Source organism: Antechinus flavipes, chromosome 1, assembly GCF_016432865.1.
Source record: "Antechinus flavipes isolate AdamAnt ecotype Samford, QLD, Australia chromosome 1, AdamAnt_v2, whole genome shotgun sequence".
Lineage (NCBI taxonomy): Eukaryota > Metazoa > Chordata > Mammalia > Dasyuromorphia > Dasyuridae > Antechinus > Antechinus flavipes.
In genome coordinates, this window is record NC_067398.1 from 245,372,064 (window position 1) to 245,478,500 (window position 106,437).

Sequence of the window (106,437 nt, forward strand, 5' to 3'; positions counted from 1 at the left end):
GACTTCAGGGCTGGTTTTCTATCCACTGCACCACCTAGCTACCCCAAGGAGGAATATTTAGAAGAGGAATTCAAATCCTTCCAACATTTATAGAATGATACATAGAGCTGGGAATAAGAAAAAATAGAAAGCTAGACCTCATAGAATAGAAGGAGGTAAGGAATCTCCTCTCTCCTGTTTTTGGGGAAGTCTGAAACCTTTCTTCCTGGAGATGAGGGGATATTTACCCACTTTGTGTTAAATATTTACTTTATAAGCTCTTTAGCAGTAGTCATTGCTACTCTGCTAGCACTTATGGAAAATTAAAAGACAATTGAATGGGGAGCCATGTCCAGAGAAGAGAGAAACAGAGCTAACAATTAGATGCTTGACAACTTAAAGTTTCTGGCTTAGGGCTGAAAACTAGCTTCATGGTTTTATAGAAACTCTACAAGATGTGAAACCAGTTTGATTTTTTTCCCTCAAGAGTATTTTGTTTTTCCAATTACATATAAAGATAGTTTTCAACATTCATTTTTATAAGAATTTGAGTTTCGATTTTTTTCTCCCTCCTTCTTTTACCACCCTCCTAGCTAAGACAACAAGCAATCTTATGTAGGTCCTCAACCAATTTGAACAGATTTCCTATGCTATTCTTTTGACTGACTGATTTATCTTGGAGATATCCAAGACTTGTTCACACATAGTTCACACTGTTTCCAAAGGGATGTGTTCTCACTTGATGAAGGCATCTAGGCTAAGTGAGGGTAGAGTGATTGATTAGTTACCTCATCAACTCCTCACACAGGCAATGATTCACGGTAAAATGGGGAAAATAGGAATGATTGAATCACTCTCTACTCACTACCCACAACATACCACTGCTACACAAGAAAGTAGAGATTTAGAGAAATTGAGTAATTAGCCCAAGATCACAGAGTAAAGAGAGAACTCAAGTATATCAAAATCTATTATAACATTATTTCTATTATGTCTATATTGTTTAGCTCCACCAGAGTAAGATAATCAGATGCCTTTCCCCTACTAGTAGTCACCTGTAGGTCAAAGGTATCAAGACTATGGGAGTTGGAAAGCAAAAGGCATTGGGAGATAGGTATCTCATTGCTACCTGATTCAAAATTTAACTGATTCCAATGAAGACAGACTTGTTTATAGTTGTTCAATTGTTTCAGTCATTTCTGACTCTTTGTGACCCGATTTGGGATTTTCTTGGCAAAAATACTGGAATAGTTATTTCCTTGTCTCTCTCATTTTATAGATGAGGAAATTGAGGCAAACAGAGTTAACTTGCCAAGGTCACACAGCTAATAAGTGTCAGAGTTTAGATTTGAACTTAGGAAGAAAAGTCTTTTTGACTCCAGGCCTGGCTCTCTATCCATTGTGCCATCTAGCTGCCCAAGTGTTTAATAATTGTTAGCTATAAAATAATAGGGAAATAACTGAAGACATTGGTTCCCTGGGCTCAGCAATAATAGATAAAAAAGCCACTTATAGTGGCCACTGTAGAACACAGGCGTGGACTCTAGGGCAACTGCCAAATTTTCTAGCTTATTCTTTATATTATTGTTCATTTATGTAGATGTTTTCATCTTGAACTATGTGTCTTCTTCCTATAGCAGCAATATCTTATTTCAGTCAGGAAAAAATGTTTCTTTGCAAAGGGCAAACTTCAGCTTGGGAATGTAAACATTAGACTCCTATATCTGGTCCATTTTTTTTTCCCCCAAATCTGGTTGGCTTTTTGAGGGTGGAGGGAAGAGGGAAGAAGGGCATAATTTCACATTTGAAAAAGAACCAGAAGGCAGAAAACTGTACTACTTCACAATAATTCACAAGCTGCAGCCTTTTCAGTGCCCATGTTCACAAATTCACCTAAAGCCTTTTTTAAGGAAAAGCATCATAATTATGTCCTGTGATTCAGTTGGAACTATGTGGAAGAAAGGCTGGATAGACTACTCAGCCATAGTCAGAAAGACTTGAATTCAAATCCAAGCTCAGACATATCCACCAGAGAAGGAAATGGAAAACTACTTTTAGTATATTGGCCAAAAAAAGCCAGGGACAGTTAGTCCACAGGGTCACAGAGAAGCAGACATGACTGAAAATGATTCAACAACAACCTCTCCAACCCATTTTCTACATAAACCCAGCGAAATTGGTGAATTCTTTGACAGCTGAGACTCACTTTTGCCTCTCTTGTATTCTCAGTGCTTAGTACAATGTCTGGAACATCATAGACATTTAATAAATGTTTATTGATTGATTTCTTTTTATTGCCTGTAATCCTTGGCTCACAGGACTATTTGCATAAGGCTTTACTCATTGGTGGAGACTGATTACTCAATATTTCAGATAGTATTAAGGATAGAGTTGGTGAGACCCATGTCCTGGTTCTTGGTTTCCAACTTTGAGAAAGATGATATACTAGTCTGGATTTTATTCAGATCCCTAAAGAGAGAGAGAGACTTGTCATGATAAAAGACTCCCTCTCCTTCCTCAAATTACCTTGTTCTAACATATTTATCTATGTAGACACAATAAACCACGAGAGCAAAACACAGCAATGCCCACACAGTCCTACACACAATTTTGCATAGCATGGCAGGAATGCACATGTCACTTTATATAACTAAACTGTCATTCCAAATATTTGGACCAATTCCCAGCCCCATCTATACTGTTTTAATGTATCAACACACATTTATTAAGTGCTGTCTATTAAGTGTGCTGGGTGCTAGGGACATAAAGACAAAGAAATTAAACAACTTCTGCCCTTTTCTTCTACTAAGAAGATGTATCTTCTACATGTGTTAGAATATGTTAGAACAAGATAGTTTGAAAAAGGAGGAATCAGGAAAGGAGTCTATCCAGGTGAAATCTGAGCTGAGTCTTGAAAGGAAGTTAGGAATTCCAAAAGGTAGAACTAAGGAGGGAGAGCATTCTAAGCATGAATAGCCTGTTCAAAGCTATGGGAACAGACAATGCAATACTAAGTTTAAGGTATGGCAAATAAGTTAGCCCGGCTGGAATGAATATATTATGCAATTATGAGAGTAACACTAAATAGCTGTAAAGGTAGATGGGAATCAGATTGGGGGTGATTTTAAATACCAAGCTGAGGGTTTGTATTTTATGTAATCCTAGAGGTAATAGGGAGCCACTAAAGATTTTTGAACAGGGGAAGAGACATGATCAGGCCCATGTTTTAGGAATATTAATTTGGCAATTATGTTGACTGGAAACCAACCAGCAATTACAGTAGTCTGGGCAGAGGTGATAAAATGCTGAACTAGAGTGATGATAGCATGAGTAAAGAAAAGGAAGAAGAATCATAGCATCTCAAGAGCTAAAAGAGTCCTCAGAAATGAAGGGGTCTGCTTGAGCAGGAACTCCCTTGTAACTTCCCTTACATATGATTATTGATGTTCAGTGATTGATCATACCCATAATAGACAAATCCACATTTGCATGCTCCAATCACAAGGATATTTTCTCTTATAATGAAAAGAAACTTTTGTGTGTAAGTAGTATGTATTTCCAAGATAGTTTTCAACAAAAATTCCACATTTATAAGATTTTGAGACCCAAATTTTTCTCCTTCTCTCCCTACATTCTCCCCTGAGCAATCTGATATAGGCTGTATATGGGCAATCATGTTAAACATAATTCCACATTTGTCAGGTTGTGAAAGAAGAAAGAGAACAAAAGGGAAAAACCATGAAACTCCAAAAAAAGTGAAAATGATATGCTTCCAGATAAAGAAACTTAGATAAATATCTGCATTCAGACTCCAGTTCTTTCTTTGGATAACATTTTCCATCATGAATCTTTTGGAATTATTTTGAATCAATGTAATGCTGAGAAGAGCTAAATCTATCAAAGTTGATCATCTGCACAATATTGCTTTTCTTGTGTACAGTGTTCTTCTGCTCACTTCACTTACCATCAGTTCATGTAAGTTTTTCCATGGTTTTCTGAAATGCATCATTTCTTACAGAACAATAGTATTCCATTATATTCGTATACCACAACTTGTTCAGCTATCCCCCAATTGATGGACATTCTCTCAATTTCTAATTCTTTGCCAGCACAAAAAGTGGTGCTACAAATATTTTTTGTGTAAGTTCTTTTCTCTTTTTTATGATCTAGTAGTAGTATTACTGGATCAAAGGGTATACACAGTTTGATTGCCCTTTGGACATAGTTTAAAATTATTCTTCAGAATAAATGGATCAATTCACAGCTATACCAATAATGAGCAGAATCTGACATGCTAGAATGTCAAAGTGCATAAAATGAAATTTAATCTAGATCAGTGTAAAGTCTGACATTTGCATTAAAAAATCAACTTGAAGAAGGCAAGGTTAGAAGATGGCACATGTGAAAAAGATCTGTATGATTTAGAAGGTAAACAGCTCAAGATTGTCATTGTGGCAGAGTGAATCAAAGCCAGGAATGAGAGCCAGGAAGCCTCTTTGATATCAACTAGCTGTGTGATCCTAGGCAAATCACTTAACCTCTGTTCATCTAAGTTTCTTCATTTGAAAAATAAAGAGGTTGAACCAGATGTTTTCTAAGGTCCCTTTTAATCCCAAATCTATGATCCTTTGGTCATATCAGTCTGTAGTATGACACGGGAGCCAAAAATCCCTAATGTAATCATAGATCACATTAAAAAACATACCAAATATAGGATAAAAGAAATAAGTCTTATTTCATTTGCTCACATGTGGTATGACTGACTCTTGGGGAAGAAAGTGTGTACATGCTATACTTTTAAGTTGAATCTGCATTATTAATCTTTTGGAAAGAATCTTAAAAAGTCATCCAGTCCAAACCACCTTTTACAGATAAGGAAATTAAGACCCAAGTTGGTTACCTTCCCAAGGTCCACACAGATAGGAAGAAAGATGTAGAATTTGAATCCAGGTGTTCTGATATCAGAGTTACTACTCTTCCCAGTTGGTCAGTCAACAAGCATTTATTAAGCACTCACTGTGTACCAGGCACTGTGCTATAAGCTCTTAGAGATACAAAGAAAGAGAAAAATTATGCCAGCTGTACTCTACCATGTGCAGACTATATCTGGATACTGTGCTCTATTCTGAGTACTATATATCAAAAGGATCCCTAACAAACAGGAGAGTTTCCTAGGAAGGATAATGATTACCAGGATGGTAAGGAAACAAGCAACTAAGATTAGAGAAGAGAAGATTTAGGGGGAAGAACAATAGCTATCATCAAATATCTAAAAGGCAGAACTAGGAAAAATGGGTAATAGTTGCAGAGAGAGATTTTGGTTTGACATCAATGAGAATTATCCAAAAGAAGAAAAGTTTGACTCCAGAGGTAGCAGTCCTTTTTTTTACTGCGGAAGGAAAGAAAGAAACAAACATTTATAAAGTATCTACAATATGCCAGGCAGTGTGCCAAGCACTTTGGATTCTTATAACAATCCTGTGAGGTAGGTAACATTATGATCCCCATTTTATAGTTAAGAAACTGAGGCAGGCAGAAATTTAAGTGATTTCTCCAGAGATCCATGGCTTTATTTGAATTCCGGTCTTCTTGATTCTAGATCTGAAAGTCTAACTACTGTACCACCTCACTACCTGTGGAGTGGGTGACCATCTGTTAAGGATATAGAAAGGTTCCTTTTAAAAAAAAAGTTAATTTTTGTCATGTTGTATGAGAAAAATCTTTATTCTTTTTTTCCCCTTTCATCCCTTCTCCCCCCCCACATATATTCACACCTATATATATATATACATATATCCACATACACAGATATATATCTACATATATACATGCCCATCTATACTCACACACATACTGATTTACCCATATGTAAACCTGAATCTAAAACAATATTAATATGATTGACATATAATGTAGCTTTCTCTCTTGATTGACTCTAAGTTTTACTTTGTCTAAAATCAATGAATACTGGTTCAACTATTTTTTTCTAATACATTATACTCTTGATCCTTGCTCTATGTTTGTGTATCTCTTATTTCCTAGCTCTGCTAACTCTTCTATTTTAATTCTGTTCCTTAACACCTCCAGGCTATCTTGGCAGAAACCCTGGGGCTAGCTAGGTTTGGTTAGAGCCTCAGCCCAAACCACAGGAACTTTCATCTCCCAGTAAGTGTGGGGAGTGGGGAGTCTGAGTAGGGGAAGACTGAGGGAACCTCTGCTGATTATTACACAAATGAGATGCAGAAGAATAGACACAGACATTAGATGGGGGGAAGAGGAAGTTCGAAAAACCTACTCGTATCAGGAATTGGTTAAATAGAGAACACTACATATATGCTATGAAAAGTGTAGCACCTTCCAAAATCTATAAAGAAATAACAGGGGAGTGAATAGGATAAGATAAGTATAGAAAGGTGTATATAATGGGGAATGAAGAGGGAAGGAAAAGGTGGTGTGGGGGGAGGGGGGAAGGAGGTGGGGAAGATAAGGAAGGATCCATGAGTGGAGGAAGGTTTAGTGATAGCAAGGCAAGTTAAGGAATCATTTTCTTCTTTAAGACTGTATCTCCTTTTTCTAATGAAAAAACATTTTTTTCATAATCTCTTTTTTCTTGCATGATTTTTAAGGTTTTTTTTTTTTTTTTTTTAGTTTTTCCTCAGTTTCTCTCACTTGATTTTTAAAGTCTTTTCCCTAAAACTTGTCCTTTACTACATGGTTAATTTTCTCCCACCTGTCTGTAAAGAAACAGGTACATTACAAAATATCTAGCTGGTGGAACAATATGTTGCAATATTTTTTAAAAATGCTATGTGGAAACAACTAAAGAGGTATTAAAGATGTTTGTAGCCTTTGATTCAGTAAGACCAATCTGGTATTGGGGGAGGAAGGAAGGAGAAGAACTATCAGTACAAAAGTGGGCTGCTAAGTTGGCATAGTGGTTACAGCATTGAGCCTGGAATCAGGAAGACTCATTTTCCTGAGTTCAAATATGGCCTCAACCACTTAATAACTATGTGAATCTAGGCAAGTCACTTAACCCTGTTTGTGACACATTTGTCAGTTCCACATTTGTAAAATGAGCTGGAGAGCCAAGAAAACCCCAAATGGGGTCGTGGAGACACAATTAAAATGACAGAACAACCAAAAAACCCCACAAACACACGATTAACTCTAATAATAACATGGAGTCTTTTTTAGCTGTTTTTATTTCTACTGATGTTTTTGTTGACACAGTGATTTCTTATTAAGTCTCTGCCCTCCCCAATGTTACAGCCTTTCTAACAGATTAAAAAAAGAAAGAGAAAAAAGGCAGCAGATTTTTATTTTCTTTTGTGTATTTTTTCAGATTTTGTTGCTGTTTTTCTTTTCTTTTATCCATTTTACGGATCTCTTTTGTTTTTACATCATCTTCCATTACAAGTATATCTTCCTTCCTTTCAAAAAAGAGTTCAGCAAAATCAACAAATATAACTGGATACTGAGTAATTTGTCGTTTCTGTCACCAGCTTGTGTGTTTGTGTGTGTGTGTGTGTCTATATTTGGGTATGGGATCATAGCATGGGAAAAGGCTGGCCTTTAAATCAGGATGATATACTTTTAAATTCTGCCTTTGACAACATACTGGCTTCATGACTATGGGTGCACATCTCCTTTCAGTGAATGACTTAGGTAACTCTAAGATTAAATTATAGATGAGGAGGGACTTTCCACACAGGGAATTCCTTATCCTGATGGTCTAAATTGGAAGGAAAAAAATACAATTTTTAGATAAATGGTAAATAATGGAGGATTTTGGTATTATTTCTTACCAATTTGGGTTTTGTGTGTTGTTGGAGTACCCAAATTAATCCCAAGGGAGCTGCTGCCATTTGTATGATGGTTCAGTTCATATATATCCTGGTATAAACCAGAGTTGGGATAAAACATAATCAGTGGAGAGATAAATTCCAATCTCAGTTCTGGCATAAATAATCTTGATGACATGGGTTAAAAACTTCCCTTTTCTGGGCTTCAGTCTTAGAAGTCTGGAAAACAGGGGAAAGAGAGCAGACAACTTCTAAATTCCTTTCGAAATTCACTAGTCTCTCGGAGATTGTGTGTGTTATTGAATCTCCTCATTTTACAGCAAGGAAACTGAGGCTCTGGGAAGCATACTTAAGGTTAGACTTGTTGTAAAGCATCAAAGGTGGTATTTGAACCCAGCTCTTTCAACTCCAGAGCCAGTGTTCACCCCACTGTACAATTATTGAAGGACAAGGGTGGGGGAGGGAAGAGATTAATTTCCAATAACTACTTGATTCCATCCCTTAGGATGTAGTTTATATGCTATTCATCGTGTTCCTGTCATTCACCACCACCCTGATAGGCTTTGTTCTTAAGAGAGATCGTGGGGGACTTGGCAGGAATAAATAGTTCTGTTATTTTGGTCTAACTTGGTCTGGAGACTTTATTTGGTTGAGTTCTATCCTAAATGCACACAAGCTTGAATGGTTCTGAATTTTCTGTGAAACTTCAGAAGTCTGTATCACCTGTTTGTTTGTTTTTTCTTTCTTTCTTCCTTTTTTGGCAGCATCTCATGGGGAAATAGCTCAAAGGCAAACTGGTTTGGGATACTGCTGACAGCCAGTACAGTTGACTATTCACAAAGCACTCTCGCTCCCTAGCGGCTGCCTAATGGGTTGAAAGTACAAAAGATACAATTGTTACTTGAACTTCAGGGAAAATAGCAGGTGTGGCTATTGGTGTATCCTTTTTTTTTTTTTTTTTTTTTTTTTTTAAATACCACTTCTGTGATACAAATATATAAGTTGCTGGTTGGGAAGGACTGCAAACATTTAAAAAAAGTTTCCATGGAAACATTCTAACTTCACATTATAAACTCCAGAGACTATTTTGGTCTGAAGATCTTTCCCTATATCAATCAATCAACTATCCAAAAAGCATTTATTAAGTACCTACTATGTACAGGCTCTGTGGTAGGTGTTAGGAATAAAAATATAAGGTATGAACCACTTATACTTTTGGTATAAGGTACCAAAAAGTTCACATTCCAAATGTAGTTCCTTGAGGGCAGGAAATCTCATTTTTAGTTCCTTGAGGGCAGGAAATCTCATTTTTTGTCACATCCTATCTATCTGGCCTTTTACCTGAGCCATTTGTCTTGCTATTTTTCTGTTTTTCTACAACTAGAATATTATCCTAGAGGTAACTTTCTCTATGCCTAGGGGTAATTAATTAGTTTAGTTTTCGAACTCCAAGGCTAGTGCTGAGCTTTATAAACTGGTGAACGAGTGAGTGAGCTCTGGCAAATTCACTATTAGATCTGGTCAGATTCATAACAGACCATTCTTCACATACCATTCAGCAGTTCACTCTGGCCATCTTGCCATCTACTTTACTCTGCAGTATTCTCAACTCCTGTTCCCTTTCATCTCTTGTTTTGGGCAGAAATTAAATCCATATGACTTTTAATTCTGGAAAAGGTATGTCAGTCAACTGTCATATGCCTTTTCATTCCAAAACTCCCTTCACCAGACACTGCTCCTTAAGGTGGGCTGTCTCCCTCTGCCTAAGTGTAACTTCTTTCTGCCAGGAAGCCTACTACATTCACTGCCTATGCCTATGTCTTTGTAATTATTTTATTTTTTAGATTATATTTCCATATGAGTCAGGTTGGGAGAGAAAAATCAGAAGGAAAAGGAAAAAATGAGAAAGAAAAAACAAGAAAAAAAGGTGAAAATAGGATGTGTTGATCCACATTTAGTCTCTACAAGTCTCTGATTGTGGATGACAATTTTCATCCAATGTTTATTGGGATTACCATGGATCACTGAATTGCTGAGAAGAACCAAGTCTACCATAGTTGGTCATCACAATCTTGTGTTCTCCTTATTCTACTTGCTTCACTCAGCACCAGTTTATATAAATCATTTCAGGCTTTTCTAAAATTAGCCCACTCATCTTTTTTTATAGAACAATAATAAATATTCCATTACTTTCCTATACCATAACTTATTCAGTCATTCCCTAGTTGATGGGCATCTACTCATTTTCCAATTTTTGGCCACACAAAAAAGAAGCTGCTGCAAACATTTTTGCATAAGTGGATCCTTTTCCTCTCTTATATTTATATTTTTGTGTGAATGTATGTCTCTGTGTATATTTCAAAAGAATTCAGGACATTCAGTTTAGAAGAAAAAAGATTCATTTCTAATACTTCAATTCAGCAAATATGTATTAAACATCTATCTATATGTACTACCGTGTTTCTCCGATAATAAGACACCGTCTCATTAATTTTTTGGACAGAAAAACACCAGAGGGCTTATTTTCAGGGGAGGGCTTATTTTAATGAACATTGACAGCAATTTTAATAAACAGGTAAATGTGAACAAAAAAAAGTACCTTTATTCAATAATGATCATGTCATCTTCTTCAACAACATCATCATAAGTGTCCATACCCTGAATTCCATCCTGGATGTCTTGCGCCTCTATTTCCTTCAGAAGAAGTGGACCCAATCTGTCATGTCCAGTAATATAGCTCTCTTTAAATGAACATGTCTTGTCTAGGTAACCTGTTCGTAGTGCCTTGGCGACACAGCTGTCAGTAATTTTATCCCATGACTTCTTCACCCAAGTCATGACTTCTTGCAGACAGGGCTTCACAAAGTTTCCACGCTGATTTCTTTCCATTCTATTTTCAGTGTAGTCATTGACTTCCATGCGCAAATGGTCCTTGAATGGCTTGTTTATTGCAATATCAAGGGTCTGGAGATAGGCAGTCATTCCTGCAGGAATCATTACTTTATATATTCTTCTTTCTGCAAGGAAGTTCTTCATTTCTTTAGCACGGTGAGTGCTGGCTGAGTTCTTCTTTTATCCTCCATCATGCCCCCTGAGTTCTTTTATCCTCCATCATGCCCCTTCACTCCCACTTACATACCGGGTTTTTATGTTGTCCTGCCTCAGCTCTCCTCCGCGGCACTGCTCTCAATGGCTCCAGCAAGCAAATCACTGGGGAAGAACAGGATGACACCCTCACTGCTGCAGCTCTGATTGGATGCAGCTCGGAGCGCGGCGTGCGTTTCACGGGGGGTGGGGGTGGGACGGTGCATACAGAGGGTACCGTAATGTAGCATGTAGTGCAGGGGATCACCTTCACTACAGTAGCAATCTCAATAGGGCTTATTTTCGGGGGAGGGCTTATTTTAGAGGAATCTTACACAGTAAGGGGAGGACTTATTTTGGGGATAGGTCTTATTATCGGGGAAACATGGTATATCACTCCCCTACTCAAAAATATTTCTGTTTCTCTCATGCTTAAAGTTCAATATTCTGGAGCTACTACATCCATATTATTCTTTTTTTTTTTTTTTAATAATTTTTTATTGATAGAACGCATGCCAGGGTAATTTTTTACAGCATTATCCCTTGCATTCATTTCTGTTCCGATTTTTTCCCTCCCTCCCTCCACCCCTTCCCCCAGATGGCAAGAGTCCTTTACATGTTGAATGGGTTGCAGTATATCCTAGATACAATATATGTGTGCAGAACCAAACAGTTTTCTTGTTGCACAAGGAGAATTGAATTCAGAAGGTATAAATAACCCGGGAGGAAAAACATAAATGCAAGCAGTTTATATTCATTTCCAGTGTTCTTTCTCTGGGTGTAGCTGCTTCTGCCCATCTCATCCATATTATTCTTGCGACTAATAAGAACTACCAATCAGTGAGGATTATTCTTCCCTGTCCTCTGCTGTCCAAACCACAGATTCTTGGTTTAGCCTCCTAGCACTACTATTCCCTCAGAAAGCTATCAAGGAAAATCTTGTGACTGAATCTTAAGTGTATCAGTTCAAACTTATGCATACTAATTTAAACATTTGTCAATCTCAGTTCAGAAATCCTTTTAACTAGAGTGACTAATAGGGAAGATTTCACTGATGCCCAACTCCTCTCCTTTCCCACTGCCAGCCTAAAGACTCCTGTAACTATTTCTTCATGCTTTACTCCTACACATAGCATAATACTTCTTCAAAGCACTTGTTTATTCAATGATGTTGATAGAGTTGGCCACTTTCAAGATGTCGCTCATACTCATCTCTTTTCTCCATTCTCACTGTCATTATGCTGATCTAAACCTTTATCATGTCCTACTTAGGTCTTTTTGGTCTGCTTTAGACTTTCCTCCCTGATAAAATTAGATTAATTTTCTTTCTTTCTTTTTTTCATTCCCCTTCCCTACTATCCTCTTCCCTTTCCTTCTCTCCCCTTCTATCCTTTTCTTTCTTCCTTTTTTCTTCTTTCCTTCCTTCCTCTCTCCCTCTTTTCTTTTTCTCTATTTTTTCTTCCTTCCTTCTTTTTTTGCTTCCTCCTCTCCCTCCTTCCTTCGTTTGTTTGTTCCTTCGTTCGTTTGTTCCTTCCTTTCTCTCTCCCTCCCTCCCTCTCTTTCCTTGTGTCTCTTTGTCTTTGAGCCTGTCTCTGACTCTATCTTTGTCTCTGTCTCTCTGTCTTTCTGTCTCTGTCTGTCTCTCTTTATTTCACAGGTTGGAAATATAGCAGCTACTCTTTTAAGAATGTGTCCATAAGCTTCATCAGATTCTTGCCAAAGGGCTCCATGACAAAAAGAAGTTTAAAAATATCAAATGCTCTTGGGTAAACCAAGTTAATATAATGAAAATGAAAATTCTACCTAAATAATCTACTTTAGTGCCATACCAATCAAACTATCAAAAATTATTTTATAGAGCCAGAAAAAATAAAAGAATTCATCTGGAAGAACAAAAGGTGAAGAATAGGAAGTGCATTAATGAAAAAATCATGTCAGACCTAAAACTGCATTATAAAGCAATAGTCACCAAAACCATTTGGTATTGGCTAAAAACCGAGTAGTGGATCAGGGGAATAGCTTAGGTTCATAATACACAATAGTCAATGACTATAGTAATCCAGTGTTTGATAAATCTATAGACTCCAGCTTCTGGGATAAGAATTCACTATCTAACAAAAATTGCTGGGAAAATAATATGGCAGAAACTAAGCATAGACCAGTATTTCACATCCTATAACAAAATAAGGTCAAAGTGGGTTCATGATTTAGACATAAAAGGTGATACTATAAGCAAATTAGGAATGCAAGGGATAGTCTATCTGTCAGATCTTTGGAGAAGGAATTTATGACAAAACAATAGAGAACATTATGAAATACATATAAGATGATAATTTTGATTACATTATGCTAAAAAGTTTTTGCACAAACAAAATCACTACATCTAGGATTGGAAGGGAAGCAAAAAACTGGGAAATATTTTTTTAAATAAAGTTTTTCCTGATAAAGGCCTCATTTCTAAAACAGAGAACTGAGTCAAATTTATAAGAATCCAAGTCATTCCCCAGTTGATAAATGGTCAAAGGATATGAGCAAAGGGTTTTCAGATAAAGAAATTAAAGCCACTTATAATCATATGAAAAAATGCTCTAAATCATTATTGGAGAAACGCAAATTAAAACAGTTCTGAGATACCTCCTCACACCATCAGATTGGCTAAGATGACAGGAAAAGATAATAATAATTATGGGAGGGGATGTGGTAAAACTGGGACACTAATGCATTGTTGGTGGATTTGTGAAATGAGCCAACCATTCTGGAGTATAATTCGGAACTAAGTCAAAGGGCTACAAAACTGTCTATACCTTTTTTAATCTAGCAGTCTCACTACTGGGCCTGTACCCCAAAGAGATCATAAAAGAGGGCAATGGAGTGGATGCCCACTAATTGGGGAATGGCTTAATAAGTTATGGTATATGAATGTAATGGAATATTATTGTTCCATTAAAAATGTTGAACAGGCTGATTTCAGAAAAGCCTGGAAATACTTATGTGAACTGATGCTGAGTGAAGTGAGAAGAACCAGGCAAACATAGTATACAGTAAAAACAAGGTTATGTGATGATCAATTGTGATAAGATTTAGTTCTTCTCAGCAATACATTCATTCAAGACAATTCCAATAGACTTGGGATGGAAAATGCCATCTGCATCCAGAGAGAGGACTGTGGAGACTGAATGTGGATCACAGCATAGTATTTTTACCTTTTTTGTTGTAATTATTTGCTTGCTTGATTTTTCTTTGTCATTTTTCCTTTTGTTCTGATTTTTCTTGTGTAGCATGACAAATGTGGAAATATGTTTAGAAGAATTGCACATGTTTAGCTTAGATTACTTGCTGTCTAGGGGAACAGGACAGCAGGAAGGGAGGGAGAAAAATTTGGAACACAAGACTGAAACTATCTTTGCATATATCCTGAAAATTTTAAATTGAATAATGAATTAAAAACAAAACAAACACAAAACAGAGAGATAAGAATTGGACCTGCAATTTCTTTGATAGAGGAATTTCCATATGAGGAAACTCTCCACAGTAACCAAACAGGGGTTTAGAATTTGGGGTTTGAATCACCTTCTTTCTGCAACTTATAGCAAGTTTTCTAGATTGAACTTGGAGAGTCAAGTGATTAGCTTAGCATCAAAAATTTAATGTGTTAGAGGAAGGATTTGAATCCAGGTCTTCCTGAACCAAGACTATTTCTCTACCCACTACATTATACTGTCTCATGTATATAAAACACATGCAAGGAATGGGCTTAAAATTGAGAATGAGATATGCATTTTTGGACATTGCCAATGTAGAAATTTATTTTGGTGAATATTATGAATTTGCAATAAAGGTTTTACTTTTTGTTTCTAATTGTTCAATTGCAGAGGTAGAGGGGAAAGAGATAATAATTGCTTATAAAAATAAATTTAAAAAGTGAAAATCTTAACACCTCTCCAATATATGTGAAGGAATTTATTTTGGAGAAAGAAAAATATGAGTTGCCAAAGGATCAGAAAAGGTCTAATGAAATAGGAGATAATTGAGCTCAACTTTGAAGTAAATCAAAGATTTTAAAAAATTAACTTTTTTGTTATATTTTAAAATTATCCTTCAATAACAATAACAATTACATAACAAAATTATAAAAATTTTGGAAGACTTCTGAATAACTAAATGATTCTAGGATACTAGGAATAAAGAGCATTGTCCATCTCATGACTGGAAGATGATAGCCTAATATAGAGAATCAAAAATGAACTTTGAACCTGACCAATGTATGGATATTATAATTTAAAGTACTTAGGTAATAAAGAGGTTTTGTATTTCTTTCCATCATTCTCTTGAGTGGATAGAAAGAAATGAGAGGGAGGATAAAAAAAATGCTTGCTAATTGAAAAAAATAAGTTTTAAAAATAAATTTATTTTAAAAAATAAAATTAAAATTTAATTCTTGTTCTTTGGGTTTCCAAGACCTAAATTCTGCATTAGTTTTCTTTTTTCCCTATTAAAGTTAAATGCTGACCCCAAAGAGGGAATGTAAAAAATTTAACTTAAAAATCCATTTTCTCTCTCTTCTGCCTCCCCCCGTTAAAAAAAAAAAGAAAACTTTTCCAATAAATATACTTAATTAAACAAAACAAATTCCTTCAATGGCCATGTTAATTAAAAACTCTCTCATTCTTAACCTTGAATGAGGTCCCTTCCAGATTAAATATGTGTGGTGAAGGAAAGAAAAGATTCAAGAATGATTCTAAGACTATGAGCTCAGCTGTCTAGAAGTATGATGGTTCTTTCTATAGAAATAGAAAAGTTCTAGAGAGTGGTAGATTTAGAGAATGAGATACCATGTTCTGTTTGAACATAGGATTGTAGATTGAAAGCTAGAAAGGATCTTAAAGACCACTGAATTGACCCCGTTTATTTTATACAAAAGAAAACTAAGGCAGACAAGTTAAATGATTTGCTCAGTGTAACATGATCAGTAAGTGTTACAGACAGGATTTGAATTAAACACTTCCTGAATACAAATCCAGCCTTCTGTCTACTCCACTGAATTGTTTCATTCATGTTAACTTTGAGATACCTTCTAGTCATAATGATGTAGGATTAGCACTTAGGAAGAATAGATTTTCTATATGTGACAAGTAACATGAAATAGACCAAGTTCTCTAATAAATTACCTTTTGGGATGCTATTTGATTTGTTTCTGTATTTTAATCTTTCAGATCTAGAGCTAGGAGCTATATAGCTGACAACTAAATAAAGGATAGATACAATAGATGACACAAAATTGAAAACATGCTGTACAAACAAAATCAATGCAGTTAAGATTAGAAAGGAAACAGTTAACCAGAAAATAAACTTTGCTGCAAGTTTCTCTGATAAAGAGAGAATTGTAGAATAGTTTATTGTGTAATGAAGGCACAGAGATGTTCTTTGACTTTCCAGTCCCATTTAACTACAAAATTCCTAAGAAAATACATGAGGGAATATTACCTGAGAATTGGCTTGTACTTCTCCATCCAAAATTAAGTAGGTTGTTTTTGTTTTTATATTACAACACTAATGAGTACAAGGTGTGACAAAACACAACTGTTGAGACTAGAATTGGATCAGCAATAAGAAACTTACTTGTAGAGAAAGGTCAGGTAAAATCCTTGCCATAAGAAACAGACATCTCATCTCTGAATGAGGCTGATTCCCCAATCTCTATGCCAGAAATGAAAACTTAACCTGCCTGGAAAGAAAGTTTTCTGTCATATGGAGGCATGCTTTCTGTGGAAGATCCAAGGCTGATCAACATCAGAAAAGGACAGCTCATCTGTGAGAAGGGTAAAAGATAATTTTCCTACTGTAGAAAGAGATAGATCAATTGTGTGCAAGGCTTGGGCTAGTTTCCTTGAAAAACAGAGAAATATTACTTGTGCCTCAGGTAAAGTTTAGAACTCTCAAATGTCGCAGAATCACCACAACTGTGGGCAGGTGTGACATCAGGTATTTCAGTCTAGAAAGTGATACTAGGTGTAGGATAGAAATATTTTTATTAAAGAACATTTCTCTTGGGAAAGACTCAGCAGAGGTTTGACTCAAATGAGCAAAAACAGAAGAGAACAAATATGGCAGACCTCTATTAGGGACAAGATGAATTGTTTGCTAGAAAGTGTCAGAGACTCAGCATTTGAATACCGGTAGGCTCTAGGAAGAAAAGAAATTCTGGACTCATATGTCAGGAATGTATAAAAGATTGAGTAATTCTCACTACATAGAATTCCCAATCCTCTATTTTTGTCCACTTGCATTTTTTATTTCCTTCACAGGTTAATTTGTACAGCAAAATAACTAATGGACATGTATACATATATTGTATTTAACATATATTTTAACATATTTAACATGTATTGGTCAACCTGCCATCTGGGGAAGGGGGGAGGCGAAGGAAGGGAAAAGTTGGAACAAAGGGTTTTGAATTGTCAATGCTGAAAAATTACCCATGCATATATCTTGTACATAAAAAGCTATAATAATAATAAAAAAAAGATTGAGTGGTTCTACAACCCTTATCTAACAGGTGTTTATAAAGTTTGGCAATACCACCCAGTATTGCCAAAGGGAAATTATTTTCCAAATTACTGTTGTGGTTGGACAACACTTATGAAGATAGCATAAGAGAAATGTTATTCCCTGAAAGAACAGAAATGAACAGTTTGATCCAAGTAGCCAAGGGACTGTGGGAATGGTATGACTTGTGGGTATACCTAAAAACTACTATAGTGAAGACACAGTCACTGACCTATGTAAGACAAATTGATAGGCAATATGAGAGTGTTTAAGCAATTGGGAAAGGGCCAACAAGATAGTTTTTGTTGTTTTATCACCTCAGCTATATCTGATTCTCTGTGATTCCATTTGTGGTTTTCTTGACAAAGACACTGGAGTGATTTGCCATTTCCTTCTTCAGCTCATTTTTATAGATGAGGAAATTGAAGAAAATAGAGTTAAGTAACTTGCTAAGGATCACACAATTATTAAGTGTCTGAAGTTGGATTTAAACTCAAGGTCTTCTGATTCCATGGTCAGTATTCTATCCGCTGTACCAACTTGGTGCCCTAACAAGACAGTCTACATTATAAAAACTCTGTCATAACAATCTCAGGAATGCCTTTTAGTATGTGGGCCATGCATTCTATAGATACACAATTGAGCAAAGATATAAAGAAAATCTAATAACAGTTAAGCCCCAAGGACAAAGATATCCTTGGAAAGATGAAGAGAAATGAGAATTGTAAAAATAATAGGCCATTCTCCAGTTGATGGGCATCCATTCATTTTCCAGCTTCTAGCCACTACAAACAGGGCTGCCACAAACATTCTTGCACATACAGGTCCCTTTCCCTTCTTTAGTATCTCTTTGGGATATGAGCCCAGTAGTAACACTGCTGGATCAAAGGGTATGCATAGTTTGATAACTTTTTGAGTATAGTTCCAAATTGCTCTCCAGAATGGCTGGATGTTTTCACAATTCCATCAACAATGTATCAGTGTCCCTGTTTTCCCACATCCCCTCCAACATTCCGCATTATCTTTCCCTGTCATTCTAGCCAATCTGACAGGTGTGTAGTTGTATCTCAGAGTTGTCTTAATTTGCATTTCTCTGATTAATAATGACTTGGAGCATCTTTTCATATGTTTAGAAATAGTTTCAATTTCTTCGTCTGAGAATTATCTGTTCATATCCTTTGACCATTTATCAATTGGAGAATGGCTGAATAAATTGTAGTATATGAATATTATGGAATATTATTGTTCGGTAAGAAATGATCAACAGAATAATTTCAGAAAAACCTGGAGAGATTTACACAAACTGATGCTGAGTGAAATAAGCAAGACCAGGAGATCATTATATACTTCAACAACAATACTATATGATGATCAATTCTGATGGACCTGGCCATCTTCAGCAATGAGATGAACCAAATCAGTTCCAATGGAGCAGTAATGAACCGAACCAGCTACACCCAGGGAAAGAACTCTGGGAGATGACTAAGAACCATTACATTGAATTCCCAATCCCTATATCTTTGCCTGCCTGCATTTTTTATTTCCTTCACAGTCTAATTGTATAATATTTCAGAGTCAGATTCTTTTTGTACAGCAAAATAATGGTTTGAACATGTATTTTGTATTTAATTTATACTTTAATATATTTAACATGTATTGGTCATCCTGCCATCTAGAGGAGGGGGTAGGGGGAAGGAGGGAAAAAATTGGAACAAAAGGTTGGTAATTGTCAATGCTGTAAAATTACCCATGCATATAACTTGTAAATAAAAAGCTATTAAAAATAAAAAAATAATAAGCCGATCTGCTTATATAGCTAGTAAGAGAAAACCAGAAAGGCAGAATTACCTAATGTTATAGCTGGGGTGGAGATATTTATTTAAAAGTGGGATCCATCTATGGAAAAACACCACATCAATTCCACAGAAGTTGTACTCTAAAGGACCAATGTCAGGAAAAGATGTATTGCACATCTTTAGTCTGTTAACTGTCCATTGTTACGTTACTTTTTTATTTGTGTATATGCAGCTATGTTTGCATATTTTATTTACCCTTTAAGCCATCTGAGATATTATTATTGCTTGACTTTTTTTTTTTTGCTATAATGCATACATATGTATTAGTTCCTGTTATTTGGATAGTATGTTGTGCTATAATATGTATATGTAATATGTCCTGCATGTAATCTAGATCTATAGTTGTTGAAACACTTTTATTTACTCCTTGTCTTGTTTTTAACTTCTCCTCCCCAATTAACAAGCATTTATTTTCTTCATTCTTCTTCTTCCCCCTACTATGGGAATAAACAACAAATTATAACCAATATATATAGTCAAACAAAAGATTCTCTTATTGTCCATATCCAAAAATATAAGTCTCATTTTGCATATTAAGTCCATTACCTTTCTATCAGAATGTATTATTCATTAGATCTTTGTTATAATGGTTGAACACTGTGCTGATTGATTTTTAAGTATTTCAATATTGTTCTTTTTTTTTTACAACGTTACTATAGTACAAATTTTCTTTATTCTGCTCACTTCACTCAGCATCAATTTATATAAAACTTCCCAAGTTTTTCTGAAAAAGTCTCTGTCATTTTTTTAATAGTACAATATTATTTTCTTATATTAATAGGCTATTAGTTGTCCAAGCATCCCCTGGTTAAAAAGCATCCCTTAATTTCCATATTTTTTGCCATCACAAAAAGCTTCTAGAGATCTTTTTGTATATGTGGAAATTTTCCCTTTTTCATTTCTTTGGGGAGTATAGATTAGGAATGACATTCCTGGGTTAAAAAAGTATATACTTTTTGAGCAGAACCAGGAGAACATTATACTCAGTAACAGCTACATTGTACAATGATCTAGGACAATTCCAAAAGACTCGTGATGGGAAATGCTATCCACATCCAGGGAAAGAACTATGGAGTGTGAATGCAGATTGATACATACTATTCGCACTTTTTTTGTTTTCTTATAACTTTTCCTTTTTGTTCTGATTCCTCTTTCACAACAGAACTAATGTAGAAATATGTTTAATATGATTGTGCGTATATAACCTATATCAGATAGATTGCTGTTTTGGGGAGAGGGGAGGATAGGAAGGGAGGGAGAAAAATGGAAATCAAAATATTATAAAATAAATGTTGAAAACTAATAAGTTTTTTTTAAGTGTACATTATTAAGTGATTTTTGTGCATAGCTATAAATTGCTTTCCAGAATGGATGGACCAATCACCAATCCATCAACAGGGCATCAAAGCATGTTATCTGATAAGCCCTCTAACATTTGTCATTTTTGATTTTGTCATCTTTACTAATCTAATGGGTATGTGATAGAGCCCCATGCTTTAATATGCATTTATCTAAATCACTTGGACATCATTATTCCAGAAGTCTAATGATGAAGAATGCTGCCTACTTCCTAATTAAGAGGAAGAACTAAATATTTCGAATGAGACATAGATTTTTGGATATGGCCAGAAAGGGAATCTTTTTTGACTATGTGTATTAATTAATTATTAATTAGAAAATTAGAATTTATTTTTTAAATGATGTGTAGGACAGTGGGAAGAAAGAAATGAAATGCTTGTTAATTGATAGTTTGGATTTCTTAACTTGAGAAGTGCATTTTCATAATTTTTGACCATTTATTAATTGAGGATTGGCCCTTATTATTATAAATTTGAATCAGTTAATTAGATATCTTCAAAATGAGAATTTTATCAGAAAAATTTGCTTCAAAGATTTTTTTCCTCTTTAATTGTTCCTCTTCTAATTTTACCTTTTTTGGATGTGTGCAAGCTTTTAAGTTTAATATAATCAAAATTGCCCATTTTCTTTTCTTATCTTGTTTATTATCTCTTGTTTAATCATTGGCTATTTTCCTATTTTTAGATATTTCTCTTGCTCCTCTAATTTGTTTAGGATGTCATCTTTTATGTCTAGGTAATGTATACATTTGGAGTTTATTATATGGTATGAATGTTGGCCTAAACTTAAATTTCAGGTAGATTGCTTTATAGTTTTCCCAGCAGTTTTTGCCAAATACATGGATATCATTGAATCTTTGGCAAAGATATAGATCAACAATCAGTGTGGGTGTGGACATATTAATGAGGAGGTGAGCTAAAAATCTTCAGCTCTTCCTGCTGAGAAATTGATTAGATCTTGAGGTTCAGTCTCCAGCCCTCTGAACAAATATCAAAAAATAGATTACCTTTACACTTTAATCAGAAATAAACTCTCCCAGTTGAGTGGGGTCTTGCCCAGGACTGAGTATTAAGGTTGATCTCATCATCAGCCTAGTCCTTCAGAAAGGGACTAACTCACAAGGTCTGGTCCCTGAATAAAGAAAGAAAGGGGAAAAAAAACACCTCAATTCTAATTTAATCATTGGTTATTAATAATAGAAAAATAATCATTTCTCTTAATTTCTAAACCACTACTATCTTATTCTGATGATTACAGTATTGCATGTATTCTTGATATATATTTGCTATGAATAGTACCCTAGGTTAAGTTCTTGTGATACCTTATTCTGTTAGGTATTGATATTATTTTCATGATTTGGTGTACAATTGCAAAATTCTTGACCCAGGGGAGGAATATAGCACCCTCTTTAATTTTTCATGTTTTACTATTTTTTATTTTTCCCAATTATGTATAAAACAATTTTACATTTGTTTTTAAAGCTTTGCATTCCAAATTCTCTCCCTCTACCCCACCTTAAGAAGGCACATATGAAGCTATGCAAAATATTTCCATGAAAGTCACATTACAAAAGAAAAAACATCTCCCCTTCCTGCAAAAAAAAAAAAAAAACCCTTAAGAAAAAATTTTGTTTAAAATAGTATGTATACGTCAATCTAATTGGTTCTTTTTCTGTGTATGGATAACATTTTTCAATATTAATCCTTCAGTGTAGTCATGGATCACTGTGTTGCTAAGAATAGCAAAGTCATTCACAGCTGAGCGTCCCACAATATTGCTATTACTTTTATACACAGTACATTTCATTCTTCATGAGCTCATGGAGAACTTTCCAGATTTTTCTGAGAGAATTCTGCTCCTCATTTCCCACAATAACATTCCACCACAATTATTCAGCCATTCCCCAAATGATGAGCATTCCCTCAGTTTCCAATTCTTTGCTCTGAGGAAAAAATGCTGCTGTAAATGTTTTTTTTTTTTTTTTTAAATATAGGGCCTTTTTTTTTTTTTTTTAATCTCTTTTGGGATGCATACCTAGTAGTAGTATTGTTAAATCACAGGATATGTATGGGTTTATAATCCTTTGGGCATACATAGTTCATATCTTTTGATCATAGCACTCTCTTATTCAAGAAATTGGAATATAGCTGAGAAAAGTACTTGCAGGATAGGATAGAAATGCTTGGTGTAGTCTAATCCCAAGGACTCAGGGCTATGGCTAAGATAATTTCATTCTGCTCTCTTAAGGAGGGCACATAAAAAGTCAAAAGAAATGAGAACTAATATGTGGAAGTGGGAAAAGGAAGGGACTTGGAGAAAGTAGGCAACATAACTAGGGAGAGAATGAGAGTCTGGACTAGGAGGGCACCCAAGATCACAGAGCACCATTGGATCTGCTATTATTTCCATCTATCCCAAACAGTGATGAAATGTTGGGAAATATTGTAACTGTTCCTGTTTGCCAAAAATAACCATATGACATTTTTACTTCCTTGTCCTTTAGTTCTTGTGCTGAGCTTATATGCCAATCTTTGTTTCTGTAAGGATTTGTTTGCTTTATGTATTTGCCATGTGTTTTCAAGAGAAATTGATGTCTCTAAGATATTCAGTATGTCTACACGTGCACATGTATCTCTTTGTGTGTTCTTAAAATAATTAAAAGCTGAAGAGTGAAGGAGGCTTGAGAGAGAGAGAGAGAGAGAGAGAGAGAGAGAGAGAGAGAGAGAATTTTCTCTCTAATCACTGGCTTTTTTCCCCAGATGAGGGGTTAAGCTGAACAAAAGAGTTTTTATTGATACATATTATTGTAGCTCCCTCAAAGCAGAGAAAAGATTAAGTGAATCCAAACCTGGACAATATACTAGTACTATTCTCTGGTGTGGAAAAGCTTGGTAAACAGAAGTAGGAGAAAACTCCAGTGAGACAATGGCCTCAGGAAAATTTTTCTGTATTATCTCTGGCAGGTGTAATGAACCCCAAATCTCAAGACTGACTACTGACTAAGGAAGAAGTTCAAACCTCCCATAGGACTTCTGAAGGAAAGAGCTGGGAAAGAGTACTGCTTCCAAAAACAGGGTGAGGGCTAGAGAAAGAAAAGTGGCTAGTTCTTAAATATCTCCAATCCCAATTGCTATTGGATATATAATGTGGAATATCTAAAGTATTTGTGCCAGATATGTGTGTAGATTATTTAAATATATGACATGGCTCATGGATGGTATGGGTAGATATGATCTGAGGTCCGACCCATCTTTGCAGACAGTAGAAAGGCAATGCCTGCTATACCATCAGCATGATTACTGGAAAAGGAAGGTATGGTCTGGGACAACTGAGGCTGGGCAATCGCTAGAATTATAGCTATCTGATTCTTCAAATATCTCTGGTCTAGGGCTATAACTCTGAGTACAAAAGGAAAGTTTGTTTTTTCTCTATCCTTAAGGAGGAGAGTAAACCTTAGTTTATACTCACTAGCTTAGCCTCTCTAATTACACAAATGACTATCACAGATAGGGAACAGCAAACAAACCCACATATCTGAGCAAAACAACAGACAGGTATTGGAGAAATTTTACAGAGTAGGTCATACTAAGAAAACATACTCTTGACAGACATAGATCAACCCTGATTGGTAATCAGTGAAAGAGTAGACATATTAATGAGGAGGTAGTTTTAAATTAATGAGGAATCTGCTGAGAAGCTGACTTGATCAAAAGATTCAGTCTTGGTGCTCTGGACAAAAGGATACATCTTTATTCAGACCACATAAGTTGAATAATTGAGGGATTGTTGAGACTAAAGTATCCCTTATGTCAGGTACATAGCATAGTACTCAGCATTCCCAGAAGGAAAAATTATGTCTTTATTTTCCATTCATGTTGGTGCCTAGTACAGTGTTAAGCAAAGAGTAGCTGTTTAGTAAATGCTGGCGTGAATGAACAAATGAATGAATGAGTGTTATTTAATTGGAGTTTCTTAGATTTTTGTGCTTCTGCTGTATTCATTGCTAGACTCTCATTTGGTTAGCTAGCCTTGCTGATTGGGTATGTATACTTTATGTATTTTTGTAAAAATAAGTTCACTCTAATCAAATTCATAAGACATAGACTTACAAATTGGAATTCTAATTTATTAATTTCTAATTGGATGGGCAGCGTGATGGAGCAACTGGTTGTAGAACCAAAAGGAATTGGTTAATATCTTGCCTTTGACATATATTGTATGGAATGCAGATGTGCTAACCTCTAAAACTTATTGGGGTACTCAGGATTTTCCCCATATGATCCACCAAATGCTGGGGCAGCAGTTGGACCCCTAAAATATATTAGTATTTCAGGCAGGTGTTGTTAGGTATCACGAGAATTTGTAAGTTTAGACCTCCAAATCAAGGGGCAAAGATTTTTATCATGATGCTGACATCGGGTTAATTTCCAAAAAGGATTTTTAGCCAATAACAAGGGGAAAGACATCACAAAGCAGGCAAAGTTCCTGAGAACTTGTTGCCATAAGGCAGGGAATGGAATCCTAGACACCATAAAGTGGTCTAAATTCCTAAAAAGAAGTTTAGCAGGATTTTACCATTGAGTTTAACATCCTAAAAGGAATTAGTGGAAATGTGGGGTACAATTGGTTTTTTATAGGAGAAAATAACTTTGGGAGGTTGACAGTATAACTTGGCCTTCTGATTGGGCATCATGATGGTGGGGATATGATAATTTTATCAATTCAAGAAATTTGACAAGGAATTACAAGATAATCCTGTCAATGCTTCTCCCTGCTTACTTTAGGGAGTAGATGTGGGAATTCAAATAGGTAGGGCCCATTGCAACAAACACCTTCCACAAAAATTCCACCAAAACCTTTTCCTTTGAGTGCCTCTCCCTAAGCCCCACTTAGACATTGGGACGCTAGAAAGGACATGGCTTTTTGCTGGAGTTTTATCTATCTGTATTATCTGTGAAATGGATACGTCAGAACCTCTAATTGCTCCAGCAAATCTCTAAGATCATGGTCACACATAGATTACCAATCTATATATGTGGGGAAGTTTCCACACTGAAAATTCCCTATATAGATGAAGTCAGAGGTCTAGGGGAGAGGAGAAAAGGTAAGTTGATGAAATGCATTTCCCAACTTCAGGTATTTTAACCTAAATTGTAAGGATTTATCTACAATCAGCCCATTCTTTCCTTTAAACAATGACTGGTAGGCAGCAAAGTAAAAATACTGAAAAAATTGTATTCTCCTAATCTCTTTTTTTCTAGATTCTGTATTTTTTTTGCTTTTCATTCATAAGTTTCATTAATAATGAAGTTATTTTTAAATACAATATACTACACATTCACCAGCAAATGTATACATTAGGAAAGGGAGAATACATAAGTCTTGGGAGATTGAAAATATAACTGTAGATTCTTTTGTTAGTACTAGATTCCATATTGACCCCACACCTAATTTTCATTGTTTAGATCTTAATCCTTGAAATTAATAAACAACACCAGGCAACTAGGTGGTGCAGTGGATAGAGTGCAGAGTTCAAATTTGGCCTCAGATACTTACTAGCTATGTGACCCTCAACAGCCCACTTAATTCTGCCTGTTTCTTCATCTATAAAATAAATTGGCGAAAGAAATGGCAAACCACTCCAGTTTCTCTGCCAAGAAAATCCTATGAAGAATTGGACCAGATTGAAATGACTGAACAACAACAAAGACCTCCATCAATGCCCTTCTATCAGTCATTTGAAATGTCAGTGCCTTATTTGTCAATAACAGTGGACAGTTTTTTAAATACCTTGGATCCTTTTACGAGCCCAGCAACTATGGAATGGATTTTAAAAAATTATTATTAAAGCTTTTTATTTTCAAAAGATATGCACAGATAGTTTTCAACATTAACCTTTGTAAAACCTTGTGTTTCAAATTTTTTCCCTCCCTTTCCCCATTCTCTCTCCTAGGTAGCAAGCAGTCCATGCTAAACTTGTGCATTTCTTCTATACATAGTTCTGCAATTATCATGCTGCACAAGAAAAATCAGAATAAAAAGGGAAAAAATGAGAAAGAAAACAAGATGCAAAAAATACCAACAAAAAGAGTGAAAATGCTGTTGTGATCCACACTCAGTCCTTTTCAGAGTTCTCTCTCTGGATGTAGATGATTCTCTTTATCACAAGAACTGGCCTGAATCATCTCATTGTTGAAGAGAGCCAAGTCCATCAGAATTGATCATCATATAAAATTGTTGTTGCCATATACAATGATCTCTTGATTCTGCTCATTTCACTCAGGATCAGTTCATGTAAGTCTCTCCAGGACTCTGAAATCATCTTGTTGATCATTTCTTATATAACAATAATATTCCATAACATTCATATACCATAATTTATTCAGCCATTCTCTAATTGATGGGCATCCACTCAGTTTCCCCAAGAGGGCTGCCACAAACATTTTTGCCCGTGTGGATCCAAAGATCTTTTTGGGATATAGGCTCAGTAGAAACACTGCTGGGTCAAAGGGTATGCACAGTTTGATAGTCCTTTGGATAGAGTTTATAGAGTAGATCTTCACAAAACACATAAAAGCTGCTCCAATTCTTATCTGATTCACTCTTTCCCTACTTTCATAGAATCTTATGAGTCTTAAAGATTCTTAGAAATCAATTAATGAGTTTGGCCTCTGAGGCAATGGGTCACTTTCAATTGTTTTTCAATCATCCGACTCTTTGTGATTCCATTTTTTTTTTTTTTTTGCACAAGTCTGAGGTCAAATTTGAACATTGTTAGTAAAGTCAAATTCACACTGAGTAGAATTTTCCCAAATTATGATCTTAATATGAAACCTAAAGGTTTTCATCCCTTCACTTGAAATTTATGCATGCTTTGAATATCATAGAATATAGTAGACAGATTGAGGCTGGGATCCAGGAAGACTGGGTTTATATTCTGCTTTAGACATAATTGTTATCTGATCCTGGATTGGTCATTTAAGCCTTTAGGTATCTCAGGTAACTCTTTACAACTTATTTACTAGTTGGGATCAGCTGTGGCAGAGTGAGATTTCCCATCTTCCTCAAGATGTTATCTATCACATTTCCAAATTCCTTAAAGAGGCAGCATTTCACTCCTTGTGAGAAAGCTTGAAAGTGCATTTTAAATTCCATGAAAAATCTCTCTTTTTTAATTATAAAAGAGAAGTGTTTCTGTTGAATTAGAATGTATAGTCTCAATGTTTCCCTTTGTCTCTCATCTTGAGAGCAGGGTTTTGAAAAAATCATATGCTTGTTTTGTTAAGTTGCTCCTCATATAGAATGGACAAGTGCGATCATATAGGGTATCCCCAAAGCTTGCACTGCTTAAGTTTAAACTACACTATGGCTTTGGGAATACTCTGTATAAAGAAACAAATTAAAAATAATGGATTGATCTATAGTCATATGAAGAAAGTGCTCTAAATCACTACTGATTAAAGAAATGAAAGTTAAAACAATTCTGAGGCACCATCTCACACCTATCAGATTGGCTAAGATGACAGGAAAATATAATAAATGATAATGGGAAGAGAAAACTGGAATACTAATGCATTGGTAGAGTTGTAATCCAGCCATTGTGGAAAGTAATTTGGAACTATGCCCAAAGGGCTATAAAACTGTGCGTATTCTTTGATCCAGCAGCATCTCCCTGGGTCTATATCCCAAAGAGAGCATAAAAGAGGGAAAGGGACCCACACATGCAAAAATGTTTGTACCAACTCTTTTTGTAGTGTCAAGGAATTGGAAATTGAGTAGATACCCATTAATTGGGAAATGACTGAATAAGTTATGGCATATGAGTGTAATGGAATATCATTGTTCTATAAAAAATGATGAGCAGATTGATTTCAGAAAAGCCTGCAAAGACTTACATGAACTGATGCTGAGTGAAATGAGCAGAACCAGAAGAACTTTGTACACAGCAACAGCAAGATTGTGGGTTGACCAATTGTGACAGACTCTTCTCAGCAGCACAGTGATCCTAGACATTTCCAACAGACTTGAGACAGAAAATGCCATCTGTATGCAGAGAAAAAACGATGGAAACTGAATGTGGACCAAAAGCATAGTATTTTCACCATTTTTTGTTTGTTTGCTTGCTTTTTTTTTTCTTGCGATTTCCCCCTTTTGTTCTGATTTTTCTTTCACAACATGACTAATATGGAAAAATGGCTAAAACGATAGTACACACATAATGTATATCAGAGTGCTTGCTGTCTTGGAGAGGGGGAAGGTAAAAGAGGAAGGGAGACAATTTGGAACACAAATCTTATAAAAATGAATGTCGAAAACTGTATTTACATGTAATTGGAAAAATGAAATGCTATGGAAATAAAAAAAAAGAAATAATGGATCGTTCCAACCTCCCTATAAAGTTTTAAATTGCATTAAGACTTGTGGGACATTCTGTATATGTGTATGTATATATGTAACCATTTGAATGAGAGTTTAAGAACCAATATCTCAATTGAGAAATCAGTCATTTCTATTTAGCTTGGAGGGATTGGTACAAAAAAATATGAGATGCTTTTGGAAAAACCTGGTAGTGAGGGTATTCCACACATAGGGTACTGAATGAGTAGAAACAATACCCTTTCTACTTTTTCCAAAGGATCCTGGTACGTGAAGAATCCAAATTAATATCTTATGCTTAAATGGAATTGTCCTATAAATTCTCTTTTATTTTAAGTAATTTTCCATAATTTCAGAATTAATGCATTAGGGTACCAGTTCCAAACCTCCAAGTGAGGCATCTTTGAAAATACAGTACAGAATTGCCTCTATTGGTGTAATGTGATAGTGTCCCTATTAGGTCATGAATGCTCATACACAAAGTCTAGAAACTAGGATTGAGGGCCAAATTCTTGTGGTCCACAGCTTTCTTATGCCTAATGATAGAGGGGAAATCCAGAGCTGAGAAAGTTCTACAGATCAATCAATGCACACAAGTGGAAACTCTCTTAGTCTCTTTCTTGACACTTTGGCTCTTATTTTTTTTTTTCCCTCAAGGGAACCTAGCTCTGACTTTTTCAAATGGACACCAATAGAAGATAGGCAATAAGCAGATTTTGGATCCAAAATTAGCTGACATAAAAGAGAACCCACTTTCAATCTCATTTTTGATATTGGCTTTACAAATGAGCAGTCATTATTTAGGCAACTTGGCAACTATTTCTGCAGGGAGCCACAGCCCCCATCTCTTCAGCATCTAACTAATAAAGACTGAGAAAGAAAAGTCCTTATCACCAAAGTCCTGGAAACTATCAAATGGCTTGGCATCAGAAATAATGTTTCCAGTAGAAATGACTTAAAGCAGCATTAATATTTGCTTTACTGCTATACCCTAGGGTCAAGTTGAAATTTTCCATGTGTGTGTTGTCTCCCCTATTAGAATGTGAGCTTCTTGAGAATAGGGATCGTCTTACTATCCTATTTGTACCTTCTGTGCTTAGTAGTCAGTCAAATGACATTTATTAAATGCCTGCTGTGTACCAGGCACTATCCTAAGCAAAGAAATTAAAAAGAAAAGCAATCCATGTGTGTGTTGTCTCCCCTATTAGAATGTGAGCTTCTTGAGAATAGGGATCGTCTTACTATCCTATTTGTACCTTCTGTGTTTAGTAGTCAGTCAAATGACATTTATTAAATGCCTGCTGTGTACCAGGCACTATCCTAAGCAAAGAAATTAAAAAGAAAAGCAATCCATGTGTGTTGTCTCCCCTATTAGAGTGTGAGCTCCTTGAAAACAGGGATCAATTTACTATCCTATTTGTACTTTCTGTGTTCAGTAGTCAGTCAATAGACATTTATTTAATGCCTGCTGTGTACCAGGCACTATCTAAGCAAAGAAATTACAAAGAAAAGCAAAGAGGACTAATGGAAGAGACAATATTCAAACAACTATATAGAAACAAGCTATGAATGGGATAAAATGGAAACAATTAAGAAGGGAGGCCCTAGAATTAAGAAGATGTAGGGAAGACTTTTAGAGTTTTGGCTAGGACTCTGCCAGGAGGCAGAGATGAGGAGGGAGTACCTCCCAGGCATGGAGGAGAGCCAGTGAAAATGTCACGAAACAAGGAGGCCAGGATCACTCAATCTTAGAAGAAAATAAGGTTTAAGTAGATTGGGGAAGTAGGTTTGAGATAGGGCCAGTTATAAAAGGCTTTAAAAGTCAAATGTTTTATATTTGATGCTGGAAGTAATAGAAGTCACTGTATGAGCAGTGAATAGGTGCAGAGGTAGGGAGATAAGTGCCACATGGTCAGACTTGCATTTAGGAAGATCACCTTGATAGCTAAGCGGAGGATAGACTGCAGTGGGGAGAGACTTGTGGCAAGCAGATTAACCAGGCTATTGCAGTCATCCAGGTATGAAATCTGTAACTGTGGACTCCTTCATTAGAGATCTCTGCTTTTCTATTTGTATCATGGCACTTAGTATCAGCTTTGCATATATGGCCAGCACTTAATAAACATTTTTACATTTTATTTATTCAATTTCTCTGAGCCTCCGACAACTCTTTAAGAATGTAAATTATAGACTGCCATTTGCCTGCGTAAAATGAATTTGCACTCTGAGGACATTAGACCTCTTGATTTTCAGGGTTCACATAAAGGATAACTGGATCTTTCATCCCCAAGGAGCTTTCAGGCATTGATGGATGAAGGGTATTTTTTTGGAAGTCATCACCAGAACTGCAGACAATTAAATCACACCTTTTTATTAAACTGTATTCCATGCAATAACGCTCATAACTTTTAATAATGACAAAGGGAGAGGGCAAAAGACCAATCGTAGCCAAAAGGTCATGGGTCACAGGTCCTGAGTAGGAAAGGCACATGATTGACCACTTAATTCAACATAACAAAAGAAACCAGGGCACAAAGGGAAATACACCAGGCTGACACATTGAAAAAAAGAAAATTTCAAGTGAGTTTGACTCGGAAAAAAACTTTAGGGGGGGTAATCCTTGTTTCCCCCCCTGTAATTTTCCTCTTTCATCTCATTCTGAGCTGAGTCAGCTTTGATCCTTGACATACAAGGGAATCTGACCTTACCTGACCTTCCACCTAAGACTGATGAAGAATGTTTACAAGTATTTTGGGAGCTCCAACCCTTTCCCCTCTACCCCCCAGGACTCCTTAAATTTCCTAACGAGTCCTTGTACAGGACTCTTAGGGACAAGTCAAGAAGGGAAAACGTTGAGAGTGGGAAAGGCAGAGAAGAATTCAGCACCAAAAATTTGAAAGCTTTAGCCAGAGCCCCAAGGGGCAGCCCCAAGGGCATGGGGTGGTGAGGATTTCCAGCATTAATCAATAACTAGGGTTTGTGAGGTGAGGTAGGTTCACCTACGTTGGGCTTCCAAGTGGAAGGAGAGAAAGGAAGCAGTCCAGTGGCAGCAACCAGAAAGGCCTGAGGAACCTTGGGCTACATGACATTCTTCACTGAGTTCTTTTGTGCATATTCCTTACCTAGGAAACATTTCTTTCCCTCCGTTCACCTTCTATCAGTTGACCTAAATGTAAAGTAGGGATAGGGGCTCAGAGAGGAAGACTGAGTGTCCTTTACATGGAAGCCATCCTTCCCTTTTGGAAACCTTTATGCTTAGGGAAAAGTTGGTGCTAGACTTTGGCCCTGAAAGGTGAGGAAATTTTCAGCAAAAAAGTTTTGTCAAGAAAGAGATTCAGTGCCCATGAAGTGGTCATCCCCTTCTGGAGGGCAACAAGACAAGGGAGCACTGGAGCCTTTATCTAGACAGAAGCATCTTCCTATTCTCACAGGTTTGGGGAAGAATGAAGTGGTCCACGGCTGCTCCTAGTAGGCGAGACAAGCTGGGGATCAGGTAGCCTTTGCTAAAATATTTAGGCTATGATATTCCAGCCCTGGATCCAGGATCCAGCCCTGGGTAGAGGCCACTTCTCCCAGAACAAAGTATGGAGTGTTACATCCTCAGACAATTCAGAGACCTGCTTGGTAACCACTGGGGAGGAGGGGGGGACAGGGTCTTCCTCATCTGCCTTCATCTACTCCTTGTGCTTAGCAAACAGTATGCTACTAGACTTCTTCCTATTACCCATCCCAATGGAAGACAGAGAAGTGGGGCAGGGAAAGAGCCCTTCCCTGTGGCAGACTAAACTGTCTGCATTTAGTTATCTCTTTAAATGGTATTTTTAAAAAATTGTATACTTCAAAGTATATTAAAGCCTGCTAGTTGTCAAATGTCAACTCTGCTTATTAGAATGCATGGTAAGAGGCTGGAAGGAATGGGGACAAGACCAGCAGCATTTAAATTATGGAGATTTTATCAACTTAGTTTGGATTTTGCCAGTACAAACTGCCTCAAGGTTTATAGCTATAAATTTATTAGTTTGAGGAAGAGAGAATAATCCTTGGGAAAATATTCCTAATAAACATGATCTGGGAACCACACAGAGAAGTATGAGCAGAAGAGGGCTGCCATTTTCCCCTCTTCTTTTCTCTTCAAGGCAGCCAATACCAGTTTGAAAGGAAATCTATTCCCCAGAAAGGAGTGAGTTACTAAGGAAGATCTATCCCAGTGAAGAGACAGGGAAATGAACTCGAGGCTCAGGGGTGATTTGACAATTCCTTCTTCTTTGCCCCCAGTTCTCCCTTTGATGTTACAGAAATTTGATTGAATTTAATTCTTCATACCTGACTTAAGAAGGGGAGGACTGAAGAAGCACAATTAAAATGCAGACATGCTGCAATTCTTAGGAGATAAATTTGGGAAGAATCAGCCCCTTGAAAGGTGGCAGCCTCAGCCCCACTTTGGGCTCTCTCTTGGCACGAGACAGTCACAGCAATGCTGGATAGCTACCACCATGCCAGGAATAATTCACAGTTGCTTTAAGGCAGGGGGCCCTCCTTGAACTTGAGCAGTAGAAAAGCTGAAAGCTTCATCAGCAGGAATTCAAGGCAAAAGCCATCTATGAAGACAAACCCCTGGAAGTGCCTTCCAGCATTCTGTGGGTCGGGGACCAGTGACTCAAGAAGACTTACCCATTCTGGGTATGAGCCAAGATGCCCCCATGTCCATTCAAGTACTAAGGTTTTTTTTTTTTTTTTTTATTGTCCATATATTTTTAAAAAGCAGAGTCACCATTAGCACACAGGGTGGTCAGCTTAGGTTCAAGTTATCAAAGAACAGGGATTAAATGCAAGGATTTGTTGCAGATTTTATACTATTCCCTCACTCATGCCATATCTACTGCTCTCATCTGTCCTGGGACTCCTGCCAAACTTGCAGGTGTAGTGGACGCTCAGGGCAAGGCCCTGCAAGTAGCAAACACCAATATTCCATCATGCTGGTCCACACTCTCCTCCCGACTCCCTGAGGTGGGTAAATAGTCATTTCTCCCTTTGATGTGTCATGGAGAGAAAGAATGGTTTTCATGATGCTGCCCATCATTACAAAAGATCTCGGGGAATTGGGGAAGGGGCTCAAAGGGAGGATGTTCTAAGAAGCTGCAAAAGAAAGGGGAGAGGGAGGTAGCATATACCTGCGTGGCAATCTTTTGCCCCTAGGTCTTGCTGCCAAGGGGGTTTCTTAGGGAGCTGCTGCCTACTTAAGCTGGCTTTTTGAGGTTTCTGCCTCACCAAGGCGCTTGCTCAGAGTGGAGGGAAGGAAGTGTGCTGACCCTGATGTTCCCCCCTGGACCCAGAGCCTGGAAAGCACCATTTTTTTAAACTGGATGCGAGTAAGCTGTGTGTGTATGTGTTTGCAAAGGGGAAGAAGGAAGGCATCCCAGCCCTAAACTCCACTTTCTATTAATCAGTCCTTATTCCCACCACTTTTTCCTCTGCTTCTGAAAGCTTTTACATACAACTTAACATTCCAGGGGCTTTCCTGCTTTCCCTGACTGGGTCTAACCTGTCCAGGACTCGCCTTCCTGCTGGAAGAAGCAGGGACACCCCCCACTGACAATACCCAGTCTGTCCCATCAAAGGCAGTGCCATGTCATGACCTGCAGAGGTATGTGGAGGGCAGAACTGAGTAAAAGAGGGTTAAGGTGTACCTATGGCTTCATCCCTTGCAACTTCCTAGAAGGCTGGGGATGAAGAGGACGTGTCCTGAAACAACCTCTTCCACAGAAGGATGCACAGCAGGGAGCAGCAGTTAGGAGTGTGGCACCTTTGCCACAAGGCCTGCAAAGGTGCCCATCACAACCACCTGCAGCATGAGAGATTTATTTGTATCACCAGCCAGCACTGAGCACCTGCAGCTGATGACTCTCAGGACCCCTATGTGTCTCCTTTTGGGAGCCTTGGAAAGTAGGGGATGGAGGGAGGATGTTTCCATACAGACTAGTGATGAGAGGGAGGTGGCCCTGCAGTGCCGGGACTAGTGCAGGCAAATGGAAAATAGGTCCTGCCTTTTAATTTAAACAATGCTCACACTGAAACCTAAGGCCCAGTCTGAGCTTTCTACTCATCCCATCTCACTGCCAACTTTTCTGACCTAAGTCACAGCACGGTCAGAGTAGGAGATTCGTTAGAGCAAAAATCTTCAGGTACTCTTTCCCCTTGCTGCTTCTTTCCTTCTCTCCAACTCTTCCCCCTCCCTCCGCCCCCCCCCCCCATGTCCTAGAATTCTGGATTAGGGTAATAAAAACTCCTACCACCACTAATACATATACTCAGCACCAGGCTGATTTCCTTGCACACTTGGGGATGCAATATCCACAAGAAGTCTCAATTTGATAGCATTTAGTCCTATTGAGTTTCCTATTCAGGCCCAGGATCCCCTTCATCTTGGGATGTCAAGAGTCTGATCTCATTTGTCACAGGGAAGAATAAGTCACCTAGCTAGGGCCTGAAGCCCCCAAGGTCCTTCCCTTAGGAGAAGCCTATGAACAGGCCGCCAGAGCAATTTCTCACAGAAGTAAGCACCATTTCCCCCAGCCCATCCTTATCAGCTTTACTTCTAATGTAGCTGCCTCTTCTGCCAAAGACCAGAAGAAAGGCAGATATAATACTGAGCCAGTGAATGAAAGAAGTAGGAGAGGAGGAGTTTGGGAGATCTGATCTAAGTGCTACTAGTGACAGGGATGGGGAATGGGATGAATTGGCTTTTCCTTTCTCTGAGAGGAAATACTGCTCAATGATTAACTCACCCAGGCTGTGGAGGGACAGACAGAAGCACAGCTTTGTCCACTAACATGGATTACTGATGTCTCCTGGCACAAAGGAAATATCCTTTGGGAGTGAGACTCGAGTCTGGAGATTGGGTGCCAGACTTTGACACTCCATTCAACTACTTCCAAGCCATCAGCATGATGTCCTAACTCAAAGCCCATTTTTTAAGCAGGCAAGATAAAGTTCTGTGGAAGGCAGAGGTCACAAAGCTGCTGAGCTTGGTCTCAGCTTGGTTCTGCTGCAGGCCAGCAAACAGCTGGGAAGTTGCACTCTCAATAGGGAATGGGTAGGGGGCGTGGCAAATTTTAGGACTGGATGGAAGGAAAATGACAGAGAAGAAATAAGGTCTGGCACAAGGTCAACCACATCGAATGGAACCAGTCTCCATCCAGAGAACCCTACGACAGCCACAGTGGACCCTCCTCTGACGCGTTTACCCAATATGCTCATACAGGGAGGTGTGCACTTATGTGCCTGTGTTTATTTGACAATGCAGGATAGTTTAAACTTTAGCTGAAGATCTCTTTGTTGTCTTTTTCTTTTTTTTTTTTTTTAATTAAATAGGCCCCCCGTGCATCATTCTGAAAAGAGAAACTACCTCTTGTGCTTTACCCACCTTTGGTCTCAGATGGCTGGAGGAGGGAATTGTGAAGGGATTAGGAGGTGAGGGTGGCATCTGGGACTTGGCGCACCAAAGCTAATGGAGAGAGACCCTAGTGCTGCTTATTGCTCCTAGATTCAAGCCACCATATTTAAAGGGAGAAAGAGAGAAAAAAGGATGAGAATTCAAAAGAATGTGGAAGACTGCGAATCAAAAATTGTCCATCTGAAGACACAGTCAAGTTAACTTCCTGCTCCCTGCCTCTCTCCTCAGAGGGAAAAAAGAAAGGGAGAGATGCATTATTCCTAGGTTGGCTCCTAAGATGGCCACTGATAAATTCCCTTCCTCTTCTTCTCGTAGTCCCTCACCCCACAGCAGTAGAACATGAACCTGGGTCTCAGCTTATAGCAGGCAGGGAAGTGGGCGTGCACCCGATTCCTGCAGCTTATTGGCGTAAGCCCATAAGACAGCCATGTCCTCTTCCCACTCGGAGGAGACGTGGGCCAGAACCTGCTTTGATGAATCCATTCCTGGTATATCCCCTTGACAACTGGTGACTTTTTTTCCTGAGGGATGGGAAGGAAGAGCACTATCTGTCCCCCTTCCGACTCCTTTCCCTGCCCTTCTCATCTTCTTCCCTGTTTCCCTTTGCAACAACAAAGGGAAGATAGAGCTAGGAGGGCTAAACCGTCCTCCCTTGCCCTGGTAAAAATCCAGTGGTTGACAAATGTCTTGCTTCCAGACCTAAAAAGGAAGGGAGTGATGGTCCTTGAATCAAGCCCAGGAGGCGATGAAGGATGGGAGGGGAAGAAACCCAAACCAAACTAAATAACTGCCCCAAATCCTTTCTCCAGGTACCGCTCTGGTAGGACAAGGAGGCAATAAGATTCAAACAGGAACACTATCTCTCCCCGGTTTCCACGGCTCCTCAGGAGGACGTGGCAGAGAGCTGGGAGGGCAGAAAGGAGGGACGTGGGAAACAGCCCCATGGCGGCCATAGTTGGTCCCCAAAGCACGAGGAGGGGCAGCTCCCCTATGAGGTGTTCAAGCGTCCTTAGAAAAATAATTCTGAGTCCGTTCCCTGGCAGGGAAGATGTTTCCTGAGACCATACGGAAGCAAAGGCCGCATTGAACAATCAGGAACAGAGTGCTGGTGAGACAAAGAGAGAGGGAGACTGAAGGAGCAACCCAGGCTCTGTCAGGGCTGGGATTAAGGCTGCAAACGTTCCAGGTACTGGGGCAATGGGTTTTCCTTGACATACTTCTGAATGTACCAGCAGGTCAGATGGGCTTTCAGATCCTCCTCCACTACAAAGTCCAGGGCAGCCTTGGAATCCGAGGGGAGAGAAAAACAAAACAAAATGGAAAATATATCATCAGCATCCAAAACCATTAATCCATTTAACATTATTTTGCTGAATATGATTAATAATGGAGGAGAATATTAATTATGATGATTGTTGGCATTTCACATGGCATTTTAAGGTTTACAAAGTACTTCACAAATATTCACTCATTTTATCCTCTGGCCAGTGCTCTATCCACTGCCCCACCTGGATGCTTCTATTTATGTGTCAGCCAACGGCAGAGACAGTTTGGGGCAAGCGGAACTGCTTCCCACGCCTCTGTGACCTGCTTCAAGGTCAGTAGTTGTCTATAGTTGTCTCAGAGATATTTTGAGGCTATCTTACCCCACATTCCCGCCCCCCCCCCACTTTCCCAGAATGACTCCAGGTCTCCAAGCAAAGGCAAATTGGGAAGGACCAAAAAGGGCAGAGCTACTATCATGAAATAGTAGGTCAAACCTGGGTTATTTACTTTCATTCTTACTTGCCTTATACCCCAATTTCCTTTCACTGGGACGTCTAGTCCTTTGGAAGCGTCTAAGGTATGTAGGGGAAATCTGAGACACGCTATCTCTTGATGTCAGTAAATCCCCCCTCCTTCTTGAAAGGGCTGCCATGTGCTTGAGACTCTCTAGAATACTCCCCTTTTTCCTCTCTTCCCCCTCTCCCCCACTACCCTGACTCTATTCCTCACTGGTGACCCTCTCCTCAGGCCCACCATTTTGGGAAGAACATTATATCTATATGTATATATCTCACTTATATTTAGCTTCTTTTCAAAATCCTCCTTGTCTTCACTGCTCAAGTGACACTGCACTTGTACCGTTGCACAAGTATCATTCCTTATCCTCTACTTCTTCATGAATTATCTCAATATCTCCCCCTCTCCCCCCATTAGAAACAAGTTCCTTCTGAGTAAGACTCTCATGCTTGCTTCTGTTTACGTTCCAAGTCCTTAGTATAGTTCCTGGCATACACAGACACAATAAATGCTTTAACTTTAAAAAGCAAAAGAAGGGATTAAAGTTGTATCTGTCAGGTGATCTTGACTGTAACAGGCTTATCAATCAGAGCTAGACAGAGTATTACTCACTCTCACTTTACAATTGAAGAAAATTAAAGTTCAAGCCCAGGATCATATAGGCAGCAAACAGAGCTATGGTGGGGATCCCCTGCTTTAAAAGAAAAAAAATCTATTTGCTAAAAAGAAACCAAATTATAATTATGATGACTGGTATGGGTCTCAGAAAAACATATATGGAAAAACATATCTTTCTCTTTTTGACTGAGGGAGAATATGGGAACAGAACATTATATATTTGTCAAATGCAGTCATGGAATCAATTGTGTTTTTATAAGAAAACCTTCATTGAGGGGGGTGGTAGGTCAGAGTTTTAATTGGAAATGGCTATGATATTTTAAAAAACAAGTTGTTCTCTCTTTAAAAAATATAATAGTCACTGTTAAATAAAACTCCAGCACTTATACATTACCTATTTCATACTAGACACTGCTAAGCACTTTTACAAATATTATCTCATTTGATCCTCTCAACAACCCTGCGAGATAGATGCTATTATTATCTCCATTTTATACACGATGCTTTCTAGGAAGAGATAATGGAACAAAGGCTCAGTCCTTTAGCTAGCATGTACACAGATTTGCAAAGCACTTCACAAATTTGATCCTCACAACAACACTGGGAGGGAGCTAGTGTTTTTAGTAGTTTCCCATTTTACAGATGAAGAAACTAGTATAAGCCTGAGGACAGATTTCAACTTGGATCTTTCTGATTCTGGGCCCAGCACTCTAAGCACTGTTCTACCACCTGGCTCTATGAAATGGTCTTACTTGGGCTCCTGTGGCTCCCGTACAAGCCATATACCGGTATGTGAAACAATCAGGGTAACTGAACGGCACAATTTATTGCCAGGTGATGGAAGCTCTCAGTATAAGGAAAGAATGTTAGGAATAATCAAACCATTCTATACAGTCAAACCTCAATTAAACTTAACCAACCAGAACTTGTAATTTATTGGAAGAGTGCGCACGCGTGTGTGTGTGTGTGTGTGTGTGTGTGTGTGTGTGTGTGAGAGAGAGAGAGAGAGAGAGAGAGAGAGAAAGGAGGAGAGAAAGAAGGAAGGGGAGAAAGAGAGAGAGAGAGACAGACAGACAGAGACAGAGATAAGGGGGAGGGAGAGAGAGTAACTCAGCTTTGCAGGAAAATTAAACATTATAAGAAAAATGAACTGACATCAATCATTTTTAAAAAGTAACTTGCATGATATTTTGGGGTCAGAATGCATGTAACCCTAACAAGTCACATCTTCAGTTAAATTCAACAATCATTGGGTCTAGTGCTGGGTGTAGGAGAGAAGAAACAAAACATTCCCTGTCTTCAAGAGGTTTGCATTTTATCCAGGAGAAAAAATATGTATACAAATAACAATAATGTAGACAAAATAATGGGAGGGGAATAACTGCTAAGGGGGAGGGAGGAGAAGGTGGCACTTGAGCTAAGCTTTGAATGGAGGAATTCCAAAGTGCTGAGGTGAGGAGGGAGATGTAGGGGGACAGACTGCCTGGGTGAGAGATGGAATACTGAAGACCACAGGCAAACTCCAGCAGGCAGGGATTGCATTATTTGTTGTGTTGTCTCTCCAGGACCTAACATGGGGTTTGCATAGTGCCTAGTAAATGCTTTTTGAACGGAATGCAATCTACACAACTGTTTACTATTTTCAATATGCATACTCAGTTACAAAAACCACACATCTTGTTAGTAATGCTCTCCATAACGATGACCTTAAGGCAAACCAAGATCATACTCCATCCTCCCATTAAAAATAATTCAATGATGTTCCACATACTCTAATTACTATGCAGGAAAGCACAGGGGTACACTTTAGAAATAAACATTCTCAAATGAAGGTTGAAACAAACAAAAATGTCCTGGTTAAATCTCTCAGCTAAAATTTAAAAAAAAAAATATACATATATTTTATATATATAAGTGCTTGGTATTCTCTTGGTATATTCTCCTATGGTCTCATTTCAACAGCTTCCTATTCCTGTTCTTCCTTTTGTAGGGGCTGGCTGCTTGATACTGATCAAGCAATTAATTGAGCATTTATCTAGCGTTCACCATGTGTCAGGTGTTAGGGATATAAAGACAAGATCTCTGCCTTTCAAGGAGCAAACACTTATCAGGAGAGATAACATATGTATGTGCATGTGCGTAGGTATGGACAAATTAAAAAAACAGATACAAGGTGATTTTGTGAGCAAGTCTGTAGCAGCTGGGGGAAGCCAGAGAGGAAATTCAGGAAAGAGTTGATTCAGAAGGAGGTGCTTGAGACAAGCCTTGAAGGAAATCCCCATCCCCATCGCTGCAAAGTAACCCATCTATCCCAGTCAATAGGGGAAAAAACCCAGAAATCAGAGAAAGTATGCATCGGAGAATATATATCAGACAATTCAGGGCACAGGAGCTCTTTCATTGGGAGTGATGGAAATTCAATATTCCAAGAAATGAATGTGAACAGTAGGTACATTCGGGCATCAAGGACAGAGATTGCAATGGTCTGGAGGCAGGATGTTGGAGTGTCTTGTATGAGGAACAGTAAGAAAGCCATTTTGACCAGACTACTGTATTCAGGCTGGTAGGTAGAAGAAAAGACAGAGTGTCAGACCTGAAGTCAAGAAGACTCAACTTCTTGAGTTCGAATCTGGCCCCAGACACTTGATCCTGGACAAGTCATTTCACCCTGTGTGCCTCAGTTTTGCTCATCTGCAAAATGAGCTGGAGAAGAAAACGGCAAACTACTCCTATATCCTTGCCAAGAAAACCCCAAACAGGGTCATGAAGAGTAGGACTGGAATGATTTAACAACAAACATAGTGTGCAAGAAGAAGGGTAACATGAAATAGGCAAGAAAGGTCTGTGAAATGTTGGTGGAGTTGTGAACTGATACAACCATTTTGGGAACAACTTGGAACTATGACCAAAAAAGTTATGAAACTGTGCATACCCTTTGATCCAGCAGTGTTACTACTGGGCTTATATCCCAAAGAGATTTTTAAAGAAGGGAAAGGGACCTGTATGTACCAAAATGTTTGTGGTAGCACTTTTTGTAGTGGCCAGAAACTGGAAATTGAGTGGATGCCCATTAATTGGAGAATGGCTGAATAAATTGTGGTATATGAATATTGTGAAATATTATTGTTCTGTAAGAAATGACCAGCAGGATGGTTTCAGAGAGACCTAGAGAGACTTACATGAACTGATGCTGAGTGAAGTGAGAAGAACAAAAAGAACATTGTACATACCAACAAGATTATGGGATGATCATCTGTGATAGACTTGGCTCTTTTCAATAATAAGGTGATTCAAGGAAATTCCAATAAACTTGGGATGGAAAATGCCATCCGCATTCAGAGCGAGAACTATAGAGATTGAAGCATAGTTTTTTGCTTGTTTATTTCTTTTTCCTGTTTTTTCCCCTTTTGGTCTGATTTTTTTCCTTGCACAACATGATAAATATAGAAATAAGTTTAAAAGAATTATACATATTTAACTTCAGATTGCTTACTGTCTTGGGAAAGAGGGAGGTAAAAGGAGGGAGAAAATTTGGAATATAAGGTCTTACAAAAAATGAATGTTGAAAACTATCCTTACATGTATTTGGAAAAATAAAACACTATTGAGAAAAAAAAGGTATACTGAGGCTGGGCTATGAAATGGAGATGAAGTATTGATATGCTATCATCATAGATGAAGGGACTAGTTGAAGGGGGAAGGGAAGGAGAGAGGAGAGACAGGGACAGACACAGACACAGGCAGACAAATAGACACGCACGTGCGCACGCACATGTGTGCATACATGCACACACACAGACTTGTAGGACAGAAAAGAAGCCCAGCAGCAGCTGAGTTACAGCAAGGCTCAAGGATTCTGTGGCTGAATCTCCCCTGGATAAAGGCTATTCTACTCTAGTTCTAGCCCAATTAGATAGTAAGGTCCATTTAATGATCTGAGTGTGAAAATGATTGAATGAATATGGTCCAGGAACCTGAAATTGAGTAATGGCAGAAGAAAGGAGAGGAGAGAAATGGAAAAGAGATTGAGACTGAAGATGGTTTATGGGTTCTGCTTATTCAAGAACATCACCAGATATGGCCAAGGCTCCCTGGGGATGGCTCAGTGGAGATGAAGAAGGCACAGGAAAAAGAGGGGGCTGGTAGATGGCACAGTAAACAGAGTGCCACTTTGCAATCAGGAGGATCAAAGTTCAAATCTGACGTTAGGCACTTACTAAACTGTATGATCCTGGGCAAATCACTATAAGCCTGTTGCCCTCAGTTTCTTCATCTGTAAAAGGAGCTGTAGAAGAAAATGACAAAACCACTGCAGGATATCTTTGCCAAGAAAACCCCAAATGGGCTCATGGAAAATCAGACAGGACTGAAAAAACTGAACAACAGACTGTAGACCTTTGTATTTCTACACTCACTGTAACTACCACAGCTGTCAAGTAATCACAGGTTCCTTCAAACTAATGGCAGACAGAGGCAGCAAAGAAATGGATAAATCCTTTATCTGTCCTCTCTAAGAATCAGGAGAGAATTGGGTTCCAATTCTTCCTAAAATTGTGGGTTGCCTATGGATAGATATCCAGCTGTATAGACAGTTGGGTGGCCATTGGCAGGCCACTTATTGTGGTTAAACCTCAGTTTCTTCACAAGCAAAATGGGAATTCCAGCCTTGGAGTACAATCTAAGTCTCCGATATTTTAACTACCAGTCTCTGAAAAAGGCAACTGAAAAGCCAGGAAGAAAAAATCAAACACTATTTAAGGTAGAAAAATGCTAGGTTTTTAGTCCCCAGTCACAGGATTTAAATCCCTTCCACAGTCTGTTTTCCTAGGACTAAAGTGAGTCAGTTAAGTGCAACAAGAATTAACTGCCTGTTCTGCCAGGTACTTCCAAGACAAAAAGGCAAAAGAAATGCTCCTGCTCTCCAGTTTACATTCTATTAGAAGAAAATAACTTAGATTAGTAAACACAAAGCAACTTGGGGGCTATACTAGCAATTGAGTGTGATACCAAAAGGCCAGGTGTGGGAGGTGGGGATCAGAAGAGGAGGTGACAAGGGAGGGAGAGCAGGCCTTCTAGGTAGGGGGCAGCCTGGACTGGCTCCCTACCTCAGTATGTTCCCTCTCCTATCCACGCTCCTCCACCCAGATGCTCAACTGTCATTCCTAAGAGACACTGCTGAGTACGTTCCTCCTTTCCCTACTTGTGCTAAATGTTGGGAAACAAAGGGAGGCAAAAGACAGCTTCTACTAGTTGTCACTTTACTTCTGTTTTCTCATCTGTAAAATGGCATTAATAACAGCACCTGCTTCCTGGGTTTGCTGTGAGGAAAAGATGAGGTAATTCTTATCTAAGTGCTTGGTACACCTTAAAGCTTTACACTAATGCTATTTGTTACTGTAATAATATAGGGTATCCCAAAAGTCTTAGTGCAGCTAAGGGCTGCTGGGTGGTGCAGTAGATTGAACGCAGGCACTTGGATTCATGATGACCCAAATTCAAATTGGCCTCAGACACTGAGACAGACACACCTCCTATTAGCTGTGTGATTCTAGAGAAGTCATTTAAGTTCTGCCTGCCTCCGTTTCTTCCAACTGTAAAATGCAGATAATAAATAATAGCACTTTTCTGGCAGAGTTGTTGTGAGGGTTAAATGAGATGATATTTCAAAAAGTGCTCAGCACAGTACAGTGGCCCATACCAAGTACTATGCAAATGTTGGCTATTATTGTTATCATTACTGCAGTTTTAAGCTTTAATGGTTGAACACTGTACTAAGACTTTTGGGACACCCTGGACATGTATGGTGGGAGGAGACCACGGAGGCCGGCTTTGTTCTACAAACCAGGAGACTGAGACCCAAGGAGGCACAGAACCTGCATTCAAACTCAGCAATAATAACTGACATTCTACATTTAAGTCTGAGCTCCCACAACTACCCTGTGTATGGCAAAGTATTATTATCTCCATTCTACTACGAAAAAACTGAGGGCAAAAACAATTAAGTGATTTTCCAAGGGGCTAGCACTCGAACCCAGTTCTTCCCGACTGTAGCCACTGGGGCTCTCCAAGGAGCAACTCACCTTGAAGGCTTCAGTAAAAATTCTTTATAGGCTAAAGAAAAGTTGAATCTTCCTCTAAAGAGAGAAGAGCCATCAGCTGTATGTATCTGTCTCCTCTCAAGCAGGGGTTAAAGGGCTGAACCTGTGATGTCTTCCAGCACAGCTACAGTAATGGAGCAAATCAACCCAGATGCAGGGCCCGTTCCCACCAGGAGGAGAAAGAAAGAAAGAAGTGACAGTACCAGTAACACCGCCATCAGTCAGTCAGTCAGTCATCAACATCTATTAAACACCTACTGTGTGCCACCAGGCACTATGCTAAGCACACCCCATGCACTTATTTGGCACTTTTTGGTTGGAGATAGCCCTGGGGGGTACATTATCTCCTTTTAAATAATAGTCAGCATTAAAAAAAAAAATAATAGCTGGTATCTGTCTAGTACTCTAAAGCTGTCATTATCTCATGAGGCCCAATTAAGTGACTTAACCACAATCACAGATTCGGTTTATGATAAAGTTGGAATGTGAGCTCAGGTCTTATGACTTCAGATCCAGTGTGCTTTGCATTTATGCCATACCTCCGGCATCTGGAGAAGGAAGATAACAAACAGCCCCAGCGTCTGAGAGATTACACACAAGGTTTCTGGTGGTGGCTGGGATGAGGTCAGACTCAGCTCATCTATTTAGCCCATGAGCCAGGCTTGGGTCACCTGGATCCTTCCTACCCCCAGCCACCTGAAAATCAGAGAGCCCAGTGCAATTCGGTCTCTGCCTCTGAGAAACGAAACAGAAAACTTCTGACCCTTTATCCCAAAAATCAGAACTGATGATTCATTTCACCTATATTTAGAGATATGATAGTAACTCCCCTCCCAGCAATCTTCTCAACAGCTTCTCCAGGTGCACGGCCAGAGACAATACCCTGAAGGTTTTAAACTTTCCATCTCTAGAAACTGCTCAATGGTGACTCCCCTCCAGGGTCCACTATCTCAAGAAGGCTTCAAATACACTTCAGATTTCTTGCTGATCCCCTGCTGTCTTTGACAATTTCACCAAATGTCCTGCCTTCAAGATCCCTCCTTCCTGCCACAATCCAATGAATTCTACCATTGTTCCCGAAAACCAAGTGCCAATCTACTCTCCTATAAGTCCCCCGTTCCCAGGAACTTTCCAAGAGTGACCCTCCCTGAATATCTACTTTCCCATAGGTGTTTTCTCCTCCTATTAGAATTTGAGTTTCTTGAGCTAGAATCCATTTTTTAAAAATTGTATCCTTAGAATTTTGTAAAAGTTTCTTGATTGATTGTTTGATAAATGCATTTTCATGTATGCACCCAGTCATTCATTTCCTTCTATCTTGAGAGAGAAAAGGAAAATAGAAAAATTATTTAGACAAAAAAGACGGGGGGAAAATAAAGTTGAATGATTTACAAATATCTCACCTAAAGTTAGACAAGAAACAGAAAGATCTGGGAAAGAAAATTCAAATGTTTCATTCATTCCCACCTCTTTTTAGCAACTCATAGACAATCCAGGCTCTGGATACCACAATCCCACATCATTCCACCTATGGCAAACAGAGATAGGATTAAACTAATCTAAATTATTCACTCTAAGAGTTGTGTCTCTAATTATCCACTCAGTAGACCCATTTCCTCTATTTATTCATGGAGCTTGGGTTTCTAACGTAGGACTCAAGCTTTGTTTTGGACTAAGATGGCAGCAGGGTGGCTATTCACTGGAAAGTTCTGTCTCTCCAATGGAGAGCTCTGTAAGTACCAAATGCTTCTGCCAGAATGGGGCACTGATGCCCTCGAGGTGGGCAGGTTGGCTTTCTCCTGGATGAGTCAGTTTGTTAAATGGTTTCCTCTTCATGCAAAATTTAAAATGGTTGGCCATCTACAGTTCTGTCGCTCAAATCAGAGGGGTTTGGGTAAGGTTCTGGCTTCATTGTTGTCACCCACAATCAGTCAAAGAAATCCCATTATCTACATGAATCTCAAAGCCTAATGAGCTGGGCTGTCTTGGTCTGATTTTCCCAGCAAAATCCTTCAGGGGGCAGGTAGGTGGTGAGGTGGATAGAACACCAGCTATGAAGCCAGAAGGACCTGAGTTCAAGTCCAGCTTCAGACACTTACTAAATACTAACAATTGCTTCAAGAAAAAAAAAAAAAGTAAATAAACCCTTTGGTCATGGCATTTGGTTCCAAGACTAGTTAAAACAATCCATCACTCATAACTTTGAGATGATTCTGAGGACTCCAACATTTCTTGGGTACCTTAGTACTCTAGCACCTAACACCACACAGCAAATGCCCTGAGGCATTTATTACAAGGACTTTTTAAAAAATTAAATTTTATTTTATTGTTTTTCTCTTAAGTACTTTTGAGGATGGGATTGTTGAAGCTTTAGTATCCAATTTGCTCAATTCCCCATAATGCTTCACCTTGGCTAAGGGCTGAGGTCTGAATGGTAACAATCAAAAAACCAACATTTATGAATCCTCTACTCTGAATTAGGCACTATGCTGTGTGCTGAAAATACAAAGTAAAAAAAACCAAATCATCCCTCACCTCTAAGAATTTACAATCGAACTTACATCTTTTCCACCTTGATCCTGACTTATAGAACCTTCCAATCTAGTCTGAAAAGGACACCAAAATTATTACAGCTATTTTAAAGCACCCACCTGGCAACAGCATAAAATTACTGCCCTCACTCATTGTGCCTGATTGAGGATTTTTAAACAAGCCATTTCAGCCTGAACAATAGCCTTCACAAAGGATGATTTTTTAAAAACCATTTTATATCCCAAAAAGCTTGATCCTGGAAAAGAGATAAGAAAAATGTATCTCTTTCTCTTTTTTGCAGAAGTGGAAGAGTATGAATATAGAATAGTATATATACTATCAGACTCAGTTGATGTGTTGATTGGTTTTGTTGAACTACCTTTCTTCCTCCTCCCCCTTTTTTTTCTTTTGAAACAAAATATGTAATTTTAGTTACTATTTTATTAAATAGGAATTAAGAGTGGACCTGGGCCAGAAAAAACAGAAGTAGATTCTGAATAACAAAGAAAACTTGGATGAAGGAAATCTAGCATGGAAAAAAAGTCAGATTACCAAGAGCTCTGGGGTTAGAATTTAAAAAAAAAAAAAATCAAGGTTGAAATCTCTGTTCTCTTTGCCACTTGCAAGCTTAGGCAAATCACTTTATCTCCAAGGGATTCAGTTTCCTCCTCAATAACAAGGAAGATGGTGGTCTCCCTGATCCTGGGATTTTATTTTCTCCTCTCCTGAGCAACTCCCAAATTCTTCCCTCTAAAAAAGATGACCTTGTGCATATCATTCCTTGGGGAAGTCTGGAAGGCAGAGCTGGTAGTACCTTGGCTAAGTGTTTGGCTATTCCTCTCCCTCGATAGGAGTCAGGGACTTCTGTGTGCTGCAGATCCACAATCCTCTTCCCCACATACTCGTAGAGCAGGACTGCCCGGTCATGACAACCTGGAGAGCAGAAAGAGACAGAGATCAGTGGAGATGGTCCATTTTGACAGGCCCTTCATTTAACCATGGTTGACAGCAGAGATTTAAAAAATACCCAAAGGAATCCATTCATTCATTCATTCCTACCCTCACACTCTGTCTGTCTCTCTGTCTCACACACACACACACATACACACACACTCACACACACACACACACACACACACACACACGCACTTCTTGTTCCTTGGTCCATGCTCACAACTACATAGGACTGAGTGGGAGAATTTCTATAGATTCTCTCTCCAGAGAATTAGAATGGCATGTGGAGGTCATGTGTTCAATCCTCTCACTTTTGCAGACAAGGAAATCTAATGGATTTGTCCAACATCAATTAGGCATCTGCACTGTCAGGACTTAAATCAAGGTCCTACAACTCCAAATCCAGTGTTCTTTCCACTGTGCCATGCTTCTTGCCAGTGAGGCTGAACCAGAGAAATTTAATTCAACATGCATTTGCTATTCTGGCACTGAGGATACAAAGACAAAGACCAGAATAGTCCCTGCCCTCAAGAGACTTACATTCTATTGTATACATATACACAGATAATAGAAAATACATGTAAGCAAATCATAGTACAATTTTTTTTTTGCAAAGTATCTGAACCAATCTTCCTTTTCCCCTCCCTCATTTCTTCTTCTTTCCCTCTTTATTCCTTCTTCCCTTCTTCTATCCTTCCTTCCTTTCTTTCTTTCTATGGCACGCCTAATTTTCAAGACCCTGAATTCTTCAGCTCCCTTAATTCTGGGTCTTCATGATGGCAAGAGACTGAAGTCATAATGTCAATAAACAATCACCTGACAAGCATTTATTAAGCACCTGCTAAACCAGCTAAACATCATACTATTTCTGCGGCACAAGAGAAGCAATGAAACAGTCCCTATTCTACAAGGAGGTTACTTTGGCACCTCAGCTAGAGTAACTGTAGGTAAGGTATAATAGCACTGACCCCTGGGGGAGGGATATAACCCAATCTAAAGCAAGGAACACTCCTGGAATTGTGCCAATAATGAGGAACAGGTCAGGAAGAGGGGAGACAAGCTGGGTTTTCATTTTCACCTTAGACAATCTATTAAATTGCACAGCCTCATTTATCTCCTTTACAAATCCATAGACCGTCTCTTGGTCCTCAAGCCTACCTCCCAGGCCTGGCTGAGCATGAGGAAGAGTCTGTGTGAGAAGCACTTCAAGTTCCCTGGAGAATGGCTCCACAAATACCCAAAGAGAGATTTCCTTGATAATTAAGCTAAAACAAAACACTCTGGAAGAAAGTCATTATCTCCCATTGTTGGGAAGGCAACAGCTCTCCATGGGGGCACAGAGCCCTTCAGATGGGGTGACATCTGGGAGGGTAGGGCAATGCCAAATGGTACACGCAGGGGCTAGCAGAGGGTAATCTTGCTCCTTGAGTGGTTTAATACAGTACATATAATGCAGAGAGATCAGAGAACACTCTGTGTCTTCTGTGACAAAGCGCCTTTGTGAAGGAGATGGTACATCCCAGGCAGGAGGGATCGTAGCTTACATCTTTAAGTGCATGAGAAAAATGTAAGTGAAGACTGGATTGCATTGTATGATGGGCTCTCGGGGAGGGAAGCAAGACCAAGAGTACAATGTTCTGGTGGAGAAACACAAGCTCCCTCAACACCCTAAGAGAATGAAATCTTTCCCAAGTCATTCCATTCTTCCCAAACAGGAGAACCAAGATGAACATAGCTTTTGGAGGGGGGTTTGGTGGGGAAGAGAGACTGGAAGGAGGGAAGAAGTTAATTATAAGCATGAAAGGGAGCATGATAGGATAGAAAGAACACTGACTTCAGAATGAGAGGCTCTCAATTCAAATCCCTGCTCAGCCCCTTAGCTAGCCTTTATATAGATTAGCAAAGTCCTCCACAAATTGGATCCTCACAATAATCTTGAGAGGGAGATGCTGTTACTATTATTCCCATTTTACAGATAAGGAAACGGAGGTAGCCAGAGGTTACATAAGTTTGCCTCACACAGCTAATAAGGGTCCTGAGACAGGATTTGAACTCAGGTATTGCTGACTGCTGATCCAATGCTCTGTGCACTATGCCTCTTAGTTGCTGGTGTAGCCTTTAAACAAGTAATTGAACCTCTCCCCATCTTTAAAATGAAAAAGGTTGGACTAGAGGATCTCCAAGGTGCCTTTTCCACTCTAAATCTGTGACTGTGCTGTGGAATGGAACACTATCATAAGTATAAGAGTTAATCAATCAACATATGTTTACTACATTGTTATTATGGACCAGGAGGCAGCTAGGTGGATATCTATGGATAGAGCACTGGGTCAGGAAGCCCTAAAATCAAATGTGTCCTCAGACCCTCACCTGGGCAAATCACTTAACCCGTTAGAGAAGGAAATAGCAAACCACACTTTGCCAAGAAAACCCCTTACAGGATTCACAAAAGAACTGGACAGGACTGAATAATAATTATGCACTGCGAATGCATAAAGCAGGAAAAGATAGTCCCTGCCCTCAAGGAGCTTATATTACAAGGGGGAGACTAACATGCAAACAAATAAACACAAAGCAAGCTACATACAGGGTAAATAGGAAACAATTAACAGAGGGAAGGCACTAGAATTCATAGGGGTTGGGGAAGACTTCTGGAAAAGATGGAATTTTAGTAGGCACATAAAGGAAGCCAGGGTGGAGGGAGGAGAAACAGTCCAGACACAGGGGACAGTTGGGAGAAAATGCCTGCAGCCGAGACAGACTGATCATGGAACAGCCAGGAGGCCAGTGTCACCATCTCAAACAGTACATAGTCCAACTTTGTATGGTGGAACTCTTTGTCAGTCTGATGAAGCCTATGGATTTTTTCTTAGAATGATGCTTTTTGTTTTGTTTTTAAACATTAGATCTTTTAAAACTCTGCTGGATTTAAAAAGTGATCACACACTGATTGTTACTGAAACTTAGATCCCTTCTGTTTTCCACTTGTATGACCCAGGCAACCTGGTGGTCCCCTATTTCTGGGCGTTTAATAAAACTTGGTGGAATGCCCAATTGGCCCAGACCACAGCAGCTTAGAGCTTCCTGACCTCAAGAGATCCATTAGCCTTAGTCTCCCTTGTATCAGGGATTGCAGGCTTGCGGCCATGATGCTCAGAACAGTGATATTTTTAAATGTCTTTATATAAATACTGGTTGCAAAGTAAAAAAAAAAATTATACTGAAGTACAGTTAGTAAAATTATCTTAAAAAGCAAACATACACTTTAAATATATCAATAACATATTGCTTGCCTTCTCAATGGGTGGGGAAGGGGCTGGAAAGAAGGAACTCAAAATTTAAAAAAAATTAAGATTTTAAAAAAATGTATGGGTAAATCTGTAATGAAATAAAAATATATTTAAAAAACAAACAAACAAAAAAGAGTTTACAGATCCCAGTCTAAGGACCCTTGGCCTTCCTTGTGGGTTGCAAAGCAAACCTCATTATTAAACCATATTTATAGAAGATGGAAGGCCTGTTTTACAGAAAGGTTATTTGTCTTACAAGAGGATTCCTTTAGTAGTTTAATGCCTCAAACAGATTTAAAATCTAACTCTAAAAAATCTCACTATGGTGAAGCCTCTGGCCTCTCAAGGGCTGTATCTCAGCAAAGTACAAATTCTGGCTGGGCCTATCAGCATGGAATGTTTTTTAATCCAGGCCTGGTGACTGACTATAGATCACATCACCTGAGGGCTTGCTGACAGGGCTACTCATCCCCAGACCAGATGTAGGATGATGAATTTTCCCTTCCAGTATAAGTCTTGAAAACCATTCTACTAAGTCATAGAGGGTAATCTGCACTGGTGGAGAGTTAATTACACTGACAAAATCATGGGACTTCTGAAAGAAATATTTAAAATTTGATTTTACGTAGTGTTCTTTCTGTCATAATTAAAATCTATGGATTCAAATCCTCTTTTTTTTTTTTATTATAACTTTTTATTTACAAGTTATATGCTTGGGTAATTTTTCAGCATTGACAATTGCAAAACTTTTTGTTCCAACTTTTCCCCTCCTTCCCCCCTCTCTCTCCCCAAGATGGCAGGTTGACCAATATGTGTTAAATATGTTAAAGTATAAGTTAAATTCAATATATGTATACTTGTCCAAACAGTTATTTTGCTGTACAAGAAGAATCGGACTTTGAAATAGCATACAATTAGCCTGTGAAGGAAATCAAAAATGCAGGCGGACAAAAATAAAGGGATTGGGAATTCTATAGAGTGGTTCATTGTCATCTCCCAGAGTTCTTTCCCTGGGTGTTCATTACTGCTCTGTTGGAACTGATTTGGTTCATTTCATTGCTGAAGAGGGCCATGTCCATCAGAATTGATCATCATATAGTATTATTGTTGAAGTATATAATGATCTCCTGGCCCTGCTCATTTCACTCAGCATCAGTTCGTATAAGTCACTCCAGGCCTTTCTGAAATCATCCTGCTGATCATTTCTTATAGAACAATAATATTCCATAGCATTCATATACCATGACTTATTCAGCCATTCTCCAACTGATGGGCATCCACTCAGTTTCTAGCCACTACAAATAGGGCTGCCACAAACATTGTTGCACATGTGGATCCCTTTCCCTCCTTTAGTATCTCTTTGGGATATAAGCCCAGTAGTGGTAACTTGGTACTACTTGTAGTAGTACCACTACAGTAGTAATAATACTGCTGGATCAAAGGGGATGCACAGTCTGTTAACTTTTTGAGCATAGTTCCAAATTGTTCTCCAGAATGGCTGGATGTGTTCACAATTCCACCAATAATGTATCATTGTCCCTGTTTTCCCACATTCCTTCCAACATTCGTCCTTGTCTTTTCCTGTCATTTTAGCCAGTCTGACAGGTGTATAGTGATATCTCAGAGTTATCTTAATTTGCATTTCTCTGATTAATAATGACTTGGAGCATCTTTTCATATGGCTAGAAATAGTTTCAATTTTTTCATCTGAGAATCGTCTGTTCATATCCTTTGAGCATTTATCAATTGGTGAATGACTTAAATCCTCTTTTTCTAATCAGAGAATTATAGAATCGTGATTTTGAGCTGCAAGGGACCTAAATTAGCACTAAGTTTAATGTTTCTTTCAAAGATGAGAAAAATTGCGGCTCAGAAAGGCTAAATGACTTAAGACAAAGTCAAACAAAGTCAGATCTTTAAATTTTCAATGTGAGCATTTACAACTTGGAAATCAGCAAATATTACAAATCAGGGCCTGATTTATTGTTTTGATTATCTGCACTTAAGAAAGTATGGAGAAGTATATTAATAATGCAGATAATCCGGGGACCTGGTCTTAGTTTCCTTCTCTGTAAAACTAGAGGGTGGTAGAAAATAACCTTCAACGTCTCTTCCAACTCAAATTCTAATGACCCTACAATTCCATAGACTTGGGATGGAAAATTCCAGTTACAGATGGAGGAAACATATATGGAGACTACATATAGACTGACGCATAATATTTTTTAGTTTTTGTTTGCTTTCTTCTTTCTTATGATTTTTCCCTGATTTTGTCTAATTTCTCTTGCACAACATGACAAATATGGAAATTTTTTTTTTAATTGCACATATTTAACCTATAACATTACTTGCTGTCTTGGAGAGGGGAAGGAAGAGAGGGAGGGAGGAAAATTTGGCACACAAAGTCTTACAAAAATGAATGTTGAAAACTATCTTTACACATATTTGGAAAATAAAACACTTTCAAAAATTAAAAAAAAAAAACCTATGACCCTAGTAGAACATAAAAGGGTAAAGGGCATCTGGTTCCTTTGCCATATGAAGATCATTAAAGGAACTGGAGGTGGTTTTAATCTGGAGAAGGGAAGATTGAAGGTGAGGGTGGGGAGTATAGGAAAGGTTGCCATACTGAAATGAAAGGGCAGTGGTAACAGATTCAAAAGACACTAAGGAAGTAGAATTAACATTTTTAATTTAACTGACTCTGGGGATAAAGATAGAGGGAATCTGGGTTGTGAACCTGGGGCACTAAAAGGATGGATGGTAGGGACCTGAAGAGAAATAGGAAAATGTGAATGAGAGTAAGTTGATCATTGTAGGGGTTTGGAAGGTATAGGTAGAAGTGGGAAGAAAAAATAATGAATTCCATTTTTGACATGTTGAATTTAGGTGCTGATGGGAATGCTAGAGATGAAGGCAATTTGATGGTATTCCTGAGCAAGGTTATAGTTAAATAATAAAAATAACAGCAAGCATTTATATAGTACCTACTCTGGTCTCAAAGCCATATTTGAATTTAGTCTTCCTGATTCCAAGCTATCTGCCCTCTATCCAGGGAACCACCTAGCTCTCATATACTTAATCATCCTTCTACATACATACAAACTATTAATAGATCCCCTGAACTTTTCTTTTTGAATTGTCATATTTTCCAGAAACATTGGACCCTGAGCATGCAGGAGATCCCGAATGGGTCAGGATGATGAAGGCACTTTCCCCACCTCCAACCAACTGGCATTTTTTAAAATATATATATATATATGAGAGAGAGAGAGAAAGCACGTGCGAACTGTTTTGTCTGCTTAGAAAAGAAAGAAGAGCAGTCATAATGGAGACTTGGGAAACATATCTGGTTAGTGGGTGGAAGACAGATATTGATCCAGCAAGAGACTAAGGGGGACTTGTCAAACAGGTCTTTAGGAGAACCAGAATTGTGGCTCAGGCCAAGAGAAGTTCAGGGAGGGGAAAGGATGCAGAAGAGGGGCTGTATTATGGCATCAAAGGTTGTAGAGATGCTTTGTAGTGGCCAGAAACTGGAAACTGAGTGGATGCCCATCAATTGGAGAATGGCTGAATAAATTGTGGCATATGAATATTATGGAATATTATCGTTCGGTAAGAAATGACCAGCAGGATGATTTCAGAAAGGCCTGGAGAGACTTACATGAACTGATGCTAAGTGAAACGAGCAGGGCCAGGAGATCATTATATACTTCAACAACAACACTATATGATGATCAATTCTGATGGACCTGGCCATCCTCAGCAATGAGATGAACAGTTCCAATGAAGCAGTAATGAAATGAACCAGCTACACCCAGCAAAAGAACTCTGGGAGATGACTAAGAATCATTATATTGACTTCCCAATCCCTATATTTTTGCATGCCTGCATTTTTTATTTCCTTCACAGGCTAATTGTACAATATTTCAAAGTCTGATCTTTTTGTACAGCAAAATAACGGTTTGGACATATATACTTACTGTGTATCTAATTTATACTTTAACATATTTAACATGTATTGGTCATCCTGCCATCTAAGGAAGGGGGTGGGGGGAAAGGAGGGGAAAAATTGGAGCAAAAGGTTTGGCAATTGTCAATGCTGTAAAATTACCCATGCATATAACTTGTAAATAAAAAGCTATTAAAAATTTAAAAAAAAGTTATAGAGATGTTAAGTAAAATGGAGCTGGAGCAAAGGCCATTGGACTTAGGACCCAAGGTATTATTGGTCATGTGGGTGAGAACAGTTTCTATCAAGAGGTGAGGCTGGAAGCCTAATTGTAAAGGGGTGAAGAATCAAGTAGGGAGAGAAGAAAATGGAAATTAACAAGTATATCGGTCTTTTTCTAGGGGCTAGACTACAAAAAGTGAATAATTATTGGACAGTCATCTTTGGGCATGGAAGAGTTAAAGGAAAGTCACAAGCTGTACATAGAGATCTGTTGTCTCATGTACAATTTTCTTTCTCTGTTTTACTATTTGATGAAAACATCTATTCTATTTGTTGTTAGGTTCAGAATAAAAAAAATAATTCATTAAAAAAAGGATCTGTAGAAAACAAGGGACATGAGAAAAGATTGAAGAGGAACAGAGCAGGAGGAGAATACATTAACTAGCTGATTAGGTTAGCTAGATGGTTAAATCTCAAAGAAGGAAGGAAGGCAGTACAAAGAAATGTCAATCTAGCAAGCCCATAAAACTAGCTGTATGATCCTAGGTGAGTCACTTTACTTTGTATGCCTCAGTTTCCTCATCTGTAAAATAATCTGGAGAAGGAAATGGCAACTTATCTTAAGTGATTTGAATCCCCCAATGTGGTTATTAATTTAAATTCACACACTATTTGTGAACTAAGTCAAAATATAATTGGGAAATATTTAACAAAATAGATCAAAATAAGAGAGATAATATTAATTTGTGGTTTTTTAAGTCAACATGCAACTCATGGGGATCCATTTCTATTTAAATTTGATACCAGTTGACCACAGCAGGTGTTTTGAATACAGAGTCAGGAAGACCTGGGTCAAATCTCAACTAGCCATGTGAGTCTGAACAAGTCACTAGAATTCTTGACGCTTCAACTTTTCTCCAGAAGTCAACTATCAACAAGCAAAAGAAAGTAACTAAAAATTAAGGGATTTCTGGAGGGAGTCAGGTTTCCATAAAGTTTGAGATGGAAAAAATGGAAGAAAAGGAAGCTTAGTATGAAGGGAAGATCCAGAGAACAAGAAGGGCTGAGCAGAGAAATATATGGATTGGAGAAGAGTAAGGATAAAGTATGATAGAAAAAGTATGATAGAGTTGGTATTTTTGTGGTTCAGCATATGGTGCCTGAATGACAGGGATTAAAGGAAAACTCAGGAATTTGCTAGCCATTGGATGAATAATTAAATGACAGACTGTTGCTACTCAGTCATTTCCAACTCTTTGTGACTCCATTTGGGATTTTTTTTTTTTAAACAAAAGATACTGAAGTAATTTGCCATTTTCTTCTCTAGCTTATTCTATATATGAGGAAATTGAGGGAAACAGACTTAAGTGATTTGTCCAGGTTCACACAATTAGTAAATGTCAGAGGCAGGGTTTGAATTCAGGAAGCTGAGTTTTCCTGACTCAGGTCCAGAGCTTTATTTACTGGGCTATCCATCTGCCCCACTCTGTGATGACAGAAGACCCTATTAAATCCCAATTAAACAGCAAAGAGACTGCCTGACTTAGGCACTTGCATATCTGCAAATAGCAAGGAACATTTGCCTTCTGATGCCAGAGGCCAGGGCCCCTGGTCCTGGACTCTTATCACTAAGAGACCTACAATCTGAGCCCTAGTGGGGTCCAGAGGGCTGGGGCATGACTACTTACTTCAGACATAACAATGAAGCAGGGCAAGGGACCAAGCCTTTATTAAGCACGTACAACCATGGGCTAAGTGCTTTACAAATATTACCTCATTTGATCCTCACAGCAGCCCTGGGAGATGGCTGCCATTATTATCACCCCCAGCTAATGGCTTTGGAAATTGAGGCCCTCCATTTTCAGGCCTTGAGAAGGGGCTAAAGTCCTGGGACAAGCAGATCTCCATCTATCTGGCCACTTCAAGGTGAGATAAGATTGAAGAGATACAAGGTCAGCTAAATGGCCCCACAGTGCACAGAGTGACAGACCTGAAGTCAGGGAGACTCCTCCTTCTGAGGTTTAATATAGCCTCAGACACGTCCTACCTGTGTAATCCTGGACAAATCACTTCTCCCTGTTTGTCTCAGTTTCCTCATCTGTAAAATGAGCTAGAGAAGGAAATGGCAAACCATTCCAGTATCTCTGATAAGAAAACCCCAAATGGGGTCAACCAGGAGTTGACAGCCTGGACTAACCTGAAATCACCTATGAACCTTTATTTTCACAAATACCCAATACTCTCTTCAGAGATTCTGTGCTTTTACAGTGAATTTCTCCCCCCCTTCCCCATACCCAGAATACACTTCCCTCCCTACTCTCCATCTTCTGGAATCCCTCATTCCCTTCAAAATGCAGCTCAAATGACACCTCCTTGTAAAAATTCCCAATGCAGTGCCAACCAGCCCCCAGTTGTTTAGTGTATTCTTCCCCACCTGAAAATTACCTTGTTTTCATTTGGTACATGTTTATTCATGTTATCTCCCATCAGAACCAGAGCTCTTCGCCTCTGTTTCCCCAACAGTGCCCGGAACATAGCAGTCAACACCGATAGTTGAGTAACACTGTCCTGACCAACCATTTCATCATAACTATTTCACATAAGAATTTTTTAATAACAGCTTTTTATTTTTCAAATTACATGCAAAAATAATTTTCAGCATTCACCCTTGCAAAATCTTGTGTTTGAAAATTTTCTCCCTCTTTCCTTCCCTCTCCTAGACAGCAAGTAATTCAATATAAGTTAAACATGTGCTTAGAATTATTATTTTTTAAAGAGCTAATCAGAGTTAAGTGATTTGTCCAGGATCACATAGTTGAATTTCTACTCGAGTTCTTGCTTCCTCCAATCACTAGAATCAAAAACCTCACTTGAACAATGGGAAACCTCAATGTCACATCATTTTAACAAATGTCCACTGATGACTCTATTCCTATAAAATTCTTATGCCTGTAATATCATTTTATCTAACATTTTATTTGTGGAATCAATTAATAATGACGCTAAGTGAGCTATTTGTGCTTGTATAATAATACCACAGAGCAGCTAGATGGTGCAGTGGATAGAACAACAGCCCTGAATTCAGGAGGACCTGAGTTCAAATCTGATCTCAGACATTTAACACTTCCTAGCTTGTGACCCTGGACAAGTCATTTAACCTCAACTGCCTTAGGGGAAAAAAAAGAAAAAATTAATGTACATGTAATAATAATACCTCAGATTTCTATGTAAGATTTATAAAGCACTTTCTTTTCCTGGAATAATATATAATTTTTCCAATTACATGCAAAAACAATTTTTAAGATTCTTTTAAAAATATTTTTTTATTTACATTTGTTTTTAAAACTTTTGAGTTCCAGATTTTCTCCCTTCCCCTTTCCTCTCCCTCCCCACCCAAGAAGGCACATGTGAAGTTATGCAAAACGTTTCCATAAAAGTCATGTAACATTCTTGTTTAAATACGGAGTTCCAAATTCTTTCCTCCCCCTTTCTTCTCCCTTCCCTGAGCAATCTGATATAAGTTATACATGTGGAGTCACACAAAATTAACTTCCATATTGGTCATTTACAAAAAAACATAGACCCCCCTCTTTCCCTCCAAAAAAATGACTCCCCAATAAAATAAAAAAAAATTAGTAGGCTTTGATCTGTATTCAGACTATCAATTCTTTCTCTGGTGAATAGCATTTTTCATCATGAGTTCTTATAAGGCAGTTTCTTTACAACAACCCTATGAGATAGGAACAATTAATAACCTGTATTCCCTATTTAAAGATAAAACTGAAGTTGAGAGAAGTACTGATATTTCCAGGGTCAGGAAGCTAATAAGCAAGCATTTACTGTTAAATTGCTCTAAAACAAAAGGCCTCTCTCTTCTTGCATGGCTTTAAGACAATTATTCTATAGGCTTCCTGGTAATATTTCTGAGTGCATTCCCTCCCAGATCCCCTTCAGGACTGTTAGTCTGGACCTCATCTGGAGAGGTCAGTACTAGCCCCAGCTTGGTGAGCTCACTGGGCTGCTCTGGTGGATTTTTCCCTTGTCTCTTGTGCCTCCCATTCACTCAGACATCTTCCTTTTGGGGGCCTTCCTTTAAATAAGTCAGATAAAAAGACTGAATTGCTTTTGACATTGTCTAAATCATTGTATTCTTCTCAGAAGCTCCATTTTGTCCCAGCCACAAACTTTATGTAGAACTCCATTTGAGTTTGATTAAGCAATGTCACACAGGCAATACCGTAAGAATCAAGATTTAAACTCAGCTAGGTTCTCTATCTTCAGAGCTCTTTTTACTATAGTATGAAGAACTTGCCTTAAGTATCATAAAATGCCAGGTTTTTTTTTGTTTTTGTTTTTGTTTTTTTTTAGAAATGGAAGGGCTGGGGCAGCTAGGTAGCTCAGTGGATAAAACACTGGCTCTAAAGTCAGGAGAATCTAAGTTCAAATCTACTTTCAGACACTTACTTTCTGTGTGACCGTAGAAAAGTTACTTAACCCCAACTGCTCCCCACCCCTCCCCCCAATAAATGAATGAATAAGCAAATAAATGGAAGGGCTCTTAAGAGAGCATCGAGTCCAAGGGTCTTTGAATTTTTTTATTTCATAACTATTTCAAAAGAATTGATTTTCTTTGTAATCTTATCTATTTTATGCATTAAACATATGCTGAGGTCTCAAGATTCACCATAACAGATGGCCCAAGGGGTCTATGACACCAAAAAAAAAGGTTAAGAGCCCACGGTGGATACCCAGAAAGTAAAAGTAATTTGTCCAAGAACACAAAGCTCCTTGGTGCCAGAGCTAGAATTAAAATCAGGAATTTTTCTTTTTGTTTTTAAATTTCAAATTAAAGGGAATCTCCAATCTATTACACAGTCTGCTTTTCAGCTTGGCAAAGCCTGAAGGAAATCAGCTGTTGGCTGAAGACTCCACCCTTTTCATATCCTCTATTTGGTTTGTTCCTCCAAGGCCCTCTCAGAACTCCTCATTTAACAGAGCGAGGGAAAGATATACTTATCTTTATAAGATATACTTAAGACCCCAGCAAATGCAAACCTTAAAGAGAGAGGGCTGCAAACTCAGTTTTTAGGCAGAAATGGAACTGAGGAAAACAGCCTAAGCTTATATTCTATACCCAATAACAAGGCCCTTTTTCCTTCTCAGATATAACATTCTAAAATTTTTTTCCTTCTATTTTTATTTTTTTTCCATTTAATAATTTTATTTTTTCCAAGTATATGTAAATATGTTTTTCAACATTTACTTTTTTCTCAATAATATTTTGCTTTTCCAAATACATGTAAAGTTTTCAACAATCATGTTTATAAGATTGTGTGTTCTAAACTTCCCCCCCCCTTTCTTATCTCCCAGCTCGTCAAGATAGCAAACAATCTGGTAGAGGTTAAACATGTACAATCCTTTTAAGCATATTTTCTTATTTGTCATGTTGTGCAAGGAAAAAAAAATCAGACCAAAATAGGAAAAAAAAAAAAACCCACGAAAAAGAAAAAGCAAACAATCCGCCACAACAAAAAAGGACAAAATAGTATGCTTTGATCTGCATTCAGTCTCCATAGTTCTTTCCCTGGATGTGGATGGCATTTTCCATTCCAAGTCTATTGAAATTATCTTGGATCACTGCATTGCTGAGAAGAGTTAAGTCCATCACATAGTTGATCAGCACATAATCTTGCTGTTACTGTGTACAATGTTCCCCTGGTTCTGCTCATTTCACTCAGCATCAGTTTACAACATTTATTTTTATAAGGTTTTGATTTTCATTGTTTTCTCCTTCCTCTCCTCCCTGAGACGACAAGCAATCTGATACATGTACAATCATATTAAACATATTTCTACATTAGTCACAACATCCTAAAATTTTAAATGCTGGTTCTTGTTGTCTCTTAGCCATCCCAGCAGGTGGCAAAGTTCTTTTTAAAAAGAAAGGCCATGTGAGGACAGAACAGGAATTACAGATCAGAACAGCAAGGAAGCTTTAAAGAAACAAGCTCCCCAAACTAGACTAAGTGCTGACTCATGGCTTTTGTGCATCAAAAGGTCCCTCTAAGGTAGGTCACCTAGCTCAAACCCTTTGTTATTGTTTGCCTGTTTGTTTTAAACTTGTGTCTGGGACCCCATTTGGGATTTTCTTGGCAAAGCCACTGAAGTGCTTTGCCATTTCCTGCTCCACTTTATTTTGCAGATGAGGAAACTGAGGCAAATGGGGTGAAGTGTGTGTGTGTGGGGGTGTCACACAGCTAATAAGTGTCTGAGGTCAGATTTGAACTCCGGAAGATGCCTCCAAGCCTACTGCACCACCTAGCTGCTCCAGGTTCAGACCCTCCCCAAAGTATAATTTCCATCCCACATCTTGGACAAGTAGTCAATCAGTCTCCTCCTGAATGTCTATTGCAGAGACTAACATAAGGAGACAGTCATCCTGACTGTGGGATCCCTCTCACCGTTAGAAAATTCTTCTTGAAGCTGAATCCAGATACATGCAAGATCCCACTTCTGCCCATGGGGACCAAGCAGAAGTCTACTCCTTCTTGGACCAAACACAACGATCACCACGGTGCCTTCTCTTGGCCAAGAAACCTCCCATAACTGCTTCAACCAATCCTCAAGGATAGAGTTCCCAGGCTCCTTATTATTCTGGTTGCCCTCCTTGCCTAGGATCCTGCCTCTCAATGCCTTTCCTGAAACACGGTCCCACAATAGAACACAATGTTCCAGATTATGGCTCCCTCAGGACCGGGCACATTGGGAATATCAGCTTTCTTATTCTGATCTTGAATCTCTTCATTTCCTTTAATGCACCTAATATCTCGTTTTTGAGAAGCACTTAGGCATGGTAAATGGAGAATGGAACATAAAGTCAAGAAGACCTGTATTCAAGTCCTAATTCTGACTCAAAATTGGCTGGATGATCCCGGGGAATTCAGCCTCTGTTTCCTCATCTGTAAAATGGAGTTAATAATGGCATCTACCTCCAAAGGATGTTGTGGGGAGCCAATGAAATAATAATTGGAAAGTAAGACTCGGGGGCAGCTAGGTGATACAGGAATCAGGAAGATTTACCTTTATGGGTTTAAATCTGATCTCAGAAACTTACTAGTTCTGTGTTCTGGGCAAGTAATTTAACTTCCTCATCTGTTAAATGGGCTGGAAAAGGAAATGCCAAGAAAACCCCAAAATGGAGCACAAAGAGTCGGACACTCTCTAAATCACTATTGATTAGAGAAATGCAAATTAAGACAACTCTGAGGTATCACTTCACCTTTTCATCTTACCTAATCTTAGGTAATCTTACCTAAGATGATAGGAAAAGATAATTATCCACCATTATTGGTGGAATTATAACTGATCCAACTATTCCACAGAGCAATATGGAACAAAGCTCAAAGTACTACCAAACTGTGAATGAGCTTTGATCCAGCAGTGTCCCTACTGCGTCTCTATCCCAAAGAGATCATAAAAAGGGAAAAAGTTTGTGGCAGCCCTTTTCATAGTGGCAAGGAATTGGAAACTGAGTGGATGCCCATCAGTTGGAGAATAGCTGAATAACTTGTGGTACATGAATGTTACAGAATATTATTGTTCTGTAAGAAATGATCAGCAGGATAACTTCAGAGAGTACTCGATAGACTTATACGAACTGATGCTGAGTGAAATGAATAGAACCAGGAGATCATTGTATACAGCAACAAAAAGATTATGAGATGATCAATTCTGATGGATATGGTTCTCTTCAACATTGAGATGATTCAGGCCAGTTCCAATGTTCTTGTGATGAAGAGAGCCATCTGCACCCAGAGAGAGGACTGTGGGGACTGAGGATGGATCACAGCTTAGTATTTTCACTTTTTTTTTTTGTTGTTGTTTGCTTGCATTTTGTTTTCTCTCTCTTTTTTTCCCCTTTTTGATCTAATTTTTCTTGTGCAGCAAGATAATTGTGAGAATATGTATAGAAGAATTGCACATGTTTAATATATATTGGATTACTTGCCATCTGGGAGAAAGGAGGAAAAAAATTTGGAAGACAAGGTTTTACAAGAGTGAATGTTAAAAACTATCTATGCATATGTTTGGAAAATAAAAAGCTTTAATAAAAAAGTCGGACACAACTTAACCCAAAAGTAAAAACAACATAAAGAGTATTGATGTTGCTATCAACTCCCTTACTAGATTATAAACTTTTAGAGCATAGTGACTGTGCCATCTTCCCATAGCTTCTAGCATGAGACTTTATGCTTAAAGGGTATGCTGAACTCAATAATTAATTAATGGCATCCATCTTTTTTCCCCCCATATTCAGGCATCTTCCTTTTTTTGGTTGATCTTTTAAAACTGATGTTAAAATAATCCTCCCTGCCTCCAAAAACAATAAATAAACTAATCCCAACCAGACTTTTAAGCTGTGTGATGGGATAATTCATTTCAATTCTCTGAACTTCAGTTTCCTCAAAATCGGAGAGGATTAGATTAGATGATGCTGAAAAGGTCCCTTCCAACTTGGACAACTTAATGCTTCTATGACTGGTGATAACAAGGTGACTTTTGGCTGGGGGCCTGACTCCCTGTAGCCTTTCTGGTTTTACTGAGTAAGCAGATACTTATTTGAGGTCAGATCTCGATCCAGACTTATTAGGAACAGTGGGTGTAGATCAACGAAGTGGAGGAACAAGTCCCTAGAGGAAGGTGTTTGATAGCTAGGACTGGGTAAGGAAGAACATTGTAGCAGCTCAAATTGGGGGGAGGCTGTTAGTGACAGTAGGCTTAACATGAGTCAAGACTATTACATAAAAGTCAAATTGTTAATGAGATCATAGGGACATGGCTTAAATAACAGAGCTATGACTAAGACTAGACCTGTGATTTTCATGGGAATAAGGAATTCCCAGGTGAGGAAATTCCTTCTACCAATTATAGACTGGCAATATGCCGTCCCAGAGAGGTGTCTAGAACATAGAATTTAAAGATCATATAGCTAGTTTTGTCAGACTTAGGATTTGAATACAGATCTAATTTACAGTTAGCAAGTAACAGGATTTGAAGCTAAGATTTTATCATTGTAAGTCCAGAATTATCCATTGTGCTATAATATCCCCTTTGAGATAAGACTCTCCAACAACTTTCTATTCTCTCGCTCACAATAAGTCTCATCCTTATTGGTGATCTGTGAGTCCCCTTACTCATCTCGATTCTCCATCTGTCTCATCTTGCCTTCATTACCTCCATAATCATCCTTGATCTCCACAGTGAAGGTCTCACTGTCCACTAGCCACCATGTAGGAATAAATCCTACAACCCATCATCATTCTTTTCTACCTTTCAAATCCTTATCCCTAAGTAATCTCCACAGAGCTTTTTCCACCTGGGCATCTCACTTCAAATTCAATATGCCTCAAATTGAGCTAATTCATGAACTCTTCACCTACACCCATTCTTTCTTCGGACTTCATTATTTTGTTGGTGGTACCGTCAGTCACAGGATAATTCATATTTGTAAAAGAGGGTACATAGTAAGCCTTTTCTTCTCCTTTACCTAGAACATTCAATAAATTCGTTATCAAATCCTACAATCTCAGCTTTTGAATTCATCCCACCTTTCAATGTCCGATGAACCTCCTTCCCTCCCAAGAACAACTTTCATTATCAACCCCCCACCAGAATGTAACAATCTTTCTACACATTTACAAATTTACATGAATTAGGGTTCATATTTTAGATGCTCATTTGCTTTATCTGGCTCATTTGCATGAACCAATCTGAGACTGGGGTCTTCTAAATCATGCTGGTCTGGCGATTCAGTTGTGTACTCTCATAAAGACAGTAAAACATGAAATCAGGACAAATAGTAAAATAGTAAAAAAAAAAAAATCACATATACAACTAAAGGAGCACAATGTCATTTTCTCTTGAGAAAAGCTCCTTCAACATTCACAGTTCCAAAATGGTGGCAGTGTTGGGGGTATGATAAATTGCACAAATATACACAAGCCTTGCTGTTACTATCCCTCATTCTCTTGGTCTCCATACAGTCCTCAGCTTGGCTGGACCTTGATCAGCTCTGGTCTGTCTTTGTGTCTGTCTTACCATGAATTAGTGTTCTCTTCCCTTCCCATATTCCCCTTCTGCCCCCTATAAATATAATGTGTATTATGATATATGATAGGATATATAATTATATATAAATACATAATATGAAATGACAAAATAATATATAGCTACATAATGATATACTATTATTGTTATTTTTACACCCAACCCAAAAGGACAACACTGCCCCACCTCTGTTCATTCATTCATAAGCTCTCAAGTCTCTATGCTCAATCTATTTCTTATTTGTGGACTACTTGTCTACCTACCTCCACGCCTCTATTCTTCCTTTTAACCCCATCTTAAATGCTATCTCTTTCAGGAAGCCTTTCCTGATTCTCCTTAGTTGGAAACAATCTTCAATTTCAAATTGCATTTTGCTTTCTGTCTAACGCATGTCACATTTGTGATGATTTTCATTGTGTTGGTGACTTATCCTTCTACTCTCCTGTAAATTTCTGGAAGGCAGATACCATGTTTTATCTAGGTTTTAAACGTCTTCCTGGTTCTAGCACACAACAGGAGCTTAATAAGCGCTTATTGTTAAAACATGTACCAAAAAATTACCTAAACTGCTTTCTCTACTCCTTTTTGATTACAATGGAATGCCTTTAAATAGAGATACAACTGTGCTCCAATAGACTACTACAAAATGTAGTAGTCTCACTGCTGCACAAAAATCTGTTCATTCTTCCCTGACTGGGCTATCACTCTCTCCAAAGTGTTTGTGTCTCCAATCTTCTTTTCTCAAGCCTCCTCTGTCACCCCTCTGCCCTTTCTCTTGACAGATGACAGCCCCAACCCTTGCCTGATTTCAAAAACTGACGCCAGCTATTATGAACTCCCTCCTCTCTCCTACTCTATATCTTAATACTTTCAAAATCTCTACCCATTCTGTCCCCTCCTCCTTTGATCCATTCTCTGAAGAGAAGGAAAGATTAGCCCTTCTACCTGTACTCTTAAAAACCAGTTCTTCCCATTGCTTTTAGGATTGTGTTCCAAGAGAGAACTCCCTACCTCTCTAATTTTCAATCTCTCCTTTTTAAATCAGATCCTGCCCTTTTGTCTAACATTTGTAGTAGTGGTTGTTCAGTCATTTTCATTCATATCCAGCTCTTCATGACCCCCATTTGGGATTTTCTTGGTAAGGATACTGGAGGAGTTTGCCATTTTCCCCTCTTTAGCTTATTTTACAGATGAGGAAACAGAAGGAAACAAGAGTGAAGTGATTTGCCCACGCTCACCCAGCTACTAAATGTCTGAGGCTGGATTTGAACTCAGATCTTTTTGACTCCAAAATTAGTGATCTATCCATTTCACTACCCTGCCACCCCATTGCCTAATGTTCATCCTTAAAAAAAACCTCCACTTGATTCTGATATTTCAACAGAATATCTTCCTGTTTCTCTCTTCCTCCTCACTGCCATGTTCCTCCCTTCGTTCCCTCATACCCACTCATTTTCCAACACCTTTCAGCAGTTTCCAAACTACCAGGCTGCTGCCTACGTTCTCCCCTAGGATATCAAAAATCCAGTGACTCCCCCACCCCCCATTCCTCCATTGCTACAAATTCTGCTGCTGCTCTCTTATCTCTTAAATATTTATATCTTTCAATAGGCAACGTAGAGCAATTGGAAGCATGCTGGACTTGAAAACAGGTTTGGATCTCAACTTTGACACATGCCTGTGTCACCTTGGGCACCTCTCAGACTCAGTTTCCTCATCTGTAAAGTGAGGATGATAACATTTGCTTGACTATGTATATTTATTTCTAGAATTTCATTTTTCTTTTTCTATTGGTTAAAGAGCGAGGGATATAGGGAGAAGGTAACAAAAAAGAAAGAAAGAAAAGAAAAGAGGATCACTGAAAAAGGCATAGTCAAAAAAAAAAAAAAAAGGGCTTTTTTTTGGTCTCTTAGGAAGCTCTCAAATCTACATGCTATATATCCAAAAAGAAAACTAGCTGAACATAAATATATCAGTTTCATTTGCTATCTCCTTCTTCTATTAGACTATGTTCGTTTGTATATGTATAAATATACATCTATAGATATATAAATGCCCATTTTTAATAAGTTCAGAATAAAATAAAATTTGGACACAGTTCACTGATCAGCTATGACCTTAGACTAGGAAGCAGAAAATGGGGTTTCATTTTACCCTGCTCCCTCCATGCACCCCTCCTCACTGATTCTCTTTAATCTATTTTCTATGTCTCTCTGGTCCTCAGTTTTTCCCCCATCTGCAAAATGGGCTGACTTAGGCACACCAGATGAGAAACCAAGCTCCTTGGAGGAAAGGTACAGGAGAAATTCAAGCTGTCCGACTGTGTCACTGTATGACAAGGGTCTCTTTCAGAATCAATGTGGGACACACGTCACCACCTACCCAGACAGAGCAACCTCTACAAAAACCATTCAAAGGAGAGCAGAGGGTGAGACTGGCTGGCAGTCAGCAAGGGTCTCCTTATCTCTCTCATCAGCCAGTCCCGGGAGTCAGAGATGACTAATCTCTTAGGAAAAGGTTTGGAAAAACACAAGAGGAAGGGAAGAGGAGGCAAGATCCAGACTGGATTTTTCCTTGGACTACCATAGCTACTTAAGAGCCTGGGGTAAAGGAAGAAAGCATGAGATTGATAGAGGGGAGCTGATAAATCATGACAATTCTGTACAGAAACTGCTGGAGAGGCAGGCTACCAACACTGTTAAAGCTGTGGGTCTCTGTTGTTTATAAAGTTAAACTGCCACAGGGAGCATTATTTATCTCCCATTCTCTCCTTATACCCAAAACCACCAGAGATCTCACTGGATTTCCACTCATTCACCTCAAAGTTGCTAAGCCTCCTTTAGCCTCTCCCAAACAAACAGCTAATGCAGGGAAGAAGCTGCTATGAACAGATTAACTGCCCATACTTCATTTTCCCAGAAAAGAATTTAGGGCAAGGATTATTAATCTGGGGTTCATAAACTTTTTATTAAGAAATATTTTGTAAAACTTCACATGCATAACCCCGTGAATTCTTATAAAATATTTCTTAAAAATATAATAATAGTAATAATAATAATATAATCAATATCAAATTGTTTACCTTCTCAAGAAGGGGGAAGGAAAAAGAAAATTTGGAACTCAAGTTTGACAAATAGAATGTAAAAATACTTTTAGATGTAATTGAGAAATATTAACAAAACAAAATAAATTTTTTATATAGCTTTTTATTTACAGGTTATATGCATGGGTAATTTTACAGCATTGACAACTGCCAAATCTTTTGTTCCATCTTTTCCCCTCCTTCCTCCCCACCCCTTCCCCTAGATGGCAGGTTGACCAATACAAAAACAAAATTTTTAAAAGCATAAAAGTATTTTGATAACTCTATTTTGATAAATTGGTTTCTTGTGTAATCTTATTTATTTTAAAATGTTATTTTGAGGGATCCATGCGCTTCCCTATTCTATTAAAGGGATCCATGATACAAAAATGGTTATGAACCTCTATCCAAGAGGAGATCATCTCTGAGAAAATTTGAGGGTCAGGAATGATGTTTTTGTTTTTTAATCTGATGGAGTGCACCCGGCACTGGGGTATTTTCATTCATAAATTCAACTTCCTGCTAATTCAGTTCTTATAAACAAGTTGACTCTTTTCCCAGGCAACCCAGGATGGCTGTGGTTCAATGGCATTGAATGAAAAGGAAAGAAATAATACCACCAACAGGATGGCTTTAGAGAGTATGTTCCTTCCCCCTAAAGTATTTCTGCACATGTGAATTCATTCCCCCAATACTTTTGTGAACTATTTAAGAGGATTATCCTTCCTCTGTTCTGCAAATGAGGAAACTGAGGCTCAGAGAGGAAGAGATAATTAGTCCAACATATACATGGTCAGCTACTGGCAGGTCAGTCTGGCAATAAACATTTATTAAGCTATATGCCAGTCTATATGCTAAACACTGGGGATACAAAAAAAGAGCAAAAGATAGCCTCTTCCCTTAAGGAGCTTACAATCTAACTATTGGTCTAACTCTGGCTAGTGCACTCCTGTGGACCTCACTTTACCCCACTGATAGATTCTCAGAGGGGTGGGGTGGAGGATAAATCCACATAAATCAAGAATACAGTAAAAGAAGCTTGTGACTTAAAAGAACTCTATGGCAAATTTTTCATCAAAGTAAAAAATCCTAATGCTAAAATATTAGCAGGAGTGCATTTAATTTAAATGCTTTAATTTGAATTTAAGTTCAAATTTTTTTTAATCTTTAAAAAAAAATCTTAAAGCAAGAGCCAAAGAAAGGCCAATAGGAAGGTAAGCACAATAGATTACAGTAGTCTTTAAATGGGAATAGACTGAATCAGAAGTCATACAATCTACTTGAGTCCAAATCTTAACTCTGATATTTGATACTCTTCCAGTCCCACTTTTGTCCTTTTTAAAAAGGGAGGGTTAGAGTAAATGACCTCTAAACTGTAGCTCAGCCCAGATCCTATGATCTTAAGTAATATAGGTAGGACATTGGGAAATAAAAAGGAGTAAAATTCCTTAAACATTAATTCTTTCTTTTTTGGACAGAATTTATTTTCCTCTGAGAAAAGCCCCTGCACCAGATGAAAATAATCATCCATATCTCTTGGCACTGCTCAGGTGATGGATGGGTTTTTTCCTGCCTTGACTTTGCAAAGGTGGGTGGGGTGGAAAGGGAGAGAGGAAGAGAGGAAGAGGAGGTCTGATGGGAGGGAAGAGAACACAATGTAAGAAAATTCCAAAGAAGGAGGGGACTTCTTGCCAAATCCTAAAGTTCACGCTGGACTGAATGATAATCAAGAAATCTAATATAAACCTAAAGTATGTTACTTCACCCACCCCAGAATTGCACAAAACATTAGCCAGGAGTCCAAAGGCAAGAGGGCACTTCTAGCAAAGCAAGCCCCATAGAGATCAGAGACAGGTGTAGCTTGGATGGTAATAAGTACCAAGAGCAGGGAGCTCCCCGGTGGGAAAAAACCCTGGGGTGAGGACTTTGGAAATGCCAGGGAACAGAATCAAGAGGCATAGCTCAGGGGTAACCATTCTGATTCAGTTCCATCATGCTCAGACCAGGACAGCTCAGGCACCCAGATGACCAAAGTATTAAGCATTTTGTTCTGAGATAGTAGAGGGGAACCTAAAGTTTCTGGTCCTATAAACCTCAAAGATCCAGAAGGTTTTACTTAACTCCAAAAACAAACAAATAAATAATCCCACAACAGCTGCAAGCAGAAGGTCAAAGGGGAAAAAAAAAGTGTTTTCCATAAAGACTATGTGTATACTTAGGAGAAATGAAACAAAAGATAAAAAAGTGAAATAAACACTTCAGAGGAAAGAATTAAGAGGATAGGTAGCTTAGAAGGAATACTTTACCCAAGGAATGGACTCCATGTAAATTATAATACTCTGACTCTGAGACAGTAAGAAACATTGAACAAAAATCAAAAGATTGACCAAAACAACAACAACAAGAAGAAAATGTAGGCTACCTGACATAAAAAAACAAATGACCTGGAAAACACGTCATGGAGAGAGAATTTAAGAAACATTGAATAGAAAAATCAAGATTTTTTTTAAAGCCTGGGTACTACGTTCAAAAAATCAGAAATGAAAAGTATCTAGATCAATTAGAAGCAGAGGATAAATATAGAATCTAATAATCATCTCCTGAAAGGAATCCCAAAAGGAAAACTCAAAGAATATCACAGCCAAAATCCAATGTTCTCATAGAAGAAAAAAATACTACACATATCTACAAAAAAGCAATTCAAGTACAGAACTACAGTCAGAATCATTCAAGACTTAGCAACTTCTATATATACAAGAAGAGACCTTGGAATACAATATTCCTAAAGGCAAAAGATATAGGTATGTAATCAAAAATAACTTGCTCTATAAAATTGAAAGTAATCCTATATATGGGGGGAAATAGATCTTTAATTTAATTAAAAGAAGATTTTTTTTGCAAAGACCAGAACTAAATTAGGAACTGTAAAAAACAAACAATACAAAAACCCAGAGAAATCTAGAAGGACAAATTTATTTTAATTGCGTGGAGCCATATATAATTAATTGTTCATAATTGGGATTCATGAGAAAATAATTCAAATATTGAAGAGTTAGGAAGGAATAAGCATCAGTTGAAACCTCACTTATCTGGAATGGACAAAGGACGTTTGAATATTCAGATTTTGGTGTAGAAATATATCACTATCACACTCAACTTAGACACAAATAGGGAGAAGGGTGGGGTTAAGAGGTAGGAAAATACCAGGCCAGGAACAATCACAATTAAAATAAAATTTCATGATCTTAAGAGTATTACAAGAGTGAAGAGGGTAGGAAGGGTAAAGAAAAGCAAATAACCAGAATTGAAGGGGTATCTCAGATTGATTCCTAGGCAATCAGGGAATGGCTGAACAAATAGTGGCATATGTATATAGGTAAATATTTAGTCATAAGAATTATATAAGAAATTATTTCACAGAATCCTGATTAGCATGAACTTATGCATAAAAAAGTGAACAGAGCCAAGAGAACATTTTAAAAAGTAAGGATAGCAATTCTGTAGAGGAAAATGATTTTTAAAGATTGGAAAATTCTCATTAATGCCATGACCAATTTATGCCTTCTGAGGCTCTATGAGAAGAATAGGACCCATTCTTCTGACAGAGAGGTGATGGACTCAAGATACAGAAAGAAAAAAGTATTTCTGCACATACTGTTGTGTAGATTTATTACAAGAAGGTTTTTTTCCTTTTTCTTTATTATGTTTTTTTAATTGGAGGAAAGGTAGCAACAGTGATGCAAAAAAAAAAAAAAAAAAAAAAGGCCATTGTAACATTTTTTAAAAATGACATTAAAGAACAGAAAGAAGTTTAGAATGAAGCATTAACGGGCAGAACAGTTTTGAAAGAAAGTAATTTAGAATTTATCACTTTTTTTTTTTAAAGCAAGGTGTATTGAGTAGAACTTCATAATTTCCTATAGGATCTTTTTGCATTTTGCTACATGTATGAAAATTCTTGTTTCTAGTGTCTAAGTTGGAAATTTTAAAACTTTAAAAAACAAATTAACCATCAAAAAATGCATTTTTCTAATAACACCAAAATACTATACCTAGAAATATACCATTCCTTTAGGTCCAAGAAACCCAACTTCTGATATCTGACATTTGGACTTTAAGATTTCATACTGGGATCCTACTCACACTATCTCAATCCACAGCTCCAAACACCTCCCTACCCCAAAGTGCTTTTCACACTCACTAGATTTAAACCTCTGCAAACCTTTAGGCTTTTTAAGGGAAAGAGAACTGGACTTGAAATAAGGAGCCTCTGGTTTAAAATGTATGGTGCGTTTCAAGTCAATGAATTTTCTAAACTTATTTCCTCATCCACAAAAAGAGGATGGATTCCAACACTTGTAATGTCTTTCTCAAGAAGGTTTTTGTGAAGAAAGCCCTTTGTAAATGTTAAGAAGCAGAATCCCACCAGGTATTATTAATGAACAGATGAGGTGCTCCTGACCTATGATTTCACCAGTGTAAGGAACTCCTTCTGTGAAAACTCCTTCCACCAATGTAGAGTCTTAAGATACTTATAGAGCTTCCAGGGGCACTGAAAGATTATGTGACTTGGTCATATAGTCAAAATGTTTCAGAAGGAGGGGTTGGACTGAGGTTTTCCAGACTCTAAGACCAACTGTCTGTCCAGTATGACACATTGTCTTGAACAGTGCTATATAAATGTGAGTTAACAGTAAATATAGTTAGCAATAATAAAAAGAACTGATAGTAATTAATAATAATAAACACAGTTGAATACACAGTAGACAGAATACTAAACCTTAAGTCAGAAAGAGCAGAATTCAAATGTGACTTCAGATATTTGTGTGTGACACTGGGTAAGTAATAACACTGTTTGTCTCAGTTTCCTCATCTGTAAAATGAGCTGGAGAAGGAAATCACAAGATACTCCATTATATCTGCCAAGAAAATCCCAAATGGGTCACACAATAACAACAACAAAATGGGAGTAATGAAAACCCCTATCTCATAAGATTCTTGTGAGGATCGTGTGAAACAACATAAGTAAAGGGCTTTGCAGACCTTTAAGTCTTTAAACCTTTAAGTATATGTATAAATGATGTGAGCTATTATTACTATTAACAGCTCACACACATTTTTTTTCCTTAGAATGTACCATGTCATCTGATGCTTACAACATTTTTGTGTTAGATAATACAAGTGTCTTTTTTCCCCTTATAAATGAGGAAACCGAGGCTCAAAGAATTTTGTCCAGTGAATCACTCACCTATAATCAAAATGGCTGTTAAATGTCAGAGGTGAGATTTAAATTCACTGAATTCAAATCTAGGATTCTTCCCATCATACTATTACATTCCTTGAATACACAGGTTCAAATACCCAACACAGCAGCTCAGGTCAAAAAAACATCAGGAAGACCAAGGCTTTAATCACACACGGAATATCCATATTCTGGATGTTAAGTGGCCAGTATGTAAATAGATGACATACTGGTCAGGCTGTAAAGGGATGGCCTAGGGGACAAAGAGACTGATACTTCCCAGACAAAGAGCTGTTTGGATATTAGAATGGATTGTCAAGAATACCATGGAGTTCTTCCATTAATAATCCAAGAGAAAATTTCTTGCTTGGAAGAGATTTTTTCTAATAATCACAATAACTAGCATTTAGAAAAGGTTTTAAGGTTTATAAAACACTACATACAGTTATGTTAATTCCTTTGATCCTAATAAGCTTGTGAGAACAGGAAGGAAACAAGCATTTATTAAGTACCTATTAAATGTCAGGCATTGTGCTAAGCATTTTACAAATATCTCATTTGATCCTCACAACAATCTTATGATTGATTATTCCCATTTTAAAGGTGATTAAAGTTTTCTAGAGTGACTTGCCCAAGATCACAATTTGTTTAGTCATTTTTCAGTCATGTTTGACTGCCCATTTGGGGTTTTCTTGGCAAAGATACTAGTGTGGTTTGCCTTTCCTTCTCTGGTCCATTTTACAGATGAGGAAACTGAGGCAGAATAAAATGACCTGCACAGGATCACTTAGAAGCGCCTTTCCCTGTATATAGAGGTTTAAGTCTTATAGCTAATAGTGTCTTAGGCTGTGCAATTGTAAGTTTGAATAGTACTTTTTTGGGTCTAATTGTTTTTTTGATCTACTTAGGAGGGATATTATCAAGTAACTACCTGAAGGAGCATTTGAACTCAAGAAGATGAGTTTTCCTTATTCCAAGTCCAGTGCTCTACCCACTGGATCATCCAGCTGTCTATAATGTACTTTAGATGAAAGCTTCTTAAACTTTACCCACAATTCTTTTTTGCCTAAGAAACTTTTGTGTGGCCATAAAAAGGTAATTGCTAATAAAATTGATAGTAATTGCTAATAAATCATAATTTTGTGCCCCCCAAACTCAGTTACAAAATCCCAGATGGGGTTGTGACTCACAGCTTAAGAAGCTTGGATGAATTGTCTCACAATCCAGAGATCTCAGTATGTCAAAGCTTATCACTCCCATTTTACAAATGAGAAAACTAAATTTCAGAGGAAGGAAGTGACTTGTCTATGGTCATAGTGCTAGTAAGCATCAGAGGAAGGCCCGAACCTAAATTTTTCCTGATTCCAGGTCCACTATTCAATTGGATAAGCTCTCCTGTGGTTCAGCTCTTCTCTCCATCCCCTGGGAGAGAGCAGAGCTAGTTGAGTCTCAATTACCAGCCAGCCACCTGTTAGGGGTTTAATTAGGCACACACACTCGGTGCTGAGAAAGGACGCAGGAGGCTATTTCAGGGCACTCATGGAGTAGCCTGGCCCAGCCTTCTGCAGCTACTTATTAGTTCCACTTTGGGCAGTAAAGCTGGCCACAAAATTTCCACACAGCCAAATCACCAGAGTTTCCAGGGGCTCAGGTCATTGTTTCTTCATGCTCTTTTGCAACAAAATTCAATAGACCCTGGGCTTCCCCAATATCTTATATGTTATTTCTCTTTTTGTCCATTATGTTCTCCACCACCCATTAGACTGTAAACTCCAGGCGGGCAAGGTCCACATCTTAAAGCAGGAGCATGCTGCTAGTGGTTAACAATTAGATCTCCAGAAAAAAAAAAAAACACAAACGACACACTTGTAAATTTAATTTGCATTGCCAACATTATCTCCATCAATTTCCTGTATCTAAACAACAAAACAATATATCAAGCTCCAATTTGCTTTGATTTTTGAAGTGTAAATTCTCATGCAAAAAATTTAACAATGAATAATTCTCTTTGAGATATCTCCAACATACCCCTAGTCTTAAAGATCAAAATAGAATCAGTTCAGATTTCTATAGAATTTACAGTTTTCAGACACAGATATTCATAATGATTTTTTTTTTTGGTTAGCCACAACAATCACAATGGCCAATCTACTAAGATGAAGAAGAGTTGTGATCAATACTAATGGAGGGACTAGTTATATCCAGTACTTGAAATACTAAAACATTACAATTTACAAAATACTTTCTTTACATGGACCCTGTTGAAATTAGTAGTGAAGAGAGTATTATATGCATTTTCAAATAGGCAAACTGAGGTTTAGAACAATAAAGGGATGTCCCCAAAGTGCATTCCCCAGTAAAAGGGCAAAGCTGAGATTAGAATCCAGGTGTTCTGATCTAAATTCCTGCACATGGCCCAAGATCTGGGAGCATCTTCAGAGACTGGCCAATCCAACCTTTTTTTTTTTTTTATGGATCTCTATAGTGGCTCTTACTTCACTGCACTACAAAGAGTACATTTAGGTAAATATGATAGCTCTCCAGAAATGTACTCTGTGGGTGCAGAATGATTTCACCCACAAAGACCCTGAGGCTGTCTGCTCTCCCGAGGACTCTTTTCTATTCCCTCTATATATTCAGGGTTTTCATGTGTTATTCTCTCCAGAGAAAAGGGCTTGAGGAAGTAGGAAACAAGCACATATTAGCCCTACAGGTGGGACATACTGTGCAAGCATTTTACAACTGTATTATCATTTGATCTTCACAACAATCCTGGGAGATGGGTGCTTTTGAGGAAACTGAGGCAGGTCTAGGGACACACAGTTAGGAAGAGTCTAAGGCTGCATCTTTTTGACTCTAAGCTCAGGATCCCGTTGTTGCTTCATGAAAGAGCTGGTCCTTTCCCAGATGAGAAGAAACTGCAATGACTCTTTGGGCTATCATAAATATAGAAAATAAAAAAAAAATAGGCTGGTGTTTAAAAGGGAGTTTATATTGTTTTTATTAAATGAAACCACCAGACGAGGTCTGAACAAGCTAGCATTAGGCTAGAAGACTCAATTATAGACTTAAACATCAGTCAGAAAGTATTCTAAGTCATTACCTGCTTCCCTTCTAGGTTGCTTCCTCCATAAAAGCAGGATCTCTCCCTAGACCTCTCAAACCCAAGCTTGATCAGCCATCCTCACTCATTCTTCCTTCCACCCAGTCACACAACTGATTAGTTTGGCAGGGTGATCACTTTAAACATAATCTGAAGTTATCAGAGCAAGGGGGTATGCAGAAAAAAATAAAATAAAAAATAAAGTTAGATAGCTAAAAGAACAACAACCCAGTACAAGTATAATTTTTATGGCTTCTCTGCTTGGTGATCAATCATTCTTTATTGAAATACTCCTAGGGATGGGAAGCTCACTACCTCTTCCAAGAAAAATATTGATCAGAAACTGTGTATTTCTCAGGATGGGGTACACTTTGCAAAGCAAAGCAAGCTCTAAAAGAGATGAGGCTACAGAGGGCAAGGATAAAGTCTAAGCCCATCACTGATCAGGCTCTTGGGACTTCTAAATTCTCCCTCCTATGTGAGGCAGGAGAGCCACAGAGGCAGCTGTGTCCTTCTGATAGAGCTATCTCACCCTCCCATCTTTGTGGGTATGACCTAGGTTTGGTGGGTCTGACAGAATCAGAGGCACCACAGGGCAGCTTCACTTCCTCTCCAGCTGACACCGTGGCATGTGGGGAGCCAGTCCCCGCTCCTCAGACTGGGTAGAAGTCATTGGAACCAGACTCAGCCTGGCCACAAAGCAAGAGCATCTAATGGGACAAATCCAGAGAGTTCTGGTCCAGAGCTCATCTGTAAAGTGGCCAGAATAATTCCCACCCTCACTATCTCTCAAGGGGATTAGGATGCTCAAAAAGGACCGAAAACTAGCTTAAAAGTACTAATGTTGTCATTACTAACCATATTAGAACCCAGCTTCTTAAACTATGGTTTAAAAAGGTCTGTTGTTTAGAAGACTAGACATGTACTAGCTTTCCTTAACCTGTTTCCTCATCTATCAAAGATCTGACCTTAGGGCTAGGTTGCCCATCTGACACATCCACACCAACTGGCAACCTCTGGACTGCATCCTGAAAGGGCCCCCAAGAAATTCTTTAAAAAGCCATCAAGTGTTCAACTAAATTGATAGAAGTAGCTCAATGAGGTCGCCTGTCTGCATCTTAAAGCTGCATGATGAACATCTAGGATGCTTAACTCATAATGGTTAGTGGGAAATTAAATGAAGCAGCTATGTGTCCTGGTAGAGAATTGAGAAAACCTGAATTCAAATCTTGTCCCAGACACACATTAGCTGTGTAAATCTGGGTGAGTCAGTTAACCTGTTTTGCAGCAATAGTTTCCTTTTCAGTAAAACCAGGTTAACAGCACTAACTAAAATAGTGTTTCAGGATTGTTGTGAGAATTAAGTGAGTTAACATTTGTAAGAGGATTTGCAGGTGTTAAAGGGACACACATACATCCTCAGTCACAAGGCTTCTTAAACTTTCCCCCGTTTTGCCTGAAAAACTTTTATACAACCTCAGCTCGCTATCCACTCCCCCACCCCCAGGCTAACTCCTCGACAAAGGCAGGGTCTCTCCCTGTACCTCTCAAACCTGGCTTAATCAGATATTTCTTCTCATTCCTCCTTCCATTCAGCCTGCCAGTCACTGCTCAACCTGGCAGGGTGATGAACTGAAACATCAATTTGAAGTTACCAGGGTAGGTGGGTGTGCAGGAAGGCAAAACAAACAAACAAATTAAAAAAAAAAAAAAAAAAAAAACAGGTTCTGGCAATGAAGGGAACCAGAGATCCTGGAGAATTGCCCACATAAGCTGCTTGCTGTGGGGTGGGGTTGGGAGGGGATGCAAAGGTAGAAACTCTGTGAAGAAATGATTCTCTCTCTCCCTGTATTGATGTTCCTGGGCAGCTGAAAGTTACTATGGAGAGAAAATAAACATACACCAATAGTTGTTGCTCTGTGAACATCCCAAAAAGGGGATTTTTATCTCAAAGTCTAGGGGAGAAGCAAGAGACAGTGAAAAGAGGGGGTTCACTCATCCTGTATGGCTACCTGTGATCAGATAGCATAATCCAGGGAGATTCCTTTTTGCCCAAGAAACTTTTACATGACCCCAGGTATATAGATATGTAAAATAGTTATACAAATTAAACATTTACTGATAAGTCCATTTCAGTTACAAGACCCCATACAGCATTGCAACCCAAGGTTTAATAAACTGGGACATAGCCAAGGAGGCTATTTACAGCCATCAGTTTCACACCTGAAGAACCACAGTCTTCAAGTTTCAATCCTACGGCTAAGTAGCTACACCAAGTCAATTCCCTCCTTTTTAGATTTTGGTTTGTGGTTATTCAATCGTGTCTAACTCTTATGACACAATTAAGGGTTTTCTTGGCAAAGATACTTAAGTGGTTTGTCATTTTTTTTCTCCAGCTCATTTTACAGATGAGGAAATTGAGGCAGACAAGGTTAAGTGATTTGCCTAGGGTCACACAGGTGTTATCAGGTTCCTTACCTGCAAATGGAGAGAGGTGGACCAGATGCTAATCATACCTTCATCACCAACTCCAGCTTCCTTCTGTGCAAGGTCTTCCTCGACAATACTTACAGTCAGGGATTGTGTTATGGCTTTCTTGGCAATGCAGTAGGTACTTCTAAATGTTTACTGATTGACAATAGCTCAAGTTTCTGTAGCCCTTTTAGGTTTACAAAACAATAGCCTGGCAACAATATCTCAATATAGATGATGCAGGTATCAAAGTTTCCATTTAAAAAGTGAAGAAACAACCTCCAATTGTGATCATATCTCTATCAACTGTGAAAGATTGAATTTAAACCCAGACCAGGACTTTTTCCTCCATCATCCCAACTTATTGTAGCTCTAATATTCTGCCAGCTAATTAATAGGACAGGAGAATACAAGCTTTGCTTTTGGCTTAATCTATCCCTAACTTCTCACAGGATGTGCATGTAGTAGGGCTTAATAAATTTTTGCTGCATTGACCTAGCTTGAGTGTTCTAAAGATTATGAGTTGCTAACAACCAGTCTGCCCTGTTCCCCTCAGGTGCAGGGTATTTCCCAGCTTGATTCTGGGTTTAACAACTTCAACAAAATCCTTCTTCCATCCACTTAGTTCTGTTGGGTACTCAAAAACCTATAATAGGGCAAAAGACTGGTTTCTCACCTGAGACAAGTAAATATTTTTGCCTACTTGGACTATTCACCCCCCCACCCCCCAAAAAGGCTCCTCTTTGAATTCAAAACTCATTTAGTCATCCACTTAACACCTGACTATTTATTGTCTTGTGCCAGGGCAAGGAAGTGTGGGGGAACACCTTAATCTATAGTGTAGGAGTTGTGAGTTCTATTCATCAACAAGTATTTAAATACCTTCCATTTGCCCACAGCTGCTATCATAAAGACCTGCCCTCTTGTAAAACTCTGCATACTCTTTGATCCTCCAGTGTCACTACTGGGTCTGTATCCCAAAGAGACCATAAAAGAGGGAAAAAGACCCACATATGCAAAAATGTTTGTAGCAGCCCTTTTTGCAGTGGCAAGGAACTGGAAATTGAGTGGATGTCCATCAGTTGGGGAATGGCTGAATAAGTTATGGCACACGAATGTAATGGAATATTATTTTCTATAAGAAATGATGAGCAGGCTGATTTCAGAAAAGCCTGAAAAGTCTTACATAAACTGATGTTGAGTGAAACAAGCAGAACCAAGAGAACATTGCACACAATAATAACAAGATTATGTGATAATTATGATGGATTTGGCCCTTTTCAACAATGAGGTGATTCAAGGCAATTCACTTGGGATGGAAAATGCCATTCACATCTAGAGAAAGAACTATGGAGACTGAATATGGATCAAAGTATAGTATTTTTTCCACTTTTTTTTGTTTGTTTTTTCCCTTTTTCATGTTTTTTCCCTTTTTGGTCGGATTTTTTTTTTTGCACAACATGACAAATGTGCACATTTAATCTGTATCAGATTACTTACTATCATAGGAAGGCAGAAGATAAGGGAGGAAGGGAAAAATTTAGAACACAAAGTCTTAAAAAATGAATGTTGAAAACTATTTTTGCATTTATTTGGAAAAATAAAATGCTATTGAAATTTTTTTTAAAAAAAGATCTGCCCTAAAGGAGTTTATATTCTAGGCTTATAGCTGCTCTACCACTGGATGAGGGAGGATAGCAATTTATATAGTACCCCTATGTACTAACACTATGCTGAAATTTGTTTTTACAAATATTATTTCATTTTTATTATTATTAATACCTTATTTTACCATGGAGGAAACTGAGGCAAACAGTGGTTAGGTCACACAGCTAGTAAGTATCTTGGGCTAGATTTGAACTCAGTTGTGACTCTAATCCAGCACTCTATTCAGCTGCTTCTAACTTATTATGTGATCTTAGAAAAGGCGTTTATCTTTTTCTGGGTCTCAATCAGTTACTTAATCTGTAATTTGAAAGTGGTCTGCTAGAGAATCTCAGATTCCTTCAAGTGGTGACACTATGAATTTTTGGCCTTTGCTCAAAATAGGCAGATCACATGAAGAAATCAATTATTCCCTGGACACCAACATCAAGTCTAAATCATTTCTAGTTGTCATTATTACCATTTGTTCCAATCTTTGTCCTGGCTCAGCTTCTAGATAATGTTCTAGGAACAGCCACATTCAATTTAACTCAACAATCACATTTCACAAACACTGACAGCCGAACCCTCTATCCACAAAATCTTTACCAGTCATAAGTGCCAGGAGAGAATACAAGGTATCCCAAAAGTCTTAGTTCAATCTTAAGCTTTGGGGATTAAGATCCTTTATAAATCAAACCCCAAGGCACTTCAATGCTCACTGGCACAATTTTCATTATTAAGCATTGTGCCCAAGATAAAAAAGAAATATGATCCAAAGTTTGCCCTCTAGTTTCTTACAAGTCTAAGGCATTGATGTCAAATAGAAAAAAATGGCTGAAGGGAAGAGTAGGAAGAACACTGATTCGTATATAAGGATTCCTGCAGGCCACATACTGACTTAGAAAAAGCACATTAACATCACCTATCTATTGTCAGTGGCATAGACTGACACCTCTGATCTAAGGCAATATCACTGTCCCCTAAATTATGTGTGAGCATCCCCTTTGTCCTCTTACTTTTATTATCTCTCCTGCCTAGAAGATTCCTTCCTATCTCTTCTGGGCTTATACAGCGGAAGTCTTCAAGTCTAGCCCAAGTTGCACTTCTTCTAAGAAGCCTTCCTTGACTATTAAATCCCTCACTGATCTATGGTAAGACATAAGAGAACTTTAAAGCCATCTTGTTAAACTTTTCCAACTCTCACCCCTTTTTTACCCAAGAAATTTTTATGTGGCCCTAGGTATATAAAGATATACAAACCAAATATTTATTAATCATAAATCATAATTTCAGGATTACCACATTCAGTTACAAGACCCCAAATGAGGTCTAGAATCACAATTTAAGAAGCTGGGATTTACATAAAAGAGAGAAAAGGTCTTACATGTGCAAAAATGTTTGTAGCAGCCCTTTTTGTGATGGTAAGGAAAATGGAAATTGAGTGGATATCCATCAGTTGAGGAATGGCTGAATATGTTATGGTATATGAATGTAATGGAATATGGGAATGATGAACAGGTTGATTTCAGAAAGGCCTAGAAAAACTTACATGAACTGATGCCAAGTGAAGTGAGCACAACCGGGAGAACATTGTACACAGTAACACAGAAAGATTATGAGGTGATTGATGATTCAAGGCAATTCCAACAGACTTGGGATGCAAAATGCCATCTGTATCCAGACAAAACCGTGGAGACCATATGTGGATCAAAGCATACTACTTCACCTTTTTGTTTACTTTTTATTTCTTGTGTTTTTTTCTCCTTTGGGTTTGATTTTTCTTGCACAATATGACAAATATAAAAATGTTTAAAAGGACTGATGTATAATCTATATCAGATTGCTTGTTGTCTTGGGGAGAGGCAAGATAAGGGAAGGAGGGAGAACAAATATGGGACACAAAGTCTTACACAAATAAATGTTAAAACTATCTTTATGTGTATTTGGAAAAATAAAATGCTATAATAAAGACAACCACAACAAAAACGCTGTGATCTAGTTTAATCCTTTCATTTCAAAGTCACAGAGATAGAAGGGAGCAGAACCAGAATTTGAATCCAAGTCCATTATTCTTTGCATTGTGTCACCATTTCCATCTTTTTCTTTGAGCTTCTAGGGGAGCGGGATCACTGTCTTTGTACCTCATGGAAATTTATGATCAGCTACTATCTCCTTGTGCTTCTAGTCTATCTTTTTAGATGCACGAGTAACAGTCTTATCTCCGCAATTCCATTATAAGCTTTTTGGAGATATCAATTATGTCATACTTCTCTCCAATCATCTCATGTGGTGCTCTGTGTATAGTAGGCGTGGAGAACAACCTTGGCAATTACGTACACACATATACTACATCTACCAGTCAGCTGGGAAGACCCAGAGAACATTCCAGCCCAGCATAAATCTTGACTCACCCTGGTAAGTAACCATAAGGTACAGCTAGTCAGGTTAGAGGGAGCACTTCTTGAGCTAAGGCCCTGTATACAAAGCTGAGAGGGCCTTCAAGGGTCATTGATTCCAGCTTTTTCAATTAATGAGTGAAAAAATCAAGGGCCAAATATGGGCATATTCAGATCTGTAGGAAACTTACTTATGTCCAAGCAAAGAAACCAGGAAGCAGGCCACGGAGAAGGGATCTAAGAATCCTTAATGCTTTTCCCAAGAGGGCCTCTGGCAAGCTATTATTGTTCTGTGAGTTAGATCTCCCTGATAAGTATAGTCACAGCTAACATATATCAATGTTAGCTTTAAGATCCACAAAGCACTTTTATATCCATTGTCTTTTTAGAAATTGTGCTGTTAGTGCTTTTATTATCATTTTTACAGTGGAGGAAATTGAAGCTGAGAGAGGTTAAATAATTGAACTAGGATCACATTGATTGATTGACAGCTATCTAGTGTCTTCCTGAATGCAAGCCCAGCTAGATGCCTTTCCAGGATAAAGTAATGATAAGAATTCCTATGTCAAGATCAATGCAAGTCATACATAGGAAGAGGGAGACTCAATCTTCCTCTAAAGTCACTTACTTTTAAATATAGACATTTCTCTCCATTTTGTCCATTAGACAAAGGCCTCCAATCTAAGGACCAATTTTATTCATACTTGTAGAGTTAATGAATATTGAATAATGGCAAAAACCAGCTTATTAACTCGTGGAGTTGGTTTTTTCAATTACCTAGTGAAAAGCAAGAACTCTGGGCTGGAAACCCCAGATTCTATTCTTGGCTTTGACAAAAATTCACTGTATTACCTTTGAGAAGTAACTTCCCTACTCCAAGTCTCAGTTTCTTTCATGACTACCTTGTTAAATGACAAAGGGTATTCCAAAAGACTTAGTACAGTTTTAACCTTTAGCAGTTTAAAACTGTGCTAAAATTTTTTTTGAGGGAGGGCCCATAAGCATAACTGTACATATGTGTCTTAAAAAAACACCTGTCTGTAACAACTTGCCAGTTTCATATACAACTGCTTTCTTTGTTCTTTATACATGGAAATATTTGTTGACGATTAAGTTTGCATTAAAAAAATTCAAATAAAATGTAGGGGGTCAGGCTGGTTGACTTCTAAGGCGTCTACCAACTCTGACATTCTATAGCTCTACAGCCTGATTGGCTCCCGTTCCTCCAGGAAGCCAAAAGCCAGGTAAAGGAGGCTCCCATGTGGGGCAACCTTCCTTGGTTCCTCCCCCAAAGAGGAAAAAGGACATGGGGAGGAATGCTGACTCAGGCAATTGTCAGTGGTTGAAATTATTTAGGTAGACAACTGTCCTCTCCGGTTTTCTCTGAGTATTTTGAGATAATGCTGCTTTAGGATCTACAAAGTACTTGGCTTACAACAAGCTATTCATTCATTCAACAGTCAGATTGTAAGACCAGTAGAAGCCTTGTATTTTTGACAGGCATTTCAGAAGCACACAATCCTCTCTATCATTTTCTTTCCCGTGGCAGCGGGGGATAATTGAGGCCCAGGAAGGTAGAGACTCTTAACCAATGTTACCCAGGCTTTGTAAAGTCCTAGAGGACAGAGGCTAGCCCTCTGGCAGGGTCTGGACAGTGACTGGCAAATGGTGGTAAGCCAATCAATCTGAAATCACTACCTAGGAGCAGTAATGAGTCAGACATGGGCCAAAGAGAATTTGGTATCTTTCTGTTCTGGACTCAAGCCAGGGTAGCTCTGTTTGATTTCTTGCCTTTTATTCACAGTCTTTAATCACTCCCTCAACAACCCCTCATCTGGCCCCCTGGATTTATCTTGCTTTCTCTTCACCCAGGGCTGACTTAGGGAGTATACTTTATAATTAGTGGTCTGGAGTGGGGGAAGGGGGAAAAGGGAGGAAAAAGTTTAGAAATATCCTGTGAACTAGTCTGGCCCTCTGATTGAAGCTGTCTCCAGGGGATAACTCCAGGGCTGCATCAATTTAAAAACAAAACAAACTCTTCCCCCCCCCTCCCCTTTCCTTTCTTTTTTAGTATCCCTGCCTACAATTTCTGTGGGTCTAAAAATGGACTACTGTTTCTACCCGAATTGTTTTGAACCAGATGCAGCAAGCAGACTGCCATCTCTATATATGTTTAGAACGAACAATTAGGGTGCTTACCAAGTAACCATGATTATTTCAACTACAAAAAAGCCCAAATCAAACAAAACACAAACCCCCCCACCAGAATCATAGGGTTGTTTCTGATCTCCTGGGATCTGGTTGGCTGTTTCTCCCTCACCTTGATTCCTGCCTGTCAGAGAGCCCCATAATTAGACTTGGAAAAGCCTAATTTGGACATTTTTTAAAAAAAGAAAACCAAAACCAGGACAGTTTACTTCCACTTAGGACCATCTGTTATTGTACTGTAAGGCAGCAGTACGGTATAAAGGACAGTGGATTGGAGTTCAAAAGGGTTGTGTTCAAATTTTCACTACTGTCATTTTATCTACTTTGGAAAAAAATCATTTTTCTCTGGTCCTCATAAACAGGGGAGGGAGGAGAAGTAATCACTACAGACCCTTCCAGTTTGAAATCTATGACCCTTTCTCTCTCCAACCTGTGTGTAGCATGAAGTGAAGGAATTGTAAGAGAAGAATGAAGCCATAAATTTGTGGAGAAGAGAGAGTCCCACATTTCAGACTTCAAAGAGAAAAAGGGAAAGGGTGGGTCTATAAGTGGTGAGAACTTTACAGAACAAGAGAAACGTTAATAGCAGCTTTAAATTTAGAAAAATAATCAGAGCCTTCATTCAATTCAACAAGCATTTATTGAAGAACTATTTGTGAATAAGGAAGGCCTTGTCTGTGCTAAACATCCTCCCTTTTTCTATGGTCTCTCCCACTCTGCTCTTCTACCCCTTATAAAGTCACATTTGGTAGATGATATTTCTGTCCCAGGCTTTTTCTGGGCTCCCTTCAAGCCCCTTCATTCCGGACACAGCATTCTCAGAGTTAAACATAAGTACAGGTTTTCCCATCAGGAGTTCAAAAGCTACTCAAGCTTGGTATGTACCCATGAAATGCTCCTATTGACCTAAAGAGACAAAGCACTAGAGATAATCTTTCCTGCCGGGGTGTAAATTGCAGAAAGAAAACTTTTCACACTCAATGACTTTCTAGCCGTAGCCCCAGGGCTGAAAGAGGAAAAGAATGCAATTCGGACCCTACAACCTGTCAGGACTCAGGCTGAAACACATGGAAGGGGGCAGGGTGGGTGGGGAGGGAAGGAGAAGGGGGGGGGGGGTGCAAGTATCTCCAAGGAGCTCTCCAAGAGTCTGGGACCCTGTTTCGGGAAAAAAAAAAATAGTCCGGTGGAAAAGGGATCTCTCTCTCCACTACCTAAAACTCGGAATTGAAAATAAACTCACGACCCTGAGAACAAGTACAGTCTCAACCGCTTTAGCTTGTTTACAAATACAAGTTGTGCGGGCAGGTGCTCTTCCACCCACTTTCCGCACACCGAGGCACCAACAGGGCTCTGGTTGGCACAGGAGGGCAGAGAGGTAGAAACAAAGCACAGATCTCTGAGACAGGGGGATGGTAACAGGAGATCAGCTGGGAGCACTCATTACTTGTCCTTCCAGCAGCGTGGAGACTCCAATACATTTCACAGATTCTCCCTTCATTCCCCTCCCTCCCTTTTGGGGTTTCCAGTTGCTCTGTTGACACTGTAATTCCATTGCATAACCAGCCTCACCGCTGCTGCTAAATAAAATAAAACAATAATAAAAAAGAAAGAGAGAAAGGAGAGACAACTCGGTTCTCAGGGAAAAAAAAAATCAATCCCGGTTAGCTAGAGGGCACTCTTTGCATTAGCTCGCTAGCTTCTTGCTTTCCGTGCAAACAAAAGATAGAAAAGGAGGAGGGGGGTGGTGGTGCTGACTTGGGGGGGTGTAGGGGAGAAAGAAAGAGAAAGGGGGCTGGAAGGGGTAAGGGATGAGAGAGAAGTGAGATTTAGCCGGCGCTACATTACCATTCAGTTTGACCGTGAACTGCCTCCGCTTCCGATCGTGCTCCACCTGGATGGGGCAGTTTTGCTCCAAGATGTTCAGCTGTGCAGAGTGTGCCATGATGGGGGTCGGGTTTGGGGGAGCGGGTTCTGCTTCCCGAGGGTCGTCGGTCCGAGCGAGAGGAGAAGCCCCTGCGGCTGGGGGCGGCGCTGGCAGCGTGCTGCCCCTTCTCCGGCGTCTCTGGGCGAAGCGGGAGCAGGAACGCGCGGAGGTCGCTCCGGGAGCCGCGGGCTGGAGGAGCTAGGTCTGAAACTGACACACAGCAGAGAGCAGCGGGGCAGCGGCGGCGGCTGCAGCAGCGGCAGCGGCAGCAGCAGCAGCAGCAGCAGCAGCAACAAAAAGCCAGGAAATCAGCTGTGAACTCACGTGCTGGTCGTCTGACCAATGGGCGCCCGGCCTTTTTGTTTTGATACATTCCATTCGACTCTTAAAGGGACACCGCACCTATCCCTAGGTTTTCTCGCCTTCTCGGCTACGACCCCTCCCCCTCCCCAACCCACTATTTATTTATTTATTTATTTATTTGGGGGGGTGGGGGAGAGGGTGGTGGTGTGTGTGTTGTTCTTTCCCTCTCCCCTTATGTCCAGCATTGGACACACAACTTCTTTGCTATTAAAATACCCTCTTCAGAAAAGGCCAAAACAGGAGAACGTTGAATGAAAAGGGATCATTATCATATTGCTGGTCTTCTCAATGGGTGGGGGAGGGGTTAGAGGGGGGGGAAAGAATTTGGAACTCAATATTTTAAAAATGAATGCTAGGAATGAATGAGTGAATGAATGAATAAGAAATCAATTGTTTTTTATGAACAAAGATGATCGTTCTCTCTTCTCCCCTCAATGACACTCCCTACCCCATTCCCAGGTAAATCGATCTTCTCCTCACCTACCAATATCCCGGGCATTGTGCTCTGAAGACTAATTAAGAGCTTGGGACTTTTTTTTTTTTCTTAAGAAGTTTAGGGACAGGCGACATCATTCTTTGAACTGTTATTCATCAAACTCACCTAAAGATGCCTTTTCTCCAGCAGATCACCTGAGGAAGAAATCTGTTCTCATCAATTTACTTTAATTCATATTTGCTGAGAACCTTGTTCCTGACGTTAGCAGAGTACCTGGCAAATAATAGGTGCCTAATAAATGTTTATTGTATCAATTGATTCCATGTGATGGGGGCATAAAATTTTAGATAAAATAATCAGTCGACACTCTAGTATGAGGTAAAAACAAACAAACAAACAAACTACATAAAAGAGAGTTAGGTGACACAGTGAATAGAGTACTGGACCTGAAGTTTAGAGAGATCTGAATTCAAATGCAACACCAGAGCCTTCCTGGATGGTGTTCTTGTCTTTTTTTTTCCCTCTCTCAGTTTTTTCACCTGACATAGACTATCAGGGAAGGCTTCTTAGGAGAGGTGGAATAGGAGTTGAGATTTTTTTAAATGAGTAGAAATTAAGAGACAAGAGTGCTAATAATAATCTGTGAAGCAAATTCCTGCTCATGTTAAAGAGAAATTGTAGATGCTCCTTGAATAGAAAAGGCCAAGCATTCTCAAAGGCATATTAACAACCTGGTTTGACTACCCAGAACAAGCAAACACCTTGCCTATGACCTTAAAAGACAGGGTCTGCCTATATAAAAGTTCTATATTTAGTTCATGATACTTAATTGCGTCACAAACAAATCCTGGAGCCCGAAGCACAAACATATAATAGTTTCCTGTATCATTACAGTAGAGAAAAATAAAAACGATGGCCCACAAGAGGAAGTGCCATTTGTTGAAGATAAAACAAGAATTTAAGTGCTTAAAAGGAGTTAGTTTCATTTGCTGATCTACCACTGATTCACAGTGTGCTTGCCTACCAGTCAGACACTGGAACTCAGACTTCCCATGTTCATCAGGTATGGGAACGAATAGTCTAAGGTGTCAGAGAAGGAATATGGATGTGATTCCCTCAGCTCCGGGTGCCTTCCTTCCCCTCCCGCCATGGAAAAATCTTGTATTTGCATTGTAAATATTTTGAACCTAATTACATTTGTACCAGTTGCTTCTCCTAGAAAGATAATATAAGCTCTTATAAGGCAAGAATGGTTTCATTTTTGTCTGGTGCTGGATTTCAAATGTCAGCTCTGTCACCACCACTATGGTTGCTTCACTTCTATTCCACCCTCCCCCACTCCCCCACCCCCACTAAATAATGGAAGCTTAGAGTAGGAAAGGACCTTACAGAACATCCTGTCTATATTTTACAGAGACAGAAACTAGTATCTATATAGTAATTTTATTTTATTTTATTTTTTTGTGGGGGGCAATTGGGGTTAAGTGACTTGCCTAGGGTCAGGCAGCTGGGCAGTGTTAAGTGTCTGAGTTCGAATTTGAATTCAGGTCCTCCTGATTGCAGGGCACTATCTAGGTTTCCCCAAATACTAATCTGTCTGAGATGATAATCCTTAAATGAGAGAGACCTGGGTTTGAATCCATTCCTTTTTAGTAAAAGATCTCTTATAGGAAGGGCATCTTTTTGTTTTGATAGTTTTCCATTGGATGCTTAAAATGACCATACTTATTTGGAGGTTTTCTTGTCTTCTCAACAATGAGCCCTTGCTCCATCCTACTGGAGGAATGCTTTGGATGATTCTCAATTGTAGTTTACTAAATGGGTTGATACCTGGATTGGGTTGCTTAATTCTATTCAATAAAGTATGGGCTAAACACTGGGTAAAGTGATAAAAATATAAAGATTTTAAAATGATACTGTCCTTGCTCTTAAGGACCTTGAAAGCAGAATAAGCTCAAATGAGCCTATGAAAGCAAGCTGAATAATAATTTTTTAAAAGGCACATTTGTGGCAGCTGTGGGTATGGGATGTTATATGCCTTGTCATACTTGATCTGATAAGGTATCTTTGACACATTGAACCAAATTTTTTTTTTCTTTCTGAATACAATAGTATTTTATTTTTTCAATTACATGTAGAGTTTTCAACATTCATTTTTGTAAGATTTTGAGTTCCAAATTTCCCCCATCCTTTCCTTACCTTCTGCCTCCCCAAGACAGCAAGCAATTTGATATAGGTTATACCTGTATAATCATTTTAAATATATTTCCACATTAGTCATTTTGTTAAAGAAAAATCAGACCAAAAGAAAACACAAGAAAGAAAAAGCAAATAAAACAAAGAGGGTGAAAATGGTATGCTTCCATCAGCATTCAGATTCCATAGTTAATCTCTCTGGATGGATACAGATGGTATTTTCCATCCCAAATCTATTGAAATTGTCCTGGATCAATATATTGCTGATAACCAAGTCTATCATAGTTGATCATCACATAATCTTGCTGTTACTGTTGAACTAAATATTCTTCTTGTGGTTATCTTTGTTACCAGTGAGTGATTTGGGGGATGTCTGCCCCAATCATATGAACACTTTCTCCAGAGTAATGGGATTTGTCCCATTGGCCACGAAGGTGACTGAATCAAGCATGGAAGAGTACTTGGCCATACATGGAAGATACCAAGGTCATTTACTGCATCCTAGGGACAACTTGGACTTGGATGACTTTGGAAGTGTGAGTGAGTCTAATAACTTTGTGAAGTTCTGTCTCACTTGAATCCAATTCATGAGCAAGTCAAGACATCACTGTTTGTAATGTCACTGGTTCTCTTTGGGGTCGGAGGGCAGAGAGAGAAAACCATGATGGATGAACTACAAATTCTACTCCTTTGATTAGAGAGTGGATTCAAGAATTTCTCTATTTTCATTTAAGGAGGGGAGACAGATAAAACAATTTCTCAGACTTCCCCTCATTTTCTTCCTTCTTTCCCATCCAAATGCATACATTTTGGATTTCTTTGACCTTTTTACCATGGCCTCACTCCTGCTTCTTAAGTCTTCTTTTATGTGCTGTCTTTCCTCATTGGATTGTAAGCTCCTTGAGAGAGAGATTTTTTTTTTTTATTTGTATTTCCAAGGTTTAGCACTTAACTGGTCATATAGTACTAATTTATAAGATCTGAATCTCAATTTAGGAAGACCTGAGTTCAAATATGGTCTCAGATACTTACTAGGCTGTATGGCCCTGGGCAAATTACTTAACTCTGTTTGCCTCAGTTTCCCAATCTGTAAAATAAGTTGGAGAAGGAAATGGTAAACCACTCCAATATCTCTGCCAAGAGAACCCCAAATGGGGTCACAAAGAGTTGGATCCAACTGAAAAAACTGAATAACAATTTATTTACAGAATTTCTTTTATATGTGAAATCTTAACATCTGCAGTATGATATATTGGAAAGTACAGTGGACTTGGAATCAGGACAAACCTGAATTCAAATCTCACTTTGACCATTTAACTGTGTTGACTCTGGACAAATCATTTAATCATCTTAAGGCATATTTTCCACCTTCAAAAGGGCAAAAATAAACTCACATATTTCCCTGGATGATTATGAGCGTCTTATGAGATCATGTATATAAAGTGATGGGAGGTGAGGGAAGAAGGGAGAAAAATTTGGAACACAGGGTTTTGTAAGGGTGAATGTTGAAAATTATCTTTGCATGTATTTGGAAAAATAAAATGCTATTTTAAAAAAAGATCTTTGGAAACTAATAATTGACATTTTCATAGTGCTTTCAGCTTTCCAAACAAGCTACTTTTTCTTTAAAAGGTATTGAAACTGTCCTTGAAATTTGTTTGTCTTAAAGGTCTCACTTCCTGGTCAGTTGCTTGAGTATTAGGCAGCCACAAGAACTTTAGCCTCTCTGATAAGCTTGGCTGGTAGACTAAGATGGACAATTCATAGGCAAGGGAACATTGCTCAGTTGAATCAATTCAAACTATTCTTGAAGCATATCTTGGTTGAACATCCTTCTCCTGATATGGCTAATTAAGTGTCCTTTTGTTAATTGTTAAGTGACTTACACTGGGCCTCATTTCATTGCTATATTGAACCTAAACTATCTGGGGACTGGCCTGAGTCAGGCTCAGTCTAGAAAAATCAATTAATCAATGAACATGTATTAATACTTATTATGTTCCAGGGTACCTAGGTATGGAAATGGATAGAGTTTGGGTCCTGGAGTTAGGAAGACTTATCTTCCTGAGTTCACATCTGTTCTCATCCACTTCCAGAGAAAGAATTGATAAATAGTAGTTTTACATATATATACCATGTGTGTCTATATATATGTATATATGTGTGTATGTAATATATGTATAATACATATACACTTTTTTATGGTAGTCTTCTCTAATATGGGGTGGGGTGGGAGAAAAAAAAGTGACAACAGAGAACAAAGAAAACTCAGAGGGGAGCATGGAAAAAGATAGATAGTTTTGAAAATGATGTGTAGTGTTTATTACTTGGTTTAAAAAAAAAGTAAAATGGAAACTCACGGTTTCCTATTGAATTATCTTTTTGTATTGTGTACATAAAATATTTTTCTTTTTGTCTTTTTGAAGTTTGAAATGAATTTTAAAATTAAAAAAATTGTCCTCAGATAAATTGTAGCTGTGTGACCTGGGCAAGTCATTTAATACTGTTTGCTTCAGTTTCCTCATCTGTAAAATGTGCTGTAGAAGGAAACAGAAAATAAAATAAAATGAGGTCTGGAGGGAGGTGTTTGATCATATAATCTCTAAATTTCCTTCAAACTCTAAATCTTTGAGTCTATGAAATTGAGGTTATAAGGTCCAAACACCTGCCCAAGATCCCACAGAGTAGCACATTAGGTCCTCTGCCTCCAAATTTGAGTTCAGGTGAGTGAGGAAGAAGAGGGATGGAATGTCAGAGCTGGAAAGATCATCTAGTTCACTACTGGGGAAACTGACATCCAGAGTTGTAAAGGATCTTACCCAACGTCCCAGAACCAGTCAGTGGCAAGTACTAACTCTATGTCCCATCTCCTGATTGCCAGGATTAGTGTGTTCCCATTCCAGCAAGGAAGGGAAACAGTGGTGAATTGGGGAATCTGTCCAACTCAAACATACTCAGAGCCAGGTTACCTGCACAAATAGAAAGGGGCAGAATGAAATGTTGAGGAAAAACTTCTGTTTGGCCTTGGGTGAATAATTAAATGTTGCTGATACAGATAGGTTCCCAAATACTCTGGCCAATATAAAACAATTCTCCAACTCCTGAACACACGGAGTGTGTTAGTTGGCAGCTGGGACCTGGTTGGGGAGAAGGATATGACTTTGGATAATTCATCTAAGGAGAGTTTAGAACAGGAATATAGAATGAAGTCTAAAAAAAAGGACAAGTGTTTGTCCAGATGGTTGGGGAAGCAAAACAAAATATGCTGTTCTAATAGAAAATGGAGGCAATGACGGAGAATGAATCACTCTATGGGCAAGGACACAGAGAAAAAGCCAGGGGTCATAGTAAACCATGAACAAAATATGAGTCAGCCATATAATGATGTAAGTGAAAAAGCAGATATATCTTTATGGTGGATAAACAGAAACAGTCATCTAGGAACCAATCTAGTGCCAGATGAAAAACACTAAACTGGAAGTCAAGGGTCCTGGGTTCTAGTCTCTGTTCTGTCATTAATTCATTCTATGATCTTATGCAATTCTACATTCTCCTCTGAGCCTCAATTTCCCTTCTGTCAAATGAGGTTATTGGATTTGATAATCCCTAAATTCCTTTCTAGGGAAGACATTTTTGGTTCTATGAAACCAGTTTATAGCTGGCAGGGACAGCTAGGTGGCCTACTGCATAGAAGACTGTTGGAGTCAGGAAGATCTGAGTTTTAATTCTGCTTCTGATACTTACTGGCTGATGCTAGATAAGTCACTTAACCTTTTTCTGCTTCAGTTTCCTTATTTGTCAAATAGGAATCATAATAGTAACACTTAACTCAGAGTGTTGTTGCAAGGGCCAACTGACAAAGCATTTTATGGTCAACTTTTAATATTTTTTATCTCATTTAAATCCTCAACTTATGAAGAATTTAGAAGGGACTGAGAGAATCTTAAAATGATTTAAAATCTAGAAGAAAGAACCTAATTCCTATTGGTTAAAAGAACTGGTAGTTATGCAACTGAGATTTGAAGACTGAAATCCTTATAAGCATCTTTAGCAGAGGCCTGCATAGAGGACTAGATTTGGCGTTAAAAGTTCTGGATTTGAATTTAAACTTTCTTTCTTCTCTTGATCAATAAATTGTGTGAGTTTAGGCAAAAGTAATATAAACTCTCTGGGCCTCATCTTTTTCACTTGCAAAAGGAGGCTGTTGGATTAGGTAATTTCTAAATCCCCATTCAATCTTAGTTCTTCCTCTCTGCCTTTGTCTATTTTAGTTTCCTCACTGGGAGGCTTTATATAATTCATCTGGTTATTTAAATTGGTAAAACTTTCTCTGTCTAACCTGGTCACAGACTTACTATCTATGGCCCTTACTATTTAACTTTGGAAATATCTTATCCTCCTACTAGATTATAAACTTCTTGAAGGCAGGAACTATATCTTATTTAAATTTTATATCTTCTCTTAGAACCTCTTAACACAGAGTTCTGAACATAATACTTAGTAAATATTTCTTATATTGTTGGCAGCTAGGTGGTACAGTGGATAGAATCCTGGGTCTAGGATCAGGAAGACTCATCTTGAGTTCAAATATGACCTCAGACACTTACCAACTATGTGATCCTGGGCAATTCACTTTACCCTGTTTATCTCAGTTTCTTCATCTATAAAATGAGCTAGAGAAGGAAATGGGAAATCACTACAGTGTCTTTGCCAACAAAACTCCAAAAGGAGTCATTAAAAGTTGGACATGATCGAAAAACGACTAAACAAAGTACAAAGGTAATAATATTAATACTACTTAGCTCACAAATAGTTTTGAGAGTTGGAGGAGATAATGTGTGGGGGGAAATAACAGTTTATAGACTTTAAAATGAGTCGTGAGTGTGAGTAGCAGAGGATGGGGCTGGGGAAAGGCTTTGAGGGGGAGTTCAGAAAGGAGGAAAAATTGTGCTCAAGTCTTAGTATTGAAAGGCCCAGCTGGTGGTAATGTCTGAGGTGGAGGCCGAAATCTCTATGGAAGAGCAGGAGCTGCAACACAGACGAGGCTGCTAAACACAGCCAAGTCCAGAAGAGCTACCTGAAACAAGCCCTGTTAGAGGCTCAGCCCTGGAGTGTGTGGGCTGAACAGAGAATTCCAGTTTCCCTGATTTGCTTCTCTGCAGGCTGGAGGGAGGGAGTTCACTGGGCTGGGCCCTGCCCTCCAGCTTCCCTTATTTTCCCTTCAACAAGAAAGCTCCCAATGCCACCATTTCATTATCTTCCTTAGCAACTGTGAACTCTACTTGATGGCTAACTGTAGATGACTTAGTACAAGATCCTTCAGCTTTCTGGACTTAAGTTTCCTCATCTCTAATAGGTAGAGTCTGGACTAGATAATTCCTAAGATTTCTTCTAAATTGAAATCCCATTATTCTATGAAGGGATAGCAAGAGAGGAAATAAGCATTGTTACTAAGACTTTGTGCTAATGCTTTTTACAAATGTTATCTCTGTGAAGCAGGTGCAATTATTATTCCCATTTTACAGATGAAAAGGCTGAGGCAAACAGAGTTTAAGTGACTTGCCCAATATGACATTGCTAGTGTCTGAGTTCTGATTTGGACTCAGCTATTTCCTGATTCAGGCCTGATGCTCCAATCACCATATTACTTAGTTGTCTCATCCAGAGCACAAAGTACAAGGATTAGCCAGAGGGAGGTTATTTCATTCTCTAGGTTTGAAGGGGAGAAAAAGAGTAAAAGTGATAATTCAGAGAGATTTTGAGGTACAGAGGCAGGAAAAGCCTCCAACTACTTCTGGCTCTGGCCCTGTGATTTCATCAGTCCAGGGAACTCCCATATGAGGAAAGTCCCTCTATTAATGGAGGTTGATACCTCTGCAAATTATAGCCTTAGAGAATTGGTAGCATACCTACCACTGGTTTAGAGCAGTGAGAAGTTAAATGATTTGCCCAGGATTACACAGTCATGTTAGTCCTGACATTGAAGGCATTTAACTTCTTACTGCTCTAAACCAGTGGTATCAATCTCAAATAAAAAGGGGACCACTAATCAATACATAAGGATACCTGTAGGCCACATATTAACTTAAGGTTAAAATTTATTAATTCTAATGCTTCATCACATTATTTATTTATTTTGTCAAATATTTCCCAGTTATATTTTAATCTGATTCCCAGACCCCTTGAAAATATTATGGGTCCATGTATCTGAGTCTATGTCTATACATATATCTATGTTTATGTTTACAACTATGTCTTTGTCTTTATTCTGTTATATCTATATCTACATCTATCTCTATGCTCATTCTATGTCTCTATAACTATGTCTATGTCTTTATTCTGTTTATATCTATGTCTATCTTTATCTATGTATATCTTCTGTTTATATCTATGTTTATAACTATGTCTTTATTCTATGTATATACCTATGTCTATGTCTATACATATATCTATGTTTATATCTATGTTTATGTTTATAACTATCTATGTCTTTATTCTAGATTTATGTCTACGTCTATGTTTATATTTGTGTCTATGTCTAAATCTATATCTGTGTTCATATCTATGTCTATGTTTATAACTATGTCTTTATCTTTATCTATTCTGCTTATATCTATATCTTTATGTTTATAACTATGTCTTTATCAATCCTGTCTGTTTATATCTATATCTATCTTTTATCTATGTATATCTTCTGTTTATATCTATATTTACATTTATATCTATGTTTATAACTATGTCTATGTCTATATCCATGTGGATATTTATAACTGTTTATGTCTTTGTTTTATGTTTATATCTATGCCTATGTCTATATTTATGTCTACATTTACAACTATGACTTTGTCTTTACTGTTTATATTTATGTCTATATCTATATATTTATAATTATGTCTTTATTCTATGTCTATATTTATGACTATTTTATGTCTATATGTCTTTATTCTGTTTATGTCTATATCTATATTTATATATATGTCTATTTCTATATCTGTTTATGTATATCTATGTCTATATGTTTATTTCTATGTCTATGTTTATAACTATATCTTTATTCTATGTATATACCTATGTCTATGTCTATGTCTCTATCTCTATGTCTATGTTTTTATCCTGTTTTTATATATGTTTATTTATAACTATGTCTGTTTTTATCTATTCCATTTTTATATCTATGTCTTTATCTATTCTATGTTTATGTTATAGCTATATCTATGTTTATATCTATTTTCATATCTATATCTGTTTATAACTATGTCTGTATTCTATGTTTATATCTATATCCATATTTATCTGTCTTTATCTATAGCAATAGCTATCTAGCCATCTGCATTCTTTTCTTTTTAATTTTTTCTCTTTTTTCATTTTCTCTGAAAATAAAAGAAAAAGGGGATGGCAGAGGATGAGATGTGTAGATAGTGTCATGGAAACAATGAACATGAGCTTGGACAGACTTTGGGACATAGTCTGTCCACGGAGTCATGAAGAGTCAGACATAACTGAATGACTGAAAAACAGCAACAATAGTGGGCAATCAGGCAGTGAGGGATAGAAATCAGGAAGACCTAAGTTGAAATTCCACCTCAGACATTTATCAGCTTTGTGACTTTGGCAAAACATTCTCTGGGCTTCTGTTTCCTCTGTTAAATCAAAAGGTTGACCTATGTGGTCACTTCAGCTCTAAATCTATAATAAGATGAATGCTCTGTGCTTGGTTCTGAAGGAAATACCACATTTAGCTAACACAGTTCCTGCTTCCTCATGAAGCTTATAATCTAGTAGGGAGAGAAAATACTGCTGTTATCCAATTAGTAAAAAGCAGAATCCACACTATCTACAATATTCTGACTCAGAGATTAGAACCCCATTAGACACTACCTTATGCTAGACTTCTGCAATTCTGGGAAAAAGAAAGAATCCAAGCCTGAGTTGGAAAATGATCAAGGAAAGATAAGAGCTTTGTTTGTGGAGTTTGCTGTTTTTTTTTTTTTTTTTCTTGCTTTTAGAAATAGGGTACCTAAAGAGATGTGCTTGTCTGTGGGTGGTAGTGAAGTATTCAGTAAGGAAGGAGGGATTGAAGATGGAAGAAAGGGAATAATGAAGCAAGGTTCTGGAAGAAGGAATGAATGGAGGGAGACTGAGGAAGCACAGAAAGCAAACAAGCTTTTATTAAGTACTTACTATGAGCCAGGCATTGTATTAAGTGCTTCATAAATACATTTCAATGGATCTTCCCAACAACCCTGGGATGTGGGTACTGTTATTATCCCATTTTACAGATGAGAAAACAGGCAAACAGAGGTTAAGTGACTTGCTCAAGATCACACTGCTAATGTGTACACGTCTTTTTAAATTTTTTTTTTAAGGGCTAGCTCTGGAATTGTAATTTTTTATTTTTTTATTTAAAAGATTTTTTTATTATAGCTTTTTATTTACAAGTTATACACAAAGGAAATATTACAGCATTGACAATTGCTAAACCTTTTGTTCCAATTTTTCCCTTCCTTCCCTCCATCCCTCCCCACAATGGCAGGTTGACCAATACATGTTAAGTATGTTAAAGCATATATGTCCTAACAATTATTTTGCTGTACAAAAAGAATTGGAGTTTGAAATAGTGTACTATTAGCCTGTGAAGGAAATCAAAAATGCAGATGGACAAAAATAGAGGGATTGGGAATTCTATGTAATGGTTCATAGTCATCTGCCAAAGTTCTTTTGCTGGGCGTAGCTGGTTCAGTTCATTACTGCTCTATTGGAACTGATTTGGCTCATCTCATTACTGAAGATGGCCACGTCCATCAGAATTGGTCATCATATAGTATTGTTGGTGAAGTATATAATGATCTTCTGGTCCTGCTCATTTCACTCAGCATCAGTTCATGTAAGCCTCTCCAGGCCTTTCTGCAATCATCCTGCCGGTCATTTCTTACCAAACAATAATATTCCATGACATTCATATACCACAATTTATTCAGCCATTCTCCAATTGATGGGCATCCATTCAGTTTCCAGTTTCTGGCCACTACAAAGAGGGCTGCCACAAACATTCTTGCACAAACAGGTCCCTTTCTCTTCTTTAAGATTTCTTTGGGATGTAAGCCCAGTAAAAACACTGCTGGATCAAAGGTTACAGTTTGATAACTTTTTGAGCATAGTGAGGTCACATCTTTTTAAAAATAGTATTTTATTTTTCCAAATTCATGCAAAGATAGTTTTAACTATTCACCTTTGCAAAATCTTTTGTTCCAATTTTTCTCCTTTTCCTTCCATCCAAGACAGCAAGTAATCTGATATAAACATGTACAATTCTTTTAAACGTATTTCCTTATATCATGCTGCACAAGAAAAATCAGATCAAAAGGGAAAAAAATACAAGAAAGAAAAAAACAACAACAACAAACAACAACAACAACAAAAAGATGAAAATACTATGCTTTGATCCACAATCAGCCTCCATAGTTTTTGTCTTTCAGATGTGGATGGCACTTTCCATCCCAAGTCTATTGAAATTACCTTGAATCATGAGGTAATTAATATTTGAGATCAGTGCTCTAACCACTGTGTTACTTAGTTCCTTGCTTCATCCAATACAGAAATTAGCCTGGGAGAGGACAGAGGCTGCCTCATTCTCTGGCCTTGTGAGGATTCAGAGAAATTTTGTGGTGCAGACGGGGAGCAATAATCCAACAATGTGGTACAACTGATATTCACATAGTATCTTGAAAAAGAAGGCTACACCTATTGAATAGACAGCTGGATTCTTAGAAAGACTGTGTCCAAATCCTATCTATGACACCCTATTGGCTGTGTGACCCTGGATAAGTCCCTTAAAGACTCAGTGGCCCAGGCAATGATCTCAATCTATGATTTCAGAAAAATTGCTGCCCTGAGTTCATAGAAGGAATTTCCTTACTTGTAGTTCCTTATGGGTTTGGACTCCCTAAATAGCACTTTAAAACAAATATTATCTCATTTAAGCCTCACAACAAACCTTGTGAAGTAGGTGCTAAAGTTATTTTTATCTTCATTTTATGGACTAGAAAACTGATATAGATATATATATACATATATATATATCTCTTTACAAAGTAAGGGGATCTATCCATAGTCACACAATAAGTGTCCAGAGTGGAATTTGAACTCATTTCTATCCTGACTCCAGGTCCAGAACAGCTATTACGACAAACTGCCAGTCTGAGAGATTTCACAGAAAATGGCTTCAGACTTATACAATCTTAAGTTTCTTGATATCTTTCCAAAAAAAATGGCATGGAGAAGGCGCATTCTAGATGCGCAATGTTTTGGGGGGTGATTGAATGATGCACACTGAGGTCAGGACACAGAGTTTAGCCAACAACCACAGAACAAAAAAAAGATCTGGGCCCAGTCACTTCTTTCTGGTGTGATAGATTCTCCCTTAATTACACATATCCTTGGAGGAACTCTTGCCTCTCTTCTCATTTTGCAAACATTCTCCAGAGATCCCTTTCTCTGCCCTAAACTGAGACAAAAGAATTTGTGGAATTGAGGTGGGTGGGAAAGAATATAAAATCTCTCTGGATGTGGGTGATTGGGTGCATATCTTACTCAACCAGATTTTTCTGCTGGCCTGTTAATGAGGGGTTTTGCCATGACATCACAATTCCCAACATTCTTTCCTGTGAGAGCCCCTGGTTACCATTAATAACTTGTGGAGAGGGAGGGAAAATGGGTGGAGTCAGGGACTAGATGGACTTTCTCCACTTGGGGCATTCTGGTTATTTCTTTCAAGTTAATGAAGACCAGATTCATCAGCTGCAACCCCTTACCCCAAGATAAATCCTTTTAAGGAGACTTACTGAGCTTAAAGGTCATTTGGAAATTAGCCAGTTATTGCTGTCTTCTCCTTTCTTATCCTGAAGGCTTGGTCAGCCTGCTCTGAGTTACCACATCCCTAGCAGCTGCCCTGGAAAAGACTATTTCTTGTCTTCCTTTAATAACCTTGAACAGCATTCATTCAACAAACAGTTTTGAATATCCTGCTGTATAGAGCCAACTGGGGGAGATAAGGCAATAAAAAGAACAACCCCCTGAAGGAGTTTGAAGGTTTGTAGGAAAGGTGAAGCTTATGAAGAAAAATCTATTCCTTTTAGGTTTAAAAGTGGAAGGTACCTTAGAGATTAGCTAGTCTAACTTCCCTCATTTTAATAGAGCAGGGGAGCTGAGACCCTGAAAGGAATCACAGATTTAGAACTAGAAGAAATCTAAGTCCAAGTACAACCCCTTATTTTATAGATTAGGAAATGGGGGCACAGAGAAGTCCTTCTTTTGCCCATTGTTACACATCACAGCTATTAAATGTTTGAGATAGGATTTGAACCCAGGATGTCAGGTCTATCTATCACATTATACTGCCTTTCATATTGTTCTCTCAACTAGAAGTTATTCAGTTTTGATTAATAAGGAACATATAAAATGTTATGCTCTCTTTAATTCCTCTCCATCCTGAATCTGCTTTCTCTCTCTACCATATTTCAGCAGTGTTCTCATAATGGAAGATCCTTCTGCCGCTGAAGCTCTTTCCTCCATTTTCAGCAGCTAGCCATGTTCTAGCCTTCATTCCTTTCTTGATTCTTCTCCTGAGTATCCAGACTTCTTTCTCCTCAATTGCTCTGGCTGCTTCTTTACCCACCCTTTTTTCTTCAGCTGTGTGTGTGTGTGTGTGTGTGTGTGTGTGTGTGTGTGTGTGTGTGTGTGTAGAATGTAAGCTCTTTGAAGGCAGGAATTCTTTTAATTTCCATTTGTATTCACAGTAGGACAATTAGGTTGCATAGAGGATAGAGTAATGGCCCTAGAATCAAAAAGAATCTGTGAGTTCAAATCTGCCCTCAGATACTTCTTAATTATGTGATTCTGGGGCAAGTCACTTAACCTTTTTAGCCTCAGTTCCTCATCTACAAAATGGGCTGGAGAAGGAAATTGCAAACAACAACAAAAGTACACTGCCTGGTCTTTATTGAGTGCTTTATAAATGTTTGTTGATTTATGAGATCTGAAGAAAAAGAGTCATTTTTAGGGATCAGAGGATGCCTCAGAAAAGAGGTGGAATTTAGAAATGGACTTTAGAGCATAACTGGGACATTCTAAAAAATTATAGGGAGGACATTCCAGACTTAGTGAGCAGCTTGAGCAAAGGGGGAAGGCAGAAAAGACAGATGAAGATGCATTTAGGAGCAGGTATACAACAGGAAGTCTCCTAGTCTGATTGGAGTACATTCAAGTCCATTCAATAAGCATTTATTAAATGCTTACCATTAAGTGAGAGGTTCATCTTGCCTTGGTCACATATTGGCCATTAACCTTGATAAATCCTTTTATCTTCCAGTCCAGAAATTGCTGAGTAAGTATAAATCATTCTTCATAGGTCATGGGAGTTTTCGCTTTCATTTTTTTGTTCTTATAAAATCAATGAAATTAAAAGTTTTGTCTAAAACCAGAAAATCACAGTGGTGAGATACAAAGCCCTCAAGGAGTTCCTATGTGAAGGGTTGGCCCTCAGACAAATTGAGACCTGGGAAAGACCTTCATTTAGAAAGGCCAAGGTCATCAGCTGCATCCCAGGCCATCACTAGTTATCTTGGCCTTTGTTTTAACTTTAATGACTCTGGAGAAGAGAGCAAGTCTGATGATTTTGTACAACTCTGCCTCACTTAAATCTAATTCAGTTCCAAAGTAAATCCTCTTTGAGAATGATCATAAACAGCAACACAAATAGAATTAATGTGAGATAAGATTTGAGAGACTGAAGGGTCAGGAAGGAGGGATTTCCATGGCAGCTTAGGATGTTTGGATGTTATTTGATTGACAGTGGGGATCTAAGGAAGGATTTTGAACAGAAGTATGGTGGGCTCACACTTCTGCATTAGGAAGATTGATCTGGAAAAAATACGCAGAATGAGGAAGGCAGACTTACTTGGTGATCCTGCAAAAGTTGAAGTGAAGTATTAAGAGCCTGGCCTAGCCTAATGGTGAAGGGAATGCTAAGGAGAGAAATAATAAGAGATGCTGTTTACAAGACTGGCTTTTACGAAAGTTGCTAAGTAGACAAAGTTTTTATTTGGGATTTTTCCCATCTCCCTTTACCCTTCCCTTCCCTTGTCGTTACGAAACTCCTTATACTGACCTCACACAATCCCATGGCAATATGCTTTCTCTCAAAATTCTTTCTCCATCTTCATCATTAACTCAAATTTTCTCAGAGCCTTTTGCCCCAATAGTTGTCATAGAGATTAGAAATCTGATATACTCATTCACACTGAAGTTTAAATGTCTGATAATAGCTTTAATTTTTACACCTCCAGGAGAATTGGTATTTTAACAGCAGGTTCAAGGGTTAGCTCAAAGGAATGAAACTCTTTGATACATTTGTGATCTCATCTGTGTGAACATTCTTTCCAGCGGTGTGGATTATAACCAAGGCCATGCTGGAGCCAGCTGATGTCAGCTGGTGGAAAGGGCTGATTGTTAAATTTTCAGTGTGAGCACTGAAATCTTAGAAAGCTGCAAATGCTATAAATTAGGGCTTGATTTATTGTTTTGTTGATTGTCTGATCTTAAGAATGTGATGGAAAAATGTTAATGCAGCTTAAACAAAAAGGTGTGTCTTTTTTCTCTGGAGAGCTGGTAAATACATTTATCAGCACATACTTAAATTTATAACCTATCATCGTTTTTCAATTCTATTTTGTTCTTTTCTGGTCCATAGCTTTTTTTTTTTTCTTTTTCTTTCCTTTCCTTTTTCTTTTTTTCTTTTTTTTCTTTTCATTGAATAGCCACTTAAAAAAATTATAGATATTTATTTATTTATTTAAAAAACATATGCATGGGTAATTTTTCCTACATTGATCTTTGCAACCCTTTCGTTCCAAATTTTCCCCACCTTTCCCCCACCCTCTCCCCTAGCTGGCAGATAGTCCAATACATGTTACATATGTTGAAACATATATTAGATCCAATATGTTTACATATTTATATAGTTATCTGGCTGCACAAGAAAAATCAGATTAAGAAGGAAGGAAAAGAAAAACTGAGAAAGAAAACAAAATGCAAGCAAATAACAACAGAGAGAGTGAGAATGCTGTGTTGTGATCCACACTGTTCCTATAGTTCTCTCTCTGGATGTAGATGATTCTCTTCATCACTGACCAAGTGGGACTGGTTTTAATCATCTCATTGTTGAAGAGAGCCACGTCCATCAGAATTGATCATTGTATAGTCTTCTTGTTGCCGTGTATAATGATTTCCTGGTCCTGCTCATTTTACTCAGCATCAGTTCATGTAATCTCTCCAGGCCTCTCTGAAATCATTCTGCTGATTATTTCTTATAGAACAATAACATTCCATAACACTCATATATCATAACTTATTCAGCCATTCTCCAATTAATGGGCATCCACTAAGTTTCCAGTTTCTGGCCACTACAAACAGGGCTGCCACAAACAGTTTTGCCCATACAGATCTCTTTGGGATATAAGCCCAGTAGTAACACTGCTGGATCAAAGGATGTACACAGTTTCATAGCCCTTTGAGCATAGTTCCAAATTGCTCTCCAGAATGGTTGGATCCGTTCACAATTCCACCAACAATGTATCAGTGTCCCAGTTTTCCCACATCTCCAACATTGGTCATTATCATTTCCTGTCAACAGCTAATCTGACAGATGTGTAGTGTTATCTCAGAGTTCTGTTAATTTGCATTTCTCTGAACAACAGTACTTTGGAGCACCTTTTCATGTGACTACATAGTTTTAATTTCTTCATTTGAAAATTGTCTGTTCATATCCTTTGTCTGGTCCATAACTTTCAAATCTTCCATAGAGGACCTATCCAGTGCATTGGAGACCTTCTTTTTGGTCTTATAATATTTCTTGTATGCAAGTGTAGAAACCAGGTTATCTATCCCTTGGTTTTTATATATGACCAGTCTTCCTCTTCAATATCTTTCAAAGTGACATGCTGGCAACTGTGGCAAGGAGGGATTTTTAAGGGTCCTTCAGATGATACTACTGTCATTAAATTCCTGGAGTGGAAAGACTACTGGTCTTGGAACATATGGGAAGACCTAGATGTTTGAGGCTCTGACATCTATGAGCTGAGTTACCTAATAAGTCCCATTCCCATCTATAAAATAAAGATAATAATTGTATTATTGTGAGATGATAATTTTGTAATCATAAAAATGCCACAGAAGTGTGACATTCTTATAAATGGTAGGCAGTTGCTTAGTCTACTAACTGCCCAAACATAAAGTGATGGGTGTAGTAGAATCCATAACTTGCTCTTAAACAAAGTTAAACTCCGCAACGAGTATCTTT

The 106,437-nt window shown here is 38.3% G+C and overlaps 1 protein-coding gene and 1 long non-coding RNA gene across 3 annotated transcripts; both read right to left on the reverse strand.

The window, feature by feature from the left end:
- Positions 1-8,818: 8,818 nt before the first annotated feature.
- On the reverse strand, positions 8,819-23,332 carry LOC127563272 (uncharacterized). Its single transcript, XR_007953942.1, has 2 exons — positions 21,636-23,332; positions 8,819-10,994 (listed from the first exon to the last, which is right to left on the reverse strand). It is a non-coding gene; the product is annotated as an uncharacterized LOC127563272 (long non-coding RNA).
- Positions 23,333-31,360: 8,028 nt separating this feature from the next.
- On the reverse strand, positions 31,361-88,373 carry NATD1 (N-acetyltransferase domain containing 1). Of its 2 annotated transcripts, XM_051999629.1 has the most exons (4): positions 88,009-88,373; positions 48,303-48,421; positions 44,939-45,080; positions 37,642-37,740 (listed from the first exon to the last, which is right to left on the reverse strand). In XM_051999629.1, the coding sequence occupies exons 1-3, from the start codon at positions 88,103-88,105 to the stop codon at positions 44,970-44,972; spliced, it is 327 nt and encodes a 108-aa protein (XP_051855589.1). In that variant the 5' UTR covers positions 88,106-88,373; the 3' UTR covers positions 37,642-37,740; positions 44,939-44,969. The 2 variants fall into 2 exon arrangements, with proteins under 2 accessions (XP_051855580.1, XP_051855589.1); XM_051999620.1 differs by lacking the exon at positions 44,939-45,080 and having other exon boundaries at positions 31,361-37,740; positions 88,009-88,370.
- Positions 88,374-106,437: the final 18,064 nt, after the last annotated feature.

Bases quoted from the DNA above. Each gene is read 5' to 3' on its own strand.
- NATD1 (XM_051999620.1), bottom strand. From the start codon at position 88,105: ATGGCACACTCTGCACAGCTGAACATCTTGGAGCAAAACTGCCCCATC. The intron at 48,422-88,008 runs GTAATGTAGCGC...TCTGCTCTCCAG, and splicing joins GTTCACGGTCAAACTGAATG to GTTGTCATGACCGGGCAGTC. The intron at 37,741-48,302 runs GTACTACCAGCT...TCGGATTCCAAG, and splicing joins TAGCCAAACACTTAGCCAAG to GCTGCCCTGGACTTTGTAGT.